This window comes from Orbicella faveolata, unplaced genomic scaffold (genome assembly GCF_042242905.1).
Source record: "Orbicella faveolata isolate gen_17 unplaced genomic scaffold, um_ofav_v1 contig_24, whole genome shotgun sequence".
In the NCBI taxonomy this organism is placed as follows: Eukaryota; Metazoa; Cnidaria; class Anthozoa; order Scleractinia; family Merulinidae; genus Orbicella; species Orbicella faveolata.
Window position 1 is genome coordinate 11,687,295 of NW_028301552.1, and position 141,546 is coordinate 11,828,840.

The following is a 141,546-nucleotide window of genomic DNA, read 5'->3' on the forward strand; positions in this document are numbered from 1 at the left end:
TATTCAGTACAGCAGACGATGAAGTTAACGTGAGCGAAGGACTTTTATTCCGGGTCGAAGGTAGGTTCGTACACGAGTACGTAATATTAGCGGGTGCGTTCGATATTATTTTCACAGTATCAGCAAACACAAATCAAGATCTGGTCTCAGCTGTTCCAAAAGTAAAAAGAATATTACATCTCTTCCCCTTGCAGTGACTCTTATGCATAACATTGCGAGCAAGCGCTGAGCAGTTCAACCACTAACACATCATGTAGCAACTTCTTGCGCCCTCTTGCGGCTTGCGGTAAGATTCATAAGTTCTCGCGGCTTCTTGCGGTTAGACTTTCAATTTCTTGCGTTTCGAATGTTCTTTGCAGGTAAACCGGAAAAAACACGACATTTTTACCTCTTTGCGGCGGCTTGTGTGTTCTTTTTGCGCCGTTTCTTTCGCGTGCATGATTTTAGGGCCGCATTGTAAGTATTATTTTGCAATATCAAGGAAAGTGGCTGAAATTGTCAAAATGCATAGGACGAAATTTAAATTCTGGTACCAGAAAAGGAAAAAAAAAAACTCAGCTGAAGTAAAATTACTAGAGATAAATTTAAACTCGGTAATAAATTCTCGCACTTCAAAGAGCTAATGTTTCTCCGCCTTGACTGGGCTTCAATTTTAATGTTGTGTATATGGCCACAAACCTTGTCAGAGTCGCTCGTTTCTTCCTCCGTTTTGGAGCTGCTTCTTCTCCGGGGTTTCCTCCTTCATTCTCTCTTCGACCCATCAGGTTTTTCACTATGATCTGCAGGCATTTCAATGGTTAGCTACAGGAAGGTATTCACTTGCTACTCCGGCATTTTGAGGAGCAACGAAAAACACGTCCGACCACTAGAACACCGATTTCGTAAAAAGTCTTTCGTCTGCCCTTCTAACAAATAATGGCTGGTTTCCTTTAAAAGAATGAAACACAGTGCTTGTAGGACGTGTAAAAAGTACAATTCACGTCATTTTACAGGCTAGGAAAGTAAGCAAGTGAAATAATGGACTTTGAGCCAATTTGGGAAACCGATTGCGATTCCAATCACGAACGTTTTCAGTCTCACTTTCGTATCCCTAAAAATTATTGCGCGTTCATATCATTTCAAATTCAACTCCACTGCAAACTCCTCATATTTTTCCTGTGAGTGTACAACATTTTTCGCTTGATTTGCAAGTGATAACCGTCAAGAGTTATCAACTCATTTTTATGAACAAAGAGTGGTGCAACAGCTTGCTTGTTATAGTCCATGAGAGTTGAAAACGGAAACATTTTCCAGTGATTCAATTGTCGTCATATTTAGATGTCCGTAAAACGCAACCGGAAAACCAACAACTCGAGAAGATCAGCCGCCATACTTGTAATTTGTCTCAAAATAAAACTTATTTTAGCAAAAAATAGTCAAAGCTAATAATACTAATCCAGTGACTTTGGTACCGAATAAAAGAATGAAACGATTGGTTTAGCGCCAAAGTATTTAATGCGCGAGTTTTTCGTCCACTGAAAAGAATATTCTCAACCCAAGTGCGTGCGTTCTTCCGCTTACACCAAATAAAGGTCCTATTCTGAGTACTTTGCCAAAGGAATCCTGGAAAACGAAAAAAGATACGGAAGCTACGAAGAAATGTTTCTTATCTATTATAAACAACAACAACAACAACAGGGCATCTGCCTCGTAATGTGCTTATCAGACAGACTGTCAATATATCCATTCTCTAAAAACATTTTACGCGCAATTTAAGTGGTATTGAATTGCTTGTCACTTTAAATATATTCTTAAGATAAGAAAATAATGGACTTACTCATTATTGGCCGTTTGAACGGGATTAAAAGGCGCTTTCACACTAGCTAGGCGCCAAACTGTCTCACTCAGCTGCTTCCTGAATTTCCACAAGATGCACAAAACAATGGTGTTTGGACTTCTTGTCTTTTGCATCACATTTCTCACGATAAAAGAAGGCAATGGGACGTTTGTTTGCCCTCACGATGATGTTAAACGTCCGGTAAATTCCATAATTTAACTGAAGAATGTGATTCTATCTTTATTTGCTACTATTAAAAAGAGCTCGAGCTAGTAGAAAATTGGAACTAATTTGTACTGAGCACGGCGTTCAATTTATACTTATTCCTAGCCACCAAAGAATATTTCAAAGAGCAACACTTTCAGTATATTTTAACCACAGCGCCACTCTTAATTTATTTATCGAGATAATTCCATTTATCCTATTCCTCGGTTTTCCTTCTGCAGCTTTCCTATGACAGTTTTGTTAGATAATTTGAAATTCCAGCGTTACTTGTCAATCGATCTCAGAGCGTCTTTATCACTTCAATTTTTATCGTCACCTTAGATTCATCCCAGTCCTTTTAACAGGAATTTCAAAAGCTCAAAACGCACGAGACGGATCTGCAAAAACACCCCCCAAAAACAGCACTTTCATCGTTAGAAAATTCTCGAGTTTTAATTGATCATACGCACATCAAGTGGAATTTCATCCGTCTTCTCAACGATCAGTAAAATTTCTTTTCTTTTTACAGTTTTGTAAAGGAAAAATGAAGAATTTCAAGAGACGAATCTGAGTCGCCGCTCGACGATTGAACTGCGAACAACTCCTGCAAGACGAGAACGTGATCGTGTACCCAAGAGTTCAGCAAACCGCTCCGAAGTAACAACTTGAAAACACTCTAACGTTCTGGAAACATTCTGTAACCTCAAATAAAGTGGGACGATAAAATTGACTTATTACCAATCTCAAGAACAAATTGTTAATAAATTAGAAATAAAAGCTTCAGTTTGCTTTGAAAACTTCACTGTGTGCACTGTGGAGTGCCACCACCCTATCGTTAGCGAAATATCGTATAAAGGGTTATTGCCTCTCGTTCAACAGAATGCATGAGAAATATTAAAGTTTCACTGCCCGATTTGAGCAGTTAAGACACTAGCGAAAATTGCTGCACTTTTTAATCAATTCACACAATAAAAAAAGTCTCTTTATTTCTTTTTTCAATTGATAAAATACATATTAAAAGTTACAGGTTTAAAAGACATATTAAAGGTTACAGGTTTATAAAACTAAATGCAATATCATGAGCTGGTATATATCGGATCTGAATCGAGGAGATATCGATATTTACTGCCTCCTGAAAACAAATGTTCGTTGTCATTCAGAGCGAGTTTCACTTAATATATGCAGAATGAACCGACAAGCATGGAAAAACAAGGAAAAAACCAAAGAAAAACAAGGAAAAACCCAAATTACCTTTTTTTTTTAAATTTCCCTCATAGCGGCAAAGCTAGGCAGGCTTATTGTACAATATCGAGAAGAGTGGGTGAAATTGTTATAACGCAAATTTAAATTCTAGTACCGACGAAAAAAACTTGCGGTAAAATTTAAATACTGTAATATAATTCGACAGACTATAACGATTTTTTGGGCGCAGTCAGATGGTGACCGGTAGTTTTTTGTTTTGTTTTTTTTTAAATAAGGAATTAACAAAAGAAAATATGGAACCACATGGAACTATATAAACATCACTGCAAAGAGTGCATATTGTTTTCCTGTTTTATTTTAAATTATAAGAGATTTTGGATCAGTACAGAAGCTAGCTTAACCATTCTTTACTGACGAGTGCTCACGACCCAATTCCCTTTTACAATACGAGTATCAAGCAATCACAAGAAGAGAAAATAAAACCGCAAATTGTTGCAATGAGGAATATTGGATTGATCACTTAACAAATTCTCAAAACAAAGAGAGAACAAAGAGAGAATAATTTTTAATGCTTGGAACATGCAGGTTCGATTGTTAAATAATCCCTTCAGTACAAAAGCTAGCTTAACTATAATCAATATAATATTTTAATAATAATAAATAAAACGTAAAATAAAAATGGTCAAGCAGCACGTACCATCTGACATCTTATTTTAGGTTGATGCTCAATTACTAGAGAGCCGAAAAATAACCTGTGCTTAACTCTTTGTAAATAGAAATATTGTCATCTGTTGTAGCTGTAGACGAAAAAGAAGTTTTTCATCTTAGACAAAACACTGCGGTTGCGTAATATTAGCCGCTTCTGTTTTTAAACTACCAGTCTGAAAATTGGTCATTTTTATTTGGGCATCGTTTGAGGCACATGGTAGATTTTAGATCGACTTTACATTCTCGTAGAAGAAAGTTCGACGTGCGACATGCTCTCTTGCAAGTCTTATCAACCAGGCTTATTGTTATCCCTCTCAAACAGTGTCATACAAGACAGGTGAACAAACACAACAGCTCGGCAGTTGTTGTGTTATATGTCGAAACAGTTGACACAGCAAACGGCTCTCCTTGACTGTTTTACGCGTTACGTCCCAGTTTAAAAACCCTGTGGGTAAAATGTTTGTGGTTAGGACCTTTGAATTATAAAAATTCACTAACCAATGAAACAATATACTAGAAAGACTAAAGTACATGCACGCCAACAACGTTGCCGACAGAATCATGATAGTAGTGAATTGTCCAAGATCAGTTTCTCGCTTATGACAACTCAGACTGGACGGGTTTTGCGGGAAACTCGTTCAAATTTACCTGCATCTTCGCATTCGTCTGCGTCGACGAATTCTGGTCCCTGCTAGACCAGAAACATGTCGAAATTTACACTAAGACCAGGGCTCCAGACAAAAGCGAAGCACTTTGTTATTGCAACTTGGCGCCTCTAACCCGTCCTTATTTAAATTTTTAGAGCCAGTTTAAATGAGTATTTTGCATCACGAATTTCCAATAGGACGCAAAACTCATCGGACAGGTTACCGTTCTTGTCCCGTAATGTGAATACAACTAGTGTTGTGCAGCCGGCCTTTTTGTACATAGCTATCTTTTGGACGGTCGTGATGGGGTTAACCCTTTAAACGAGCAAAAAATTCAGTCGTAGGCTAAACACTGTTTTTTTTTTTTTTTTTTGCAATTTAAAGCAGCAAAGGCCATACAGCACGTTTGTTATTTCTTCACAGGCATATAAATCTATTACTATAGTAGTAAGATATCAGTCAACAATTTGGCATCCTAGGCCGCCTAAAACACGTTTTACAGTGATCAAAATAAATTTTCAACTTTTTAAAACAATGAAAAAAATGTTGACTTTGTAAAATAGTGGTTGTTAATTTTTAAGAATTCTGTTAACTGTAAGGAAGGTAAATTAAGCGTCAGCCGTTAAAATGCCAAATTATTCACCGTTTGCTGTAAAAGGCACCACCCCATTGAGAACCTCCTTGTGTTTTGACTGGGAAAAAAAAACAGGAAGATTTAAGCAATAAAAAAACAAAACTGTTTCACGATATTAAAATTGTTCTCGTCTCTCTAATTGCTCTCGTTTTTCTCAAAGATATCAGGCAGATGTTTTTGGGCTACTATTAGTAAAAAAAACTCATCTTCTTGGTGTAATGTTGTTTTTTAACCGATTTCTAGTAGAGGAAACTCGCACAACTGAGCCCAGCCTCTAGACTTATATTACAGGTGGTCTTTTTTTAATCCATATCTGAGAACCAAATTTGGTATTGTTTTTCAAAACCTGTCGGCATATTTTGATATTGAGCGCCAATAGGTGAACAAGCACAACAATGGGGCACATGTCGGCTTATTCATATTCTGGCATACAAGTGCGTATATCTTCTCCTTCTGGTGTTCATACATTTCTTTTGTTATCAGTTAGAGGAATTTCCTTATACATCAATTTCCTTAATGATCAGTTTGTTACAATAACTACATAAGTTATTTGACTTAATTTGTTTTCAAAGCTGACGTTATAAAACAGTTCCTTAAGAAGCGGCTTGCACTTTTACAAAGCGTCAAACTGACTCGTTCAGCTTACTGAAGGTGACCAAGATGGACAAAGTAATGGCGATTGGTTTTCTTTTCCTCTTTAGCGTCGTTTTTCTTATGATAGAAGAAAGTTCTGGACTGGCTCTTGGCTGTGTCGACGGGAGCTCATTGCCTGTGAGTGTAGTTATTAATTTAAGAGCTTGACCTTGCTTTTGCAAAATTATCTATGCACTTGCTTTTTGGGTTGTTGTTGTTTTTTTTTTTTGTGTGTGTGTGTTGTTAAGGGCTTAGCCTTGTGGTTAAGAATAAAATCAAATAAAAGCTATTTTGCTTGTAGAGAGCGATCAAAGCGCTTCATTGTTACAAAATTCTTGGTTTTAATTTATCTCAGCAAGCTTCCAGTAGAGTTTCGCCCGTCTTCTTAATGATACTTATCTTTTCTTTTACAGGCTTGTAAAGGGAAGAGGTTTAAGAGGGGAATTTGCCGCGCTGCTCGACGATTGAACTGCGAACAACTTCTGCAAGACGAGAACACGAACCCAAGAGATGAGCAAACCGCTCCACTATACTAACTTCTAAGCATCATGTAACCTCAAGGAGCCTCAAATAAAATGTAAACTCGTGTGACCTCCCGCGCTTTTATGACTTTGGATGGAAAATAAGCAATAATTGGGGGGGGGCACTCCTTCTCAAAACTGCATGTGATTGGTCAATTTGTAAAATTTGCACCTGCACGTGGTTGCGATTCGTCTCTCTAAAAAATTTTAGAGGAAGTCAATGTTTAAAAAAAAATAGGTGTTTGAAAGAAAGAATGTTAAATGTTTCTATCTGTTTTTCGCTTTGCGTGTCACTGGTCTTATACAGAAGTGCTGAAAATGATGTTCTATATATGCAATTTAATCATGTCGATTTTATAGAAAACTTCGCTGAAAATTCCTCCATATTAAAATCGTTCTTTTCTTTCCCATTTTTATTGGCACAGGCCGATGTTTTCGGGCTAATATTAATAGATAACTTATTTTCTTGTATCATGAGTAATATGGGCTTTTTTGTTATCAAACTTTCTTATACACTGTATTGCAGTCGAACCAAGTGAAGCGTATCCTTTAAGATTACATTAATGAATTGATTATTACTCGGGCCAGCACGCCGAGTCTAGTTTTCGCCGGCGTTTTATTTTTTATTTTTCGTCTCACGATAGGGCCACCCATGCCTAGTACAAATATATTTGACCTCAGGCGGTAGGAGAAAGGAGCAGGAAATTTGAAAATATTCCATTGAGTAACTGACATACTCGCCTTCATAAAGTGCTCCGATAAATTCACGTAAATTTCTTACCTGGCCTCAAGATTATAGTTTTAGTCCTGTGTAGCGTTCCTTGAAACCTAGGTAGCATTAAAACTGCCAGCTTTTCCTTCCAGCTGTAGGTTTGTATACAAGGTGCATTTATACGTTCCTCATCTGTGTCGAGCGTGACGGTCACATACTCTGATGTTCTTTGTATTACTGACAATTGTTTTCCCCGAAGCCGGTTTAATCATGTAGAGTCCTCTTGAAAGGTTGTAGAAGCACTCTTTTGGAAAACTCTTGGCCCACATACATGTATGAACAGTAAACGGTGATCCGGGGATCCAAGGAAGGATTGATAAATGTCACGGCCATTTTATGTTTACAACGGGTGTTTCCGTGCACGTGAGTATCACGCAGGGGCGGGGCAGAAGACTCCTGAAAATTTCGTATAGGCATCATCCAACAAAAAATGACGTCACATCCGGTTTAAACTGCGCTTCGCGGCTCGTTTCACAAAGCGAGAAAATGGCGTTTCGATCACTCACGATTTCCCTTTTCAAAAGAATTACATTTATTATAAGATGAATTAAGTCCTGCGGTTTGATTGGCTACCCGAGCGAGCAAGATGGAGCTATCTTGCCTGCTCGGGACTACCCGCCGTGTCCCGCAAGAAAAATTTCCCCGAAAAACATACATATAATAAATCCTTTATTGACCAAGCTTGTTCGGCCAAAATGGCTGGATATTGGCCTCGTTCTTTTTTTTTTTTTTTTGCGTATTAATGGACGTCGACTTCGTCTCGGTCCATAAACTCGCAAAAAAAGAACTTGACCAATATCCAGCCATCTTGACCTCACACTCGGTCAATAACCCATATTTATTATATGGCCCGCTCCGTGAGCGGGCAAGATGAATCAAATCCTGCGCTGTGATTGGCTACCCGAGCGGGCAAGATGGAGCTATCTTGCCCGCTCGGGACTACCTGCGGTGTCCCGCAAGAAAAATTTCCTCGAAAGCCATATAATAAATCCTTTATTGACCACGCTTGTTCGGTCAAGATGGCTGGATATTGGCCTCGTTCTTTTTTGCGTGGTTTTGGACCTCGACTCCGTCTCAGTCCATAAACACGCAAAAAAAGAACTTGGCCAATATCCAGCCATCTTGACCTCACACTTGGTCAATAACCCATACGTATTGTGGAGGTGAAGTATTTTTGTGCAATGTAACATGAAGAAGGCAGCGTAATTTGGCTCCAGGCTCAACGCCTAATTTACCAAAAACAAACATGGACGATTTTGAAGAGAAGGTAAATCTCTTCGTTTCTCGTGGATCGCTTTTTATTATCCTTCATACTATTTAAAACAATTTTCATTTTTGTGAAATATCATGTCTCGAAGATCAAAAACCAGCCTAGAAAACGACATAGAACGATCTCGATGGGAAGAAAAATGGGAGCATATTCCAAAATTGGTGGAACAGCTTTCGAGTCGGACGACAAGTGAATCAAGTATAGGTAAGTTAAGTTGTCCAAGCTTCTCATGCACATAAACATACCTGGATTGTTAAAATAGTCCAGATCCATCGCGGTTCACCTGATTTACATTTCTAAATTAAGCGATATACAAAAGATGGAGGGTAGCTCGCGGGGATAATAGGCACAGGGGAAGATCCAGGATTTTTCAAAAGGGGGTCCACGGCTGGTACCTTGAGGTTGCAGAATCAATGGATCATGTGTGCTAAAGGCACCTGCAGTCTAGTGTAGATCGATACTCTTGATCGATGCTCTCGATCGATACCCTTGATCAACATCTTGATCCATACTCGATTGACATCCTAATCGATACTCGGTCGACACTTGATCAACAGCCGGTCAATAGTTGGTCAAGTATCGACCGACTCATATGCATAGATTGAAAATTAGTTGACTCCCAACCAACTGTCGACCGAGATGTCGCTCGAGTGTTGACTGAGTGTCAACCGATGTGTTGATGGAGTGCCAATTGAATATTGATTGAGTGTCAATCAAGTGTCGATCAGGAGTATTGATCAAGGATATCGATCGACACTTGACCATGGATGCTTTAGTAATTTGCAAATTATTTGAGAATAAGGATCTAATTTAAATTGTTACTCTAGAAATACCAGTAAATATGCCACAAGCTGGAAATTATTTCAATACAAATGAAGTGCCTGTCCAGAGTGTTTGCCTTAAATTCTGCCAAAATATTCACAATGTTTTTCATTTTTTTTGCCTCCTCCCTAAATCTGCCATTGATTTTGTATGTTTATACCAATATGAAATTGTCACCCTAAGGGAGGCTTGGCCAAATGTGCTATGCAGCTGTTTTACAGGGCTAAAAATTTTAGCAGTTATTTAATAACTGCTTCCTTTGTAATTTACTAATAATTATTATTTTAAACTGAAGAAGATCTTTTGCCCTGGAAATTTCACTAATTTGATTCATTATGGTATTCAGATGCTGTGAAAAAGCTGTTAATCAGTGAATCTCAGCTGGAAATTTACCTCAGAGATATTCCCCTTGGGACATCTGATCTTGTACAAGCCAAGAAAGCTTTGGAGGAAACTGTGAAGAACCTTGAAAAACTGGTTTCTCAAGATAAACTGGGAAAGGTATGTTTTACATTACAGTGAAAGTGTATGTATGTTCAGGGTGTTTTATGATAAAATGTTAATTATTTTTTCATTGGAGAGTGCAATTCAAATCCTTGTAAGACAAATATAATGTACAGTGAAAGCTACATTAAGCGGACTCCATAATTATTATTATTAAGCTGACACTCTCTATTAAGTGGACACCAGCTTAAGTCCCTAAATTCTCTTCCCATATTTGCTGTAAAATGAACCTGCATTCAGCATACACCTCTGTTGAGCGGATGCGTACACCAATATTAAGCCATTTTGTGACACGAAACCTGCAGTAATTGGACACTTCAAGGGCTTTTTACTTCTAAAAGCTCAGCACAGACTCCTTTAACATTGTTTACCGATGTCGTTTTAAAGCTAAGTAGATTATTCCAGATTGACGCATAATTTGACTGACAGGACATTGTGCTATGAACAGTCTTTGATCATACACTGTGTTACAGTGTGTTACAAAAAGGTTAATAATTAACTATTATTGCACAATATATGAGAACCTGTTTAGAGCAGACACCCTGTATTAAGCAGACAATAGTGAATGTCCCAACGGTGTCCGCTTAAAACAAGTTTCACTGTAACATATAATTATCTAGTATGTTAAAAGTGTTCATGGCATGTGAATTTTGTTAACATTTGTGCATAAAATGACCCTTCTTGATCCCTCCCTGACCCTCCCTTGCTACTCTCTTAGAATGGACTTAACAGTCAATAGTTATAGATTAATTTAATTCCTTTGTCCAATTATAAACAGGCAGAGAGAAGCCAAGAGGCATTAATGCTGCTTTGTAAAGCTCACTTTCTGTTAGAAGACTTCCATAGCTGTGTCAAATGCTGTAACCAGGCCGCAGCAAGTGACATCCACATTGACTCACAGTCAAAAAGGAAATCAAAACTGGTCGCAGATGGATTTGCTTTCAAAGGTACATGAACATGTTTATAAACAAGTGAAACTTTTTCTTTGTTTGTTTTGTTTCTAAAGACGTTCTGATGAATTTGCTAGCCCGAATGACATTCTGTCTATCCCCTAAAAATTTCTTGGTAGCAAGATTAATTTAAGACATTTCCCCAAAAAAACTTATCACTTGCCCGTTGGACAAGTGAAGGATAATAATCCACTGGCCCTGGGCTTTCGTACATGATTTATTTTGCATGTTGTTTAAGTACATATTTTCACACTTGTTTTGGAAAATGTTAAGAGATACTTGACGTGTTTTTGTACCCAATTGTGTACTACTTTTTGGGGGGTTGAGAAGAGGCAAAATTGGCGGTCTCCAAAATTTTGAGTTTTTTAGGTTGTCTTCCCTTTTAATGCCATCAAACATTTCTTTTTCACAGCCATGGCTCTTGAGCAGTTGCAGTCAGCTGGAGAGATGGAAATCAGTGATGATGACATCATATCTTGTTATGAATGTGCAGGGGACATAGGTCTGTGGCTCATCACTGACCAGACAACCTCACAAAGGCCCACAGTTACTTCACAGTCCATGCCGTTAGGGAGAACATTAGAGATAGCTCTCCAAAGGGCTCCAGTGTTGCTAATTAAAAATGGGTAAGACAGATCATTGCTACATTACTGTAAGTATTCCATAAAATCTGGCGATAAACTAATTGTGGACTAAAAGTTCAATTCAAAATGACAAAGTCTCTTGCACATAAATTCAGTAAAGCTGGTAAAATAGTAATATGTAACAGTGTGCAATGCAGTATGCAGTGGCAGTATGTATTGTATTGCAAACAAATTCTTGCCTTAAGTTTTTACACATGAAATTTAAACTTTTTTTGCAGACAGAGTTGTAATTTGCTTTTGTCTCTTAATCTTGCGATAGGAAAGTGAAAGAAGGAGTCGACAGGTTTCGGCATCTGTTGAGAGTCATGGAGACCAAAGCCACAGTTGGTTTAAGAAAGGTACAATTATCATGATACCTTTAACATTCTTGGTTACAACTTATTTGTACTTAATTTTTCTGCTGGCAATTTTCTGTTTTGGTTTAGACTAGTTGCTTTTTAGGTAACTTTTAATACCAATAAGTTGATTTCTCTATTCTTTTGTCATAAAAAATACTAACAATGTTTCAATTAGTTTACCATACTTATGCACAATTTTATATAAAAATAGTTTAAAAATCAGTTTCTTTTATTCTAAACAGGGATTAGCTAAGCAGCTGTCGCAGGTTCTTTTAAGGGGAGTTTGTGAGAGGACTTATGAGAAACCTTTGAACCTGCTGCCTAGTTCACCTATGATCAGCTCAACGTCATCACTGAAGGCTGCATCCAAAATGGACTTGAAGTCCACCACCATTAATGTTATTACTCACAAGTATGCAGCATTCTCTCTAAAGCCACAAATGTACAGTGGAGACAGGTACTATTAAAGCCTTTAAGTGTTATCCTGATTAGATGTATTATATTTTCTCAGCCAGGGACTTTGGGACTCGCCTCCCACCAATGTGGCCTGGGTTAGATTCCGTCTCAGTGCCATGCATGGGCTGAGTTTGTTGTTGGTTCCCACCTTGCTCCAAGGGTTTTTCTCTGAGTTCTTCAGTTTTTTCGCCTCATGTAATTATAAGTTAGAGTGTTGTCAATGTTGTTGTCTTTATTGAATAACTCTAATCAAGTTCATTTTTCTCTCAGTTTGTTTTTCCCCAGAAATGAAACAGAGGAGAGTTTGCTTCTCTTGCTTTTGGAGGAAGCTATGGTACGTGTCAAAAAGTTGTCAATCTTTTGTTGTTGCATGGCTACTAACATCAATCATTTGTCAAGTGGGACCCATTAGTTTAAAAAAGCCTGCGTCTCCCATAGGTTCCATGCCTTGCAAGAAAGACATATGACGTTCAATTGAATCCAAGTAAATGGCATGAAACTCCGGCAAAGTCCTAGATGGGTTATAATATTGGAATAAAATTGTTTTTATATTGTCAACTCAGATTTCATAGGAAGGCTGTTGTTACAGCTTTGCAGAACTTTGTCTGGCTTTCTCAAACTCATTAATAATAATTTATTCATCAAGTTTAACCCATTGACTCCTGTGCTGGCCGTAACCGGCCGTGACGTGCCTTGGCCTCTCTTCCACTTCTGGTGTCATCACCAAAATTGGCATCACCTATGCTCAACTTCTGCAGGGGGAAAAGATCTTTCCAATGATACGCAGATCAGATCAGATCAGATCAGCCCAATGGAGCCTGAGGTACATATATGCACGAAAATGCTCAAAAAGTTGAGGGAAAAACTCAGAGCAAAATTTCCTGCCACTACACGTGGCTACTCCATGGTAAAAATTGCCCATCACAATGATGCTCTCTCAGAATTTTTTAAACTGGAAGCAAGCCCAGTAGAAGGTCAATCACTGCAGCAAAAAGAAAAGAAAAGGAGAAAAAGGAAAGGCGAAAAAAAAAAATTACAAAAATCAAAAAGCCTAAAGACGTAGGTCACTTTCTCGTCCAAAAACTCAAATCTCAAAATTTTGATTTCTGCATATGCCCGAGCAAAAATGTCGTAAAACGCAATGCTATTGGAAAGAAAGGCATGCCGTCATGTTGCAAATGCCTTTTTGAGTAGATTGGAGCTAATTTGGCCCATATTCAGCCTGAAAATCTCCAAAATGTCCAAAAATGCATTTTTGGCAAAAAGCTCCAGGAGTCAATGGGTTAAACAAAAGAAATCATAACCACAAGGGTGTTTGGATATCTGTGCCTGATATTTTATTTATCACTGATTTTTGCAATTTTAGTTCTGTTTTCTCTTTAGGTTTAGTTTTGATCCGGAAGACATAAAAAATGCTCATGACAATGTTTTACTATACATGTATTTCCAAATACCTTTAAGTTCACTACAAATACTCCACTGGGCATTGTATTTTCAATTCCCTTCTCACTGTTGGTAGTGCTGTATTTTGCTGTTGGAAATGCTGTTAAGTATTGGTCTTTTGGTTTGATATATTACATAAAACACTATTCAACACAAAACTGTAACAGGCTAAGGTTGAATAAGTATCAGTTGATTCATTAAGTGGAATTTGGAACATTTGTGTCATAAACACAAATCCTTTTATCAGTGGTGTCTTTTTCTATGTATTTGAGAAATAAATAGTTTCTTTGAAAACTTCTTTGAGTGTCTCAAAAACTTCAAACTGGAAACTAGATTCTCAGTTTTCAAAAGCAGCAATGAAATGAGATCAAGTTTCACATCAGGACTTTCAACTTAAATTTGACCAGTACTAATACTGGAGTAGGAGCAGCAAAATTAAATAACTTATGAGCCTGAGAAATTGCATCTGTTATATGCATAGTTTGTCTATGGTGCCATAGAATTTAATTGGTTTTAGGTTTCCAAGGATGCAGAGCTCAGTCAAGCTCCTAAAAAATTAGCAGCACGACAACGAACAGTGGTAGACTCTGAGAGTGTGTATGACTTATTAACAGTGGCACTCGTCCGGAGAGCACAGTATGGCATGTTAGCAGAGGTTAGCCAGTGTCAATAAACTTTTTTGACTGCATTTGTTGACTTTCATGGTGTTTAAGATGAATTCCATTCAAAGTTCAAGCAATTACTAAAAATCTACTCACAGCACAGTAACTTTTTGAATACTATTTAAAACATCTCACTGTAATTAATTTCTTTAAATGACCCCGCAAGTAAAGTCGCAAGCATGTCAAATGTCAAACCTCATAAGAACGCTTAATATGTGTGTTATTGTGTTTTTAACTAATTAACGCGAAACGTCCGTTTTCACTGAAATATGGATAACTTCACATTCAATTTCCTCTCAGGGGTCAGCTTGAGAGGTTAAATCTCAATGAGTTCTTTTTACCTTTACTTAAAACATTACCGTGCTGTTAGGTTTTTTGGTTACAACTTTATTTTTGCCATTATTGCTTGACTGTTCTGCGGAAATCATCTTAATTAAATCTTATCAGACAAGATTAAGTATAATAACAGGAATTAGTATATACCACACAAGTGAATAGTGCTTTTTGAGAACTCTGATTGGTTAACTCGGGGGTGATTAGCAAGTACTATTCACCTCCGAGAAGCTGGCACGAGAGATTTTAAAATTTCTGACCCCTTGTCACACATAAAATAGCGTTTTAGTCTGCCAATTCAGCTTTTGTGGTATATACTAAAACAATTATTCACCTCAGTGTCAATGAAAGCGATGGATATTTACCTGCATTTCGGTGAATAATAATTGTTACTGTAATTATTAAGGCAGAGGTTTCTGTTACTTAGCTTGAGTAGCTTTGTCTTGAGGAATCAAGCTAAATTAAGTGCATGATGTAGCCACTGCCCTCTGTTTCACTGTTCTGTTTGAATGTTTTTCAGTGTTTAGACAGAGGAATGAAGGTTGCATTTGAAGAGTTTCATCTGTGGTTTCAGTTTGGCCTTTCTCTCATCAGTGCTGGCAAAGTATGCTTTGTTTTTATACAGCTGTTCTGAGAAAAGTTATCCTACTAAAGCTTGAAAGTGTGTGGGACAAAGATTTGGAGAGTTTTTTGTTTTGTCACTCACCATATTTTTTTTTTTCTTTTTTTTCTGTCTTATACCCAGCTAGGCAAGCTGCTGTCCAGGCTAGTTAAAAAGTCTCTCTCGATACTTCTAGTGTTTGGTTTTTAACTAGTTTCAGTTAAGTTGCAGTCAGTGAATAAAACATCACTAAAACTCATCTTGTTTACATTCGTCAGTATGATAGAGCCCTGTTGGTCCTTAAGCAGTGTCATCAGCTCAGACCAGAAGATTCTTTGGTTTGCCTTTACGCTGCCAAGCTCTGCTTCAACAACCTTCACATGGTATACTGATATATGTTTCTGTCTGTCCTGCTCTTGTAGAATGCATGAATGTACAGAGACCTAAATTGAGTTAAGGGTTACAGAGTGCAAGCAAACCCAGTCATGCACTCACTCCGTGTTGTTTGATGCGAATTCTAATGTTTATTTTCCGTAAACTTTTATTGTTAGCTACAGTCCGTTAACCTTACGTTTCTGAAAAAGGACTTCACAGTTTGGACAGTTTTCTATACATTTTGTCTGTGAAATTAAGTCACAGGTTAAGGGGAGTTTGACTGGTTTAACATGGAAAACTAGCAGAATGTAATGTAAACTGGTTACTTTAGAAGTGTGACAAAATAAGATTGCTTGCATTGAAAACGTTCACAAAAAAGACTGGACAGATAGAACAGAAGAATAGTGTCTGTAACCAAGTTATTGGGAAAGAATGTCGATGATATTATAGATTTGATGTACCACTTTGGTCCATCAGCATGGTGGCCGTAAAGCTTAAAAGAAGTAGCAACCCTGTTCAGCACAATGTAATACATTCTTCATCAGATTGCACTTGTGCTTTTCTTTTAAAGATTGATGAAGGGATAAAGTTTGCTAAGACGGTGGTTGCCATGGGAGATGAAAAGGAACTCTCGTCCAGAGGATACCTGGCTCTTGGTATCGGCTACAGTCTGCTGGCAAGTGAAGGTAACGTGCTTGTTATTTTAGGAACCCCGGCAGATGGACTTAAGGTGTATCAAAACAGTTTCCAGCACTTTCCAAGACTTCGATTTTGACGGGTCATTACAACCACTCTTCATCAATTGATGCTACAATCATGGTATCAAAAGCCTGCCCAATCATTGGTGAACATGCTGTTATCATTTTGGTTACACGATAGGTTACCATAGCAACAATATGACCTGCTAAAGACACCCTTAATTACAGCTTTAGGGGCTTATTGTTGAAAAGCACCACGGTGAATTTTTTTTTAATATTATCAAATTTTGATAATACTCTCCGATTGGTTGTTTCTCGGTTTTGAATTTTTCCGCGAAAATAACGACCAATCAGAAGCGCCTCACGGATCTCCATAGAGCTACGTCATCAGTTTGGAATGTTTCTTGTAGAATCTCAGGGCGAGGGAGGAATATTGATGGCGAGCTTGTTTACTTAAGCTAAGCAAGGATATCTTAATCGACAGTTAGTATGGGAACTGTTTAAACTTTTAAACGGAATCTGTGAATCGCTTTTTAATGTTTTGTAACTTCCTTGCAGCGTGTCTCAGAGGAGAGCGTCAGCAGCTTCAGAAACAAGCAATCGATGCTCTTCAGAAGTAAGTGAATTCTCCTTACCTGTTACTATACGTTTCCTCTTTATTTTAGTTATGAGAGATTGGTGCGACATGAAGAGAATTTCCACGGCTTGATTTTTTTCTTTATTTTCCTGTTTTATCAGGGGACACAATTTAGATCCTGACGACAGTGAAGTGTTGTTTCACCTCGCTCTTAACCAAGCCCTGATGAGACAGGTCTGTTACAATGTTTAAGAAAAGAAATAGATCTATATGTTCTCACACGCAGCTTTGATATATGCAATCGATGCATCACTGTTCGGGAAGACGCGCTGCACCTAATGAACAGTCAACGAGAGGTCCGGGTTTGATTCCTGCAGGGCTGGGCAAGACACTGAACTCTACTCTTACAGTAGCTCTCTCCGTCTAGAAGGAAAATAAATTGGCAACGGCAAACCGTTACGACAATCGGACAAACTGTCTTTCTAAGGGGAAAGGGGACAGGACATGCGGTGGATTAGCATCAAACTTCAACGCTGAAAAGACTATTTGCAGCGCTTTAACTACACTAGTTACTTTTATGCTGACCATCCATGACTTCAGGTCTTTCTCAGAGGTACACGTTGTTATAAAAACGTTTCTCTTGATCTTATTTTCCTAGATGACAAAGGCACTGAAGAACATCAGAAACGCTCTTAAAATGGACATGAATCAATCCTTCTTCCTGCATCTCTTAGCTCTTATACTTTCTTCTCAGAAAAAGGTAAGTTTAGTCAAAATATGAATTCTCCCAGCTGAATGTCATGCATTTGTTTCATGTTAGTTGTGAGAATTTGGTCTTACATGAAGACAATATCCGGCAGTTGATGATTCTCGTCATTCTCGTCACCTGTCGGCGTGATAGCATATTGTGTAGTGAGGAGAAGATAGATTCTGATGTTCATGTTCACTTGTAGTTTGTTGAAGCTTTGGAGGTCTGTGATGCCGCCCTCATGGAATTCCCAGACGACTTCAGGTTTGTGTTTCACCTCAGTTTTTTGGAGCTTTCGTGGAGAGTTGAAGAATAACTCTGCCCATCATAAAAGAAACTTACAGAAGGAAGAAGGAAGAAATTGCCTAAATGTAGACTAAATTTCATACAAAACCACCACGATAACAATAGACAAAAAGACGCCTGACCATCTCCATCCTTCCTGACCCTTCCTGTTTTATTTTTAGTTTGCTTCTTACGAAGGTCAAACTGGAACAGACATGTGTAGGAGGAGACCAAGCGTTGATTACGTGCAAGCGGCTTTTGGAGACCTGGAAACTAGTGTACGAGTCTGACCTCTCAGGGTGAGTTTGGGGGTCCGTCATTAGTGTGGAATTTCTGTTGGAGTTGAATACCAGACATCTCTCTTGTGGGGACGAATTTCGCGTGCGAAGAACACGTTTATTTGTTTAGCTAGTGTCCTTTACCCAAGAGCAATTTCTGATTAAATTGTGGGACATTTTCCTTGCTGCTGTACGCATAGTAAATCTTGTATGGGCGATAAAAGTAGTTGAGACACTTTGAATCACACTTAACAAATAAAGAAGCCTCGACTGTGCTCTGTTCTGTTGTAAAGCACGCAGGAAGCAGTAGAGCACGAAAGAAGTGTAGGGGAAAACATGAGACGTAGTCGAGTGTTTTTCCCTACTTCTTGAGTGCTCTACCGCTCCCTAAGTGCTTTACAACAGAACAGAGCACAGCCGAGGCTTCTTTATTTGTTTTATGATAAAGAATCCGATAATTTCTCCACGCATTCGGCTGAATTTTCAAACCAAACTTTATTTTCCAAACGAGTAAAAGTGGCGTCAGCGATGCACTGTTCTCTGATAAAGCACGCTAAAATAAGCCAATCACAATCCTTGTTAGAATTGTTCAAATAATTTGACTGGCTAACGAAGCGACAGCTGTCAATCACAAACTGGACTTCAGCTAAGCTTTCAGTTTCGAGTAGTTTGAGCGGCTTTCGAGAGAAGAACGATGCCTTCAAAGTTCGCTTTTAAGTTAATTTTTAAATACGGATCTAAGGGCAGGTAAAGGTTTATAGTCCAGAGGAATCCGGCCGTATTGTGGCCCATGAAAACGAGCACCTTTCCAGTGGAAATTACGAAACGCGGAGATCAAAGCTTGCGGATGAAAATGCGAAATGCCGAGTTTAATTTGAAAGGAGCTGCAATTATTTACGGCTTGTAGCCGCATGCAGCAAGATTGCCCGAACTAGCGTAAAAGTTAGAAAGACTAAACGGCTCCCACTGGTTCTACTCCGAGCACAGAAGAGAATATCAGAGCAAGCTTTGCATTGACCACTCGTCGGTTCACTTCGCTGAGATGACCGGAGAACGAGCGTTACTACACTGCATGTAAGTGTTGTTTAAGCAATTGAGCATTTTTACAAAAATAAAGCTTCTCATCATAAACAGAGACAGTTCAATTGTTGTTTTCTGTCGTTGTTTTACTTCTTAAGTATAATTTCTGCCTTCGTAACAAATATAATGTCCTTATCGAAGCACTGTTTAGGTTGAGAATTTGTTTATTTCGCTATGTGTTTTGTCGGCGGGAATCTAGCAAAACTTGTTATTTTAGTACAGTTTTAACACTACTGTTGCTAACAATGGTCTCTGTGAGCCACATTTACTGCAGACAAATAGCTCGTTTCCACTGCGTTTGTCTGAGTCACAGGGGATGTTTAATTTGGGTCAAATTCGTCAAAATTCCGAAGCAAAAACTTGGAAGCCAACTTACCGTCATCAACCCGTGCTCTGTTCTCTGATAAAGCACGCTGTTTCAGCCAATCAGAGCGCGCGTTATATGGAAACTTTGTTATAATTTACGATATTAGACCCCTTAATTACTCTTTGTAAGTAGAAAGTCCGTCATACCCCCCGCCAATTCACTGTTGCGTTGGTCCTGTGGTCAGCGCAGTGTGAGAAAGAGAAAAATCAGCGTTGTTTAGTTGGGGAAGGAGGAAAAATATTTCCATGGTGCTGGAAAGTAGAATTCTACAGTGAAGTGTCTGAACACCTCTGTCTCTTATTGTTGTTCGTAGTGATTTTTTCAGTGTTTTTTTTTTTCCACCGCAGATCCTCCGAGCTTCAAAGAGCTGGCTCAGGATTACTGGACAAAGTTATCACGGACACCCGAAGTTTGAAGCAGATACCGCTGACAGAGTTCAGCAGCGACAAGGATTCTGGTACGTGTTTATTTAAATATCGGGATTCTCTGTAACTGTTCGTAAAATCAATCTGTTAACGCCTCGGTGTTCAATTACAAAAAAAAAGTGTTCAAATGTTGTTTATAGTGGTCAATGCGCTTAGCTACACCTAGCTAGTTCACAGGCATGCCACCTTAAATGAAGGAAACAAATATATCAACTAAACGTAATAGGCTTAAAAATCACAACCGGCGGGAGGCAGACCAGTTGGCACATTGCAATTCTTCTTGATAATACTTCGGATAATCTTTGTGTAATCACCCTTGTAGGGAAGGGCAGGGGCATAGCTAGTAGCAGACAAACCAGGGTACTTGCGTCAGTCATTTTTTTTCCGATTTTGTTGTTTATAGTCATCATAAACACCCTAAATACTTAGGAGAAAAGTTAAACCATGGACTTTGGCTCAGTCATAATTTTGTCTTTTTGGCTACGGCCTTGGAGGGGAGGGTTTGGTGAGGGTCTCCTCCCTATATTAAAGTTACATAGAAATGTACTACCCCAAAGGGTATCGCAGCTCAAAAACCGTATGCTGTTGTTGAACTCTTTTTGTTTTGAAATAATTATGGTAAGATCACAGAAAGTTTTAAACGCCTATTTACTTTAAAGCTGCGGAAAATTATTGGAAATTTGCCAAAACTTACGTGAAATTATTTCCTAATTTCACTCGTCACCATTTGATTACCTTTTAATATCATGGGCGACTGATTACGCGAACAGTCTTGGGTTTTTGGCTTGTTCATTGTATCGAGAAATTTCGATCCAAACGTTGCCATAGCAATTTTTTTTAATTTCACATCAGAAATTATAAATTAACGCTGGAATTTCGCGCCAAAATTAAGGAGTAATTTGTCACCCATGATATTAATTTTCAAACAAATCGAGTATGGAAAATCGTGGGTCAGGAATACCGATAATTTCTAGAAACACCCATAGGCTATAAACATGTGTAGCTAATTAACCATTGTATGTTCTTCACCGCAGCAGACGGAGCAGGCTCTATCGCGGCTTCAGTGCGCCTTGAGCAAGCATTGTCTGATGAGGCAGCGTCAACTTCTGTTAAACTCAGTGTCCCTGCTGTTCTAGCCTTACAAGCCAAGCTCTGGCTTGCTATTGGTATGTCCGGACTATTACTAGAATTGCAAATCTTAAGGTAGCCAAAGAGATAGAAACGCAACTCTTGAGTTTTCGCATCTTCTCTCCAAGAAAGCGTTTCAAATATACAGGGGAGGGGGATGTCAGAAAATTGTCCCAGGTGATACCGGTGCAATGCTGTACCATCTATACTATCAGTTAATTTCACAACTGCTTAAGTTGTGTATATAACTGCGATAATCAATCATATCTTCATATCTTTCTCCGCAGTTCAAATATATGATCTTTTGATAGCTCAGTTGGTAGAGCACTGCAGCGGTATCGCAGATCATGGGTTCGAATCCCATTCAAGGCTGAATTTTTTCCAGAATTTAATTTCGAAACTGCTTAAGTTGTGCATATAACTGCGATAATCAATCATGCCTTCATATCTTTCTCCGCAGTTCAAGTATATGATCTTTGATATATTCACTTGTAGTCTTAAACATGTTTTATTTCGTGTCATGCTGTTGTTGTTTTCCTTGTGAAGTGTTGAAATCCTTACTTAGTAGATAATGATTTTCTGGATTTTTTGATGATTTAATCTTCTTTTTAACAGCTGACGTCTATATCTCCATGGAGAAGGACGCTGAAGCACACGCCTGTGTACAGGAGGCTCACTTGATATTTCCTTTGTCCCCGGATGTACTATTCCAGGTGCGAATGAAAGGACAGCGAATATTTTATCGTTAGTGTGTGCGTTTTTTTATCGTAATTGGAACGTTGGTAAGGTGAGAAGTAATGCTTGGACTGGAAATCTTTACATGTAAATAAATGTTCTGTTGATATTTTCAGAGGTCGTGTGGAAGTGATCTACCATTATTTTGATCAGTGATTGATTCACCGACTGTTAAGAGCATTTGAAGTAAAGATACACGCTCGTTTTCAAGTTTTAGCATATTTGGGAGCTTGTAGTGAGTGAAGCGAGGAATCAGTGTTCGCTTTAGTTTGAATCACGCGGCATTGTCACGCCAGCTTCTGAGATCTCGAAAGTGACAGCTGGAAGTCACTATTGATGGAAGCCAGCCAATGTCTGGCAACACTTGATTAGTTGCTATGCAATCACTTTTACGAAGCGCTGCCAAATTGTGACGAAACCCGAACAACTTGTCCCTGAGGGAACTGTTACCAACCTGTATGTAGTCTTTGTTACTACTTTACTGACCCTGGAAACTTTTTTCTTTCTTGTTTTCTTTGTAGCGTGGCCGCATTTTCGAAGTCCGAGAAAACCTTACAGATGCTAAGAACTGTTTTGACAATGCGGTTTCTATAAACCCCAGCCATGTGCCCAGCTTGCAACGCTTGGTAAGATATGTACAAGAAACTTAAGAGCAGTTTTGAACATTCTACGAACCTGCAGGCTCAAGCGGAGACGAACGACTGACTTTGAAACTGTAATCGATCGTAATAACGACCAAAAACGAATGTAGCCGAGTTGCTTGTCGGTCGTGCTCGTGACACTCGTCAAACAAGGTTCAAGTTGGTCGACACTGGCTTGTGCCAATTTGGAAATTGCTATAAATGACGTCATGAAGACGTCAGATGTTAATTTCCATGGAATGGGCATTGGGAACAGACGAACTAGGGAGTGGCCACTCAGCCGGCTAAATTTAAGTAGGATGAATTCAGATTTACGATCATGGATTTACTTAAATCTTCCAGTAAGACAAACCTAACAAAATGATGCTCTGTAGAATTCAGGAGTTAAGCACAAGAACTTTTGACCCACTAAACGGAGATCAAGTGCTACACTGTTGACCCACTGAGCTACAAAATCCCAAACTTACAACATATTAAATCGCTTTCCTTAGGGTGCAGTTTATCATAAGCTCGGAAATCTTGTCATGGCCGAGAAAGTTCTCCGCGAAGCCATCAACATTGACCCAACAGCATTTGAGGCTTGGTTAGTATTTTTCATTCAGTTTTCGGTCTCTACATTTATTCTTTTTTGTTTCTTTTTTTGTTTGTTTCTTTGTTTGTTTGTTTGTTTGTTTGTTTGTTTGCTTGTTCTGTATATCTGTTAGCCTACTCACCCGGTACTCGCTAATCCATGATTGTCTCGAAACTTTACCTGCACTCAGAAGCATTAAAAAAAACGCTAGACGAATCCGTTTGTAATAAATTCACATTCACGTCACAGCCCCTCTGTACATACCTTATGGGTGAAAAACATGCGTACGGCGTTGGGTGGGGAAACCTGTCATCGCCATGTGAAATACACTTACTAGGGTGCTGATAAGAATCTTGCTTAGGAACTCTCTCAGGGGGTCTCTACAAGTTTCTAAAGTCAGTGAAGTGCTTACCTCAGACGCACGTAGTCGGAGAAGAGTAGACAGACTTCTGTTAATCTTCTTGCTGTGTAATTCATTTCAGGCACGTGTTGGGCGTGGTATTGGAAGCACAAAACGAGCACGAGGCTGCCAGCGAGTGTCTTATGACGGCTATTGACTTGGAAGCAACCCATCCTATTGTACCTTTTACTGTGATTCCACGTTTGTTATGACCCAATGGAGCTCATCCACAAAAGCCAATAAAATTATATAAGCACCATTTAGGGCCTGAACTTATAACTGAAAACTCCATCAGATTTGACAGGCAATAAAGAGCGTCCTGTGTAATTACCAAATAAAAACATCGAAAATGACACAATTTTAAACTTATCTTGAGTCCATGTTCAATCACTGGCCGGGGAGGGGGTGGGGTTGTGGTACTTAAAGTGCCCGCGCTGACTTCAAACTTTTCCAACTTAAACAACATGTATGCTAAATAGATAAAATTGTATTCCAACGCGTTTTAATACAGAACTTGACGTTTCGTATGTTAGTCAACACACCTTCTCAAAAGTGACCGTTACAATTTTTTTTGATAACTATATACAGTGTATCGTAAATATTGGAGGTCTGGAACCTAGACTGAAAAAAATGATCTGCAGCAGTACGTTAGCCTGTCTACACATCATGAGGAGTAACAGCTACTTCTCACTACTGACATTGACATTAAGGGAAGGCTTTAGCTCTTAAATGAACACTCTCTTTAATTTTGCAATGAAAGTCAGTTTTGCCAGACGCTAAAATGTCAAAATGATCCCATTTTGTGTTGTGACCAGTGGTTTTCTGTGCCACTGTGTCTCTGTTCCACTGTGCCTCTATTCCACTGTACCACTGTTCCACTGTGCCTCAGTTCCACTGTGGTTCTGTTCCACTGCGCCGCTGTTCCATTGTGCCTCTGTTCCACTGTGCCACTGTTCCACTGTACCACTGTACCTCTGTTCCATTGTGCCACTGTTCCACTGTGCCTCTGTTCGACTGTGCCACTGTTCCACTGTGCCTCTGTTCCACTGAGCCACTGTGTCTCTGTTCCACTGAGTAACTGTTCCACTGAGCCTCTGTTCCACTGTGCCGCAGTGCCGCTGTTCCACTGTGCTTCTGCTCCACTGTGTCTTTGTGCCACTGTGCCATTGTTCCACTGTTCCACTGTTCCACTGTTCCACTGTGCCTCTGTTGCCCTGAGCAACTGAGTCACTGTTCCACTCTGCCAATGCTCCACTGAGTCACTGTTCCACTATGCCTCTGGTCCACTGTGCCAAAGTTCACTGTGTCTCTGTTCCACTGTGTTTCTGTTCCACTGCGCCAATGTTCCACTGTGCCAATGTTCCACTGTACCACTGTTCCACTGTGCCTCTGGTCCACTGAGCCTCTGTTCCACTGTGCCAATGTTCCACTGTGTCTCTGTTCCACTGTGCCATTGTTCCACTGTTCCACTGTGCCTCCGTTCCACTGAGCAACTGAGTCACTGTTCCACTGTGCCAATGTTCCACTGAGTCACTGTTCCACTGTGCCTCTGGTCCACTGTGCCAATGTTCCACTGGGTCTCTGGTCCACTGTGCCGATGTTCCACTGTGTCTCAGTTCCACTGTGCCAATGTTCCACTGTGCCACTGTTCCACTATGCCTCTGGTCCACTGTGCCTCTATTCCACTGTGCCAATGTTCCATTGTGCATCTGTTTCACTGTGCTAATGTTCCACTGTGCCTCTGGTCCACTGTGCATTGTTTCACTGTTCCACTGTGCCTCTGTGGCACTCTGCCTCTGTTCCACTGTGCCGCTGTTCCACTGTGTTTCTGTTCCACTGTGTCTCTGTTCCACTGTGCCTCTGTTCCATTGTGCCACTGTTCCACTGTGCCACTATGTCTCTGTTCCACTGTGCCTCTGTTCCACTGTGCCTCTGTTCCACTGTGCCACTGTGCCTCTGTGCCACTGTGCCTCTCTTCCACTGTGCCTCTCTTCCACTGTGCCACTGTGCCTCTCTTCCACTGTGCCACTGTGCCTCTCTTCCACTGTGCCACTGTGTCTCTGTTCCACTGTTTCTCTCTTCCAATGTGCCACTGTGTCTTTGTTCCACTGTGTCTCTGTTCCATTGCCTCTGTTCCACTGTGCCACTGAGCCTCTGTTCTACTGTGTCTCTGTTCCACTGTGCCTCTGTTCCATTGTGCCACTATGTCTCTGTTCCACTGTGCCTCTGTTCCACTGTACCACTGTGCCTCTGTTCCACTGTGCCTCTCTTCCACTGTGCCTCTCTTCCACTGTGCCTCTCTTCCACTGTGCCACTGTGCCTCTCTTCCACTGTGCCACTGTGTCTCTGTTCCACTGTGTCTCTCTTCCACTGTGCCACTGTGTCTCTGTTCCACTGTGTCTCTGTTCCATTGTCTCTGTTCCACTGTGCCTCTGTTCCACTGTGCCACTGAGCCTCTGTTCCACTGTGTCTCTGTTCCACTGTGCCACTGTGCCACTGTGCCTCTTTTCCACTCTGCCACTGTTCCACCGTGTCTCTGTTCCACTGTGTCTCTGTTCCACTGTGCCAAGGTTCCACAGTGTCTCTGGTCCACTGTGCCTCTGTTCCACTGTGCCATTGTTCCACTGTGCCATTGTTCCACTGTGCCTCTGTTCCACTGTGCCGCTGTTCTACTGTACTTCTGTTCCACTGTGTCTCTGTTCCACTGTGTCTCTGTTCCACTGTGCCAAGGTTCCACTGTGTCTCTGGTCCACTGTGCCTCTGGTCCACTGTGCCATTTTCCACTGTTCCACTGTGCCTCTGTCCCTCTCTGCCTCTGTTCCACTGTGCCGCTTTTCCACTGTACTTCTGTTCCACTGTGTCTCTGTTCCACTGTGCCTCTGTTCCACTGTGCCAATGTTCCACTGTTTTTGTTCCACTGTGCGTCTGTTCCACTATGCCTGTTTCACTGTGCTGCTGTTCCACTGTGCCTCTTTTCCACTGTACCACTGAGTCACTGTTCCACTGTTCCACTGTGCGACTGTTTCGCTGCTCCATCGTGCCACTGTTCCACTGTACCTCTGTTCCACTGTGTCTCTGTTCCACTGTGTCTCTGTTCCACTGTGCCACTGTTCTACTGTGCCTCTGTTCCACTGTGCCTTTGTTCCACTTTGTCTCTGTTCCACTGAGTCACTGTTCCACTGTACCTACGTTGCATTATGCCCATTAATTATGTGAAATATTTCTACTAATTATTAACTGATGACCTAGTTATATAAGTAATTTTTAGACACGGCTTCCAAGAAAAGCCGTTTTTTAGTGCAGAGTGCACCCTTGGGATGGTTTGCGGGCTGATTTCAAATCTAGAAGAGCTTTCAGTTATAAGCTCAGACCCTACCGGTTGGTGCGAAAATTTCAGCATAATTTCAAAATAATTTCAAAATTTAGAGAGAATTATCGTAAATGCAGAGTGTGTGAACTCTTTGCACCTTCTAGCAAAAAATCATTGATAACCTGAGAGAGCCTAAAGGCGGCTCGAAACAGTTTCCAGCACTCAGATTTTGATGGGTCGTTATCAAATTTTGATAAGCACGATAAGACGAGAGTTTTGGCAAAGTTTTAAAAAAATTCTGTACATAGGGTTCAGAGCCACCTTAAAGGAGAAGGTCACTCCAAAAGCCTACTTTTTTGTCTTCGCCTATAGCAGGTAAACACTCAGCTTTTCCACTCACCGAAGTTTAAGCCTCTGAAGTGCCCGCTATCCTGACGAAATTCGTCTCGAAAGAAGCGACTTTGAAGGCCGCCATTTTGAAACTGTCTTGGCAGCTAGACCGTGTTTATGCGACGTCATTCAGTCCGAATCGAAATTGGCGGGTAGGAGACAAACCTGCGACTGACTTGGCGTCCTTCACAAGGTCAGCAAAATCTATTTTTTCCAAGCGATTATCCACTTCACTATCTTCAATGCTTTCATTTCGGAGTTTGGAGCATGTTTGGCTCAAAATAATATGGTTCAAGAGCAGCCATAACCAAGAGTGGTGGTTAAAAGGCTTGTCGTAAGCCATTTGGATAAAATCTCTCGGACGGAATGACGGAATGACGCGGCCTGGATGCTAACTGTACTGAACTTTGGGATTTAGAAGGGAATACAAAGGCATGCCACGTCAAAGGTCAGAAAAGACCAGAAGGCAATCATGTCATTCCAGATTTAGTTCTTTCGGTGTCGATAGCGACAGACCAAAAATGTGTAATTTGATTTCGTATGCGTTTCCATTTGTTAGCGCGCGTTTTTTTCGCACATTCGGTTTCTGTCAGAGAACAAGCTATTTTGCATGCCTGCGTTGTTACCAGAAATGGAGACATTTCGCCTCTTTGTCCTTCTTTTTATGATGGTTTAGACAGTGATTATATCGTAGATCAATTATCACGCGGTTCAGTTTATGTAGCTAAGGCAAAGTGCTAAACATGGCGCACGAAAAACTAGGAGAGGGGCGTGGCAACACTTCACACCATTCACTGAATTCACGCTTCTGGGTTATAGTTTGATGGCGAAACGGGAGGTAAAAAAGTATTCCACAATCATTGCTTTCTTAAATAGTTAAATCCTTGCTTCATTTGACTTGCCACAGGGAATGTAATTTTAAGTAGGGTAACACCAGTTAAAATCTGAGACGTTTCATTGAATACTCTCATGAATGAGTTACTTCTGTGAACATAGTTCTTGATCTAGATCTTACATTGAGGGGCTCCAATAGTATCACTACTTTTTTATATTACTATGTGTCCGTGGCTGTATGCATATTTGGATGCATGTGTGTGTGTGGAGCGGGAGGAGGACGCCGGTATAAGAGAGATTGTGCAGTATGTTACATTTTCTATAGACGTATTATTTTTCAGGTGTAAAATTAATTGCGTGAACTATAAGAAGCACAGCTGAAGATGCTGCAAACGTTACCCGATATCATGGACTGGTACCCAAGACGATGTGAACTAATTTGTTGATGAAACCACGAGATTAAGTTTGTGAATCTTTTATGCTGATCGTCCAGTGTATATTTACGACATCACATTGATCTGATTGATACATTTTGTTAACGAGTCTCTAGGCGTAATGATGCTGTTAATAACCATACTTTCACGGTGAACGGTCTTTAACATCCCCACAATGGGTCTTTGTGAAATTTTTACGGTAAACTACCTCTAGGAATGCGATTGTCTTTGGTTGTTAAACTTTCGAGTTAAATTAATTTTGTGAAAGTTGTGATGACAGCGCTTTGCAGTCTTGGGTGGGGCATGGATCAGCGACATGGACTGGGGTGGATCACTAACACTCAAAGTATGTATTATCAAGTTAACAAATTGACGTCAGTTTTTTATGCGTCTGTCCTCTTATTGATGATAAATTGCGTCATAACATTGTCAAAGTGGCTGTGGAACCACGAACCGCAGGCGAGTGGTTCCGCAGTAAACTTTGACAAGGTTATGACGCAATTTATCATCAATAAGAGGACAGACGCATAAAAAACTGACGTCAATTTCTTTTTTACAATAACGAGACCCCAAAATGGTCAAATGTCGGGAATAAATGAGGGGAAAAGACACCGTACACTTGCCGTAAACAAAGATAAGTGAATTTTATTCAAAATGACGCGAGCATTGTCAATAGTTTTTCTCGCTTTTTGATTGGCTACTTAAAAGTCCATAATATCTCATTGGTTAAAAAGTTGACAGTTTGACAGCGGAAAGTTGAACTTGAAAGCTTGCATGAATTAAAATTTTATCCGTCTGTACTCTCATTGATGATAAAAATGAGCCAATCAGCGCGCGAGAAGTTAGACAGCTATTGTACAGAAAAAATTTTTATTCATTCTATGATAAAGATTCTAATGTGGTTTACACTCCTTTATCTCGCAATTGCAGAGTGAGAAGCTCAGAGAAGACAGTTGTCGAAAGGAAAAGAAAGAGACGTTTTTCAATACTTTTGAGGTGAACATGGTGTTACTGATCAATACTAAACCAGCTCCCTATAGTTGTTTCAGGGAGCTGGCATAACCCTTCACTTTTCAAAAAAAGTCATTAGAAATAATTGTAAACTACTAAATCGGGGTAAACATATAAAGTGTGTTGTTGTTGTTGTTGTTGTTGAAATTACAATCATTATTGGGCTAGCAATGTAGAAGTAAGGCCGACATGTATTAGTAAAGGACTTCAATATTATTATTATTTTTTTTGTTTATTTCCCTTACAGCATTGTTGCGTTCGACGGAACGCAATTCTAATCGCGTAATGCATAAAAATTCGAGACCTGTGTATGTATCTATCTATCGGGGGACACCAATTTGGCCCTCCCAAAAAATTTCTTCAAGGGCGAATGACGTCATCTCTTTGTTCATCCATGTGCTTTCTTTCGAGTGTTGCGCAATATTGTGCACTTTCGAGCGTCGAGGCAGCTTATTGTAGACAAGCGAATACTGAAGTGGGTTATTTTTAAGTTCGAAGTCAGTGTTAATGGCATTTGAAAACCTTGCAGACATGTCTTCACGAAATGTGTACGACTTTTCGTACGAACAGAAAGCTGTAGTTTGGCTGTGTGTTGTGTACCTTCTTCTCTTCGTCGAAAACCAACGCTGCTTTCTGCTGAATAAAGCAAAGAAGGAAACATGTAGTTTCACTTCTCTCGCCTAGATTTCTGTGCACAAAATGTGTAACATAAACCCAACGCGCGACGAAAGTGTTTACATGGGAAAAGAGTTCAACTCTGGTACACCAACATGTCCTCCGTTTCAGTGCTTCGGAAGTGAAAATGCCCTGTAGCTGTTACCCCAAAGCCGAGGCGATTTAAAGTCGTGTTCGTAAACAAAATAATTGTCCTAGTTTTGATAATAAAAGCACGTCGTATCGCATACCGACAGAACAAGCGCGATTGGTGTCGATTTACACGGTCAGTATAAAATATGCACTGGGGACTGCGGACTGCGGACTGCGGACTACGGACTACGGACTACGGACTGGGTATAAAATGGGGACTGCGGACTAAATGCAGCCTACCGACTGCAGTCCATTTAGTTTACTGACCGGTCGTAACTAACATTACATACTACATGTATAAACGTGAACAAACCCTCTCGTATGCACGTTCTTTGCGATCATTTCATTTATTTGCACTCCTGCTGAAGGGAGGCCAATTTCACGCCTATCTAACAACTCAGGCACAAAATGTTGTCCCTAGAATTTCTGTTTTTTTTAACATACCAAACTTACGAAAACTCGAACGCACTCTTTAATGTACGATTACTACTAGTAAAGAAGTAATTTTGCAACAAGCATTTCTTGGGTGAAAACCATTTTGATCTGAATGTCTAGAGGGATCCAAACTGTCACACGTATGCTGAACCTGGAAGGCATCTGAAGTATCGGAAAACAACGTGCTGGGAGACACCAGGGCAATCCCATTCGCCCTGGAAACACCTTGTCCGATCTGCTTAAAGGAGCTCAGTCACGGTATTTTGAGTTATGTTGGCCACATACAAAATTACCTTTAAATGGTAAGAAATCTGAAAATAACAGTTTAATAAAATAGAAAAACACCAAAGATATAATAATAAACCATAAAGGAACAAGGATGGCTAAGGATGGAGAAGATTGACACGGATTACAAACGACGAATTTGAAAAATTGAGGCTAAACTTTTCAATATGCGCAAACTGTGACTGTGCTCCTTTAAGACATAAAAGGTAAGTTGTATTGTTTTTAAGTGATAACATAATCAAAGTGTAGACCACATATTGCTAATTCATCTCTAAATTATAGTAGTCAACAGACAATAGGCTGTTGAATAGCGGTCCTAAACAATGCGTTGTTTTTAATCCAGGTCAATACGCTGGCCAGAACAGTTTTTTCGCCTTTAATTGCCTTGCTGGCATTTCAAATGTTACTCTTTACTGCTGGCTGGCTACTCGGCTAAATGTCATTTTTCTAGCTCGGTATTCAAAATTTTCAATATATCTGGCTGGGAGTTTTATGAAATAAAGTCGATCTTGCTAGCAGTGAAGAGCGAATATTTTTTTGCCAGGAAAGTTAATTATTTATGGTAATTGACGAGGGAGCACAGAATCAGTGCTTAAATTTCCAGTTAAAGTGCCGTTGGGTACTCCTGGGACTATACCGGCGGTTTAGCTTAGACCGTCTGCGACGCTTGCTAACTAACCAGAGAGTACTTCGATTTCTCCTTTTTACACTAAACTGCAGCTATATAGCAAAACCCTCAATCACTGGTCCTTTGGGAAACAGTTAGCTTTGTTTTCTTCCCTAGTCGAGTCTCTCTGTTTCCGGTTCGCCTCGCAGGGAAACAGCAAAACATAATTGACTACTTTAATCTTTAACCCCAAGCGGTTAATCTGCTGTGTAATACCAGCACTCCATTTTTTGATCTTTGACTCCAACCCTTTAAGCGGCTTAGCTTAGACTGTCTGCGACGCAGGCTAACTAACCAGAGAGTACTTCGATTTCTCCTTTGTACACTAAACTGCAGGTATATAACAAAACCCTCAATCGCTGGTCCTTTGGGAAACAGTTAGCTTTGTTTTCTTCCCTAGTTGAGTCTCTGTTTCCGGTTCGCTTCGCCGGGAAACATCAAAACACAATTGACTACTTTAATCTTAAACCCAAGCGGTTAATCTGCTGTGTAATACCAGCACTCCCTTTTTTGATCTTTAACTCCAACCCTTTAAGCGGCCTAGCCTAGACTGTCTGCGACGCAGGCTAACTAACCAGAGAGTACTTCGATTTCTCCTTTTTACACTAAACTGCAGCTATGTATATAACAAAACCCTCAATCACTGGTCCTTTGGGAAACAGTTAGCTTTGTTTTCTTCCCTAGCCGGGAAACATCAAAACACAATTGACTACTTTAATCTTTAACCCCAAGATACATAATATTAAAAAGAAAAGGAAATGGAAATTTTTTGAACATTGTAGTGGTAAACACACACATACCTAATTACGTGGGAAACTCGCGGAATATTGAGGTGAGGGTTGCTGCAGTCTTCAGACGAAAGGAGGTAAGTATAACCCATAGAATGTGAATATCTCTGCAGTTTTTACCTGGTTCACAATCGATATTTTGAAGATAAGGAATTTCGCAAGAGTTCTGCTTCAGGTTGAGGACACTCACTTATTCCGAGGAGAGTTTCTCTGACTTCTCTAGCTAGTTTTTAACACTGGGAATCGAAATTCTCACACTTGTCAATCTCAAGGGCTGGTACTTACATCACAAGGCCTTTTTCGGTCTTCCACGATGGATCTTCTCGTTAGATTTTCTGTTCGGTAGACCTTTTTCAGTTAGAGCCCCTCGAGATGTTCTTGAGTGAAATACCAGTACTCCCTTTCTTGATTTAAAAAATGTAATCGGTGATGCCTGTCTTTTGAAGTGATACTGAAGTGCCTGTGTTTTGGTACGGAAAAAATACCTAATCAGAAAGTCAGGCAGTAAGCTGAGTTTCTTAAGCTAAAATGTCTTGGAATTGGAGTCGTTGTTTTAGTCTTCCACGCATATCGCTTAGAGCATTTTGCTAGAATGTTCTCTTATTGAATATTAAAGGAGCCAAAATTTGGTCGAAATCTGTTAACCCAATTTGTAAGCAGCTATTTTCAGTTCATTCAAGATAATGGGGCAATGCATGCAAAATGGTGAATATTTACTGAGGCCCCAGTTATATGGTCTCAGTTACCCGAGACAACCCTACCCCCGAGGCAACTTTATCGAGCATTTATATGTGAAAACGTAGTCCCTGTAGGCCGAGTCAAAGTTGACCCTGCATGATTATTCATAACCCTTACTGAGTGATCAAATGTGCAGATATCCCTTGTTATGAGAAAATTCGCCGTTGCTCAGGCATTTCTTTATTATTTGGAAAACTATGTATAGAAAAAACCCAACAGTAGCCTCTTTTTAGTTAACAACTAGAAATCTTAAGTTATTGTTCTACTTTTAGACTACGAGTAGTCCCTCTTTCGCCTAGTCCGTCGTGCGTGACGCGAAAGAAATTCGCGAGAAAAAAATGGCCGCGCGAAATCCTAGGGGCTAGGAGCGCGCGAAAGGAGGGACTACCGCCTAAGCCCAAGAGTTTGCCCTTTCACGGCCGAGTGATTTTTCGGTGTAGGATTTCTCATCTTGACGTCCTCTTATTATCGCCTGTTATCAATAGCCCCGGGAGATCTGAATAAAATTGCTCTACTCTACTCTTCAAGTAGCCAGGCAAAAACATATGCCGTGAGAAGTATATCTTCGTTCAGTGTTCGTTCAGCGAAACTGTCAAAGAAGTTTTAAAAAGAAGACGGCGAATGGGGCCTCTTGTAACGATTTTCGCTGCGTCTAAAAGTTATTGAGAAAATTTCAACAGAGTTTCAACCGAGAATTTACATTATACATTATACATTATACATAGGAGATTATCCAACTGCGGTGAAATGTTTGCCGATAGCAGCGGAAAATTTCAGGTAAATGTCCGGTGTCAAGTGAGAGTCCGGTTCAATCTTTCAAATGGACGGCAGAAAGGCCAAGCTCAGTGAATTTATATTCGCTGACTTAGACGATACTGTTGAGCGGCGAATTCACTAACACGCTCGCAGTCGGGGTGGAGGCAGAAAGCTTTGCCAAACAAAATACTGGATAAATTTAAATCTTTCCAAAGCGCCTGTTGGCAGATTCGCAAGAACATCACGGCTTGCGAAGCGCGATTCCAACGCTTCGATTTGCTCTGGTACCGCTTCGATTTGCTCCTGTTCCAAAACATTCCTGCAAGACGTCACAGGTATCCCGAATGTTGACAACACGTTGTCAACGCTCCTAACATAAGCCAATCATATTTTTGCGTTGTGAGAGCAACGCATAATTCAAACTCTTGGGCTTAGGCGGTAGTCCCTCCTTTCGCGTGCTTCTCGCCCCCTGGATTTCGCGCGGCCATTTTTTTCTCGCGGTTTTCTTTCGCGTCACGCAAGACGGACTGAGCGAAAGAGGGACTACTCGTAGTCTATTCTACTTTGTACATTGCCGATTCTTTGTACACCTGAACATTTTATTTAGAAAACAAATAGTTCATTATCAGGTCATTTGAGTTCCTTTTCATTATTAAAATCTACCTTCTGTTTCCTCGGAAGCTAGCCAGCTGAACTATATTTCAGTAATGAAGTTTTCTTAGTTTCCTCGGAAGTTAGCCAGCTGAACTATTTTTCAGTAATGGAGTACTTCGATTACATGGATTACGATTAAGATTACGCTTATAACGTCAATTACGAAGATCATTGTTGTCGAGTGCAGAATAAATTACTGTTGGACCAAGTTATGTCTCTTCCTTGACGTCCGTAGTGAAGACCATTGCAGTAGATCCTCGAAATCGTGACGAATTTCCGCTCCCGCAGGCAAGCATTGCTCCCAAGAGTTAGATTCCCCCAGTTGTCAGTTCAAGTGTCCGTTCAGTCCGAAATTTTCAGTGCTTGCAGGAAAAACTTATCGTCACACCCTCTTTCTTTGACTGAGTTTCCTTCGGTCATTCGATCACAATGGGTTTTGCCGAATTAATTTTCACTTCTTTGATACGAATTTCCGCTTTAAATCCCAAATCTAGGCATTGCGCCGTGAGACTCGCCACGCCGAGAGTTGTCCCGGTTAGGCAAGTCAAAGTGTTTATATGAAGAAAAGTTGTCCCGCTTGCCGTGTTACCCAGCCGACCTGCCGAGACGAGACAACTCGCCCACTCGAGTTGTCTCGCCCCCCGAGACGGGTTCGTAATCCAAATGTAAACGGTTGGTTGATTTTGGAAAGAAATAAGCTAAAAGTTGCCTCGGCAGAGTAACTCAGAGAGAGGGTTGCCTCGGGTACCTGAGACCATATAAATGCGGCCTGAAATAGACGAATATTTGAAAACACTCAAGAAAAGTGGAAAACACTTGCCTGCGGCTCGTGTTTTCTACACTTCCCTCGTGTTCTCAAATGCCCGTCGTGTTTTATCACAATGTAATACACGGCTTGGGTTTCTTTATTTGTTAGATATCCAACGCGCGCTTGTGGAATAATTGTTAATAAAACCTCTTTTCATTGTTGTTGTTATCGAATGCTACCGATAAGCTCAGTCAATCGCATCAAAAGAATTTCCGTAAATCCATGGAGCCGATCAAATACAAGGCAAATAAATAGGCCAAATGAGAGCGCTATCCCTTTCGAATCATTTTAACCCATTGGAACAATTTATCGATTGATAAACTTGGGATACCGAATTTTATCGATTAGTTACTCTGGCAACGGTGAGCTTTTTGCTTGTAAACCAAGCGTTAATAGGCCATTTCCGAGTTACCTTGTGTCTCTGTATGGAACTGAACGGGCCTTCGAGCGAAACCATTCATATAAAAATCCGTTTCGCCTACAGATTCAATTTCATGCAAATCAAACTCATTTTCACATCAAAGGTTTTGCTTGAAGACTCGTTTTGAAAAAAAAAACAGAAGGTACTCGGAAATGCATGGCCTATTGGTATGGGTTTTAGCATAAAAAGCTGGGATGTAAAGCTCACTTTGCTTCTTTTTAAGGATTGACTTTTGACACAATGAAATCTGACAAAGATATTTTGAAAAACACAGGTGTTTGACGTTACTGTTGAAAATTCGCCTCCGTGGGAATGCCTCATGGCTTCTTCAAAATCCAGCTCCTTAGGAATAGCCGCAGCTTATATTCCTTTAGAATGTGAGCAGTTTGACGGGCTTGAGGAAGCTGAAATCTTGACGCTGCTACAGTCTTCAGACGCCGAGAGCTCCTCCGATGATGATCGTGTTGTTCCCTCAAACGAAAAGCTTTCTCAAGACCCCTCCTCTGGTGGTTCCTTAGTGTGGAAAGCTGCAGTAAATCTTGTGAACTATATCGAAGGCATCGGGTTCCTTGCTGTACCCTACGCGCTCAAAGAAGGAGGAGTAGCGGCCATTATAGCTTTTATAATCACCCCAATTATCATGTGGTATATGGGAACAATAGTAACTGAGTGCCTCTATGACGAAGATGAGCAAGGAAACAAACATCGCGTGAGGTCAGGATATATAAAGATCTAGGCGACGTGCTTTTGCCTAAATATGGTGGTTTATATATAGTGTCTGGACTTATTCAGCTAGATCTATATTTGGTGTCTGTTTCTTACCTTGTCCTTTTCGGATCTGTCATGCGTCATGACTTCCCGTCTGCGCCCATCACAGAGTTTATGTGGATAGGAATAGCTGGAGGCTTGATCATACCGACAATGTTCCTGAAGTCTCTGTCGCAGATTGCATGGTTGAGTGCTGTCAGCGTGGTCGCTTTAATTGCAGTTGTGGTGTATGTGGTATGGCACGGAGCACAGACCACGGACGAGTGGAACCTGAGCACCATCCTGTTTTGGGACACAGAGGGTGTTGTTACATCTTTATCAATTATACTGTTTAGCTACTCCGGTCAGCTGATTATTCCATCAGTAGAGGGAAGTATGACCGACAAAACAAAGTTCGATAAAGCTTTAACGTTAGCCTTTGTGGTGTGCACGTTGATGAAGTTATCTTTCGCTGTGTTTGCTTTCCTTTCCTTTGGCGCCAACACTGATACAGTCATATTAAATAGTCTCCCCTTAGGACCTGCTCACATAACTGTTGGTTCTTTCTTCGCTTTGAATTGTGTGCTGTCGTATGTCCTCATTATTTATCCAGTGATGCAAACTGTACACACGTCAGCTACCGCACGCATTCAAAATGATAAAATACCTGACTTTGTAACGGACGCAGTGGTTCGCGTCGCAGTGGTTGTTTCGTCAGTCCTCGTGGCCATCTTGGTGCCGAGTTTCTTAGCAATTGTCTCATTTCTGGGTAGTATATTCTATTCTCCATTCTGTTTTATTTTCCCAATTGTCTTGCATTTAAAGCTCAAGTATGATCGTCTTAAGTTACATCAAGTTTGCTTTGGTTCTTTTGTAGTAATTTTCGGGCTAGTCGTATTGATATTAGGCATGCCAGAATCCATTAAAACCCTAATTAACTTTCATGAACAATAAACTAACACTCTACATGCATTAACCAAAATGCTTGAAGTCCCTAGGACGCGAAACTTTTGTCAGCAGAATCTAAAAATATACTTAATGAAATACGCAGTTCTAAAGTTTAAGAAGCTTAGGATATAAGTAGCCGATTTTACAAGCTTGCTGAAAGTTGTGCTATGTTACCATCACAAATTCTACGGCTATCGAATCGAGCGTATCCTCCCGTGAGCGTGTGACGTCAGTTTGTTTGATAGAGTTCAAGCCATTATGTATTAAGAAAAGAGAGCGATAAGGAGCACGATATTGTCGGCTGGTGTACCAAACAATCGGAGTTGCACGAATAATTCATACATAACATTTTCATCGCAGCCCTCTCAAACTTTGGAATTGCCTATTTCAAACACAATATAGTGTTATTTCTGACGAATGAGCTTGGGAAGAAGGCAGTAATAAGTATTTTTCCGGCACGGGACACAACGCGGCCTGGGCTCCAGGCCGGTGCATCATGGATAGAAAGAAAGGGGATATGTAACGGGAAGTGTAGCACGTGATGGTCATCTAGGCCTCTGAATCAACCCTGTTCAGAACTCCGTTCAATTTTTTCATTTTAGTTTTTCAGGTATTTTTACCGCACTATGGACAGTCCTACCTTTGTAAAGCCTCCGTAGGAAAGGCTACCAATCGCCGGAGCATGAAAAATGGTTCCTACCCAGATTTCCTGCTTTTTTCCCCGAGGGGATTGATACGAAGAGGATTTTTCTGGCCTCCCTTCTAATCGCACTTCTATTGTGAGCGGTTGCTCAGCTCCGTTATTATTATCTTCTTTTGTATTAGCGTTCTTTACTTGTATTTTTTCTAGTTTATTTAAATGGTATGACATATTTATATTTTGGATTTTTGGTCCAAAGTAGTGGACACCCCAGCCTAACGTGAATGACATGTTTGTACATGGGGATTTTCGTCCAAAGTAGTGGACACCCCAGCCTAACTTGCATGATGTGTTTGTATATCACGATCTGTAAGTTTAAACACGTTATATTTGTGTACGCTGAAGATTTTGGTCCAAAGTAGTGGACACTCTAGCCATAATGGCAGTCAGATGTGAAGCTCGTTTAGCTTCCGTTATGTTCGTGCAAGTCCTACGTGTACATGTAATATGCTCGTCAAAATACATATTGTATTCACATCTACTTTAAAGATGGGCTTTTTACAAGAATCCACAAGGACGAATTGAACAAGTGGTCGGCGATAGGAGTTTATACCCGTCAACGAACAGTTATTGAATGAGTTATGTAAATTCGTATTCATGTAGTTGCTATAACGTAGTTTGGGTTGGTTCTTGCCAGGCCCTCCCCAAATAAACTTATCTGTCTATTAACTGCGTGTTCATTCGTTGTGAGGTGGAGGCAAAATTTTAAATTACATCTACGCCGAAAAGATATTTTGCTTCATATGCACTTTAAACCTCCTCGATGTTAGCAATCATAGGTAGACGATAGTTACAGAATAGCCTTCAACGCAAAAGTAAGTTAAGATGGTTCAAAACAGTCTCCAGCAATTAGATTTTGATGGGTCATTATAACTACTCTTTATCACTTGATGCTACAGTCATGGTATCAAAAAACTGCCCAATCATTTGTGAACATGTTCTTATCATTCTCGTGACACAAAAAGGTTACCATAGCAACAGTATGACGTGCTAAACAACACCCTCAATTACAGCTTTAGGGGCTTATAATTCAAAAACGGCACGATAAAATTTTTTGTATTATCACATTTTAATAAGAATGATAAGACGTAACGTTTGGCAAAGTTTTTCAAACAAATCTGTATATAGGGTTCAGAGCCACCTTAAAGTTTTCAAAATTTAAGGTGGCTCTAAACCCTATGTGCAGAATGTTTTTAAAACTTTGCCATAACTTGCGTCTTATCATGCTTATCAAAATCTCATAACGACCCATCAAAATCTGAATGCTTGGAAACTGTTTCGAGCCGCCTTCAGGCTCTGTGGTTATCAATGATTTTTTGCCAGAAGGTGCAAAGAGTTCACACACGCTGCTTTTACGATACTTCTCTCTAAATTTTGAAATTATTTTGAAATTATGCTTTAATTTTAGCACTAAAACGAAGGGTCTGAGCTTATAACTGAAAGCTGCAATAGACTTGACAGTATGATTACCAAATAAAAACATCAAAAATGACACAATGTTGAACTTATCTTGAGTCCACAATAACTCACAGCTGAACTTTATTCAAGTCTCTGTCTCCTGCTTATCATAGGGCCCCGTCAACTATATTTAGAGACTGTGCAACAATTATCAGGAGGGAGGAGCTGTAAAACCAGAAATACTCCACCATAAAGCTAATAGGAGTATTTCTACCACCATATAATGTCATACCTTAAAGGAGGGGGTAACATGCAATATCTTTTTGAAAAGCAGGGGGGTGGTATCTAATTTTCTTATGGGCAAGCCGGCTAAAAGATTCGAATCCCACGTAAGACTCACTAAGTCTCATTTCTTACTGGAACTGATTTAATATGAATAAAACATGATTTACATATCATAAAAAATATAACAAATAACTAACAGTAATTAGTAGCAGAGCCATGAGCAATTTACCTGTCTGGTCACATGGCATTTTAGCTTATTTGTAATTAACCCAATAGGGGTGGATCCAGGGTCGCAAGAAAGGGTGTTTCATTATGAGAAGTAGCCAACAGAGGGTTTCGTCTCCTCCATAGGTGTATATAAATTTTCAGTACAAAGGGAGTGTCAGGTTAACCTCAGGACACCCCTGGATTCGCCCCTGGACATGCTTTATAACCTGACACTGCAGGTGACAAATGAAATTTAAAGCTGGTTTACACAAGCAACGGAGTCGTAGTCGGAGGTGTAATCAGAAGCGTAGAGCGATACAATCTAGTGAAAATCAAACTGACGGAGTCGAAAGCAGAACACCAATTCTGCTTATGATTCTGCCGCTTACGATCTTGTGTAAACTACATTGTCGGGGTCGGAACCAGAAGCTGAAGAATAAACCAATCACAATGATCAATTCCGGGCCTCGTGATTGGTTGCTTTTTTCGACTCCCACAACCTAGTTTTCACTGCATCGTAAGCGACGGAGTCGTAAACGGAATCGGAAGAAATGGAAACGTTCTGATTCTTCCAACTCTGATTCCATCGAGCTTATGACTCCGCTTGCTACTCGGATTTTCAATTTTCACCAGGTCATAAGCTCTCTTACGATCCCGAATACTACTCCGACTCCGTCGCTAGCAAAAACCAGCGTTTAGGTGACAAGTTTTAAGAGTATCAAAATGAGACATGTTCTTGTTGATGTTCATGTGTCGTACATCTCCGGCTTATGTTCACCATCAACTGGAGTCCCTCCGGGTGAAATAAAAATAACACAAGCTCTACTCTTTCGAATTTCCAAAGCAATAGTATTCCATCTTCTGGCTTTCCTTCTGTCTTTCTCCCTTGTCCTGGATTTTGATACAATGGTTTTTTAACCAATGGCTTATTGGTAAAGTCTGCATACGAGCCAAGTGGCTCATAAGACCGGAGCTTATCCCGGTTTCTGTAGCATAAAGCTACTAGGAGTATTTCTACTCCCCCTGGATGGGATGCTAATCCATCCCAGGGTTATCCCCAGCATTAAAGTCGTTAGCACCCATTTATACACAGAGTCTATTTTCATCATTGCGCTTAGATTCAGCTTCAATAGCTCGGAATTTCCTACTGTCAAGTTACCTCGACCCTCTATAAGCCAGACATTTCTCTAAGAAGGTGCCAGTCCCGACGGTGTCCCTCTTATAGAGAGAGGTGCCAATACTCATGAATATATAGGGTAGCAAAGGATGGGTTGTTATTCCGTTTCACGAACGAATTGTTACAAAATTCACGCTTCACGTATAATTTTAGGAAAGTCTGTATACGAGTCAAGTGGCCCATCAGGACGGCACTTATCCCCGGTTTCTGTAGCATGAACGCCCAGGAGTATAACCACTCCCTCCCGGATGGGATGCTGGTTAACCCAGCATTAAATTCGCCGGTACCTATTTTATAGAGGCACTGCGAGAGTAAAGTGTCTTGCCCAAGAACACAACATTGGGTGCTTCCCATTTAGCAAAAAAATCCGCAAATTTCGGTTGAAAGTCAAATGGAACGGTAATTTTCTGGAAAATCAGTTCGGAAATTGTAGACTACCTCCAGAGGCAGTCTACAATCATCATTATCAGTCAGTCCTTAAGTGTTTTGTTATACCTCCCAACTCAAAAAGAGAAAAAGACTGTGAATAAATCGTTTGCTTGACGCCGGCTGGCGCACAAATTTGCCGCGGTTTCAAGGAGCACGACCTGATCACGTGCGAGTCGAAAGTTCTCCAATATAATGCTCTTTGTCATAACTTCACGAACAATGCACGTGCGTGTCACACAAGTGTTTTTGACCCCCAGTGTGTCACTTACATGCGCAAATCACGAGGAAATCAGTGTGATTATGGTCTATTATGCTGTATAACGCACTTCGATCTGGTTGCAATTTCCCCGCCAAAGATTTCTAGACTGATAGTCCTTTACTCGCACAAATCTCCACCTTTAAGCAATGCATACGCGTAAAAGACATGTAGGTCAAAATCACATGTTTTACATAGCAGTCCGCGTTAATACATCCAGTCATAAATTAAATTTTGCATTTTACATAACATTCACAAATTAATCATTGCGGAAGTTAGCACAATCCATTCCAAGAATCAAACTCGCGCTTTCCAAGAATTGAATTCGTTTCCGGTTAAGTTGCAAATGTTCTTCTGCTGCAATGTTATTGGTTGAGATTTGTCCTTTTCTTAGAATTCACTTGTGTTTCAAACAATGAGTTGCTCTTCTTAACAATGCGAAGCGCCAGTACAGCAGGCAAGAAGTGAATGTTTGCAGCCGGCGTTTAAAAGAATTCAAGTTTAAAGAGTAAATTGGATGTCACGCTATAAAAGGTAAGTGTCGCGCTTGATTTACTTGTTAAATTTCAATCTGCTGAAGCCTCGCACGGCAACATAGTCTTCACGTCCAAATCAACGCTGAACTTTGGTCCTTGCTGCTGCCTGCTTCAAGATTTGGTCAGATATTCACAGGAATTTGCTCACAGCCGGTCAGAAGATATAGTTGATATAGGCTCATTCGCCCAGGACCAGCAGCTGAAATATCGTGAACTTTATTTTCTTAGAAACTATTCATGATTCTTGCATTTCTCAGAATTGCGGCAAACAGTTAAATCTATTCTACTAAAACAATCAATAATTCAGGCAAACTGATCTCTATGAAAGTGACCATCAGAATTTTAACTTGTCCAGTCTTTTTACTATTTTACTCACTGCAAGATATCCCGGCAGGGCTTATATCGAGTTGAACAACTGAACATGCACTACGAGGATATGGGAGCCTTCAGAATGCCCCGCCGGAACGTAATAATAAATCATGGGCTACATTCTTTAATCAGCGCGTTGACCTTACTTCGAATTCGACAAGTTTAATATCATTGCTGAGGTTCTTTTTATAAAATAATGTTAAATACCATCATCATCCTTAAAAATACGAAGGAAAATCGAACCATAAACTGTTAAAATTGTTTTATCAGGAAGCGAGAGGCGGTGTACTTCAAAAGTATGTGGCCTAGTAAGAGGTGGCGTGTTTCAATATATTTACGAAGATTTCATTTTCATTCTGAAGACAACCTTGTCTTCTTGACGGAATCTTACTACGGATAAACAGAGCAAAATATAACAACATTACATCTTGAATTATTCATGTGTCAAACTGCATTCGTTTGAACAGGACCACCATGACTTCACTTCTCAAAGATCCGGAAACGAACCCAGTGCTGTAAAGAGGATTATTGACTCGTTTGATTTATATCTAAACTCAAATTCCTCGTGGCTTTTGGCGTCTGAGAAGAACCATACCGACACATGATGATCAAAGTCGCAAGTAAAGGATAACTTATATTTGTTTCTCCGTCAAGGCAGTACGGCCATGTTGAAACCTCGAGCACAGTATCGTTTGACTGAAAACGGACCAGGACTATTTGATCTTCTAAAACGTCTTGCAAAAACTTGAACAACTAATCACTTTGGGCACCAATTACTTAAATTCCTTAAATGAGCATCGGTTGAAGAGTCAGTGCTCTGCATAACTATATAAATGAAACTAGTTTCCTCTCTGCTTTCGTAGGATCGAAATCATGGTTTCGACCGATTCTTGTGGCTTACTTGACACAAATTTCAGGTGTCAATTTGGTTAAAGTTGAATGAAGAAATAAACGTAGATGCATTAAGTGAAGCGTGTAAAAATACTTCTCTATGATGAACGAAATGATAGTTCTTTGATATGCAAACGAGAAAGACCGTTGTTTTAATTTACACTGTGATGCCATGTTTTCCTTCCATTATTGTCGAATTATTGACTGATCGTGGGCCATATCTGTTCCCTTCTTACGTTCTCGGATTTAAAGATTCTACCTCTAAAGAAGTTAGTTCTTTTCAAAATTATTCATACTCAAGTTTTTATTACCTATTCTTCTTTCAGTTGGAAAGTTAAATTAACTCAGTGACACACTTTTTACCCAAGCACGATTATGAACGAATGAGAACATGGCGGCTCGTCCACGCATTCAAGGTATGTGACTACATTTTAGTTTTGTGCACTTTTGAAATGTTTGTTGAACAATATTAAGTTCGTCGAAAGTTTGCTGCTATTAATTTTCCAGCAAATTTTTATTGTTTTTCACCAATTTTGTGTCAATCGACATTTGCAATAAGTACAGTCGTGTCTACGCGCTCATTCCGAGAAGGAGACGCGAAGGTTTTCTTCAGTTTTCATCGAGAAGGCGCTATTAGTTTTGTACTTATGTTTGAAATTGAAGATGTGAAGCTAGTGTGCTTTAGAGTACTTTAAAGATCTGCAGCTTTTAACTTAGCTAATCAGTTGCCTTCGGCGACCAATTGTTAATTCCTTCCTTCTTCCTTCAAACAAAGGACAACTGTATTTCAAATTCAACCCAGCCACCAAGTATCAAAACCGACACATGGAAGCTGTATGTCTTGCGTTCAGTTGCTAGCTTTAGAAAAGTGAGAACAGAGCTTGGAACTTTAGAGACTGCAGCACGTAATATTTTGCCTCCGCTGTCCTAAGTCTCGAAAGTGCTGATAAGTTCTTGGCGAGCTCACTTTACTGGGCCACGTCGAGTTCTGTCGACTCTATCATTCATTGTCTGAGCGGCACGTATTAATATTGGACAACTGGCTGAAAGTTGTGCAGTTGGTCGTAGTAATATCGGACAACTGGCTGAAAAGATAGAGACGTGATTGTATTTAAAATTGTACAGCACGAATAACCGATGGTATAATGTTTCCACGATGTTTGGCATTTGTACTGAGACTGCAGACTACATTTAGACCTAAATATCGCTCCAGTTAGCTTAAATATCCCTCAGATTAGCCTGAATAGCACTCAGGTTAACCTGTTTACGGTTAGCTCTCGGTATTAAATGGGAATGTCAAAGGATAAAATTGAAAAAAGCAATAGTAAATAACAATAAGGTTACTGCACAATTTGGTACGTTTTGAGTCGTAAGAGAGACGTTTTAACGGATAGAATACACATCAAAGGGTTCAGCGACTTACGGGCACAATCGAACAATACGGCCTCAACTTGACTCTTACGACAGCAGCGCGAGATTTTTGTAGTGAACGATGGTTTAATGTGTTTCCCAAAGCCAATGCTTTGTCTAGAGTGTTTTTTAACCACGACTGAAATTTTTCCTTTCCTCGCTCATGATAGGAAGGTCTTATGGACAGAAGCGACCCCCATTAACTCACATTCTACAAAGCATCCTCGACCGGTACCCGGATGGAGGACAAATCTTGAAGGTATTCAATGATCTTTAAAATAACCAACGCGAGGATTCTTGTTCTTTTAGAAACAATGATAAAACCTCAGCATGTTCCTAGCTTGTACTCTAAAAGTTCTTCATAGAAGAACTTTTACATGTTTGGAGGCACAATTTGGCTTGGAACCCTTTGGCTAATTGTCAAAAGATATGATTATAATTTGGCTAGTAGCATAGGCTCGGTTACATTTCACAGAACGAAACATAGGTTTGAGTACATTACCCAATCGTTTCTAAAAAGATGTTTAAATATTATGCATCAGTTAAGTATTAATATTTTGCAAATCGAGGTTCATTATTGGGGAAACATTCAAACACATATCAAATCGATGGTAGCTTATTCTCGTTCGCTTTTAATTTTTCACTGCATTTTAATTTAACATTTGCTGCACCAGAAACTGAACCAGTGGCGCAAGATAATATTCAGATGTACAACATAGAACTGCACCATGGTCGTGCATTTAGGCACGTTCATTTACTCCCACATAATTTGATTTTTGGCGACAATTATCTTTATTTCTTGTTTCCTATAACATTGACCTGTTTTTTTCAAAATTTTGACATTTGAGTTACTTTAACCTGCAGTGAAAGGGTTAAATAATAAAACCATAGTGTTGGGCATGGGCCCCTGATAAATTGAATAACAGTGAAGAGATGCTTCAAACAGTAGTATGTGTTTTTCTGATGTGACAATGCAAAAGCTGAAGCCTAAATGTAAAATCGATTGAGCATTGGCCGTATTTGCTAAGAAGGACGACTGTATAATACGTCTCAGGAGTATAATGCATCTAATATTAAGTGCGTACAGGTAAATACGAGAAACAAAACATTTGCGTTGAAAGAGCTATTGTAAGAGGTGCTGTCTGTCGGTCGCTTGGTTTCAAATTCTATGTTGTTGTGCGGATTCACAAGTCAGATAAGTACGTCTGTTTTACGCTGATCTCGTTTTAACCAAGAAAAATTACTCGTCTAAGACGTTTAATACGTCTGTTTAATGCGTCTTCTAGATGTTTTAAATTGTTAATTTCGTCTCACGTTTAACAATGCATCTTATTTTTCGTATTTACTTAGACGTCTTAACCTGCGTTGCAGCCGGACGTGTATAATCCGGCAGTTTAGACTGTTTGCGACGCAGGCTAAAACATCTAAGACGCAATAAATATACCTCGGAGACGCATTAGTCGTCTGCCCGGGTAAATACGGCCATTGTTACACCTGTATATTTTTCGGGAGAGCAGCATTTTCAATACGGACTGAAAACTGACCGAGGAATTTGAATATTTTAACCTTTTTACCAAGAAATGCTTGTTACAGAGAAACAAATACTTGAATATTCGTGGATAACCAGATGAGAATAATGAAAAGTAACAGTAAAGTACTCTGGTTCAGTTTCCTAATTCAATTCAATTCTTTGCATATTTTAGGAAATTATTCAGAATGCAGATGATGCAGGGGCCTCGAAGGTATCCTTCCTCCTTGATTCGCGCCCAAGCTTCTACGGAAGGGACTCTTTGTACGAGCCCAGCCTTGCTCAGTTCCAGGGTCCTGCGTTATATGCACAAAACAATGCTCTCTTTGAGGAAGGTGACTGGGAAAACCTGGAAAGGCTAATGAGAAGCAGTAAGAAAGATGACCCGTTAAAAGTGGGCCGATTTGGCATAGGCTTTAACTCTGTTTATCACATGACGGGTGAGTTCTTGAAAAGGTAACTGATAAATGATTGATTAAGTGCGTGTGGGAAAAAATTCAGATGCAACTCGGATTCTACCCAGAAGGTTTTAACAAATTAAAAGAAGGTCCTGCTACTGAATAAAATCAAGTTACACTTGGGCAACACGTTTTGGTTTCCTGGAGTTTTAGGAAATGTAGCTTACGGGGAACCGCTGCTTATTGTCCAGTCAGAAAGTTGTCAAATAAGCAGGTTGCACACATTTTCGGTCATTGCGTCTTGACAACGTGTTTACCGCCCTCGAGACAGGTTTCATGCGAACAGGGCTGAACTACTTATTATCCATCCCTGAATCTCTCGGTACTAAAAAGTTGCCCCTGTTGCATATGATACGAATGCGTTCAGGTCCAAATAGAAATAAGAAAAATTAGCCGTTGTGGTTCACGTTCTCCAGACAACGCAGAATTTGGTCATTTCACGTTGTTGTTTTGCAAAGGACGACAAAGAAGTGTACCAAGAGTTATAATGCACGTGCACAGCCATTGTTTTGCTCATTAAACCTTCTGTTTGGTGAAGTTCTCGTTGCCGTTGCCGTCCTGTTTTGCGTAAGGTCCCTATTGTACACTATGACGTCGCATTTACTGAATTTTTTGGCACTGAGATGCTTGATTTGTAAGACGGCAGCAGAAGCCGCAAACACTGAACACGCCAGCTTTTTAATGTACCTGTTAATATTGAACATACGTAATTCTTAACAAAATCAATATATGCTGAGCAACAAGCTCTCCATCAATTTTTTTAGATCTTCCGAGCATCGTTAGTGGAGACGCTATAGTATTCCTTGATCCACATGAAACGCACTTTGGAAGGAACGAAACAGGCCAGCGATTTTCTCTCGAGGATCGACCTCTTGATGTCTGTCCAGATCAGTTCAGGCCGTACGAAGATGTCTTGGACTGTAAAATTTCAACACAGTTTTACAATGGAACTCTGTTTCGCTTCCCACTTCGAGGTGTGGCATCAGATTTATCCAAAAAGACGTACACTGCGGAGAAAGTTCGAAAACTATTCAATGCGCTGAAAGAGGAAGCCTCTGTTATACTCCTTTTCTTGAAGAACATTGAAGAAATAGGTTTGTTTGAAACTGATGAAAGAAACGTTAAAAGGCACGTCTTCACCGTCCGATTGAGTGACAGTTGCAGGCAAGAGGTCAGACGAAAGAAGAAACACTTTTTGACTCAGGTGGAATTGTTAAGCAAAGGGACAATTCAAGATACACGTCTGTCCTTGCACTTAGCTGTTGAAGAGTTAGATGCAAGAGGTACGGTTGTGCAAAACAAATGGCTGGTTTACCATCAAGTCGACGCTCGAGATGCAAATCTTAAAAAACAGTCATCAGATTTGGGCCTTCTGCCTTGGGTGGGATTCGCTACACCACTGAATGAATCGAAACGTCAAGCTCTTTCGTCGACTGGAGGGAGGATCTTCTGCTTCTTGCCACTACCACCAGACGCTGATTCCAGGACTGGGTTTCCAGTTCATGTTCATGGTTACTTCGGCCTCACCGACAATCGACGTGGTCTTAAATGGCCAGGACTAGACTGCCAGGATGATCCAACCGCTGAGTGGAATGTATCGCTGGTTAAACGTGTCGCAAGTCAAGCCTACGCCAATCTGTTGCTCAATCTAAAAGAAACCGGTAATTTTCCGGTTAAGGCAGAATTGGTTTACCAGTCCTGGCCAAACCTTCAAGAAGTAGACAAACATTGGGAAGTCATGCTGAAGTCGATGTTTTCAACTTTAATGACTAAGAACGTCTTCTGGACCCCAGCAAACGGTGGCCAGTGGATCATCCTTAACGAGGCACGCCTTGACAGAATAAAAAGCGAATTCCCAAACGCAACCGATCAAGTTAGAGGCGTGGTTCTGGAAACTTTGGCACAAGCTAATGAGGCCATAGTGATCGTTCCAAGTCACGTGATGAAAGCAATCAACACGTATGCACCAGTAGCCTGGAATAGTATCACCCCTGCTTACTTGAGAAGTCTGCTAAAACAGAAAGCCAAGGGGTCTTGGAAGGCAGCCAATACGTCAAGGGAGAGGAAGCTTAAGCTGCTTGAGTTCTCCGTGGAAGACAAGAACCTGAATGACATGCAGGGCATCCCTCTCCTGCCCCTTGCAGATGGAAGCTTTGTGGATTTCCGTTCGCTTCAGTACAGCCGAGATCCTAATGCTGCCGTGTACGTTTCATCGGCCACCCATCCGCGTTCCCTTTTCCACAACATGGAGAGTAAGTTCCTCGACAGCGAAGAACAATCCCCGGCGCTTAAGTATTTGTCAGAGGCTGCTTCTGATGCAAGCAATCCAAACATCGTCTATCCTTTGCAGCTCGTCAAACTTAACAAAACCATCGCAGTTAATCTTCTACGACAAATGCTGCCTTCAGGTTGGTTTGGAGCAGATCATCTGGTTTCATGGAATCCAGGCATAAACGGGCATCCGCCAGAAACCTGGTTGGAGTTTGTATGGAGATGGATCCAAAATGTTTTTGCCACTGATCTCTCCTCTTTTCATGACTTCCCTCTCATTCCTCACGCATCTGCGGGACGTCGCAGCATAGTGAAGCTTAAGACATCGAGTTTGGCTATCAGACAACACAACCAGGGTCTATCTTTACAGCCACTTATTGTTTCCTTGCTTGGAAAAATGGGCTGCATTGTTCTGGTAAGCCTTCCACCTTACGTACGTCACAATGCCTTACACAAGTACATCGCCTCTCCCAACATTCAAGGCGTCCTGAGAATCTTTCAAGCACTTGGCAAAGACAGATGTGTTTCGATGATTTCCTGCTGTTCAGCAGACGAGAAACGAGCACTAAGAAGATTTCTCTCTTCAGAGTATTTCAGTCCTGATCAAATAGGCCTCCTGCTGCACCTGCCGATTTTTGACGCAGCTGATGGAACATCCTTCATTCCTGTAATGGAAGGAAGGCAAGTCCGTACGGTTTTACCATATGGTTTCCACCTTCCTGATTCCTTGCCGGTTCCCAATGCTTCCAGAATTATACGTCTAGAGGATTCCGAGTCGTATACTCTTCTTCAAAGGCTTGGAATCTCTGTGACGATCCCAGCAACCTTCCTGATCTCGACCGTCTTCAGTGGTATACAGGGTAACTTCTACAGTCACCAGCAGATTTCCACATTGATGTGCTGGGTTCTTAGACATTACTACACCTTCTGTAATGAAAACGGCTCATTCTCCACGTCACTCAGAAACCTGCCCTTTGTTGTTACCCGGAATAACAGGCTGGCCACTCCATGTGATGTTCTCGATCCACAACAACCCGTTTTGCGACAACTTTTTGAAGACGACAACAACAAGTTTCCACATAACGACTTCGCCAAAGATGACATTCTCCAGCCTCTTCGACAACTTGGAATGAGGAGTGTTCCAAATGCAGACGACATTTTGCATGTTGCCCAGACATTATGCAATATCCCTCTTGATGTGGCATCACGTAAAGCATCAGCACTATTAGAGTTTCTAAACACTAACCCGCTTTTACTGAACTCAAACAAGACCTTGGTTCAAGCTCTAATGAAAGAGAGGTGGATCCAACGAATGCAGAATCGCCCTGCTTCCTACCCTTGCGTCATGCCTTGGTTTTCAGGGAAAGCACAGTTCTTCAAACCGTCTGATGTGCTAAGCCAGTCTAAAGCCAATCTTGCAGGAGCATCGTTTCCTCTTGTCTCCAGGCCGTGCACACGAGCACTGGAGAATGTTTTCGGGTGGAACAAGTCACCCGCCGCCCACCACCTCATAGACCAGCTGCGCTCTGCCTACTTTGTGTCATTAAATGACATGAATACGACTGACAGGTATCATTTTCAAGCAATGTTAAAACAGATCTACGAGGAAGCATCCACCAATCCTAACTTCACTTGGATGATAGGACAAGATGTCAGCTTTTCTACGTGGGTATGGCACGGAAACGGATTTACATCACCGTCCAAGATGGCATTTGTTTCGCCTTGCAACTTCGACTTGAAGCCTTACTTATTTACAGTTCCACAAGACTTTGAGGCCCTCCGTTCGTTTTTCCAACAATGTGGTGTTCGTGAGAGATTTAACGAAACAGACCTGCTGGGTGTCCTCGCAATGATAAAGGATAAGCACGACGCAAGCAATGATATGAGAAATGTAGCGGATGACCGAAAATTGTCATGCGACATTCTGCAATGGATGGTAAAAGATGGAAAGTCACTGAATTCAGAGCTCCGTAGAAACCTGTTGGTGCCAGTAATGACCTGGGATAACACCTTAAAGATGGTTCCATGCAACGACTGCACATTCTGCGACGCAGGTTGGTTGAGGAAAGGAGGTTCAGAACTTCCAATCACAAGTCAGTTTCCTATGATTCATGACAGCATATCTACGAAAACCGCTGAGCTTCTGGGTGTTCCACCTATTAGCACGCGTGTCACGTGCGCGGAGGCACTAGGTATCGAACAAACAGGCCCTCACGAGCCAATTACAACCAGGCTTAAGAATATTCTGAACGAGTACAAAGAAGGTGTTGGTGTTTTCAGAGAACTGGTACAGAATGCAGATGACGCTGGTGCAACTGAAGTGCAGTTTGTTCTCGACTGGCGCAGCCATCCAACCGAAAGGGTCTTGTCATCAGGTATGGCAGACTGTCAAGGTCCCGCCTTGTTAGTGTACAACAACGCAGTTTTTACAGACGACGATTTGCAGAATATATCGAAGTTGGCAGGGGCCACAAAAAAAGAAGACCTGGAAAAGATCGGCCGTTTTGGACTTGGTTTCAGTTCAGTCTACCACTTCACTGATGTTCCAAGTTTCATCAGCAGAAACTACGCCGTGTTCTTTGATCCACACAGAACACACCTTGGGGTGCATATACCTGATGCCTCAAAACCTGGAATCAAGATAAATTTGGCTGTCAATCCACACAGTCTAAGCTGCTTTCCCCACCAATATCTCCCTTACAACGGGCTATTTGGCTGTGACACGACTTCACCAAGTAGTACGTCTGGGAAGTTTTATTTTGAAGGAACTCTGTTTAGATTTGCCTTCCGAACAAAGAGAGGAGAAATCTGCGATAAGATCTACAACAGACAGGAGATACAAACCCTTATGCATTCTTTTCAAGAATCGTCGTCAAGCTTGCTCTTGTTTACACAGAATATAAAAAGGGTAACATTCCTTGAGGTGGAAGAGAATGTCCTTGATCCAAGAAACGCGCGACTACTGTTTGAAATTTCTAAAGAAACAGCGAACGTACGTCAACCAGATAAACCTCTGATGAAGAACACATTTCTCCATTCATGCGCAGAATGGACAAAAACGCAAAGTCATGCAATCTTTGCAAACAAGGAGCCACCGCCCAAGTTAACAGAAATGATAGCTGTGACCTCAAAGAATGGTGACGGGAGTCAAGAAAGCTGCTCCTGGCTTATAAGTTCTTGCCTAGGAACTGGCAATTCCTTTCAGCTGGCAACCAGTGAAGAAGGTAAAAATCAGGGACTATTGTCTGCCTCTGGAATAGCTGGAAAAATTTCCACCTATGATGGCAAATATGGCTGCTTAAACCCGGAAGCTGTAAATGGCGAGGTTTTCTGTTTCCTTCCACTAAGCATACCAACTGGGCTACCGGTGCATGTAAACGGTTACTTTGCAGTCACGTCAAACCGTCGAGGAATCTGGGAAAGTACGACGGCTGATCTTGGTCACCAGCCCTTAGAGGTCCGATGGAACAGAAGCCTCATGGAAGATGCAGTATCCCAGGCTTACTTTCAGGTTCTAGAGAACACGATGCGTATGCACAAGCAAGGAAAGATTCCGTCATACGACAGTTTCTCCCTTTGGCCAAATCCAGAGACGCTCCAATCATCGGCATGGGCACCACTCATAAAAAGCGTTTATCAACGAATCGCAACTTCTGATCTTCCATTGGTTCTCATAGAAGGGGACTGGAGTCCCGTAACCCAATGCATTTATCGAGACGTCGAGTTGCAGAAAATTCCGAAAAGCGAGAAAGTTCTGGCAATGCTTGATTACAAAGTAGTCCCACTTCCAGACTTCGCAAGAAAAGGCTTTCAACAGGCTGGGTGTATCGAGATGATTGAAGAGCGGACAATGACTCAGCAGAATTTTTTGAAAGATGTCTTTTTCCCAAACATGTTGACGATACCTGGTGATCTACGAGATTCCATTGTGCTTTACCTGATTGACGAATGCCTTCGAGGACATTCAAGCCATCGATCGGATCTTGTCACACTATACAAGTCTTTGCTTTCAACCAATCGTTGTATCCCATGTGGGCCGCACGAGGGAGATTTGGCATCTCCAAAAGAACTTATATCCCCTAGAAGTACGGGGGCGACTTTGTTCTCAGAAGATGAAAAGAGATTCCCGTTTGGCACGGGTTATCGCACCAAAGAGCGCCTTCTCATGCTTGAAAACATGGGCATGGCATCAGACATCCTTGACTGGAAGAACTTACTTGAGCGAGCAAACACGGTGCCAGTGCTTTGTGTTAAAGCCGAACAAGATGCTCGAGAAAGAGTTGCCCGTCTTGTGAAGTACATAAATGATCATCTTCACAAACTTGACCCTCCCACCGAATGGATGCAATCAGAGTTAGTGAGAGTGAGCATGTTTCCAGTTCTGAACAAACCGGTACACTGTACAATGCCTTGGAGAGGTTCCCATGAATACACAAATGGAAACGTCATGCTTCAGGCAGAAGAAATGTATAGTGAGGAATACAAGTTTATCGCAGGGTCCTCAAGGCCAATCCTAGACGAAAGTGAAGGACTTGGCTGTGGAAAACTAAACAAGCAAACACGAGATCTTTTTGGCTTTAGTTGCCGTAAACCATCATTCCAAGAAGTTCTTAACCAGTTGGACCATGCTATTCAGGCAACACTGCACTCACCCGGTGAGGCCAATAGTTTTGAAGATGTTTTCCACAGCATATATGATTTCTTACAAGAACTTCTTTCGGAAGAAGATGGTGAGGAGATTGTTGAAGAGTTGAAAGATAGATGTTGGATACTTACCCAAGGAAAATGTCTCTCGCCCGACCAACTTGCTTTCAAGTGGGAAAGATCTGGCGAACCTTACCTTTACGAGGTGCCAAAGACTCTCGCCGACAAATATCGTCGCCTGTTTCAAGCCACAGGAGTAAAAGATCTTTTTTCCACTGAAGACGTCATTCGTACCCTTTACAAACTCAGCGAGGATAAGTGCGGGGAGTGTCTATCTGCGACAGAATTTAAAGTTACAAGGTCTTTCATCGACGAGCTGTTAGAAGCTCCGGAGCATCTACTTCAAATTGAGAAGGGCAAGATTCCTTTACCAGACCATAAGCTGTTTCTACAGCCCGCTGAGAAATTGGCCATTAATGACGCACCGTGGATCACAGCAAGAAGTGGTACCGCCTATGTTCACGAGCACATTTCCATCGATTTTGCCCACAAGCTGGGCGCGATTGATATTCGCGCAAAGAAACTAGCTGACAAATCACGTCCAATCGGAAAGCCATTCGGCCAGCGAGAGGAGCTAACTGATCGTTTGAAAGGTATTCTAAAAGCCTATCCATGTGACGTTGGGATACTGAAAGAGCTTGTCCAAAACGCTGACGACGCGGGTGCCACCGAGTTGCACTTTATTTACGACCCTCGAAGCCATCCCTCGGAACGCCTTTTAAGTAACAACTGGAAGGAACTTCAAGGACCTGCCTTGTGCGTATATAACAACCGACCATTCTCAGAAAAGGATTTAGAAGGGATTCAAAGACTGGGAATTGGAAGTAAAACGGAAGATCCCACAAAGACGGGACAGTACGGGATTGGTTTTAACGCCGTGTACCACCTAACCGATTGTCCAAGTTTTATATCGAATGGAGACACGCTTTGCGTTCTTGACCCTCACTGTCGCTATGCCCCTGGAGCATCTAAAGAGAATCCTGGGCGTCTTATCGGACCGATTGGAGAAGAAGAACGATCCGACTACCGGGATATGTTTCCTGGTTATCTAGAAAACTTTTTTGATTTAACATCGGCAACTCTCTTCCGTTTTCCCCTTAGAAACAAGAAAATTTCAGCAGAATCATCTATATCTCAAAAGCAGATTTCCCACAGAGAAATGATGTACTTTATGAACTTGTTCACTCTTGAAGCAAAGGAAATCCTCTTGTTTTTGAACCATGTAAAGAAAATAACCCTCTCTGAAATTAAAGACGACCAGCTAAAAGAAATCTACTCGGTTTCTGCAAAGTTGACAGATGAAGACTCTGCCCAGCGAGTGAAACTTGCAGATCACATTAAGAGCTCCAAGACCATAACGACGAGTGAGATTGATTGGCTTGGGATCACATACCTCCTATTTATTCAGGAACGAGAAGTACAAGAAAAATGGCTCATTCATCAATGCATTGGTCTCCAGACAAGTGAAGAAACTAAAGAAGTTCCAGACGGTCGAGGCTATGGTCTGCTACCTCGCGGTGGTATAGCAGCCAAAGTGGCCGAGAAATCAAAGTCCCATTCCAGTGACAGAAATGAACCTAAACATAAGGCCTTTTGCTTTCTGCCGTTACCATTACATACAGGACTTCCAGTTCATGTCAATGGTCACTTCTATTTGGATTCCGCACGGAGAAACCTGTGGCGTGATGAAAATGAAGAAAAAGGGTTTGGAAGCAAATGGAACCATTTCATTATTACCGGGGTCTTGGCCCAAGCTTACGTCTCACTGATGTTGGTGGCACGTGGTCTATTGCCTGGGCTGAAAAACGCAGAGGTCGATTTCTTTCCCAAAGAGTACAAACTCCACGAAGGAATGCGATGGTATCACCATCTCTTTCCACACTTCGATTCTGTCCATAGCCAATGGACAGTTCTGGCCGAGGCAGTATTTCAGAAGATTTGCAGCCAAGACCAGAAGTTACTGCCGCTGACGAAGAAAACGTTGGAGACATTTGAAGTTTCTCCACAGAGGTCTGATGAATCTGGTGCAAAAGGAGTGACTCAGTGTTTTTGGTTGCCTCCTTCCCAAGGTTTTTTCGACACCATGATGTTCAGGAGTGAATCCGATAACAAACTTAAGAAAATTCTGCTGACAGTGGGCTTCAAGCTTTTATACTCTTCCCACAGAGTCTTCAACGACTTCATGAAAGCAGGTACTACGGTGAAAGAGATCACGCCCCAGGTAGTTGTCCAGTTTCTAAAGGAACATCCAAGCAATATTGGCAATATTCCTCGTCCTGTTGGCGAGACGAAACTTGGTTCTGTGGTGAGTGTGCTCTTGCTCCTCAGCTACTGCATGAAAGCACCTTCGTTTCCGAAAGAAATGTTTGGATTGCCACTGTTACTGACTGAGGATAACGTACTTAGGCGTTTTCAGAAAGATGACCAAGTGTTTCTGAGCCTTTTCGCCGATTTGGTACCAAATCATCGTTCTCGATTTATCCATCACGCATTGGCTACAAGTCTGCTTGACATCGAGACAAAAATCTTTGCCGCGAATCAAGGTGTTCTCAAGGAATTTGACGTCTCCGCATTAGCCTCCCTCCTTCCAAGTACTGCAAATGGCAGCTGGTATGAAACAAATACTCTGATTCCATGGGAGCCAGATAAAGAGCCGTCCAAAACCTGGCTACAGCGACTGTGGGAGTTCTTATCAAAGATCCACAAAAAAACAGAGAAGACCATTTCCCTTGACCCCTTAGGAAAATGGCCCATCCTTCCAACACTATCGAGGAATCTAGCTCCAGTCTCCAGAGGTAAAGTAATCCTCGACTTGACCACTTCAGACTCTTGGTCACCCGGCCAAAGACGTGTTGTCACTTTACTGCGGAAGCTTAAATGTCATGAAGTTGATATAGAGCTTATCACTAGGGATGGCAGGTGGGATGTATCAACCATACTTAAACCGTATCTATCCTACCCCAACTCATCGCAAGACATACTCAGAGTATTGGAATACCTGATGAATGAAGGTAATATCTCCGGTTGTCTTTCCGAGGATGAAATGGTCTCAATGTTGCAGTTTTTTCAAGATGACGTAACATCTTTGAAACAGGGCCATGCATTTATATCGATCGTTAGACGATTGCCATTTTTCAAGACTTTCCACGGAGAATTTGTCCGCCTTGACAGTGTTGGATCGGTTAATGTCATCCCAGAAGGCTTACCAATTGACGAGTCAGATGTCTGGATGAGAGGAAACAACTGCGTGTTTTTAGCACCTGCACCCAAGCTGGACCGCCTGTACAAGGAACTTCTCGGTGTGGGTGATAAAACACATACAGATTGTTACATCAATTTCATTTTTCCACAGTTTCCACATCTTACGCAGGCAACACGAATGCGTCACCTCAACTACGTTAGACGACATTTACTGCTCCCATATAGCAGTGAGGTCCAACACAACAGAGTTCTAAGTGCTCTAAGAACCTTGGCATTCATTCCAGACGCCAACGGAACACCGCGAACTGCTTCACATTTTCATGATCCAGGCGTGAAAGTCTTTGCAGTTATGCTACCACGTGAAGCAAAGCCACCAGATCCATTTGACGAGAAATCCGGTTGGTTGGACCTCCTTCGCAAAGTTGGTCTTAAGCAGGAGGTCAGTAAAGATACATTTCTGGAGTTCTCAAAAGAAGTGACCAAACAAGCAGAGAACACGAGCAAGAAATCTCACAGTGAGTTGGAAAAAAAGTCTCGAGTTCTCGTTACACACCTTTTTAACAACGTGTCCTTGCACGATGTTACCTATCTTCGGAAACTCTCGACACTAAAGTTTGTGGCCCCTTCAAAGGCTAGTGACGAGCTTTGCTCTCTTCACAGACAGCATCTGTCTTCAGGACAAGGTAAGGATGGAATTATTCCATTTACTCACTTTCACGGTTCAGTGCCAGACACCTTTGAAAGACTGACCTGGACGGCTATATCTCTTCTTCCTTTCTGGGCTGTGCCAAGCACTACCTTGCCAAAGCTGAAGAGCCTTGGAGTTCTAGAGAAACCTTCTCTTGATCAGGTTGTTGCTCATGTCACAAAACTGTCGCAAAGCCTTTTGAAGGACGTCGACCGAGAGCAACCACAACCAAAACGTCGCCTTCTGAGTCAAGTCATGACTGAAGTGTACACATTCCTTCAACGTGTAAGCAGTTGCCAGAAAAGTGACTCCCTTAACTCGTGCTCGCAAGTGTGCCACGAAATTGGAAAACAACTGTCTGAAATTTCTTTCATTCTCGTTGAAGATGGCCGAGTGTTTGTCCGTTGTGACCAGCTGGCGTTTCACCTTGATGAGCAACTACCACCATACCTGTACAGAGTTCCTCGAGAATACGGGATTTTTGAGCACTTGTTCAAACGCCTTGGAGCAATGGAGGAAGCTAGCCCTGTGCAGTTTGCCAAACTCCTTAGTCGTCTCAGAGAATCATGTCAAGAGGAGACGATGCATGCTAATGAACTTCAAGTCGCAAAACACGCTGTATTTGGACTATTTGTTTCTCTAAAGGCCAGAAAAGACCGCAATGGAGATGATCGGCGAGACAATCCGCTGGATAAGATCGAAACTCTTTACCTTCCAAGCAGAGATCAAAAGCTCCAACGCTCTACAAACCTGGTCCTATTTGATTGCATTAAGTACCAGTCTCGTATACCACATTCTATGTACGAGTTCCTCGATACATTGAAAAAATACAATTTAACATTTGCCACACCTCGCCAAATTGTTGAGCTTCTGCCAGTTCACCTACAAGTTCAGTCCTTGGCATCATTAGTGAGAGAAGAACTTCATCCAGAGTGCAGGGATAAGAAGTGCCGGGCTGACACCGAGAAGAAATGCCAGAATGCAAATGACCTCCGCCGAATATTGTTTTCTCCTGAGTTTGTGGATGGCATCTTGAGAATCTTAAAGTTTCAGTTCCAGAAAGCTAAACTGACAGAGGATGTCCGTAACAACGTTCGCAGTTTTCAAAAGGAGCTAAGCATAAGTTGCATGGAAGAGCTGTCCACCGAGCTAGTTGAAAATGGAACTAATACTCGAATTTCAGAGAGTCGTAGATCAAAGCACATGGATTGTTTTGTGGAGCAAGAGGCAAATGGCAGAAAGCACATTTTCATCAAACATGGAGTAGATCCTAATGAGGTGCGCAGAGTTCTCTGTAAAGAGATAAACCAGCTGACGGGGTGTCAAATTGATAACGAGAGCTGGTTGCATCTGCAAGCTATTCTAGAATGCAAGTCACCTGATCGCATTTCTTCCGTGTTGGACAACGCGGGCGTCTCCCAGGACGCGGAAGCAGGTGACACCCCACACTTGGAACCTGATCTTGGCTCAGAGGTACCAGAAGAGCTCCACGAACTTCTGTTACAGTATGACGACTTTTATTTTCGACCGGGCGAATTTGTTGCATTTGAAAGAGAAGACTCCACTGACGACGAACCGAAGTACATATATGCACAAATCATTCGCAAGCTTAACACGCCGAATCTTGCTAAATCAAAAAAGGACAAGACAAAGAGAAAACAGAGAGGAGAGAGCAACCTTCTTAGCAGGTATCTTATAGATATCGGCAGTGAGAAGATAGAGGTGGATGTGCTAGATCTCTACAAGATCAAACGACCACGACCGATTCACGAGGAAGAAGACAAAGAAATGGAGGAGGAATCTGTCTCAGACACAATGGAACTTGTGCCTTATGCAGGAAGCAGTGGCCAAAATACAGGAGAAGCAAGAACGCAATCATCAACATCTTCCCAAGGTGCAAACGAACCTCCCAAGCCAAGAACGTTGGAAAACGCCTTAAAAGAAGTGAGAAAAGCTTTGGCTGAAATTTGTAAACTTCCGGAAGACAAACAGAAAAAGGCAATTAGACGCCTTTTCCTTCGATGGCACCCTGACAAGAACATGGACATGCAAGAAATTGCCAATGAAGTGATGAAGTTCATACAAAACGAGGTCGAAAAGTTCTCAAAAGGTGGATCAGGAGGCCGTGATGAAGGGTTCGCAAGGGCGCGGCCAGATTTTTCAGACTTTTTTAGGCAGTGGTATCAAAGAGGTCGAAGACAACGCTCAAGCTACGAGAATTTCCGTCGACATAATCCGAGATTCACTGGTTTCACATCACACTCCAGGAGACGTTACACGGGACCCGACGCACGCTTGTCCAAGATGTGGATGCGTCAAAGCAAAGAGGATATCCGCTCCGTTGAACATCTTTTGGCAGCCCGAGATCCACTGTATTACCTTGTCTGCTTCCAGTGTCATCAAGTTGCAGAGAAAGCTCTCAAGGCCGCACTATACGCCTTCTCCGGAATCGCGGACAGGCAGCTTAATACTCACGACTTAGTTCAATTGGCCTATGATCTGTCGTTGCTGCGAGGAGCACCAGATGTCACTACACTGGTGGCTAGGCTGTCCGACTACTACGACACCACTCGGTACCCCGACAAACAGGTGCCACCTAAGGTTCCTGCTGATGTGTTCCAAGATTCTCAGCAAGCGCAAGAGGCGTTCAGACTCGCCAAAGCAGTGCTGGCTGCAATAGAACCGTTTGTAGGCGTTTAAAAGACCGCTTTGTTTTACGACTGCTTAATAGTCTTATTCAAGTCGCAACAGACAACTCGAAAATCAACAAAGTTGTATCATCACTTTTGATTTGTCTTTTATAAGAAACGGATTTGTAGCAGTTTAGGTTAGGAACGAAACCTTTTTTAAAGGACCTTGAAATAGATGTTATTTTCCGTGTCCGAAGAAAAACAGCAGCCAGTAAATTTACAAGTGGCATAGAATGAGAAACTGGACTTGATCATAAAATATTAACCCTTGGTAAACCTCTGATCAGTGTAGGCTACATGTAGAACGATTTTGCTTTGATGCAAATAATTCATTACAAGGTTTGCAACAGAAACATTGTCAGTACGTCTTAACTGTGTCTGTTGCATTCATGGGATAGGAGGATATGTAATACTCATGATAATTTTAGCAATACTCAGTACGCTCGAGCCAATCAAGTTTGTTTGCCGAGCATTATAGTTGTGAAAGTATTCAGAGTGAACATCCTCTTCTCGACAGGAAAGGTTACGTTAAGGAAGTAATCGTACAACTGCTTTTTTTTAAATCGTTACTAATAGCTTGTTTTGGTCGGTTTTGTAACACTTAAAGTCTCTTCGAGGCAGACAGGCAAGCATCAACAGGCTTTGGTACAGAAAAGGGAATAGGATTAGAGCCATTGCTATATATGCCTTTGTTTTTCATTAGCAATAAAAAAGTCAACTATGTATTTTTTTGCCCGTTTATCTATTAGTAATGGTGAAAGCGCTGAGTGGAGTCCAATTTGGTCTGTAATCATACTATTGATTGACAAGTTTGTTTAATCACGAGTGATTACAGACAGAATTGGACGATACGAAGGCCGTCACCAATTTTAAAATGTGCATGACCAACCCTTGAAGGCAAATGTCAGAGGGGCACACCAAAAGAGACCAGGAGAGGAATAGTAAGAAACGAAAGCGCGGAGTTTGGTTTCAAAGGATGGTGCCAAGCTGGGATTTGCGAGAAAGACCGAGAAACAATGCCAGAGTTTCCCAGTCGGACAAAAAGACATCACGATGAACCTGCATGGACAATCTTTTCCTTTTTGTGAGGGTTACAACCCAAGCTACAAAACGTATAGGGGGAGTGCAGTTTTTGGAGCTCTTTCCATACCTTTGGCGGCTTGGATATAATACTCGGGCAGAACAATAAGAATAATAAACATATTTATGCAGGATGAACATTTCAGTTACAGTAAAACCCGCATAAAAGAACACGTGTTTTGCGGTTTCAGGCTGATTTTGTTCTTATATATCAGGTGTTTTCTGCAAAATTAGCCTGAAAATGTTCTTAAGGTGTTCTTAAATACTGCATAGACTACCAACAGATGAAATCAATGTGCAAGCGCAACATTTTAATTAATTAACGAATAGCTCATATATTGATCTACTTAGTGCTATACTTAGTACTGTACCATAGTAGGTTATTCTAATCTAACTGGCAGCCAATTTTGTTTTATGTAAGAACAATTTCATCTTTCAGGCTGAATGTGTTCTTATGTATATGGTACCTTTTTGACCAAATTTCAGCCTGAGCGTTCTTAATCCACTTGTTCTTTTATGCGGGTTCCGCGTAAAATAAATCAACGAATAATTAATAAAATAAAATATAAAACATGCAAAAATCTAAAAACATACATAAAAAAAGAGAAAAAAAGACTGGAACTAAATTCATATATAATTATTAAAAATATCCGCCCCTTTATAAAAAAAAAAACGCTCTTTTAGTCAATTCTAATTTTACCCTAACAATAACCAATTTGTTCTTATTCCTAATATCATAATCATCAATATTATGTCTTCTAAGTTGAAAATATTTGGCAAAATAACTTGGGGCTGTTCCCTTGAGACACTTTTCAACCAGTTTAACAATTTGGTTTTCTCTTCTTCTTGTAAGAGTGTTCCAACAGACTTGTAACCATCTGTTCGGTGGACAAATGGGCAGTATTCAAGACTATTCTACCACCTCGTCTTTGTAGGCATTCCACGGCTTCTTCATTCTCTTTACCACATCCATGGAAAACAGCACGATAATAATCCAAAATTGGAAGAAAGCAATCTGTTCACTGATTCAATTGTTAGTGATGGTCATGCTCTTGAAAAAATCTCCAGCATCTGAGAAACCAAGGAGACTGGCAATACAGGCTGTGACCAACACTCACACTTACTTAACTAACCATAGCATTGTGGGTGTTTTGACATAACAATAAAATCCTAGAACAATACAAAACAATAAAAAAGAACAATGTGATGCATAAATTATGTCAGTATATTGGAGAAGGATGAATTTTCCAGAATAGACATAAATGTGCGCCCAGGTGTATGCAGGCGTCCTGATGTAAGGTAATCAGTTAGATCAATCAAAATTTCAAGCTTCATACCCAGGGTATAATAGTAAATTTATAGTGGCAGATCTCTCTTAAAGATGCCAGGCAGGATATTTTTTCCACATTGAGAGCAGGTGACAGCACCACAAACAAAATGAAAACCTCTAAACTACTGCTTCCATCATTCCTGACACTGGAACCAGACATTTCCTAGGCAAGTGCTGAGATCATGAAAAAGTGAAATATTTTTATTCCCTTGATACCATGATCGTCACTTCGAAAATTTATGTGACGTGTAGAAATCCCTGGTGGCCATCTGAAAAATATTGCATTATGTGTGCTGATCAGAATTTTCGAGGTGATAGCAAAATTACACAACATCCAGTATTGCAGGACCTGGTTTCTGTAATTGTACCATAAAAATCTCCCTAGATCTCATATATTTCCAAAAAAAAATTGCCTAAGCTCTTGCCCAGGCAAGAGGCATTCAAAACACTAGAAAGTGAGTACTCACATCAGAGTTGGGGTCAAAATAAAAGAAAATGTGCAACTTGATTTGTCTAAGCAATTTATAAAGAAATATATTTCACTGGAAATACAATCTGGGAAGTGACATTGTATCTTTCCCCAGGATATCATATTGCATCAAATTTTACTCATGGCTTTATCACGCAGATACCCACACTTCATATGTAATAGTTACTTTTATCTTGCAGTCAGTGGTCCATGATAACTTTAGTAAAGAAATTGCAACATAGCTTATATAAACAGGTTGGAAATCAACCACAAGATATGTGTGAACCCCTACCAACACATCAAAACCCTTATCAGTCTAGTAAGATAAAAGCTATTAGTCTGCTCACAGGTGTTGGTGCAATGTACCACAAACTTCCCCATCAAGGGACAGCAAGGGGCAATACAGAGAGAGCTAAACATTTGCTTCACAACCTTTGTTGATCAGCTACTGTGTTATGGTGTCGGTATTGAAATTATTTGGCAATAGCAGCACCAAGAAATCAAGGTTATGGGCTAAACCCTCTTCATAGTAGGGAGGAGCGATACTGCAGTGGTCAAAGTACTTGCCTCCTACCAGTGTGACCTAGCTAGTTTCAGATACGTGATCCAGTCTTATGTGGGTTTAGTTTTGTTGATTATCATTTTTGATCTGAGGGTTTTTCTTTGGGATCTCCAGATTTCCTCTCTCCCCCCGCCCCAAACACTCTTGTTCTGGAACCAGAGGACAAACAGAGGACAAAGGGTCTTTCTGTGGATGAGCTCCTGATAAACCATATTTTTGGCTGATCTGGAAATTTTCTTGAAAACTGCCCTTGTAGCCTAACAGCTACCAACTACAGTCACCTTTCCCTTGGTAATAAGACTCAGCATGATGACACAGGCAAACATCAGTGGTGAACAGAACTTACGGAAAACATTTACCACACATACATTCATATGATTGCCATCAATGATAAGTACAGTTCCATCTGGGAAACACAAAAATCAATTCAATGCTTGCTATCCAGTGGAGAGCTCAATAGACTACGAGTAGTCCCTCTTTCGCCTAGTCCGTTGTGCGTGACGCGAAAGAAATTTGCAAGAAAAAAATGGCCGCACGAAATCCTGGGGGCTAGGAGCGCGCGAAAGGAGGGACTACCGCCTAAGCCCAAGAGTTTGCCCTTTCACAGCCAAGTGATTTTTCGGTGTAGGATTTCTCATCTTGACGTCCTCTTATTATTGCCTGTTATCAATAGCCCCGGGAGATCTGAATAAAATTGCTCTACTCTACTCTTCAAGTAGCCAGGCAAAAACATATGCCATGAGAAGTATATCTTCGTTCAGTGTTCGTTCAGCAAAACCGACTGTCAAAAAAGTTTTAAAAAGAAGACGGCGAATGAGGCCTCTTGTAACGATTTTCGCTGCGTCTAAAAGTTATTGCGAAAATTTCAACAGAGTTTCACCCGAGAATTTACATTATACATTATACATTATACATTATACATAGGAGATCATCCAACTGCGGTGAAATGTTTGCCGATAGCAGCGGAAAATTTCAGGTGTCAAGTGAGAGTCCGGTTCAATCTTTCAAATGGACGGCAGAAAGGCCAAGCTCAGTGAATTTATATTCGCTGACTTAGACAATGCTGTTGAGCGGCGAAATCACTAACACGCTCGCAGTCGGGGTGGGGGCAGAAAGCTTTGCCAAACAAAACATTGGATAAATTTAAATCTTTCCAAAACGCCTGCTGGCAGATTTGCAAGAACATCACGGCTTGCGAAGCGTGATTCCAACGCTTCGATTTGCTCCTGTTCCAAAACATTCCTGTAAGACATCACAGGTATCTCGAATGTTGACAACACGTTGTCAACGCTTCTAACACAAGCCAATCATATTTTTGCGTTGTGAGAGCAACGCATAATTCAAACTCTTGGGCTAGTTAGGCGGTAGTCCCTCCTTTCGTGTGCTCCTTGCCTCCAGGATTTCACGCGGCCATTTTTTTCTCGCGGTTTTCTTTTGCATCTCGCACGACGGACTAAGCGAAAGAGGGACTACTCGTAGTCTAAGAGCTCAAGTGAGGTTACAATTTAAGCACTGAAACTTAATATGAGCCTTCAATATACACCATCCAAAATTTTCATGAAAGCCTTTTACTTAACATTTTATGTATTAAATGTTTCATTTGCATATGTACATGCAAGTGCTTTGGGTTACTAAAACACTCACACTATTAAATTTTCATGTAATCATACATTTCTTCACTTTTATACTACAACTAATATTAACAATGACAACAACTAAATATTGTATGAGTATTTTCATAGATCCTTCCAAAATGAATACTGACTCGTAACAAGGTAGTGAGTGATGCAGTTTCCTTCCATCCCAATTTGAACTCGATGCTTTGTTCACAAGTTCAATCTAATGTATGACTCATCTCCATCTATTAATTCCCAACAATAGCACCTAGGAGTCATAACCTTCTTCTTATCCAAATATAATCAAGACTATCTTTGATGGAGTTGTGTTGATCTCTTGTTTTCTTTAGCCGACATCTTCTCAGCTTGCTACCTTTTTAATAAAAAACCATCTGGCCCTACGACTTTGTCTCCTTTAGGAAAGCTTCTGTAAACACAGGCAGATTTCTGTAATTTCTTAAAAGTTCACTGAAAAAAAATGAAAATACATTTTCAAAACCAAAAACTCATTTGGTTGAACAAGGTATTTTAATTTGACCGTGAAATATTTCCCTGCCTCTGCTGGGAGAAACACCATTTTGGTCATTAACCTCCCCCCCCCCTTCCAGGACATCCAGTTACTCCAAATGATTTACAGTTAGGATGTGCAATGTTGTGATATATTGCTATAATATTATTCAATGCTTTCCCTTTACATTTCTACACCGAAAACCATTTTTGTTCTTGAAATATACACCGGAAACATCAAATAGCATTAATTTAGGAGGTACTAACCACAGACTTGAGTTGATAAAATGGTAAGCCAAACATCCAAGGCAATGGGTGATTCCAGGAAATATCCATACCCTACCACAGGTGGCATTTTCACCTAACCTCCATTGGCTTTGTAAATTCCAAAATGCCCAACCCCAGTTGCTTTCAAAAGTCCAAACAGACTGTTCTACCCCTGATTCCCGCAGAATTCCACTCTATGGAATACCCCCTCTCCCAATTCTCAGATGCAGGGGTGGCTGTTCAATAAGCAGCCTCTTAATAGGGGTTCAACTGTACTCTGTATAGAGCCTTAATAAGTAAAGTTCTCTCTTCTTTCACATGCTTAATGGCTTCTATAGAAGTTACATGACTTCAATGTTGCCAAGTCCTAAATTTGTTTTGAAAATAAAAGTATCATGATTCCCTGCAGGCTTGTCTGCATTTCCTTTGAGAGTCTCAAAACCAAAATATTTTGTACTGATTACAAAGCTTGACAGAGATCTTATGAAGTGACTGATAGGTTGTTGTGGTTGTTTTTTTTTTTACCTTTAGGTGCAAGTACTGAACAGTCATAAACATTTGCTGTACATGTTAATACTGAATAAAACTAGAATTTTTCAGATCTCTCTTGTCCGTAACCTGCGCTCAGGCGTTCTTTTTGTCCCTTCGCCGAAAATAAAGAACACCTGATCGCAGTTTAACTTGTCTGTCGAAGATGAAAGAATTGAGCATACAAAGGGAGGCTTTTTTCTAACTTCTCTTAAATGCTAAGAGGAACACTCTTCTTTCCAAGACGACTCACCATTTCTCGGTGTACTGAGCTTGACACTTGCTCAACATTTCTTTTTGTTCCTTACAGCTCATTTCTATTCCTGGAATCTTGTCTAACAACGTTCTGCAGTGCTGTAACTTTGAGCGAAAACTATTGACCTAAAAGTTTAACAAAAGACTGAATAAAAGGTTTAAATTTTTCTTTACAGATTCCTTTTCACTGGAAAACAAAATGCGATACAGCTATCGACAATTAGTTCAAACAAAAGTTTTAAAAAAACTTTTATTAAGCTTAACTGTTGATAAGCTTCTCGCTCGCATCGTGTTGAGAAAAGTACGAAACGATTTACTGACGTTTTCTCCCAAAGAGATAACAAAAAACTAAAGTACTACCTTTTTTGTAAATTCCTGGGGGTCGTTGGTTTTCTGTAGTGTCTGAATTGTTTCAAATATCACTGGAAGGAGGTTAAATTCTTTTGCTACATCGACTTCTTCCGTTTCATTAGCAGCCATATTGTATTTCAGCTATCTTTCCCAGGCCCCTTTGGCGTGAGCTCTTGTCTCTGAGTTTTCAGTGTGGCCTTCTGATTGGACAGGAAAGATTTGATAGTTTCCTCAAGTGAGGAAAGTGAGGTTGACTTCGTGCCACTCAAATGAACCCAAATGAAGGTAATAGACCTTTATGCCACCCCCCCCCCCCAACTTGATATAACATAAATGTGCAGCTGGTAATCATCTTTTATAAGATAATGCACTGCCTAGCTTGTTCCAAGTACTTCCAAGTCATCTGCTTAGAGGAAGCAGCCACTACTCACAATCTGCACTTACTTTATGGTTCTTATGTTTTGTGAAAATTCTGTGGAATTGGCAGATAAGTGGTCCAACAGTTAGGGGGGGGGGTGTACTCCCAGGAAAATTGGGTGGGGGTGTGCGGCCCACTTCCCAAAACCCTTGCCCTATTTATGACCAAAATCTGTGACTTTCTCAACGCTATTTATGACCTGACCAAAAATTTGATACCCCATTTATGACCAGACCCTTAAATCAATACCCTGTTTCAGACTGCCTTATAGTTACCTAGTTCAGACTGATGTAAAAGGCACTGTGAAGGGCTCTTGTTGATGGTGTTATCGATAATGATGAAAAAGTAGCTTCTTCACAAAATACACCCAATGCAAGACTAGAGTGCAAAAACCATGCTCTTTTAATTTTATGACCAAAATGGCCAAAATCAATACCCTATTTATGACCAAAACAGCTGAAAAACCATACCCTGCACGTACCTATATAGCCCTATAAGGGAGTACCCCCCTTTCCCAGGAGTGGTCCCTTCTGTTTTTTCGTTTTTTTTTCATTATGGATAAAATGATTCCACCTGAATCATAGCTGTGCTCTATTCAGTGAGCATGTTATCTTAAGGGGACAAGTTCAATCTCGTTTCCCTTGACCAGCAGTCGGAAATTGAGAGCCCTGGGAGCAACCATTTCAGGCATGCGCCATAGATGCAGACTACGCAGTGAAACTGGATGGGCAGAATCACCAGAATTCGGTTATTTCAAAATGGTTGCTCCCAGAGCTCTCGTTTTCCGACCACTGGTCAAGGGGAACGAAGACTCTGGGAACGAGATTGGGAAAAGTTAAAAACAGTCAGCCAGTTTCCCTTCCCCCACCACGATATACATACTTTATGGGCAGGTCAGAAGGGACTGGGGTATGGAAACGAGAGAGAGAAAAAGTGGTATTTGTTAAAATTGGCAGTGGGTACGTCTTTGTTCATCTGGTATCGTGACACAAGCCGAAGAATAAGGTAATACAACTAGAAGTGGGAAACAACAGCTCAAAGAAAGCAATTGAGAACTTCTGAATCCCCCATCTTCCCTTTGAAATGAACCTCAAGGATTTCCACCCTATGGGTTGATGTCCACCTTAGTGCCATAGTTAGTAACAGACAAACTGAGGCGCTTGCCTCAGTCATTTTTGTCTTTCCGATTTTGTTGATTTTAGTCTCATAAACAAGAGAATTAAACTATGAACATTGCCTCAGTCATAATTTGTTCTGGCTGTGGCCCTGCACCTCCTCTAAATCTCTGGAGTTTTCCCGACATTTGAACTGGAAGACTGAAAACCCTCAAAATTATTACCCGCTAAATCTTTGAATCCTACGAAAAACATTTTTTCCTGAAAGTCCTTGCAAGCATTTCATTTGAGTGGGAGAAGAAATACAAACAATATGCTACTGCAATCCAATTAGCCCTGCTTTTATTAAACTGCCAAGCAGTTGAGCTGAGCACACAAATCTTTAAAACACCATTTAGGTATTTTTAAACACCCGACATAGGAAAATTCACATCCCAACCCGTCACACCCTCGGCGACAATTGTAGGGAATCCACAAAAATCAATGCTCGTTACTACGCGAGTAAAACTCACCCGATCACAGAACAAAACACAGCAAACAACAATAAGATAATGCCTTTAATATACAATGAAATCAGTCAAATACAATGGTATTATGCAGCCGAACTCCGTACTCCATACGGAGTTTACACGCAGATTTACAGAGATTTACAATAATTGAGCTTACTCGTTTGCAGCTACATTGACAAGATACATTTCCATGTACATAATAACGCTTCGATCGTTAGATCGTGGCAAAAATAAAGAAAGAAATTTGTCATAGACCTTTTCGATATATTCACTCGCGGTTCGTGTTTTCATTTCGCTTTCGCAGAAAATGACGTAGAAAGAAAATGTTTTACCTCTTTGGGCGAGAATCCCTCAAATGTTCCAAGTTTGAAATAGCGATCGCGAGACAAAAAGACCACGGGCCGCCATATTCCTTGCTCACTTGCCCATTTCCAGTTGAAGCGAGTTTCAAGTCAAAGCGGATCTCTTTCATCAGGACAAAGAAAATCGTGTGTGATTAGTTCCAAGAATGGCACAACCACCGCGGTGTAAGCCGGAAAACTCCAAAGAAAAAGTTACAGCGAATAATATTAAAAGCAAAACAAAGCGATCGCGAGTGATACCCATAGTCTCTTGATCTTGCATTCCAATTTCATACACAAAGACTTTGTGTGCACCGCTTGTCTAGAATAAAGTACAAGAACTTCTCTCTTTAAACGGGTTTTGGTTGCCAGGAACTCCTGTAACGAGCGGGTCTTCTCGCTGGATTTTCTCCACGTAGGTTTTCAGTTCGTTTGCTGCCTCAGACACCTTGATGCGATTTACCTTCAGTTCTGTTCTTAGTTGCTCCACAGTCACTCTTTGAAGTCTGAGGGTCTCCGTTGTAGTAGCATACGACATTGCTGCAAGATAATATCACCAGAACTTGCTTGACGCCTTACGAACGTTTCAATCCTCTCTGATCTTTCGCTCTCAATTCAACCCAAAGCCTCCGCTCAAACCTTGACAATCTGATATTCAACTCGCAAGGTGAGAAGTGGGTGAGGTTCTTACCGAGCATGAGCAGTAAACAACACGAGAAAATACGATTATTTCCGGCCATTTCGGAAATCATCGGCCGCGAGCCCGATTTTGAGGCCATAAATAAAGACGAAAATGTCTGTTTTGGCCATTTTAGTAAACGTTTTCAACCTGGAATATTCATGCCGTTCTACCAATCAATTCAATAGTTTCATACCATAATTAGAGGGTATTGGGAAAAATCGACATTAATCTAATGTTACAATAATGATAATTTGTCAAGAAAGCTTTCATCATTTGTCCCTCTATGTAGTTACTTGCTTACTGCTTATCTTCTTCAGGCATTGGCAATGAGGTCGTCTGATACAGATCGCATGGTACCATTCATATCATGGAGGTCGGCTGTGATTTGTGTCTTTTGATCCTTCATTGTTCTGCCATGAAATTGTTTCCTCAGCGGTCCACTGTTGTGCCATTCTCCAGCTGTTGATTTTTTGTAACCATGGGTATCCACAATTTGGGAATTTTGATTCCACTATCTCGGTGATGTAAGAGTATTTTTCAATTGAGTGTCGTAAAACCAAAACCAAAGTAAACACTCTAGCCAATCACAAAGGACACAAACAATCTAACAAACCAATCAAAACTTGAAGTCAATATATGCAGTTGACCCCAAAAGAAACGTGCAACCAAGTTACAATAATATTGGTTTTGGTTTACTTCTGATTGAATGAAAAAGTGGTGCATGTTTTTTCAGCCAAAATTGTGCCATAGTAAAATGCAAAACCAATTACTTTTAGACACTCAAGTGAAAACCACTCTGTTAGGGTTAGGTCTTTTAAAAGAGTGGATAGACCTCTTCACCCAAATTGTGTACCAATGAGGGTCTTGATCAATAAACCTCACCTCATTCCAAAGTGGATAGAGGTCAAACTTGTGAGTATGTACTGAAATGCTGGAGGTCTTAGAGTTAGTACAGGCATGTGAAATAACAAGGTTTAGCTTTTCTTGACTGATTGCTGCATGATCCTTTCTCCCCCAGTTTCACCAAGGTAAACTTTGCCACATTCCCAGGGAATCCTGTAGATTATGCCATCTTGCTTGGTAAGGTAGACAGCCTCCTTTGGTCACCCCTGGATGGGTTGCAGAATGTAAATTATGGTGTGGTAGCACTGGCAATCAAACTTACCTTTGAATATCTTTCTCACAAGACAGCTCTAATAGTATCAAAGCAAAGACAAAGTGGAAGAATCAAAAGGGGCTGCATGGCATAGTTTCTGTCAAAATGTCCTCTCAAGTAAACTGTGAAAATTTTGTATACTAAGAGCAAACATTGACCTTCTCTTAAACAATTGCAGTTTGCTGGAAACTTTTTAATATAAATATATTTTGGATAAAATCAGAAATAAATTTCCCCCCCTGTTAATGCAAAGCAAAACAAGACTTCACTGACAGTAAACTGCAACAAGATATATTCCAGATTTTCGATACAACACTAAAACTGAACTAAATGCCACAAATTATGACACTATTGAATGCAACTTTAATAACCAACTATGAACTCAAGATGATTATTTCACTCCAACTTTTCACCAAACCACACCTCCCCCCTACCCGTAAGCACAGACAAAGTGAAAACAATGCTAGCAAGGTTGTTCAGCTGGTTAAACTTCACGAGGTTAAGGATATAAAGCACATATAAAGCATATATTAACATATTTATTTTTGAGCTTATCTATTTGATCTACATTTCACAGAATGTTGGCTTGGGAGACATCCTTTTATACCAGTTGTACAAATTGACATCATCTGCATAAATCTCAAAAGTGGCACCACAGTAGGCCTTCCAGTAATAAATAAATAAAGTGAAACCGGTTCTCCGTTGCTAACCAATGGCTTTTGTTGACAAGAAGTTAAATACAGCAGTTTCATCCGGTTGCAAACGTAGATGTGACTCGCAATAAAATACACATTACCAAAGAAAACGTTTCGAATCATAACAGATCAGAGGTTCGAACATCACTTAATCATCCATAAGAAAGCTGAGGTCCAGAGTGAATAGAGTACACATACAGAAAAATATAACAACCATCTCGCCACCATATTTGATCATGAGCCAAGAGTCAAATAGAAACTGCTACTTATTGAAAAGCATCCAAGCCAACGAAACTTCCTCCAGGCTAAAATATAAGACACGAAGATTTCTCTTTGTACGGATTCACCGAGCTGGAAACTCCAGTAACGAGCGGGTCTTGCTGTAGGTTCTGTTCGACATACTTGCAAAGGGCAGCTGCCGTCGTCGATACCGGTACCCTCTCCATGTTGGCTTCTGTGCGTAGCTGTTCCACGTACATTTTGGTCACACTTGCTGGAGCAGCCATGACGATCTTCCAGTAAATGGCAATAAATCACCGAAATCGACTTCACGGAAAATTGAGGAGGAGGTTTGTACGTTTGTAATCTGCAATGACCGAGCAAAATGTGTTTCAATAAAAAGACGCTTGAAAGGGCATCAATAAATAATGACTTGGTAGCCTGGCTTTTTTTGGAAAATTTGGGGGGTGGAGAGTAGAAATTTTGTTGGTAGTTTTTCCCAGAAGCTCTCAACTTTGACAAACAATAAAACTCATCATTTTTGATCTGAGATTAATATTTCCCTTATTTTCCTTACAAATTCATTATTTTTAGTTCCTTTCTCCATCTGAGGAAAATTCTATGACATTTCAGTTCGTGTCAGCGTGGACAAACTACTTTACCCCTCCCCCGGTCACCATCTCCGATTACGGCCCCCGCAAGCCTGGAGTTAGTTCGCACCAGTCGTCTCTCCGAATCGCCTCGCTCGCTCCATCTGCCCAACTCAGTGTCAGGTCATCCTCCAGGCCGTCCAGGGATTTCACTTTTTGTGAGTCTCGATTCTTTGTCACCATGTCCAAGAGAACGGGAGAAGAAGGCGGTGAAGAAGCAGTGACTAAGAAAATCAATCCTCAACTGGGAGATCCGCTCAACATGGTGAAGTGGATCGAGGAAAACAAAAGTTCATTTCTCCCGCCAGTTTGTAACAAGCTGATGTGAGTATCAGAGTCAAAGTAAAATCACGAGCAGCTATTTTCCACGCTTAATTTTTATTTCTCCAAAGTGTTTCTCATGTAGAGAATGTTTTTGTTTTATTTCAGTAGGTCGAATAATCACTCTGAAATCTAGCTCTGTTTCTCAAAAGTACAACAAACTGGCGTTAAGACTAGGAAGCACACTCAGAACGTGGAAAAATTTGTTTTCCAAATATGCCTGCATATATTATCCTTTTAACAAGCTTTTGTCTTATGGAACTTATAGCGAATAGAAGCTAGTGGATTAATTAGGGTGCAATATTACAAATTTGGGGTACAATATTACCTACATTCCAGCCAGTAAGAAGGTATTATGGTGCCATTTCTAAAATAATAGCACAATATCATTGCTAATTAGAATGATCTTGCACATCCGGTCAATCAGCGGGTATTGGACTTTCAAGAGTTCAGTTAATTGCAATTCAATTGTTTGGAATTATAAAGCCAAGCCATCAAATATTACTGCTGTCAGTAAAAGGGAAGACTGGTTTTTGTGGCACTGCCTCAACAAATATAATCATAACTAGTGTACAGTGAGAAACCGCCATTGAGTGGACCCTAAATTAAGAGGACCCCCTTAATTATGCAGACACTTAAGTCTGTTGATGAAATTCAGGGCAGGAGAAAACCCAGGTCTGATTGCCCGGTCTTGGGCTAGTGAAAATAGAAGTTTGGTGGTCTGGTGGGGAAGTGAAATTAGTCTCATTAGTCGTAATATATTGTTAGTGATAATTTCCAGTCAAAAACAATTTCAAACTTAAGACTTCCAGATGAGCAAAGCAATGAGTTGAAAGCATGGATTAATTTAGAATTCAAGCATACTTGAATATAAACAATGCCTGGTAAATGATGCAAATGGACAAAGCATGACCATCGCATACCTATTGTAATTGGGCAAGTGATATTTTAGTGGGGGCAACTGAAAACTGAAATGCACTGACCCACTGGACAACTGGATTTCAAATTTTTTTTCTTGCCCTAAAATTAGCATGTTATATTTGCCTTGATAGTGAACTCCTATTTCAGTGGACACCTCTATACTATTAAAATGGACATGAACACTAAAATAAATATTATTTTGGTAATTTGTATCCCTAAGCGATTCTGGAATGTGCAATGCAATGCAGCATTGGAAATCGTCTTTGAAAGAGTCAGTTGAAAAGTGACTGGTCACATTTGATGTTTTCAGTCTTGATTAATCTTGCAGAGGACTTTTGTTTCAAAATCACATAGAATCGAGTAGTGAAATCATAAACATCAGTTAATTTTTCAAGTTCTTGACGGGTCACGCAAGACCTTCTTGTCACGGATCTCGAGGAATAATAAATTTCTTAAATTCACATTTTGAACACTGAAAATACTGAATCAGCTAATCGCGCATCACGAGAATACTGGCCTGCAGTGCAGGCGTTATTTTGGAGCGGAATGCTAAATAAATCAGTTTTTCAATACCGTCATCTTGGATTGTAATTGGATGCTTGACTGGTAGAGGATTGGTGCAGAGGTGGGGTGGGGGGTGGGGCAGTTGGCAGTCTAATACGCAAAATGTGCACTGGCCTGCCCAAAATACGCCTGCACTGTAGGCTACGAGAATACCCCTGTGCGACCCTCTTTTAACAGGTCATGCATACAAAACCAAGCAGTGAAAGATTTATTGTCCAGTCTGAGTATTTTCAAATCAGAAATCTCTCATCTAACTAAGCTGATTGTTTTGCTGTGCTCTGTATGCTATTTTGTTGAGTGAGCTGAAATGGATAATTTTGGTAAAACATCTTGACACAAATAAACATGTGCAACAGTTTAATTTTCTCCGAGTTATGCTTCTTCGAGGAAATGGAGTATAACTGTTGAATCTTTGACGTCATACAATACTAAATTCTCAACTTTAGACATTTCTCAAGGCTGTTGTTTAATATTTTAAGTTTCTTTAAAGGTATGGGTAATTATGATAAAACATCTTGATACAAAATAAACATGAGCAGCAGCTTAAATTTCTCCAAGTTGTGCATCTTCGAGTAAATGGAATATAATTGTTGAATCTTTGACGTCATGCAATAGTTAATTCTCAACTTCAGAAATTTTTCGAGGCTGTTGTTTAATATTACAGTCAAACCTGTATTAGGCGGACACCCTCAGGACCCGTTCTAGTGTCTGCTTAATACAGGGTGTCTGTTGAAAACAGGTTCCCTCAGAATTCATCTTAAAAGGGTCATATTAATGTTCATCAGTATCAAAAGACCTTGAAAGGGTCAAATAGCATTCTCGTAAATGGTCAAGAACTCTGAAATACGGTATTTCCATAAACAATGACAAGTATATGGGGTAAAGCGATTTAAGTATACAGTAACAGTATCTATATTGATTGAATCATGTGAATGTTTGCTAAATCAGACAAGAACAAAAGTTCTGCATTTCTGTGATAGCTCAGTTTGTTGACAGACTTAAATGACCAAGCTACTAAAACGTGGACAAAAAAATCATGCATTCTTTTTGCAGTGTCCGTTTGATAAGGTTTCTAACAATTAAGAAATGACCATAAAAGTCAAGTTTAAGGTGTCCGCGTCTGCTCAATAGAGGTGTCCGTTGAATACAGGTATTTTTTACAGTGAATGTGGGAAAAGAAAAATAGGACTTGCTCTGCTGTCCGCTTAATTGAGGGTGTCTGCTTGACTGAGGGTGTCCACTTAATATGGGGTCCACTCAATACAGGTTTGATTGTATAAGTTTCTTTAAAGGTATGGGGCAGGACAGCTGAAGGTGATGTTTGTTGGTGGACCAAATGTCAGAAAAGACTACCACATAGATGAAGGAGAGGAGGTAAATCCATAAATATAAGTAATAGTGTATAATTGACAACAAAACATGGAACTCAATTTTAACAGAAAATGTAACATACTGTTCATATCATATGCTTGAAAGAAAGCACTGAATCAATACCACAATTTGCATTGAGCTGTTTTTCATGCCTAGACTATTGTAATTTAACAGAATTAACACATTTCATTTTGATGGTGTCAGATCAAAATCATCACTAGATAGAGTGGTTTTCATTTAAGTGTCAAAAAGTAATAGGTTTTGAATCCTTGCTCTACAAGATTGGCTTGAAAAACTTGCGGCACTTTTCATCCAATCAGAAGTAAACCAGGACCGATGATGACTAGTTAGCAAAGGCTTTCCCGCACTTTGAATCAGCTGCATGTAAAATTTTACTTTGTGTTTTCTTTGGTTGTCTGTGTCATTGAATGGGATTTGTTAGTCAAGAGTGATTTTTAAGACACTGAATTGAAAACTGCTCTAAAGCCTAGAAGGCTAATAAGGTTTAATATTACTAGAGTTAATCAGAGGAAAACCCTATTCCCCAGCAAATAGTGAGAAGGTGCAGTTGAGTTGACTGTTGCTTGTAAAAGATGAGTGCGGCCTTAAACTATGTATTTTGCCAAACATTTTGCCAAACAGGAAAACCTTGTTTTATGTATTTTAATTTGATTAGCATGCAAAATGTTCAGAATAAATGAACTTAACAAATCCTATGGCAATTGCATAATATATACTTTCAAATAAGTGACATTTTGAGTCAAAGAATTATACTGAAATAATCATTTTATGTGAATTGCCTTATAGTAATATACATGTAGCTTGGTAAACATTAATTATTTTAATGTCTTGATAGTTTTTCTACATGGTCAAAGGTGATATGTGCTTGAAGATTATCGAGAAAGGAAAACCAAAGGATGTGATTATCAAGGAAGGAGAGGTATTGGTGACATGTTGAATGTATTGCAGTGTAAACTTGTTAAGACATGAATGATCATTGCAGTTTTGTATAGAACTTAAAGCAGCTGTGAAATTAAAGCCTAAAAAAACTATAGCTTGAATGAAATTGAAACCCATGACCTCTGCGATTAGTTATGAAATACTCAACATTTTTTCCATGTAGAATTATGAAAGTGTTCCCTAGAAAATGTGGGAAATGGTATTTCTGAGTCCCTAAAAGAAAAATTTCCTAGATGGGGGAGAGGTGGACATGACTCCGAACAGCCTAGCAGCTTGCACCTTTGGTGCTCATGTAACTTTCTCTGCAGTGCTTACTGTATGGACAGACACACACAGGGGTAACAAACAAAAAGAGAAATACTTATCTACAGAGATGTAACAAAAGAACTTTCAAGCGAGAGGGTCTGAGAGAGAACTTAGATAATTAAGCTTTTTTTTTTTCTAAGACTGAAACAGATAAAAGCTGCTGAAAGGATTATTTGTAAACCGTTAATCAGTCATACTACTGTTCATTAGGGAAGACAATTTTTTTCAGGTGTTTGTACTTCCAAGCAGAGTCCAGCACTCACCTCAACGTAAGGAGGATACAGTTGGATTGGTAAGCTACTCTGTGATTTATTGCAAGGCTGTGGTCTAAGAGAAATTTCAAGGAGCCCAAAGGTTCCTATCTATGAAATCCTGGTTGCCCAGTACTTAAGCTCATATGTAAAAAGGAAGTTTTTGCAAAAGTTAGTAATCTGTGGCACCCGAGTGCTTCTAGAGCACAACGCTGTAAATTATAACTTGCCATCTATGTCAAGGGTAATCTTGTTGGGAAGCTAAGTTCAGTAGCACTTTTAAGAATTTTTAATAATAATTATTTATCAGATCTGTTTTTTAAGAGGCGTGAACTTGGTGCATGGAAATAGGTGCCTACTTCAATGTGATCTACATGAATTCCATTGTGGTTGAAACTGGTCTTTACTCAAATGTATTCAATCATGTCAAAGATCCAATCCAAAGGGGGAATATCTTTATACCACTGGAATCAGATCAAGACCATGTTAGCCTAGTCTATCTCTTTGTCATATTATATGGTGGGTGTAGTGCTCAATTTATATCTGTTATCTGCTTGGGAGAGAATGAAATGTCATTCAATTCAATCTTAATTATCATCTGATATCTATCATCAGTGATTATGGTTGCTGCCAATATCATTCTGTCATGTAATAACCTTTGAAAAGTTTAGTACATACATTTTAAATGTTCTTGGGAAATTGTTGGGAAAACAGGTTTTGTCTTGATGGACGTACTAGGTGGGACTTATGCCCAGGCATTTATACACAGTGATTTTAAACTCTTATTTAGATTGAACCCTTAATCTTAGGTCATTGAACGTGAGAGGCTTCCAGAGGAAACTGATGGGTTGAGGTATGACAGGGCCTGAAAATACTTCCTGTTCCAAATCACTGAAGAACTAGCTACTCTCCATATCAATATAATTATCATTTTATATTAAGAAATAACCAAAAATTCGTATTACAGTTCTGTAACCATTTATAGATGCAATTTTATAAACAGTTATGATATCTCATTGTTCTGTTTTGCTAACAGGGCTCCAAGACTTAAAAATATGTTAATAAAACATTTCACATTTTCACATGTATATATTGATACTTCTATTATCAGAATACAAATCAAAGTACAGTAAATGAGCTTGGTACAGTAAAAAACTGCATGTAAGAACCTAGTGGCTTAAGAACCTGCTGGCAGAAATTTGCCATTTTAAAACCTAAAAATATAAGAACCTGTTTAGCCAGGCAAGATCAAGCAGGTTCTTGTACTTGGATTACGGTTAAATTATGAACTCTTGTTATTGAGGCAACACTAGATATACACTCTTTAATCAGTTTTAGCATAATACAGTTGTGAACAAATTCTGTATATTTAACCTGCGGGGGAGGCGGGGGATACTTTGAGAAAAATTAGGTGGGGGTGTGCAGCCCGCTTCCCAAAACCCTTACCCTATCTATGACCAAAATCTGTGATTTTCCCTACCCTATTTATGACCTGACCAAAAATTTGATACCTTACATGTATTTATGACCTAATCCTAAATCAGTATTTTGTTTCAGACCTGCCTTATACTTAGTTCCTAGTTCAAACTTATGTTAAAGGCATTGTGAAGGGCTTTTGTTGATGGTCTTATCGATAATGATGAAAAAGTAGCTTCTTCTAAAAAACACACCCAATTCAACACCAGAGTGCAAAAACCACGACACCCTATTTTTGACCGAAATGGCTAAAATCAATACTAAACCTATTTATGACCAAATCGGCTTAAAAATCATATCCTTTGGGGCTTCACATACCTATATAGCCCACATGAGGAGGTACCCCCCTCACCCCCAGGATATTTAAGGACAAAACCAAAGGTTTTTTTTATTTTTCTGGCGATCAACGACTTAAACTCCTTCATAGAGATTAAGAACCTAATTGAGAACCTACTTGGCCTTAATTGCCAATAAGTACCCCAAAATACAAGAACCTATTTTGCCAGACTTAAAAAAATGTAGGTTCTTACACGCAGGTTGTACTGTACTTTGCAGCTTATTACTGTGTTAATTTTCTAAATATTTACAGGTATTTCTGTGAGGATGGTGTATCACCCCTTTGGGAAAAATGGTTCCACTGTGATGACCTTGGCACTCAGTTGGGTCCAATCATTAAGGAGTAAGTTCATATTATATTGCTTGTTTGCTGGCTGTTTGTTCTAAAATCTGCAGTGTTGATGGCGTAACTGTTCTCTTGTTTTTACTTTTTAGGTATTTTGCCTCGGAAGAATATAAAACAGGAGTCGCGACCCCTGGTTGGTTAAGGGATTATATGCTTTTTTATATTTGTATTTATTTACATTGCAGTCTGTAGCTATTGTAAGTTGTAACTCTTCTTGCTAACACTGGCCCTTGGACCCAGCCCTAATAACCCTGTTTAAGGTAATTCCATCGAAATAGAACTAACAATAGATTTTCTTTCAAACTTAACCTGTTTGCTGCTTATATCAAGAGAACTTAAAATTTGAAATAAAAAAGGGGGATCCCCATATTCGTTTAGGAGCAGGAAGACCTTCAATAAACCCCATAATTCCTGAAATTGTCTCCTTTAAGAAACGTTTATATTTGAACCATTCACCTTACGCTTTAAGAGAGCAGCAAAATAGAAAGAAAGTTAAGCGAGAAATACAACAATGGATATATTGCATAAATGTTAAGGAGCAATTTAATGTACATTTCAGGATAAGGGCACTCATATTTAGTCGACAGGGATACAATATGTTCCAAGCACACAGTGTCCTGGGGCCACATATTATCTTGTACGAGTGGTGGCTATGCTCTCATTTTCCATGATAATTTTTTTCTCTGCAATGGAAATTGGTCCATATTCACAGCATAGAAAGATGGTGATCTCTGCATTCAAACTAAGTAAAAAAATTGTTAGGTCCCAGTACTCGTTTCCAAGGAAAAAACAATGATTTGTCTTTTGCAGGCCAAGTCGTTTAGAAAAAGCCACCATTTTGTATATCTTGTATATGTGCACCCGCTCGTGAGCACACGCTAATGACGCAAAAATCGTGCACAGTAGGGATGCGCAATGCAATTCTCAGGAATCACCTCAAATGCCAGCAAAAACCTACTTACAATTTCCCATAAGCAACCTCCCTAACCCGTTTGGAATTTTCAAACTGGGGTTTTCCTTTGTTAGTAACAATGCTAGTTGCATGTTTTAAGTTCTTGTAAGTTGATCAAGTTCTACCTTTTCAGCGGTGATGAGCATGGCTGTTTTTGACAGAGCATAGACCGTTTTGATGAGCATATACTGTTTTTGATATATTAAAATTCAGCTCGGCAGTGAGGCTTAGAGGACACAAACAAAGGAAATTGAATGACCATGCATGTTTATTCATTTCTTTTGTTTGTGTCCTCTAGGCCTCACTATCACTAAGCTAAATTTTAATATATTGAAAGTGGCCTATTGATGGACTGGCATGTTTTTCAATCCACAGAAAACATTGCCAAAGACCCGCCTGTTAAAGTTGATCTAGAAACTGAAGTCCATGAACCCTTTTCACTGAATGAGGTACACATGTTATCACATGTAATATAATTATAATTGTCAGCTTTGCTACACTGAGAAACATGCATCACTGATGTAAATTGAGGTAACAGATGACCATTGTCCAAGGTTGTGTTCATGGGAGAGACATTTTGCTCTCATATTCTCTCTCCACCAAGGGGTATAAAATAATGGACTCCACAGTATTGTTAGGGAGACCCTACAGGTGACCTTGATTTTCTCAGTAAACAACTGTAACTCTATTTCAAAGAAAGATAACAGAAATGCACGACACTTGAGTTCTCTGAACGACTTATATATGATCTTATATTCATTTTTTGTTATGGTTATACTCGAACCATCCCAATAACAGTCTGTTGTAAAATATATAAAGTTTTGATTATATTAGCCATGCTTTGATTGTGCGACTAGTAGGTGTTTTGTGTGAGCCTCGGTTGCAGGTTGCAACATCACAATACACTTTTTACCTTTCTTTTGCAACACAAATAAAAAATAGTTAGCTTATTTTGGCATCACCATATGGAAACCATTGTATTTCAAAATGAGAACTAGAAAGTCCTCAATTAGCAGAATCCTTAATACAAAGACAATTGACTAATTAAAGTTGACCCTTGTTGCAGTCATAAATAAATATTATTATCATCCATTACCAGTGCTGTTGCGGTCATCTTCTGGAAAAAAAAAATCATAATTTGTTGTGTTTTGTGGGAGGTGCAGTGCCCTCAACCCTGGTTAGTGCACTCGACTCTGGCCCAAGCAGTCTGAGTGCAAGCCATGGCTGGGGCCATGGTGTTGTGTTCTTGGGCAAAACACATTACTCTCACATTGCCTCTCTCCATGTTGGAGTATTAGTGATAGGTACCGACAAATTTAATGCTGGGTGTTACCCTGCGATGGACTCAGCATCCCATTCAGGGGGGAGTAGAAATACCCCTAACCACTTAATGCTACAGAAATGTACCAACCTGATGGGTTACTTGGCCTAGACTTAACCTTACCTGTGTAAACACATGCACTTAAATATTTTTATCTCAAAGAATAATAGTTATCATGCGTGTTAATCTGTTCAACTACTTTTAGTGGATTGCAGAAAACAAAAATGAAATTGAATGTGGCACAAAAGAGCTCTTTGGCAAAGGAGAATTTAAGGCAAGTGTGAGAGATATATTTTGCATCATTGTCAACATTCCTTTTTGTATTTAAAAATGTTTTGTTTCAACAGCATTTATCTTTTATACAAACAGCCAGTTCTTTTGCCATAACTCTGTAGAAACATGGTATATTTTCTATAAATTGCACTCAAATAATCTCATCAAAACAAGTATCAGTATTGTTTTGCAGGACAGAATGTTCTCTGGAAAACCCTTCCTTTTCCTGCATGTAAAGGGTCATCTGTGCTTTAATCTTTCACTTCAGCAAGGTTTCACAAATTAACAACAATCTTTTGTGTTTTGTAGATAAATGTTCATGGTGAGGGTGAACAGTGTGATGAATGGCAGGGAGAAACATGGCTTCTTCAAATAGTAAGTGCATTGATCTATGCCAACTCCTTGATCTGGTCTCCCAGATACAGACTGAATCTCTCAGTTTCCTGTATGGGTCACCAAATCTCCTGGACAATGCGAAGAAAAGCGCATATTCTGGACATTTCAGACATATTTTGGTTGATGTTTGGCATTTTGGGCAAAATTTTTTTGGAAATTTGATGGAGTTTTGTGGTTGAATTGGTGGAGCTCAACAACTTTTCAATTTCATTTTTAGGGTCAAGAAAGTAAAATTGGGTATCTCAAGGATTTCAAGTTTTTAGGGTTGATATCTCTAACTGTAAGTGTCAACATCACAGATACATATATTCAAATGCTTTTAAGCATTTGAATATAGTATTTGGGCGTTAAAACGCCCAAATATGGTGTGTAGTTAACAGAATAATTCTTTTTTCCAGGAAGGAGATGCTAGCGTGACAGTCAACAGTGAAACAAAGACACTTTCCAAAGATGATGTCATTCTCATTCCATCAGGTTCCAAGTAGGTGACCAAAGTTGTCTTCACACCTATTCAGTCACATGATTTCTGCTGTGGTGATGCAATAATAATGTGTTCTGCTGATTTTCCCCAAAAAATTATGCTCAAAATTCCCCAGCAATCGAATAAAGCCCTTTAACTGTCAAGACAACAATACACTGTCAGTTTGACTCCCCCAAAAAATTCAAATCCACTTAATTTAGCACACACCAACAAACATATTGCAACATTAAATTTAAACTGTTGAAATTAACCAACAGCCACACACACCTAAAATTGAGAACCAATAAAAACAAAGTCTATACTTGCATGCGTGCCGGGGTGTAAATGTCAAGTTCATTTTAAGTTTTTTTTTCATTTTAAGGTCTCAACAACATGCCTTAAACAATTTCTTTCTTAAATTCATGTATCACATATCTTTTAGTTGCTTTTCACACATCACATTTTGTACATAAACCCTTTGCCACCCACTCCATTAGCCTAAAAACACGGCCATACCTTTGCCTCTTGTTTCACCCTCTAAAGAAAAAGAAAAGCCAGAAAAGTTACTATACTTGCAGGCTACAGTTGTACTAGTACATAGGCTTGGACCTCATGTAACACATGCTCAAATGTAATATGTTATCTCTCTTTCCAGATACACTGTCAAAAGGTCAAAAGATTCCATAGGTATGAGTGTTATCATGGACCCAATGGCCAACAAGTGAAGAAACCATTGCATAGATACTTTCATTACACCCTGTCCACTGACCTCAACACTAAACCAAGAGCATGCAATCCTGCAACAACAGTTGCATTATTTATAGACAATTTTCAACTTGAAGAAAGATAAATTTCTTAAGATCATGAAAATAATGATTAAAAAAAAAACTGAAATAACTTAACTTGGGAAAAGGGATTTGTGTTGGGTTTTTGTTCAAATCTGTCAGGGATATATTTTTTTATGAAAAGTATACTACAACATTTTATTTCTCTCTTTGTAAAAGAGTATGTGATATTTTATTGCTTGCTTAGACATGGTCAGTAGAGATTAAGGTGATGAAAAAATAAAGAAAAAATATTGTTTTGTCTTGTGTGATATTGCGTTAATTTAAAAAAAGACTCCATAAGACTAGATAAATGTATTGCTTGATCTGTATTGGTGATTGTGATTACGTCAACCAAATAGGTGTCTTCACTCAAATGCCACTGACAACCTGGGAGTGTACAGGCTGGTGTTTAGGACAAAAAACTATGGTAGTTGCACTTTTTCATCCAGTGCACCAATTTGGAATTTCCTTCTGCTAGTCAGTTGATATTTTTAAAAACAGACTTTTTATTGCGTTCGACGAAGTGGAACGCAAACCTAATTTTGACCTGTGGCTTTTCAGAGTTGCTCTCCCTGTGCACGGTTCTAGGCTGAAAAAACCCACATTCCTGTAAGGACACCAAAATGGCCACCCCGCTTGATTTTTGCAGGGGCATGTCACGGCCAGTAAACTGGTACCGTTTAATGCTAAGACATGTGATAAGACATGTGACGAACATGTGAGTATGTGAGCAGGCCATCTGAGCTCGTCTTTCCGATGGATCCTTTTTTGACTTCTTTCTGTTCAGTCGCCGTACACCTCGCTATTATGTGCTCTGAGCGTTAGATTTTGGCGAATTTAAACGCTTCGATGGCAGCATTTATCGCAATCTGAGGGAATTGTCCTTGTTTATTACACGACTTGGCTTTGGGATGACAACCGTGGGAACAGCTACATTTTGATTGCATTTGTTGATTAGTTCCAGTCGCGACAGATAGCTCAGTCTTTATCCGGTCGAAATTTTATTGTTTGGAATCGGTGGAAAAGTACTCTGAAGGCAAGATCCATAAGACTACTTTATTCATCAGGGGAAATACTCAAATTAGTCGCGAAACGAGCACGCGACTGCAAATGCTAGCTTAGAATAATGTACGTAATTTAAATATTCTATGAAACTTGAGAGACTACAGAAACTGACAGCGTCACGCAACGTATCAACAAATCGTGACCTCTTCACTAGCATGGACTTTGACACTATGCATATCTGACTGTAAAACCTCGGTTGCTGCTGAAAAATGTTGATTTTAGCAGTAGACAAAGGTTGAAAGTGAGCTAGTGAAATCATTTATTTACGATATATAATTATTGAGTTATTTTTTTGTAAAAAAAATACCTCTTAGTCGGCGCGTCGGGTATGTTATGGACGGGTCAATGGGTGAGTGAGTGAGTGAGTGAGTGAGTGAGAGATGTATGTATGTCACACCAATCAGATTGGATCTACTATGAACAGCCAATCAAATTTCTTGTTGTAAAGGTAAATGGTACGTGAGAAACACAAGGTAAGTATAAACACAAGGACTTTGGTAATTGAAAAATAAAGAGTGACGTGTATGTTGTCGGTTTGTGATTTTTAGTCCGGTTTGGAGGAGAGTGTGACGGTTACATACGTACATTGGGCTGTTTTAGAGTGCATAATTTTCAGTGAAATGGTGGCTAGTTATGAACGAGATGAGTCTTGAGTTTTGAAGCAGTTCATGAGTAGTAGGCAAATGGCACGAGATTTTTATTTTTAATTACAAAGGGTAACTTGATACTTTTGTTTTTCACAAGGAGTTAATTCAATTAGAGGTCACGAATCGTCGCTTTTAGTTCTTAGGACATGTTTTAGAGGAGAGGTCACGAATCGTCGCTTTTAGTTCTTAGGACATGTTTTAGAGGAGACGAGACTATTTAGATTCGAAGCAGCTCTAACGTTTACAATAGTAAGTGCAGGTAACGATTGTTTTGTTCTTATTGCATGCAAATATGACGAGATATTTTTATTTTTTAGTTACAAAGTGTAATTTGACACTCTTGTTTTTCACAAGGTAGTAAATTCAATTAGAGCTGACGAATCGTCGCCACTTGTTCCCACGAGATGTTTGCCATTTTTAGTTACAAATGGTAACTCGACACTTTTGTTTTTCATATGGGAGTAAATTCAATTAGAGCTTACAAGTTATCGGCTATTGTTCCCAGGATATTAAACAAAAAAGAGGCTTTCCTTTCTAGAGTGTTTTTACGTCTCTGCAGTAGCAGTTTAATATTTTTATTTGATGAGCATTTTATGACATTCTTTTCAGTCCGATATTTTTAAAGGTAAAAAGTATGAAAACTGTTCAAATGTTCTTTGAAGACTGTGTGGCACCAAGTTAAAGTGCAATTTAATTAAATCAGACTTTCAACGTGTCAGAGAGGTCTTTTTCTCTTTCTTTAAATTTTCGGTGAAGTAGTGTTGTTGCGTTGTGTTGTGTAAAAAGAGTAAACTTACTACTCGTATAAAATGCGAAAAGTTCTCTTAACTTGAGTATTTTTGAGCAAAAATTCCTCTTGGGGGCTGGAAGGGCTCCCGAGGGGGTACTCCCAGAAAAATTGGTTGGGGGTGTGCGGCCCGCTTCCCAAAACCCTTACCCTATTTATGACCAAAATCTGCGATATTCCTCACCCTATTTATGACCTGACCAAAAATTCGAAACCCTATTTACGACCTTACCCTCAAATCAAAACCCTGTTTCAGAACTGCGTTATAATTAGCTCCCTAGTTCAAACCAATGTTAAATTACCGTAAACATATAAATTTGTGAAGGGCTTTTGTTGATTTTCTTTTCGATAATGATAAAAAAAAGGCTTCTTCTTAAAGCATACTCATATCAAGGGTAGAGTGCAAAAACCGTACCCTATTTATGACCAAAACAGCTGAAAAACCATACCCTTTGGGGCCGCACAGACCTATATAGCCCATATAAGGGAGTCCTCCCCCCGGGGGAAGGGCTAAGTGATCGGTGAGTGAGGGAGTTATGCATGTGCGCGTGTCAGACCAATCACAGTGTGGGTTGTATCAAAGAACGAATAAAATTGCCTGTTAGAAAATAAGATGGTATCTACATTAATCTGGAGACGTGTCAGATTACTGTAATTTGTTCAGTCAAACATTTTATGGCTTACTATTTAGTTATCTTACCATTACCGATGTAACATCTTATGTACATCATAAACTCCCAGTTTCTTTCTTGCTGTACATCGCAACCAAAAAAACTTGTCAAATCAACCAAATCATTACTGTAAACAGTTCCATGAATGTGCCTATCTCCGAGACTTATAGTTCACAAAAAAAATAACTCTTGCACGCCTTGCGCGCCTATGTTATATTAAAGGGAGAGCGTCGAGCGCACTCTCATAATCTCTGATTTCTACTAGTTTAATCTTTAAGCAGGCCAATCTTGTTCTTCGTTTAGTTTTTACATTGCAATTAATTATTGTAAAGGACCCTTGATCCTAAATTATTACTATTTTTCTAAGAGCATTGAGATTTTTTATGTAATGCACTAGAAATAAATCATTATTATTACTAGTCAACTATGCATTACTTGTACTGGCACTTCTCATCCATACTTATCCTGTTTTAGAAAATAGCCGAAAGAGATACGTGCACTCAGTGGTTTAAAACCTGTTTCTATAACTCGGTGGAAACAGAACTAGCATGAGCGGTTGACGTAAAGATGGTGCAAGAAAACAGGATTTACATCTTGATGATCAGGGTAAACAAGTTGTTTTCTTTTTTTGTCACTGAATTTTGTAAAAGAAATAGAAAACATGTTCTCCATGTTTCTATGAGTTTTAGTATAATACTACATGTAGCGTTCAATCACAAAATGTTGTTAGCTGATGGGCTACAATTTTATGACAAAAAACGGGCAAGACAGTGTTTCACTACATTTCCAGACACCTTAAAGTTTGTCAAAAATACTCTGCTAAACATGATATTTTCAATTTTCTTCTTGATGTTTGGAAATGTGGTCAAACTCAATATATTACCTTTGCTTGAAAGGCTAGTGAAAAGTTGGCCAAGTAATATGATTGAAGCATGGTAATTATTAGTGTCAATGTAAGCTGTAATGGAATTGGAGTTCTCATAGGAGGCAGACAAAATGTTTGTTAGAAGACAACTAATAAATTTAATTTATTCAATTTTCACTGGGATTATATAACAAAGAAAAAAAAATATAAACGATATTACAAAATAATAATATTAATAATTGTAATAAACACATTAATAAAAATCTTAGTACATAGCAAGGCAGTGAGGAAGACTAGAAGGGAACTGACGAACAATATGTGATAGTCAACCCATTATGAAAATAAATGTTACAGTATGAATATATAAAAGCTTAATCATTTAACAAGCAATTTATTAACTATCTACTAACTACCTAACCAGCTAGCTAAATAGCAATCTAACTAACTGGCTAAGTATCATCCTTACTCACTAACTGCTGTTAGCCCAGGTGGTATAGGGGCACTCAGGGTCGAAAACCTTATCTTTATAAAAAATAGTACATATTCTCCTAAAAGAAACATGAGTTGGCAGTCCTCAATTCATCAGGCAAATTGTTCCATAAATACAGAATCCTTTTAAAAAAAAAGTTCTGTCCTTACTCTATTAATTTATTAATGCTATGTGTTGCCTCTTTAACTAATTTAGTCACTTTGTATTTTTAAGTTTTAAATGTTTCGTTTTTTTTGTAACCACCACTTCTGAAGATGCGTGCTGTAGCATGCGAAACGTCAAGAAAATTTTAGATTGTTGTTCCAAACCATGCATAGTTCATGTGTTATGTTTGTTGCCGCTGTTTGCATTTTATTTCTTGTTAATTTAGTCAAATTGAGTTTAATAGAATGTCAAATGTGATGAGGGTAGAAAATTATTTTGCTGCACACCGAGAAGTTGACTGCTTAAAGAAAAGGGTGGACCATTTGATGTTTGAGGTGGATTGGTGATTTTGAAAAATGATTATCCTTCAAGCATACTTGTACCAAAAAAATTCTTGTACACAACCACTGCCAAAAAAAAAATTATGCTTGCTCACTGAACCCAAAAAAGCATTTAACATGGAGAAAAAAGTGTCGGGTATACACATGTCCCAAGAAAAAAATTGCTAGTGAATGAAAGAATACAAAAATTCATGCCTGTACCAAATCACCCACCCCCCTCAAAGGTCAAACATACCCTCGATTAGCATCCAATTGGTACTCAATCGACATTCAATCAACTGTCCGTTGATAGTTGATGGAGTGTTCACCGACTCATTTATCAATCAACACTTCATGGCATGTCCACAAAAATTAGTCAACTCTCAACCGAGATGTTGATCAAATATCAGTTAAGTGTCAACTAACTTGTTTGCAATAACCTCAAATAAAACAAGCAAAGCACTTTATAAAAGAAGCTAACTAGCTAAAATTGTGAACTCTGCAACCCTTGCAAAAAATATACAATCAGCAAAAACAAAACACTCTTTTATTATTCACCAATAAGATTATCTCTTTATCTTAAAACATCGACACTCAAAGAGCCCCACCATTAGGATTCACAATAACAATTTACACAACTATTGATAGTTTGTAAACAAGTATTCAGATTTTACAAACTCAACATGATCTTTTAAGGAGACTTTGATGCTGCTAGGTAAGATATATGCACATGATTTATATGTGATTTCTATTTTTTAAGGGGGGTGGGTGCGGTCAGACAAAAGATTTCCAAGTTTGCACAAGACCGCATTCAAGTGTCTCAAGTGTACAAAATTTGTACTTGTTTACTCAATCATCTTTTTGTTAATCTATTTAAGCAATAACAGGTAACAGAACTGTAGGATGCTTATGTTAAGTTGAGAAATCAATGGAGATTACATCTCCACCCTTTAAAAAATCATGAAAATTGGGAGAATTGTAGTCCAGCTCATATGAAAATGCAGTATGGATACAAGCACCCAAGCTTTATTTGTTTAAAAATAAGGTCTTACTTTTGACACTCAGTTCTTTAATTAAGTGTGTCTTCAACTCGATCCAAACATTAAAGTCCTTTGCATTTCTTAATCTAGTTTACCCTTGAAAAAGGCATCTACATGACCTTTAACTTTCTCCTTCAACACTGCATCTTTACGTTCCTCCTTTTTACCTCTGGTTAGAAGGAAATCCCACAGTGATGGGTGGACTACCACTAAAAATGTGACAGTGCCTCCAAGAACCTTACTGATGGGTATATCTGCACTACTTCCCATTGTAAAAGATAATAAAAAGAAAAGACCAACTAGCCAAACATTTAAGTGAAAAAACAGCTTTTTCACGCTGTTTCTTACAGGTCTTATCTTATCACACGCAGAAGTGAAAAGTTTATGTGGAATATATTGTATATTCCCTTCTTTGTACTGGTTAAACTCACTTTTATGATCTTCGCTGCATGCATTGAACAGCTTTTTAAGAACATCTTCATAGATGTCAGTAAAGGAACTGTAACACCTCCAGATGATGTGCCAAACCATGATATTAATGGCCAAATAAAAACCAATTTCCAGGGGATAGTTTACTGCAGCAATGTAAAAACTTGACACAGCTAACACCATTGATAAGAAACTGCAGAACAAAAAATACGCAATCCAGATAACAGAAAAGCAGGTGCCAAAAAACTCACCTATAAGACAAACTGCCTGACAATATCGATTTTGAGAACAGTTCTTTGTGAACCACACTCTTCCATAACACAGTGAAATAATAGGAAGAGAAGCTACAATATCCAGGAAAACTAAAAGAATGAATATTAGGCCACCAAGGATTAAACAAACTAATTTCCTTAACACTGGGCAAGAACTTTCATCCTCACTTCCCAAAAAAAGTCCACGTATATACTTTGGATAAAAATTCTGAGACACATCTTTCCAGTCTTTCTCGACAATTCCTAGTAGACTGCAGCCATCATTGCATTTGATGTTAACTGGAATCTCGCAATGCTTGGGAAGATCTGGTGCCTCCTTGCATTCATCACAGGCAGACCAAGAATTACTGGGATAAATAAGTTGGCTCAAGTAATGGTTACGCATAAAGCACACAAGATGTTTCCTACATAAAAAACTTGGCACCCAGTTTGATGCAGACCATAGAAAACAGAAACAACCTATTCTGATGATATTACACAGAAGGCAAAAATACATGAAGCCTGGGCATACCTCATACGTGAAGATAACCACAGATTTAATCAGGAATGGTGAGGGAAGGCTGGATGCAATTCTGGGAAATAGTCTTGGTATTGCAAGCACAAAAACATCAATCAAGATAGGGATAAATGGTGGAAACATTATCAAAATAAAAAATTTCACAAACTTATAAGGCAAGCTTAAACTTTTGCTGTTGGAGAACACCTTATTGGCAATGAAACTTCTTAAGCCTACTGGGCTGGCTGGTGCTTCAACATCCATCACTTGAACACTATCTAATTTCCTATTTTCAATGTTCTGGTGCTGGACACCAGTTTGCGGCTTGTTTCCGAGTCGCTCAATTTCTTCCATGGCAGAACTACTCCCATTGGCTCTATGATCACTGGTACCAACAGAATAAGTCGGAGAGAACTCTGGCACAGATGCTGGGGGATTTTTTTCTCCCGCTGTAGGTCGGGGAAGGCCCACCATCTTGGAATGTTCATCGCTGCTGTTGTTTTCCTGGTTGGGGAGACGCGTGCTGATCCGAAGAGCATCGTGCTCTGATGCAGCTGTGGAACTGCCAAGCTCTAAATCATCATTAGTCCCAGGGTAGAAACTGTCGTTTAATTCTCCATGCTCTGTGGCAACACGAGATGAAAGAATTTCCTTCCCAGCATCTCGGTTTGCTGCAGCTGGTAAAGTAACTAACTCAATTATCGATTCTTCCTGTTCGGTAGCCCTACGAGTTGCTTCCGAGCAAAGATCTTCCTCCGATTCTTCAACGTTGGTGGCACGCGACAGACGTTCAATCTGTACTGTTTTGACGGTTGAACAAAACAGCGTTAAGAGGGATGGGCTGCGTAATAAAAACAATACCAAGAACAACACACTCAAAATTCTGACACGAGTCAAGTCGGACTGAACGAATTTCAGGCGGTATTCAGGCGACGTTGAACTGTTAAAACCAGCAGTAAGATTGAATCTCCCGCCTATCTCAACATAGCCCAGATAAGGTATCTTTTGGGAGTTCCTGACAAAGTTCCTAAAGTAAAACAAGGGCGAGTAGAGCGCATCTAGCCCGTTAACTCTCCCAGTTTCGTTTGACCTGGGTTGTAGGAGACAAGAAACATTCCTGTTGATGGATTCAAGGTCCGTGTTTTCGTTTCCAAATAAAAACTGACGTGGCGAGACATGTTCGATGCCTAATGTCAAGAAATCTGAGAAACTGAACTCACTTGGATTGTCAACGTCAGGTGCTACGATAATTCCAACTCTGATAAAGTCCCACGAGTTAACAGTTGCGTCGTCTGTACAGTTTGCGTGCACTCGTTTTCTGAACTTGAAATTCACACCAATTTGTTCGCGACGTCCTACATCTTCCTTCTTGACATCACAAACCCAGTTGCAATGTAATCCTTGTTTTTGCAAGTCCTCCACTGCCATAACATTCATCAGCAACACTAATATCTTGGTAAACAAAATAGCAGACGACATTTTGTAGAAGAAGAAAAGCGTGGACCACAGTTGTACCATAAAGACACGCTCTGATCCCACTTAACCGGTCATAACTGCTTTTATTTGATAACTGACAGTTCAGTAAAATTCCAGTGGAAAAACACATTGCGCGCGCGTAATATATTCCCGCTCATTCTCGCCGTCTTTCCCGCCAAAACTCGTCCCTAGAGCCCGCGCAATTTCCGAAGCCAAAAGTCACAGAAAAATAAAGCTTTATAAACCGCATATATAGAAAGAATTTAATATTTGCTATCCACTAGTTAATCGGTTTGTGATTTGATTTACCACTGTTCGCTCTATTAGATTTTCTTTCAAAGGTATTCGAAACATTTAATTTGCGAAGAATTTTTGCATTTCGTTCTTGACGTCTCATTCTCGTCCCAGAGCCGTCTGTCCCTCTTAGCCGGTGAGGCCTTATCCGGAGTAAATGATCGCTCTGGAGACTCATGATTTGATTGGCTGGCTAATTCTTGAACTAGGATTTCTCTGAATCATTGCCGGCTCCTATATTGACACCCATGCTGGCCGTCGCAAGCGTTGCCATTCCCGTCCCCATACTCCTTTTCCTCCTCTTAGCCGGCAGGACCTTGGCACGCGATTCTCGTGTCAAGGCCCTGCCGGTTAAGAGAAGCGAAAAGGGCCATGGGGACGAGAATGGAGCGTTGCAACCTCATTGCCAGGCTCTCTGTCCTCTGCCTTCTCCCAACGAACAAGGGAGACAGAGGAGAGAGAGCCTGGGAATGAGGTTGCCAGCGTCGGCCATGCCTTTGTTCCACTTCTGACGTCAACTTTGACCAAAATTGGCATTCTGCAGCAGGAAAAATAATTCCAATGATACCCAGATCAGAGTGATCGGGTCAATGGAGCCTAAAATATGCACAAAAATGCTCAGAAATTTGAGTGAAAAGCTCGGAGCAAAATTTCTTTCGACTACACTTGAGTGACTTGGCTACTCCATGGTAAGCATTGCCCGTCTCGATAATGCTTTCTCGGGAACTTTTGAACCGAAAGCAAGCCGAGTAGGTCAATCACTACAGCAAAAAGGTAAGAAAAGGACGAAAAGGAAAGGTGAGCAAAAAAATTTTAAAAAAACGAAAAGTCTAATGGCATACAGTAGGTCACTTTCTCGTCGAAATTTTGATTTCTGCGCATGCCTGAGCAAAAATGTTGTAAAACGCGATGATACAATCTCGTACCCAATCTCGTACCTCGAGTCTTCGTTCCATACTGCGCATGCTGGCTTGACAAAACGAGCAATTGCTGGTCAAAGGAAACGAAGACGCTGGGTACGAGAGTGCGCGATTCTAGTGGAAAGGAAGGCATGACATCATGTTGCAAATGCCTTTTTGAGCAGCTTGCAGCCAATTTGGCTCGTGTACAAGCTGAAAATGTGCAAAATGTTAAAGAAAAAAGCCGTGGGTTAATCCCTTCACCATTTTCTCCTCTGTTCCCCATTAGTAAATTCCATTGCTCCCCACAAAATGATCCAAAAACATCCCTTGTTCCCTTGAAATTAATTATTACGTATACCCTGGGGGGGGGGGGGGGGCTTTCATGATCACAGCTTCAGCTGCATGAACCATAGAATCGGTGTATGACGTTCCGGGGGGGGGGCGTACTCCCATATATTGACCATATAGGTATGTGCAGCGGAGATAGGGTATGGTTTTTGAGGTTCCCGATCCTTAAATACAGTAGGTGTGATTCTTAGATAGGGTACCTAAATTGTATCATCTAAAATTCCAGTGCGTCAATGCCTAGCTAAACAAAAAACAAATTCTATGCTTGATACTTAACCCGCAATGCATGTTTAGAAGCGAAATTAAGTTGACCCGTTCACGCCATTCTTAGTTTTTGTTATTCCCTTGAACAGGGTGCCATTTTTCGGGTTTCAATGCCTTAAATAGGGCATCGACTTGCGTTTGCTTCATCCTTAAACAGGACCAGGGTTTAAGACCTTTCGCGGCACACACCTAACCAAAATTCAAGGGAGTGCCCCCTGGGATGACATTAGAGACATTTAGCCTCGGGGTTTTCGCGTTAACGGCAAACAACAAGAGGCAGTTTCAGGTTGGGGGTTCCGCGTTCGACATTTGTGGCTTCCAAATGCTTGCTTTGCTTCTGACTTCGAGCAGCGCAGAAAACATTCTGACTCTCCTTACTGCGGTTTAGTTTATTTGCACTTTGATATCAAAGAAAGAGAAATTTTATAGAACATTACACGTAATGAAGAGAAGTAGAGAACACCATAAAGAAGACAAGTAGAGAACACCATGTGCGTTTACTAAATTTTGTTTCTAGTAACAACAGCTCATGATAAAATTTAAGAAATGTTAACCTCGATGCCTGCATCAACTGCACAAAACAAACTGACAGTTTCATTCTGTTTGAATATACTAGTTAGGGTGCAATTCTTTGCGACGTTCATAACTGCCACCAAACGACCAATACCAGTGGTTGTCGTCCAAATGTCTGAGATCAGATATAATGATATCCAGGACTATATAAGCCTAACGAGATCAGTGTACTGTGGCTTAATTGTTGGTTTGAGCTTGATTGTTCACACATAAGAAACAACCCAAGGGAGACGTGGATCTCTGTAGAATCATGCCATCAATGTCGAGTCTCGGCGGTCTGCTCAGCAGGGAATGATTTCAGCACATGGCCTCTTGGCTTTGGCTTTGGGCTTGGGCTTGGCAAGAGCAACTACTGCCATTTCAATACCCAAAGCTGACAGCTACTGTATTCAGGGCTTCGCTAGACTGCAAGGTATATTCTTTACACAGTGCGTGTACAAGAATACCATAACCATTCACGTGTCCTCGTCGCCACCAGTAACTAGCATGTACACCTGCTTATCGGAAGATATCATGTGACGGCAGCGCTGTGTGCCCACCACTCTGGCTAAACATAGCGCATTAGACTTTGTGTACAAGACAGTGCAAGTCACTGGATTGATTTGCGAGTCTGAACGACTCTTTCTTGTGTCCATATAGTTCAGAATCTCAGTGTAGAAGGTGGAGTAATGTGGGAGTTCATAGAATATGATGTTCTTAATCCCTCGGATTCGATACCTAAAAGAGAGGATTTAAGAATAATGCTTACGTTCACAAAAGTGAAACCTCGCTTACCAAGGTCTCTCTTCTATCCTTGAGAACAAGGCTCACAAGCAGATGGGTGATAGGAATAACAGACAACTCAACGAAAGAATAAACCCCATTTGAGATCACTGGTAATCAGTGAGGTCGTCTCCCAATTCAAATAAACTCTAACTCTATCGCGGACAATAAGATAATGTTCTTTCCCAGGATTATAGGCACGCAATACGTGCAGAAATCACAATGCAGACAGAGTGAACTAAGAAGCTGTAGTTGTTCGCACACATTGAGGACCTATAAGGTCATTGCTATGTTCATGTATGGAGATCTAATCAATAATGGAGTGAACTTCCAGACTCTAAGTTGAACATTTCAGCCTAAACGTATGATTAACCAACAGAGACCTTAATGTAAATCATGTCAGTGACCTAAAGAACTGGATTTTGGCTGCCTCTCTCATAGAGACATCATTTTTCTTGCTATTAAGTCTCTGTATACAGGTCTGACAGTCATAACAATCATTTACCTAAAGAAAAAGTAAAATCTTTCTGTAAACAAAAGAAACGGTCGTTTTCCTTGCTGGAAATATGTACGAGCCCTCTGTACCTCCTTCTGTTGCGAGTACCTGTAAAAGAGCATTGCAAAATTATTGAAAATAAGTTATTTCGTAAATTTATTGCAAATAAAAAGGTGAATACACAACTTAAAAGAGTTCTGCAGCAAATTTCTCTTGATCAATTGGAGAACCTTATGTTGCATGGCTTGTGCTATGATTACACAACACTGAATTAGCCTTTTCTTGATCCAGATGTTTGCAACGTCTTTCAATCCATATTTACCATGTGTAGATGACGCACAAACAGTACTCACTCTGAAATCTGCGCACATTCTAAGGCCTCCCGTTTGAAGTAATTTCTCAGCCGCACAAAGTCAAAGTAAGATGGAACAAAAATGGCTGTGTAACCCATTAGAGAACCTTTGAACTCTGGTAAAATCTGCAAGAGATATTGGGACAGAATGGTTCGCAAATCTACATCAAGTCCTGTAGACAAATGTAAAGTATTTGTCTCGAAAAGAAATGTGGTCTATGTTAATGGTTTACGTGTTGCAGTCTGAATTAACAAGTTGTTTGGCTAGCTGTAGCATCAGTGGGGTGGTTTTAATTAATGCACTGTGCTCTTTTAAAAATATTACAATGGCTTTGACAACCTGAAAAACTGCTCGGACTGGGGGGAATCTAGTGGGGGTTTGGGGGGGGGCTTGGTCAAACCCCCTAAATTAAAAAAAAGAGACATTATAACATGCTGACGGCCTCAGAGTGACGAAAACTCAGTTACGAGGACCTCAATTTTAAAAATACTCTGGAGGAGGATGCCTTTGGCATTCAATATCTTATACCTCCTTCTCTAAAATCCTGCATCCGCCCCAGTGGGAGAGGCTTGAAAAGGACCTGCATCCCCATCCTGAGCTAGTAGCAATATGTCTATGCTGCATGCTACAAATCATGGTACATTCCAAAGATATGGACACTAAGAAAACATTCAAGACACCAAGAATAGGAAAATTGATCTTTTCAGTGCAAAATGAAACTGTCACAACTAAGGAAAGTCTTACAAAGGCACCTCATTAATGAAGGTATGGAATCTTTTGTCAGCTGCTTCAGAAAAATTGGAGCAGTCAAAACGATGGAAAGCCTATTAGAGAAACCAGATATAACAAATTAGGCAACATAAAAAATGTCACAAGGAAGTCAATCTCAAGAAATCCTCCCATTGGTGACAGGGTGTTTTTACTGCATTAATATGTGCATGAAACAAGAAACTCTGATGTTACAAGCAAAGCACAAGCAAGCTGTAAAGTTAATGGATTTCAACTTGCAGCTGCAGGTAACAATTCAAGTTTTGAACATGACATACTATGCAAGTCAATGACTTTGCTACAATACAAGTCTTAAAGAATGATCAATCAAAAGCCGAATGCAGGACTTTCAAATTGAGTCCTTACCTGAGGAACCTGCACTGCTACTTGGCAAATCGAACCTGGTATGTCTGACAAAGAAATTTTCACTTTTCCAGCAAAATATGGTAATAGTCAAGGAACTTAACAGGAACAACCACAAATACTATGAATTGAAAAGAAAAGAACCATACTAAATGGCTGAATTTATACTAAAGACAAATTATCCGATGCCGAATTATATTAGAGGACGATTTTGGTATAAATCCAGTGCTAAGGAGAATTATCCAGCCAAATCGATCTTTGACTGATTCATCTGTGAGCAAGTCTTCTAAACACAGAATTTATACCTAGATGATTTATCCATCTCAGGCAGATGAATTACCATGTCAGATTGCTTCTTCGTTTCAGATGGATAATTTGTCCCCAGTTTAAATTCGGCCTATGTAAGTATTCTCTTTTAAATCCTACTAACTTTAAAGAGTAGATTGAATCTTCCGTCATCAGACAAATCCCATGTGATGCTCTCTTCTCTATACATATCATCTGAACCTGGACCTTAGTTTTGATCGTGCCTTAGATGTTTGATTGCAGATTTCAATTAAGTAATTAAACAAACAAACAATTAAATAAATTGTAAAAGGATATTGTAACAGTGCCTGTTAAAGAGTGAATTCATTTCAGGTGATACAAAACTACTGAATATTAGAGTCTGCCTGTAATATTTAGACCTGCAACCAAAAAAAGAACAATTAAAGAAAACTTGTATATGACCAAAAATTTACAGCTAATCATACCTTTTTGATACACTTCGGCAGCATACCAGGAAAGTTTGGTCCACCCAAAATACCCATGGCAGGACCAAACCATCCTGGTATACTTCCTAAACATACCATAAGAGGAACAATTGCTGGGTTTTTACAATCCTCAAAGTTGAGCAAGTGACCATAAAATCATAACCATATCAAAGACTTGATATCGCAGGATATCAGGACAGTACACACAGCTTCTGATTGGCTAATTGCAAATTTGGCTACATGTACGACAACATTTTGAGAGCTTGAACTTGCAGGTATGGTCCAAAGCAAGTGTCTTGTTAGTGCAGGACTACCACTCTTTGGCACCAGGATACCCTGGCACTTAGTCGGCACTCAAGTTTCGACTGGTACTTTGCTATGGACAGGATAGTGGGTTATCTACGGTACCTGTTATTCTTTCTTTGAACAACCCACCCAGTAAACCAAGTCTATGCTGTAATGCCTTTAAAGGAAATCAACTATTTTCTACAAAATCCAAGCATACTTACGATTTTAAACATTGTAATGGTCGAAATGTCACAACACACTCACCATTCATTCAGGCACCACATTCTGACACGAGAAAAGTCCACATCATGAGAATCTTTAGGTTGCTTATGAAGGTGATCGAAAATGTGCTGCAATAGGTCAGAGCAACAACTTAGTTCACAAAAACAGGCCAGCCTGAAAAGAAGCTGTGAAGAGCTCCCATTCTATTGAGGGGGAGTGAGAGTACAAAAATAACCTCATTTAACAAATAAAGAAGCCTAAGCCGCGTATTACACTGTGATAAAACACGACAGGCATTTGAGAACATGAGGAAAATGTAGAAAACCTGAGCTGCAGGCGAGTATTTTCTACATTTCTTGAGTGTTCTCAAATGTCCGGAGTCTTTGATCACAGTGTAATACATGGCTTAGGCGTCTTCATTTGCTTTATGATATGGAGGTAATGTGGCGAAAAACAATAAAACACGCTTTTTCTATGCTTTATACTCTGATAAAACATGGGTTTTTGACCAATCAGAGTGCACGCAGGGTACCATCTATATTATAATGATAACTAAATAACTTATTCTTCTCATATTGAGGTTACCAGAACATGTTCCCAGTTTTGCATCAGGAAGACATCTGTTTGGTCCATAATGACAACTTCAATTGACGAAAGAAAATCATACTCATAGGACTTCTCTCTATAAAGAAATCACAGCCAGTGCTTAATACTGACAATCTGATTACGTTAAATCTACCTTCATATACTGACCATCCACTTGTCAGCACTAAAGTCAAAATATCAGGTCACCTTACTAATTGCCTTACAAATTTTCTCATTGTTAGTTCCGAGTATTTGGAGATATCATTACACCAAGTAAGCTATTTAATGTACATTAAATTATGCCATGACATGAGCAGTCAGCATTTTGTCCAAAAACCTAATTATTATTTACAAGCACAGGTCAGTGACCAGAACAGCCATGAGTAGTACAGGGGTTCACCATTTGTTTTTTGGCTTTTTTTATAGATCGCACTATTTTCTTGTTGCCTCTTCAGAGGCATTGAATAAAAAATAGACCGTGTGTTGACCTATGTTTACTTATACATGGCTCTGGTTAAAATTTGCTCTTACTGGATTTAAGGCTGTAGTAGTTTCACCATTTGAGAGATGAAAAGAGACCACGGAAAATACTCGTTCAAAGAACAGAAAATCAAAGAGACTTGTCTACTTTTATATTGAACTGCAAAATCATTTGTACAATTTTTTTCTTCACAATAATTAGTTGTGACTGCATACAAAGCTGGAGAGGTGTTGCAACACAAATAAATATTTAAAAATTATTACCCCTGATTTCCTATGATTGTCCTCAAACCAAGGGGTGAAGCAATAATGATGTCTGAAGAGTTAAACTTTGCATAAAGTTTCATGGATTTTCTCATGACAGAAATTCCCAGCCTGAAACAATCATCAATGTTTCCTGCAAACATCTGTTTAAAGTCCTCAGACCCAAAGTCTTTAGAACTGTCACCATCATCATTTTCAGTGAACTCATCATAGAAGCGTTTCTTGTTCATAACTTGGCCCTGCAAATGATAAGAGAAGGGTTTTACCATGCATTACTGGGGGTCGACACTAGACCTGGCGCAGACTTTTTTCAAAATTGTGTTTCTCATATGTTGGTTTCCTCATGCCACTGGTGGGTCAACAAGGGCTACTGATATTTAAAGGTAACTCAGTCACAAAGGTTGTCTAGCTTTGACAAGTCAAGACCTTATGGATTATCCACGGACTTTGCCCAACCTACTTGTCATCCCTCCTACAACAATACTACCTGCAACGAAACCTACGCTCATCCTCTAAACTTCTTTTTACTGTCCCTACTGTGAACTCTGTGACATATGGTGAACATGCCTTTTCTTTCTCCGCACCTATATTATGGAACAATCTTACTACCGGATTCTATTAAAAATACAGCATCTCTTTCATCTTTTAAATCTGCCTTCAAGACATTCTTGTTTCGGAAATTTTATTTTTGATTTATTATATGAGGAACTGTACCTAGCTTTCATGTCACCTAATTTTTAAATTAACTATTTCATTTATTTTATGTATTACTGTTATAAGAAACATTGTGTAGGTGTCAACTAATTTATTTTTTTTCTTATATAGTAATGTAAGTGCATCAAGTTTTCTAAATGCGCCCAAAAAACTTTATTATTATTATATATTATTATGGTTCAAACAACATAGGGAATACAATAGATTTCTCTACGCGCCATGCAAAAAAACATAACGTAACCCCTAATAGTCACAGGGAAGGCATAATGGCCTAATGGTTGGCAACCTGGACTCCAGCTTGAGCAGCTCAGGTTCGAAACCTTGGCCAGGATCTTTGTGTGTGTTTTCTTGGGCACGAGCATAAATGGGTACCAGTGAATAGAATGCTGAGGGGTAACTCTAGGATGGACTAAAATCCCATCCAGGGAGAGAGTAGAAATATCCTAATTGCTTCATGCTACAGAAACAATGATAAGCTCTGGTTGTATTGGCCACTGGAGGCAGAGTGTGACCCATTCAAGTGAATAGTACATTCAAATTTTAAACTGAGTGTGACATCTTCATTTTCCTTCAACAACAGCTATCACCAAAATGCAAGAGCAATGAGAGACTATTTAAAAAGAAAACAAAAGAAGTATAATTCAACATTGCTGACCCTTGACCCTGTGCTCATCAGGTAGAACACACCCTGACCCCTGACCCCTGGCCCTGATGTCATCAGGTAGCACATGCCCATGCCACCTTCTGTTATCTTACCTCTTCTCCTGGGCAGATCAATTGCATCAACACTTCAACCACTTTTAATGCTGCATCTCTGAATGGAACCAAAATCACTATCTTTGGCCTTGTTAGTCCTTGATCACGTTGTTCACTGTGAGAGAAAATTAATACCTTTGTAAATGTATGCTAGGATATACAGTTACATAATAGAACATAGCAATTTATTTAACCATAGAGGTAGGAATGTTTTACAGTTGTATTGTTTCAAACAACAGATAGTTCTCCATGTAAAAATAAATGTTAAACTAAGAAATGAAAGATGCTTGCCATCAGCAACATTCCACATCAGGGTTTCTTTGAAGCCCCTTTAAATAATTAAATGATATTATTGTCAATAAATAAACATAAAATGGTGATACATCCCAGAATGCAGAGGGCAGGCACATCAGTTGGATATTTTACAAGAGTGAATTTAAGTAACAGAACTCAGAAATACTGAGACCATTACCAGTTTGTGGAGAGGAGGACCCCGGAGGAGGACCCGGAGGAGGATCCCAGAGGAAGACCTCAGAGGAGGACTTAAACCTGAGATTACTTTAACCACTTGCCTGAGAAAACAATTCTGGAAAAAACAAAATCTGACCAAACTTTGCACAAAATATTTCAGTTTCATGAAAGCCACTGCTTACAATGCTTCAAAAAGTCACTGGACTTACCCAATGTCTTTCTTGTCTTTCCAAGATTGAACAATTGCAGCTGTGTTCTTTATCACTGTGGAACGTGTCCTGTTGTATCATGCAACAAATTAATAACAAACAACTGATTGCATTGTGAACCAAGAGAAATCATATATAAAGCTTCAGGTATAACATTTGTGATATTTTACAAGTCACATATACCTTCCAGACAAAAAAAATAGTTCAATATTAATAAGAAATAATAATAAACACTGGGATGGGAATTTAGCAGTGGTACATCCTTGGAGAGACTCTTCCTCCACTGTTTCCAGATCAAATTGACACCCCTAATTTGACATTTATAAGGGTTGGTTTTTTTAATAATATAATCAAAAGAAATAACAAAATCTTCATTCCCAATTCCTAGTAAAAAAGTATAATAGTCCATAATATAAATTCCAGTGTTACTATTATCATATGAATTGCAGAACTGTTAACAACTGCCTTGCAGAGTGGAGGTTGGGTGCCTAGGACATTCAGTAGCTTCCACTATTAGCAGCCAGCTCCTGCTGTAGATGGAGACCACTCCCATGGCTGGCAAATCCTAGCAACCAGTCATACACGCCCATACAGAAGGGAAAAAACAGGCACCTGTCGCACTGATAAAACAGTGGAAAGACAGGGAGGGACAGGAGAGTTGAAAAAGCCTCTAAAAAAAGACCCCATGCTCGAAAAAAAAGCTGAATGCTACATTGTCCTTTGGTCCAAGAACAGGAAGAATCCTAGCCTGCAAACGCAGACGTATTTCCGGCTGTTGCCAAAAAATAACATCTGTGAACCCGAGCCAGGAAACGATTTCTGTGATGTAATGACTTTTGTTTCTCTTTGGCCAATCAGATTCCATGATACAATGAAACTCGAGCGCTCCTCACAGTGAATAGCTCACACAGTAGTTCTGGGGCTACTTGAGCTAAACTGTGATTGGCTTAAAATTCCCACATCACAGAAATCCTTTCCTGGCTTGGGTTCGCAGACATTATTTTTCGGCAGAGACAAGCGACAGCCGGAAATACGTCTGCATTCGCAGGCTAGAAGAATCCTGCACATGCCTGTATCTTAATGCTGCTGACCAGAAGGGTAAGACTGGTGCTCCTTATTGTTTACTCCAACAAATTGCAGTTACATGTAACTGCATGTGCGTGTATTATACAATCTTATGTTAAGCTTATGTTCAGAAATTAGTCAGTCTTACTTCAAAATGTCATAGCTTATGTTCAGAAATTAATTTGGTCTTACTTCAAAATGTGATTGACAGCATGAAGACAATAAAGCCTTCTTATTTCATCACCATTTTGGAACGTTCGGTTGGAATAAAATACATCCTGAAATTAGATAAGAATTGAGTCATGAACTACTCAGCATCATGAGTGCCAGGGGGCAACTCTAGATAAAACCTTCTGCATATTACAGTAACTACGCACATTTAGGGGTTTCATTAAGTGGCTGGGCACCATGGCAAATCGACTGACTGTGAGGATGATTTTGCCCACCTGGTTTGACCATCTCAGAAAAGTCCTTCCTATAAAGAAGTTCAGTTCAAAAAGTTTTGTCTGCCTGTGAAACCAGTTGCCCTACTGCTGAAAACATTTTACAATGAAACCCCTGACACTGTACCCACCCAATTCCATAAGCCTGACTGACTGATTGAACTGAACAACCAGAGGGCTCACAGAGGGATGGATGGACAGAGAGATGGAAAAACAGACGGACTAACTAAGCAGCTGACTGATTTGCAGACCAACTAACTGATAAACCAACCAACAGATGGACTGACCAAGCAGCCAACTGACTGATGGGCCAACGGACAGGCAAATGGATGGTTGTATCGATGGATTGATGGACTGACAGACTAACCAAGCAACCAATTTGTTGAACGTTTAGTGGCTGGTTTAGATTAATAACTTGATGCATAAATAACTAAGCAATCATATAACACCAACTTCCCTCTCATAATATGCAAAATTAGTAGGAAACATCTGTGACTTAACAAATCTATTTAAATAGTTTTTACTGACCTGATATGAGTTGATCATATGAAAGAGATCCCGCTGAAGAGGAGTGAACACACCTGTCAAATAAATATCCAAACTATATAAAAGTGGCACAATGTATGTTAGAAACAACTAAATAGATAAGAAAGATTTACAAAGCAGTTATGATTTAAAACCTGGGGAGCAAAAATAAATTCCCACTGCAAATGTCAAAGTCAGAAAAGAGATTTCTACTTCTGTATAATAATATTGTAACCATATATTAAGCTCTCATTTTATTTATTTGTTTATAAATTTGACTTCTCAGCAGCCATATTGGTGTCTCAAAACAATAAAATAGCAGCTTTTCTTGCGTATTTAAACACTTTATTTTGTTTCAAGAAATTTGCATGGCTGCTGGCCTTGTGATTGAAAACGCTCTCTCTACAATTTTTTACTAGACGAGCAATTCTGATCGTAAGGAAAAATTAAAATCAGATGGAATATAAATGACACACCTTCAGAGGCAGGTAATTTATTGATGGCCTGCCATTTTTGAGCAAGTCTTGCTTCTACCTGCAAGAAGATAAATTTAAAATGATGGCCACAAATTGACAGCCAGATCATTGTTAGTCAGAACTTTTGATGGTAATGTGTTGGAAAAAAAATGCATTCATTGCACTCTTGGAAAATGCAGACTGTTATTTTAAAAGACGAAACAGAAAGTCTTTTTTTCATATACTGACATAGAAACTTTGGACTGCCAATTTTTATGCATTCAAGAACTATCTTACTAGAACTTTCAAGAAGATTTACTGTACTGGTTTAAACAGGTTTTACTAGATGGTGTAGCAAGTCCCTTGTCAGCTTCGTTATTACGTCAGATTAAAAAATGTTTTGCTTTACTGTTTACTAGCCTGTTGTTTATGAATTCTTGTAAATAGCAGGGTGGTTTTAGCATGTTTTTCAACATAATGATTGCAAAAAAATGTTGAAAGAACAAGAAGTGTCTGGACAATTAAAAAAAGTAAATAAAACGTTTTGAATCCACACTTGAAAAATATTGGTCCCATGATTACAATAATCTACTACTAAAATACTAACCTTTCAGAGACACTGTATTACAAAAATAACACCAAAACATTTGACCAAAGCCAATCTGATACTTTTGATCTATTTGTAGATGACAACACTCTGAGCATTACCTTCAAATCAGAAAATGTTGCTTCCTTCTCAATGTTTGTATCTACAGTGGGTAAATCCTCAGCAGATGGAACTATCTCAGTTACGCTACCAAATGAAGGAATCTGTTTATGAAGAATAAAAAGTGTTGTTGCTGTTCTGCCCTAGTTATTCAAAGTGTGGATAATGCTAGATCCACTAGGTAAAATCACTAAATACTGGATAGCTTCGGTTTTCTGTAAGGCGTTAGCACTTATCCACAGCACAACAATTTGTGTGGTGGACAGCGTTATCCACGTGAAGAAAGAAAGAAATGATCATGGTAAAATTGTGGTTTATAAAAACATGGTAGAAATGTCAGAAAGATGCTACTGTTAAAAAAATGAAATTAATAAGTGAAGATAAAAAGCTACTAACAGTTCTACTCAGCAAAACCTGATACAGCTGCCATAGTTTTGATGGATGATTTTTCATCTATTTACTATTAATAATATAATGAACCTGGCCTGGGTTGTTTGAAAGGTGGATAACACTATCCAGCAGATAGCGTGGTTTGTTTTGTTAACACTTATAAGCTGGATAGTGATTTATCCAATGGATAACATAATCTGTGGCACACGAGCGGAGCCCCACACCTTAGAAAATGTGGTAACCCATTGATCTGAAAAATTTTGGTTGTCACATGACTGTCCGTATGTCCGTACACTAATACTTTGGAAACTAAGAGAGTAGCACCATTACCATGACTACATCTTTAATTTATGGGCATCCAAGCTATTGTTAATTGACAGCTGTCACAACAAGCTATCCACTGACCAGTATCACATGACCATATTGTGGGCTCAGGCTTACAGCTCATCGAGGTTACATTTTTTTTTTTTGAAGTTGACTGCTGACCAGCTACTTGTTTTCCAATTGGATGATGGGCTCAAGTCAGGTTATTTCTCTGGGGGAGAAGGAGGGAGTACTCGGAAAGGCAAAATTTTGGTGTAAAGTAACCCCTGGGGCATTCTTGACTTTTCTTCTGACATATTCCTTGCACAATCATTTCTTGGAAACTGCTTAATATATTGCGTGCGTAATTTATACAATCTTGGTTAGGCTTATTGGGTATAGTTTGTTAAAATTTACCTGGAAAAAAATAACAAAACCACATGCTGAACAAAATTATTACATGCTCACAATTGATCATTTTTTGAGTTTCTGATCCAAGATAAAATCATTCTCTTTTTCCTTTATGGTCCATTATTGCAATCAGGAGCTCCGCTTTTAGGCTTGGCTAAATCTATACATTAGATATCATTTCCCCTTACTGATTGCAACACATTTCTATTATTACCAGCTCATAGAATTTGGTTGTACATCAATGTATTATTGAGACTAATAATTATTGTTACTTACTTTTCTTGTTTTCTGCTGCCATGTTCTGAGATTGCCAAGAGACTTCTCAACACTTTCGTCGAGGTCTTGCTCAAAATGAACAGTAAATGGATCTCTAGATCCTGTAGAGAGGTATATATTTAATAATGTACTATGCAATCAATAAACCACATCTTGATATTCTAATCACAGACTAAAACCATGATAATAGAAATCTCCCCTGAAGACAACAACAAAATTAATATACACTATCTGACACATTTCACTGGTAAAATAATGTTTCATTTCCACTAGCTGCTTTTTCTTTGTCAAGAACAGATCAAAGAACCCAAGTCCTTAGCACTGCCTGAGATTTAAGAATTAAGCAACTACTACACCTGTTAAAGTTTTTCCTTTACCATGTTCCTTGTCACTTCCATTATCATCATCCTCCTTTTCGTCATCATCATCACTTTCTTCATTTACTACATTTTCTTTTCTATAATCATCGCCAATATTTTCAGTTTGCTCATCACTGTCACCAAAATCGTCATCCTTATCACTGTCATCATCCCCCTCCTCATCATCATTGTTATCATCATTTCTGTCATTACTATCAGCTTTAGTGGTGTAACGTTTTTGAGCTGTGTCAAAGCCAGTATCACTATTTTGTTCTTCTCCTTCATTCTGTGGTGAAACCAAGACAAGAGTTATACAAAACATAGAATGTGTTGATTGATGATTCATCTCTGCGTAAATCATTATAATCAGTCACGTGATGTTATATTTTACTGTGGTATGCAAACTGTACTAAAGAGAAAAGGTCATGAACTGTACTTGTGCAAGGTACAGGCAATTTCCCTATACGTCTATTCTCTTGCCAACTTCTCTTGGTATCCTTTTCTACTGTCAAGCAACCCTTTCCAGACAGAATTTTCACTCATTCCTACTTACATTTCTTTACAGATCAACAGTGCAATGGCTTTATTGTTATCAATCCTCACTATCCCTGATTAGACAGACAGTTAACAATTTGACCACTAATTACTCCCGTCTAGATCATTCTCTAGCCCGGAGAACAAGGGAGACATCTCTTTAAAAACTGGAGACGGGGCACACCCCTAACTATTAAAGAATTTCTTTGCTCGTTAAACAAGAAAATACTACAGTACTTTAAATTTACAAAGTCCATTTTTTTTTTCACATTCTGACCTAGTGCAGGGTTCAAAAAACTCACCATCTAGTGGTCCTGAGAGTCCAAAATGTTTTTACATGAGAAACAATCGTAAAGTTTTATTACTTTTGATACCATTTCATTACCTTAGCAAGCTGAAGATAATGACAATTTGGTTGAAAACTTGAAAATGAAACAATAATCACAATATCACAATAATAATCATGTCCAAATTTGTGAACAAGCAAGTTGCTCAGCTTCAATGCTTCATTCTTCATGTATATCCTGTAGCTTAAAATGAATCTCAGGTCAAAATGATTTCAAACTACTTGTAGGTTGATTTGCATTTCCTTTGTTTAAGGAACACGGTTGTAAATCTGGAACAAAGGAAGGAACATACAAATCAAACTAGTTTAAAATCACTTTGACCTAAAATTCATTTTAAACTACTGATAACATATATAATAATTAAAAGTGCTTTATTATAGTTGTCTGATAAAAACTGAAAAAAACATTTTACCTTGTTTTGGTTGGGGCATGCAGAGACAAAATTTCTTATTCTCCGCCTACTACCGGTACATATTTTTGGGGAGACCCTCCTAGTGAAGTCCATACCAGGGTTTATTTGGTTATTTGGCATTGAGGCACTTAGCAAAGGTCAGGTTACCTTATCGATCTTAAAGATAAAATCTCTAGATGGGTACCTGAAATCCCTCTGGTTCTGTCGATGCTATGTCACCATTAACATGCTTTCTAACTTCTGCAACTTCTTCCTCACTTTCAACTTGTTCCATTTCTTCTTCATCTTCATCTCCTTCACTCTCATTCTCTTTCCATTTCTCTTTTAACTCGTCTGTGTATAATCTAGAATTGATGCCTAATGTGTTCACCAACTCTAAGTATGGATTAGCAATCTCCTGTTCACTATCTGAACTCTCTGATTCATGATTCTAAGAAAAAAAGAAAAGAACCAAGACTATTAGCCAAAACTTGCAAATTATGATTGCTTGACGCAACTAGCAGTTATTTACTGTGAGTTGGCACTGGGTTAAAACAGGTTAAGTTTGCTAGAATCTAATGGATAGAAGGGGACAACTGATCCTTAGAAAACCTTGATACACCGATTCAACTTGATCCAAAGCATTTATTCCATGGCCATGAGAAAGGGATGGTTCCAAAACTCGCTCAAAAATACCTGCATTCAATGCATTCAACGCATTCAAACTATGCCCAGATTGGTGTCCTTAAGGGGTTTAATTCAGATTTTCTGATGAGTATTCCTGACCTTTTCATTTGGGAGTCCCCTGGAGGGCCCCCCTGGGGAGTATCAAAATGTATGGTACCAACTTCTGATTCCTTCTCATTGCGTGAACTACAAGATATCAAATGGATTTTAAGCCGTGCTACTTTAATTTTTTTTTTCTTTTAGGATCCTTGTGGAGCAAAGTCTGAAATAAGTTTTAAACTTTGAAGCAGCACAAGTCTAGTAATTAAGTGTTTTCATTACCTGAGCTCTATTGAATTCTTGCCTTGGTCTCTTCACCTTTTTCCCGTGTCTAAAGGATAAGTGAAAAAAGACGGCAACAACACAAGGTGGTCAAGAAAGCTTGTGGATTCGCAACACACGTGCACAAACGAAATATGTCAACAAACCCAGTTATCTAATGTGAAAAGACACCTGGGAAGAAACCTACTCTGTATCCACAGGATGCTCTTTTCCATATTCTTTAAGATACCGCTTTTGACCTTTTGATGGTTTTTTACCGTTTTTCTTCGTTCGATCGTGCTGTCTTCTTCCATTCCCTCTCTTGCCTTTCGCCATCTTGAATGTTGAACAGATTAAGACTGGGTACTAGGGTGACCGACGAATCATCGGATTTCTTCGGTAAACTTCGTAAAACAATTCGTGCATCTCTGAAGACAACTCGTTTCACATCTCCATGAATCCAAGATGTCCGCTGTAGTGAAGGTCGGAATTTTAACTGTTAGCGACAGATGCTCTCGTGGGGAAGCCGAGGATAAGAGTGGGCCAAATTTGCAGAAGCTAGTGAAGTCCTCTAAACTAAATGTTAGCGAAGTTCAGTGTGATTGTGTCCCTGACGAACGAAACGAGATCAAAAGAGTACTTCTCAAATGGTGCGATTTGGAAGAGTTGCACCTTGTGTTAACAACTGGAGGGACGGGTTTTTCTCCAAGAGATATCACCCCTGAAGTGACCTCGGAAGTCATTGAAAAGCCTGCGCCAGGTCTTTCACTTGGAATGTTGAGCGAGTCACTTAAAGTCACACCAATGGCCATGTTGTCCAGGGCAACCTGTGGAATAAGGAACAGGACAATTATTATCAACTTGCCAGGAAGTCTCAAGGGATCCCAGGAATGTTTTCAGTTTGTTCTACCTGCTTTGCCACATGCAATAGAAGTGTTGCGCGATAGTCCAAATGTGGGTGTTACCCATGCATCCATGCAAGGTCCCGCCCATTCTTCAGTTTCGACCCACCATACATGTCCACATAAGGCCCATGGCAAAGCAATTAGAGATCTCAGCAGAGTTGCAGAGAGAGATCGTCATTCTCCATATCCTCTTGTTCCAATGGATGAAGCCCTTTCTATGATTATGGCAAATTCTCAACGCCTTCCACAGAAGGTTATAACCTTAGAAGAATCACTAGGTTTTATACTGGCTTCAGATGTGTTTGCCAAAGAGCCATTCCCTGCATTCCCTGCATCAGTCAAAGATGGGTATGCTGTGTTGGCGTCAGATGGACCCGGGGAACGTTTGGTCCTAGGTCCTGTCACTGCAGGGGAGGTCACAGCCTGTAGTGTGACTTCCGGTCATGTGATGCGCATTACCACAGGTGCACCATTGCCACCAGGAGCCGATGCAGTTGTGCAAGTTGAAGATACTGAATTACTTGAAAGTGACAATGAAGGAAGAACTGAGAAAAGGATTAAAATTCTTGCAACTCCTAAGCCTGGGCAGGACATAAGGCCCATTGGTTTTGATGTGAGTAACGGTCAACAAGTTCTAACAGCTCTTCAGAAGCTAGGACCAGCAGAACTGGGTCTCATGGCTTCTTTGGGATTGACTGAGGTTGAAGTATTCCAAAAACCAAAGGTTGCAGTCCTTTCTACTGGAAATGAGGTGGTCAGTCCAGGTGAGGACACCAGAGCAGGACAAATCAGGGACAGCAATAAAATTGCTCTGAAGTCACTGATCAGAACACATGGATTTGAGGCACTTGATTTGGGAATAGCAGCTGACAACCCTCAAGACCTTCAAAACAAACTTTCTGTTGGTCTGGAAAAAGCTGATGTTCTCGTGTCATCGGGTGGAGTGTCAATGGGGGAGAAAGATTTCCTGAAACCTGTTCTGGAAGATCTGCTTGGAGCCACCATCCACTTTGGAAGAGTATTTATGAAGCCAGGCAAGCCAACAACCTTTGCAACAACCACGATCAATGGCAAGAAGAAACTGATATTTGCCCTTCCTGGAAATCCTGTCTCTGCTATGGTTACATTCAACTTGTTTGTCCTCCCAGCGCTGCGCAAGTTGGCTGGCTTCCAACATCCTCAGTTAACTAAAATTAAAGCCAAGTTGCCGCAGCCTGTTGATCTGGATCCAAGGCCGGAGTATCAGCGAGTTGTCTTATCTTGGAAGCCGGGAGAAGCAATACCATGGGCAATATCTACTGGTAGTCAATGTAGCAGTAGGCTGCTGAGCATGAGAACTGCTAATGCTCTGCTTGTGTTGCAACCCAGGAGTGATAATCTAAGCAGAATTGGTGCTGGAGAGATTGTTGATGCATTAATAATAGGTGAAATCTAATCAGACAACCCTTGGAGGATGACTCAAGGTTTATTGCACTTATGAAGAAATTGGTATTGTTAAAAAGAACAGTGATTTACATAGCACAGCACATGCTCACCCAAATCATTATTAGTTTAATTGTGATCTGGGGGCAGGGAGGGGGTTCTCCCCAAAGTTTTTGGTGGGGGTGTGTGACCCGTACCTTGAAGCCTCTGTGCTATTTCAGACCAAATGTATGTTTTAGACCAAATGTGTGTTTAATTTTAGACCTGAATGAAAGTTGATACCCAATTGGCTTTCATTTGCATGAACACTTGAGAAGGGCTACAAATTTCCCAATGTTGCTGTGAAAAAAAAAAAGTTTCTTTTAAACAAAACACCTAATGCCAAGCCAGAGTGAAAAACATACCCTATTTCAGACCAAATTGGTCGAAATCTACATCCTTTTTTGGACCAAAACCGCTCAAAAACCACATCCTATGAGCCTGCACTGACCTATAGCCCATATAAGAGAATACCCCACCCCTACCCCCTGGGGTTGTGATATAATTAATGTAAAAGCAAAATAACCAGACATGACCCTGAGAATTTCAATTCTGTGTACGGAGGAAATGAGAAAATTATTTTAATACAGAAAAGTGATATCAACATAAGGTATGGATTAGGAAACTCAATATTAGAGTAGTTTTTCAATTGAGTGTTGAAAGTAATCAGGCAATTACTTTCACTGGTTTTGGTTTTGGTTTCACAACACTCCATTGAAAACTACTCTAGTACTATTAATTATTGGTGAAAAAGTTCAGAGCTTTGTAGCTCAATGGTTTATCCTAGCTATAGATAGGTAAATAGATATTTTTTGTGTGGTACATTAGAAAAATTTGCACAGAGGGCGGTCACTTTTAATATGAACTCTGATCAGAAACTATACTTTTAACAAATGCTCCAAACCTGAGAATGAAGTGCTTTTAACGAACAAGAAAATATTATAATAAGTTGAAAAATTTATCATGATGCAGGGATATTTTTGTAATGAGTTGCTCATGACCATACCATTAAAATTATTGATAGTGGGTTGTTTGTTTGTTTTTTAATTTTTCAGAAATGTCTTATTTTATGCCAGATGCCCGCCCCAGCAATTAATTACTCCTCTCACAACCTGTTCTAACCCACCTACCCCTCCCTGGCGATAAGGATGTTTAGGTTGCGCAGTACACAGTACGCATGTACGTGTCGAAACCGTAGCTTCTTCGTCTTCCGGTAATTCGGGCGAAGAAGATCAAAGATGAGTTCTTCTTTAGGGCTTTTTCTAGGTGGAATTTTCGCTCTTGTGGTCGCTGGATACATTGCTCAAAGTCGTCTCCCTCCTCCCAAACCTAAAGTAATCGGCATAGACTTGGGAACGACATTTTCTTGTGTAGGAGTCTACCAAGCAATAACAGGACATGTTGACATCTTGGCTAACGAGAATGGCAGTAAAGTTATCCCTAGCGTTGTTGCTTTCACGAAAAATGGTGTTCTTGTGGGTAGAAGAGCCTTGGATCAAGCTGAGCTGAATCCAGAATCGACTATCTACGACGCAAAGCGCTTTATTGGAAAGAAGTTTTCGAAAGAAGACTTACAAAAGTTGTCTTCCCTGTACCAGTTTAAAATTACTTCCGATGAAAAGAACAATCCGATGTTCGTCGTTGAAACTCATGGCAACCAGACGTTAGTTTCACCAGAAGAAATTGGTGCTTCTATATTAAAGGAATTAAAACGAACCGCTGAAAAAAACATCAGTAGATCAGTCAATCAGGCCGTTATGTCGGTTCCAGCAGAGTTCGACATGGCGCAGAGAAATGCGACGATAAAGGCTGCTGCTCTCGCTGGGATCAAAGTTGTCCGTCTCATAAACGAGCCCACAGCGGCAGCAATGGCTTACGGTCTTCACAAGAAAGAAGGAGTCTCGAATGTTATGGTGGTCGACCTAGGTGGCGGTACTTTAGATGTATCCTTGTTGAACATTCAAGGTGGGATGTTCGTAACTATGGCCATGGCAGGGAATAACAGGTTGGGAGGGCAAGACTTTAATATAAGACTCATGTCTTATCTACTGGCAGTTATAAACAACAGATTTGGTGAAGAATTGACAAATGCTGAAGACATACAGCGTCTCCGGCAGGAGGTTGAATCAACAAAAATAAATTTGACGTCAGAGGAAGCTGTAGTGGTGAGGTTGCCTCTGTCCTCCTTGAATCAAGGGAAGAAACTTGCTATATTTGAAGAAAAGGTCTCACGATTAACTTTTGAAAAGTTGAATGAAGACTTGTTTCAAAAAGTTCTAGAACCTGTTGAAAGGGTTTTAAAAGAAGTTGACCTTCCTAAGGTGGAAGTTGACGAGGTAGTGCTTGTCGGAGGATCCACCAGGATACCAAGGGTACGGGAGCTCATTGCAAAGTACTTCAATGGGAAGAAACCCAATGTTTCTATAGACCCAGAGCTTGCCGTAGCCACAGGAGTAGCAATACAGGCAGGCATCATTGGTGGCATGTGGCCACTTCAGGTGTCGGCCCTAGAACTGCCAAATCACAACCTCAAAAAGATTCAGATTAACTCTTAATTTAAATATATAAAAATGTATTTAAGCTAGTAATTTATATTAAACAATATTATTAGATTATGAGCTCTAGATTTCTATCTGTTAGTTGAGGAGGGTGCAGCCTGAGTCATCTGTCGTGCATAGAAATCAAGATTGAATAATCTAATTGATACAGTATAAATCTACTAGTTGTTCAAAATTTTGAGAACAATCCTCTTCACAGACCCTTCAAAAACACAAAGCGGCTACCATCAGATTTTGGGTGCTTACCATTTACAGAAACCATCCGGTTGGAAATTTCAGGCAAAAACATTAAACAGTTGAATGCCACATTGCGAGAGAAGGAATTGCTATAAAGTATATCCATATCAGCTAGAGAGACTTAAAAGAGCAGAAAAATAGCATCAACTCAAATCACAGCCCATATTTTCAGAAGCTTCCCAAACGGAATGGCGCGAACCATTTGATTTTCCAACTGGAATTTCCGGTTTTCCCATGTAAATGGTAAGCACCCTCTATGAACAACTCCACACTGCTGGGCTACTCACCATCGACAACAGAATAGATAGTGAGTAGTGTAGCCAATAAGAGAATGGCAATCATGATAGAAATCTAGTAGATTTATAATAAAATATAATAATAGATATTACCATCGATTGGAAAAAGCCAAAAGAATGGTCCTAACTGGGTCAGGGCAACTTTAAGCATGAAGTTGTTGAATTTGGCTTTTTATTCTACTGTGTAGAGTTTGTTGTGTATTACCTTCCTACTTTGGCCTAGTTTCTCTTGAAAACAGAGCACAATCCAGCCAAGTAGAAACCAAAGCAATGTTGTTTTTTCTACATCAAAAATTAATCAGAAAATCCTCACTTACATGTGACCTGACCGCTACCTTCTTCATTTTTCAAGACTGGTAATAAAATTATCAATATTTTACTATTTACACAGTTGCATTGAGTGGGTTGTAACGTGGAAATTCTCGGATTGTCCACTTATAGCACTCAATTTTATTTATGAAAGTAAATGTTCTATTTACCCAAACAAGTCCTAATCTGACCCAGAAATAAATCGAGGCCACTATGAGTAGCATAGCATAGCAGATGCTTATGTATAAGTGGTAAAAGGACTCATGACTGATCAGGATCTAACGTTATTATATGGCTAGCTTTGTGAGTGAGCAAGATGAATCAAATCCTGCAGTGTGATTGGCTACCCAAGTGGACAAGAGTGAGCTATTTTGTCCACTTGGCACTACCTGCTGTGTCCCGCAGGAAAAATTTCCCCGAAAGCCATATAATAAATCCTTTATTTACCAAGCTTGTTCGGTCAAGATGGCTGGATATTGGCCAAGTTCTTTTTTTTGCATGTTTATGGACCGAGACGGACACTTGGTCAATAACCCATACATATGTAATAAACCATGCAGGTCATGGGAATGAAGAAAACAATCACCTGTATTCCTTAATACTGATATTTGTTTAAATCCTCAAAACTGGTACTGCAAGGAATACATATAATTCAATTATACTACAGTAGATAATTTTCCATCACATTACCACAAAATTGCAGAATGTGGTCATTCCATGTTTTGCTGTTTTACAGAGAATCGATAGGTAGTGTGTAGAGCCTTTGTTGTGCTCATTAATCCATTTATTTTGGGATGGCCCTGTTGCTGTCACTATTGTGGTTTATTTCAAGTCCCTACAGAAGTTTATCACCTTGACTAGGTAATATGCTTCTGGTCCCTACCATTATTAAAAGTAATTAATTTGAATCAATAACATGTCACTCATTGTAAAATTGAAATGTATTATTTTATTTATTAGAAATTTCAATAAAAATGTCATGAATGAATACAATTTCTTTTAAATAATTATCATTGATTACTGTCAGTCAAGTGCATTGATTTATACCACAGGATATACCTGTACTTGTTAAAAAACTACAGTAACTAGTACTCTAGAAGTCTGAAACAACATGTATAAAAAAAGACTTGTTACAAGTCGACCGTCAAGTAATCTTTGCCCTCAAGCAAAGCAAGAGGCAGAACTAATAGAATGGAAATATTATTGGAATGGACTTTTAGAAAGTCATATATAGAAACTGACTACTTAAATTTGTTTTGCTCCAACTCCCTGGCCTGATCGGTAAAAAACTGACAAAGATAAGTATAGACTGAAGTGACAAAGCTTGTTATAAGTTACAGTCAGACCACATCGCTGAAGCTTGTTCCAGAGTCTATTGAAAGTAAAACCTAGCAGTATTATCACCCCTCTGCCCGCCCCCCCCCCCCCCCGCTACTCCATTTTCCACACACTAATACTCATATTTATCTAATAGTATTAAACTGATTCAGTCCCAGTACAACATCAACACCTCATCAAGCAATTAATTAAGCGTGATCAACTTTTCTGAACTGCGTGTGATTTTAGTAAAGACATCATTTTTATGAGCTACTATGATCAGTACCTTTGTTTATTTGCTGGATGATTTGTCAACTGTTTGTTCTTGGTTTCTTTCGATTTTGTTCATTAGCTCAGGGTTTACCCTTTGTCAACCATACACATCCCTCCAAGCAAGCCAATAGAACCTGAAGGGTTCAATGTGTAGTTCCAGAAAACATCCATGGCTCCCACATGGAAGGGTTTTTGGTTTGACTCACCCCATCCCTTCAGCCAGGTTCATACTTTCCCTTTCAAATATTGGCTTTTGAGACCTCCCCCTGAGCACCTGCACCCCCAAACCCCTTGGCACTTCCAACTTCCCCCCATGGGTGTCTGGCTCTATTTTTCTTTATTTGAATAACAATGCTTATTATATCTCTCAGTTAGTACACGTGCTGTGGTTGGTCAATTTAGCGGGCCATACTCTCCTGTACAGCCTGTTAAAATAAAAAATTTGGTTTTGTTGCCAAACTGTTTCGTGATTTATCAATAAGTGTTCTTAACTTTTATAGCAAGTGAAAGTTTAAACTTTCTTATACTCTAAATTATGTAATAAAGCATGCTAACGACTTAAAAACAGTTTCAAACTGACTCGTTTTGCTTTTGAGGTGCATCAGAAGTTTGAAGCCTTTCCGCGTCCGTGTGAATAGAAATCATTTCTGAATCCATCATTCACACAGAAGAGATATAATAAATTTCTTACTAACCTCGTCTTCTCGGTCTGTACTGTAAGTTATGGATCCTCGTTTTTTTCCCCTTCGATTTATGACCCACGTACTTTGCGCTTGGGCCATAAATCAAAGGGGGAAAAACTCGGTCCGTAACTTACAGTACAGACCTCGAACTCGGTTAGTAAGAGGTATTTATACATCACAAGTCTCACATTAACGTGAAAAATCCTTTGTCTGGAAACATCAAGACAAGCAAATTACAGATGTATAAAGAATTGTTATTCAAATTTAGGCACTATTAATACCATGGTGTCGCTATGTATCTTTTCTAGAACTGCACAATTAGCTAATAATACTCTCTGGCACATAATCAGCAAGAAAGTATAATATTTTGGGGGGGCTTGAAATTAAGACACTGACCACTGTCCTGTGACACTCAGCTTACTGTCCATTCTAGCCACTGGACCCTTGTTTAGCCTCTTGCCCAAGACATTCAGTCTGGACCGAGCCACATCCCAATCAATATATGCTGATTCCAAGCATCTCCCTGCTTCCTCTGTGAGAGTGTATCCCATGCGCCCATGAAGGACACGGTCATTATCAAAGACTATCATCTCCCCAGGAGAGAGCTTGTGCAGGAACATATTTTTAGGATCTTTCAATCGTGTGGTCAGAGAATAGTATGCCTCATACATCTCTTGAGTCTTCTCAGCAGACACACCCAGGAAGCACTGTCTGGTTCCTTCATTGTGATTGCATCGTAGCAGTCTGCCATTTTGATCTAGTCTAAAAAAGGTAGAATACATCAAGTTTGCAAGCCAGATAATTAAGGTGGCTAATAAGGATTCAACTGGACAATCCTTCACTAAGAGGTTAAGACCTTTTACAAACATTTAGGTTAATATTGCAAGTGTCAAATTCTTCAACAAGCCTCTTAAGGCGTAGTCGCCCAGAAGAGAGGGGGGGGAGGGGGGTTGGTGGGGGGTGCTCAAAAATATAAGCTATACGGGTATGTGCCGCTGTGAAGGGTATGGTTTTCAGGCAGTTTAGTACAGGATTGGGTACAGAAATCAGACAGTTTTGGTCTAGAATAAGGTTACAACATATTCAGTCAGCACCCTGCAACAAAGAATCTGTTGTCTTGTAAATTATGTGATAGAGTTGGTTAAAAACATATTTAAAAAATGCTATTACATCCTGACCAGACAAGCATTAATTGGACTCACTCAAGCAGTGGTCTTGCACCCTCCAGATCATATTCACCGAGTATGTCTGTGCCAGCAGTGTGGAAAAGAACATGCGTTGTGGTAAGAAGCTCGTAAGCATGTGGATCCTCCTTCTTTAACTGCTCAGCCACATGAAACGAATCAACTAGAGAGTTGTCCCCTCCTTCACTTGGAATTTGTTCATGGCAAAAGAGTAGCTGTATCTATGTACAAAGCAAATTATAACAGTACTGACTTAATTAAAGAAATCTCAATTTTTATTATCACTTTCCCCACTACCCTATTATTAAGCAAGTTCATATGCTAGTTGCCATGGCAATTATAGTCATCAAATTTGCAAATGCATACCCACATATGAACCAAGTCAATTGTAGATGGCCGTGAATCATAAGCAATCAAATTTGCAATGCAGTAGCTGCATCTCGCAAATGGGTTACATTCAAGAAGCTTGCTTTAAGGAGTTTGATGACAGTAAATCAGCTGCAAACTTGACATGAATTTCTGAGCAAATTGTTGTTCCAGAAAACAAACAAATTACATCCTGGCCCTGCAAAGGAAATGCTTAATATGGTTCTTGGTTTCATCCCTCTGCAAAATCCAGCTTTTGCTTTGAGAGTCCACTCACTTGGGATTTCCAGCAACCTTCCATGGGGTGGGTGTGGATAATTCAGGGGTTAAATCAACAACGTTTTCAGCAGGAGGGAAAAACATTTTGAACTTAACTTTTTTGTAAGAAAAAACTGGATCATGTGTACTAAAGGCATCCATGGTCAAGTGTTGATATCCTCGATTGATACCCTCAATTGACCCTTGATCGATGCTCGATGGACACCTTAGTATACACTCGATCAACACTCCATCGACAACTCAGTTGAGAGTCAACCAAATTTTCAATCGATTCATATAAGTTGGTCGACACTTGGCCAAACTATCGACCAACTGTTGATCAAGTGTTGATAGAGTGTCGACTGAGTATCGATTGGGATGTCGATTGAGTTTTGATCTAGATGTCGATCAAGGGTATCGATTGACAGTATTGATCAACACTCAACCATGAATGCCTTTAGTACACATGATCTGAAAAACTTTCTTCTAGATAGTCAAACTAGGCAGACAACCTCCACAGTGCCTGGCTCTATATAAAACCCTGATATTTTCTAAAATAAGAGTAAAATGTCTGGCCCAGGACCACAACCCAGTGACCCTGGCTACACTGGGCACCTTATTAAAGACTTAGATGCAGAAGCCCAACTTAAATTTAAACATCACTGACCATAATAACATTAAAGGTGCTAACAACAAATAATTCATATCATGATAGCTTCACAATAATTTCAACATACCCCTGGTTTGGCTTCATAGTATGGAAGATCAGAGTGAAGAGGCAACGTATAACTTGTGTAAGCAACACTGTTGGCCTTCAGTCTTGTTGATACCACTATTGTCTTCCTGTGGAGAATACAGTGGTAAGTACAATTAATTCACAGATTAAATGGCAATATATCAAAAGACTCACCATCTCCCCAGAGAACAGATACATGCAAATTTTCAGGGCAACCTAGCAAGTATTGGATGGTACCATAAAATAGGTTGTCTTTCCACCCAGAGGGATTGACAGTGTTTCTCCTAGCTGCTTCATGCAATCAATCAATCAATCAATCAATCAAAAAGACTTTATCAATACATGTGTCAAAATTTAGCCAGCCAAGAGGAAACACCCCTCTACCAATTGGAGACACTTAATATAATTAGAGGCCTACTAACTAATATCTTATTAAAACTCCTAACGAAAGAGATAACTTACTAAAAACTTAGCTACAAAGAAGAAGAAGAAGAAGAAGAAGAAGAAGAAGAAGAAGATGACAAGCAAAAAAAAAACTAACAAATATAGGAAGGAAAAATTCACTCTGTTAAGAGTTACAAAGAATACAATTTTAGCAATTGTCATCTTCTTACCAACACACTTAAATCACATTTAAGAAAGTGGCATTATTAAATACTTATAAAAATGTTATCCCAGGTTTGATTCTTTACTATACTGTCACACTCACACTTCTAAATTGAATACAGTCACATGATAGTTTCTTGTGCTGCATTTAGAAACTTGCAGCTATGCAAATGCGACAATGGCCTACCCGTAGGCTGTCATTCTCAAGTAGCCTATATGATCTCCCAGTTTTTCCACTTGCCCCTCTTCTATGGGCATGTCTGTCACCAGTGCCAAACCATATCTGTACAGACTGTCCAAAAATTCAAATTCCACTGCCTCATTGTTAAGAATGTCATGAAATTTCATGCGAGGGATTTGCTTTTTAAATTCACTTCCCCAAAGTTCCACTTTCCTAGTTGTCACATCAGTGCAGACTCTGCCTTTTAGTTCCATTTCACTTGGCAGTCGCTTCTTGAACAGAAAATCAGCATCAAGCATGGTCACATGACCATCAGGCCAGGTGATTGACAGGTTAGTCTTATCCTCACTTAGTTCAACTTTGGTTGGTTTGACATTGATGTCAACATCCCTGACAACATCAACTAGGCGTTGGTTAGAATCCTTGAAAAAGCATTCTGGACACTGGCAATTGTCTCGCAGGTATATATAGGGGAATACATCTGTCGTATTGTCTTTCCATGTAATGTTCACGATCTTCTTAGCTGGAGATTCTTTGATGTTCCTCATTAAGAATTTGCTGAGATGATGAGAAGATGTACCTAAGCCACGATGCTGACATCGGAGAATTTGGTTTGATAATCTGAAACTAGCACAAGCTGCTCTCCATGCACCAATCATAATGATTTTTTCTTCTCCAGCCTACCAGAAATATCGAGTCAGTTACCATGTTTTAATTGAAAAAGAGTCACCACTTGTTTGATAAGACAGTTGTTTGATAAGACAGTTGCTCAATGGTTGCACTTATTTAATATCATTAAGCTTAAGAAACTCATATTTCAAATGAAAAACAATAACAACAAAAACCAAAACTCAATTTAAAATGGTGATGTCGCCGTCTCTTCCCATATCAGCAAGTGGTTAAATATAAGTACAGGGGTCCAGTGCTTATTAAATGAAAGAAAGCGCTTGTCAATATTTTCTATTATTATTATGTGTGTGGACTCTTGTTGGAGATCACAATTAATTGGAGTAAGTAATAATTATGCAAGTAAAGATGCTATGTATAAATGAAGGTGGGGAAGAAAGAGGGTCAAAATCAGGAGCTCTTGAAAATGCTTTCCCCTGGAGCAGGGAGAATGGAGACCATTTTTAAGTGGTAGTTCTAACAAATCTGGCCAGGAGAAATAAGCATTGGGAGTCATTGTTCTGCCATTTACAATGCATTTGCATGTCATTATCCAATGAAATCTGGAGTCCTAAAAAAATCAACCCAAGCAAAAAAGTGATAAAGCTATAATCCTGCAAGCCCTCCCTCTCCAATCTTACGTAGTCCCAGCTGTTCTGGTTTGAGATAATGCATTGATAAAAGCAAATTTGATCAAATAGCGACATCACCATCCCCCTTACGTATACCCTGGACATTTGAGCTGTTCATTTGTCTGGGGAGGCTGGAATTTTACATCAGTAGTTATTACTGGGTTGGGGAATTTGGCACCATATATAAGGGAAGAGTGGAGGGGGATTAGAAAATGTTGCCTTGAAGTCGCAGCTGTAAAAATCAATGAAGCTGTTGGAAAAAGCATTTGAAAGGCCTCAAAGATAAGGTATGTAGTTGGTAACATTGATTTGCATTCCATCATCGCATTCCATCGAGTGAGACTCATAATGTTTATAAACATTAGGGTGCCGAGACCGCGTAGTACGGACTGGAAATCACCTTTAAATAGACCAATTTCGATATATTAAAATTCAGCCTAACATAATAGACCTCAATATGAGACTCTGGGGAATAAACCCCACAAACTCTGTAGTTATTCCCCAGAGCCTCATACTGCGGTAATTTGTCAACCATCCAGCATCAATGATCCAGCCCTTGAAAGCTCCTTCTTCGCCTATAAAGACTTCCACTGTACCTATGGTTATTTTTACTGTGTTCTTATCAACACTGTTTTCCTTTTTACCCTCACATAAATGCACCTGCCAGCATAGTAAACTGCATGTATGGATGGGGCTGTCCAGAAATCTTGCAGACAAAACGCGTACTGCACTGATATTCACGGCCAAGACGATCAGGCTATGACTGTGCCCTAAAGCCGGGTCTAAAGAAAACAACTTTTATCTGCAAGCCAAATATAGTTTGAACTAACCTTTTAACTGAATGAACTTGAACGAGATTCCTTTCCTGGGTCTTTGCTATCTGGATTGTGGAGGCAAATTCTAACTCACGTGACTTCGTTGTATGATTGTCACGTGCATTGAGAGTGGCGTTGCGTGACAAAGTGCAAAACAAACTCGTCTTTTTGTCCAGGACGTGGCTCTAAACCGGCAATAAAAGACTTGCATGGCACCGGAGAAATGCGTATAAAGTGATATACAAAAACAAATTACTACTAAACGACAGAACGTTTTCCCCATCCGAGAGACATTTCATTCATAGTTGAGAACGCACTAGTAACGTGACGTGTGAAAAGACACCCTACCCTAGCAGAAAACAGGAGACACCGGTTTACTTTTATGATCTTATGTCCTGTGACCGCGGTGACTATTCAGCATAAGAGATCTGGGTTCAAGTCTAGGAAGAGAGAATTCTCTATTTTCCAGGTCCTCATAATTCACTTTGTTTGCTCCTCAAGTCTTCAATAAACTTGTGATATGCTCTTGAGAATATGCAGACCTCCCAACATTTGGGTAGCAAACAGAGTGGATTATAGGGAATTGGAAATAACAGGAGCCAGAAAACAGAGAATACAACAAATTCAGAGTGGGCTGAAAAACGCATAATGACACCCTTGTGGGTGCAGAAGCCTTCCCAGCCCTGGTGAAAAATTCACTTTCGTTTACAATATTCAAGGAGTAGGTCATTGGAAGTTAGACTTAATGAGGATTTTCTCAATACTATTTTCAAAAATCTTACGGGAAAAAAGGATGCCGTGGCCCCATCAGCCCCCCAACCCCCTCCCTGCACCCCCGCACCCCCGCCCCCTTTACTTCCATAGCTCCTCTTTCTGTTCATAAGCATAAATGGTACCATTCACCTATTCAAGCATGCACGGGGAGGGGGGGGGGGGGGGGGAGAGATATTCCTATGATATGGCAATCGGCGTAAGCTCATGTTGAGGGCCACTCAGAATACCACTTATGGACTTCTCATTTCAAAAAATTTTCCACCAATATCAGAACCAATAAATACACGCTTTATTCGAATATCTTAATTTAGCTAGAACAACGTTCCTATAAAATAGAGCACTGAAGCTCTTTTTACATTAGATAACCTCTCTTTTTTCTAAGTTCCTAGAGAGAATTTGCAAATGTACACCATGCTATACATTTTGTGCCAGCCTCTGTAAGAGGCTCCAATATCCAGAGATATTCACAACAGTCTTATATACAGAGTCCATAACGTAACATCTTAAAATGTCTAACAATAGAGTTCCTTTGTCCATTCCAGTTCTTTGACTAAGTTTAGTTTCCAGGCCCGCCTAAGCATGCGGCTTAAAAAATGTCCTGGACGTGTTTCATTAAATACATGCATTGCGACGAAATGCAAACGAAATTTTAAATTTTCAGCATATATTAACTACTCATAATTTTCTCTGTGCTCTAGAACGTACACAGGTTACATTTTAACGGATTAACCCAACTTGTTTTAAATTAGTCACCTCCTTGGGATTGGTCCGAATCAAACTAAAACTCGCGAGTATTTACACTCAACTTCAACGTCATTAGAAACTACCTTTAGTCAAAGATGTTTTCAGAATGCCTCAAACACAAACACCATGCAATTGGCAATGAAAAATAAGTTTCAGTCAATCATTTCTTACAATAACTCTTGTTGTCACACCTCGTGGAAAAATAGCTCTTGGTGACACACTTGGTGACATTTTTGTAAATTTTGATTAACCTTGAAATGGAAATGAAGGACTTTTGTGGCCTTTGTTTCAGTTGTCTCATCTGGTATCTTGCTTCTGAGTAAGTTACCAGAGGACATGGCTGAAATCTAAGGTAACAATTGCTGGGAAAGTGTCCAAGCCATATGAACTGAAGAAAGAGAGGTTCTTTGTCAACACACGTGTATTTCTACATGATTCAATTTAGACTATGTACAAAACCTTTCTTTCCGCTGCACTGCAACAAATATTTTGTTTTTAAGACATGATAAAACAAAATAGAGACCTTCTCTAATTTTTTTTTTAAAAAAATGACTCGTCTGTCACCAGAAGACAAAGCTCAGCTCTGCTGACACATGGTGTACAGGTAAATCATTCCCAGATTCCGCCATTCCCCATGTCTTCTAATTAGCAAAACACGGAAAGCAACATGGGAAAAATTGTAAAGAATTCCCTTGATCCACTAGGTCGTTTGCATCTGACGTCATCGCCGCCATGTTGAATGACCATTAACAAAAGAATTCTAGTAAGCTTCCTTGCTCCTGTCATCCAACATGGCTGCCAGGATCTTTGTCAATATTCTCGGTACTGGACTGGAACTAGCTTGCAAGGGAGGCTCATGCGGGGAATATCATTAAAGAGAGACTGATGTCATTTTCATTTGAAAAGATTCCCCGCAGCCTCAGTTGCAAGCTAGTTCCAGTCAAATACCAATAATGCGAATATGGTCTATCGAATCTCTCGCGAATGGTTGCAAACCACCTATAAGACCTTATCACATCCTAATCACAGCATTGGTATAAAGAAAAGAGTGGGAACACATCTGTCCCAGATCTTTTGCAACACAATTGTCGTGCATACACAGTGCATGTCTGGTTTATCGGATTTATAATTTTGTTATAATGATCTGGGAAAGACCTGACCTCTATGTCGAAATGTCATGCAAAATAATCAGTTTTTTTTTAATATTTCCATAACAAAAAATAGTAATCTTTGTCTGGCAGTTTCTTATTTTTCCCACCCCAACCCAAGTTCCCCGCTTTGTGCCAGAGAACACAATTTAACACTATAAATACAATGGCTGTAATGCAATGAGCACCAATTTCAAAATGTGTGTCACCATGACAACAATTCTTAACGCCACGTAAAGACTACTATACAGAAGTTAGTGATCAGTGATGTGAAAACTTTCCATTTTCACCTCAACTCTTGGGTCCAAAAAATATAAATTAAGAATAACTTAGTTATAACATGTACATAAATAATGCTATACAATTAAACTGTAGAATTAATATTTTGAATGAACAGGTTCAATTTTGGGAATGACATCACTAAAGTCAGTGATTCTTGGATGCAGCCAACTTGGCAGCTAATTTATCATCATCATCTGGTCTTTTGACATGAGTCTTCATGTGCGCTGAGCGGCTCTTTATCTTGTGAAATATTCTGCAAGAGAAATCAAGAAAGTATGACTCAATGACCTAAGTATTTTACTTGGGATCTAGTTCAGCATTCAAGGCCCTAGGGTCTTTCCCCCACCTCTCTCCAGGACAGGATTCTACTCCCTTACACTATCTGAATACAGAGAATTTCAGATGTATCTATTTGTATGATGTTCTAACCGGGTTGAAATAAAATTACTGACTTAAAAAGTGTTTTGTGTTCTTACTCAATACAAGCAGTTTGAAACTCAAGATGTACAATGACAGTCACTGTGTTGAAGTTACTCAGTTGCTGCCACATCCCAACGGTCCTGGGGATGGGTTCTCTTGGAACATTAATTAGTTTATCAGGCTTCATTTGCAATCGCTTAAAGGAGCTACGTCACGGTTTACGCATATTGAAAAGTTTAGCCTCAATTTTTCAAATTTGTCATTTGTAATCCGTGTTAATCTTCTCCATCCTTAGCCATCCTTGTTCCTTTATGGTTTATCATTATCTCTTTGGTGTTTTTCTTTCTTATTAAACTGTCATTTTCAGGTTTCCTACCATTTAAAGGTAATTTTGTATGTGGCCAAAATAACTCAAAATACTATGACTGAGGTCCTTTAAGTCACTGTAAAACTGTGAGAACAATATCCGCTGAAGATTCCAATCATTGTTTTAACAGTTTATTTGTAAGGGGAAATTTAATTTTGATCATTCTTGGAAGTAAAACTTCCTCCGAAAGCTGACCGAAGAAGCCAGAAGGAACTGTGTACATATATGTATAGAAAATAAATCAACTGCTACCAACCTTCCACAAACTTTACATGCAAACTCAGGTAAAGGACCATCTGGGTTATTTGAATCAGGGACGACTGCGGCAGGGGCAGGTGATGGAGACTTCCTCTTCCTCCCAGTCACATGTCCTGAGCTTGCTCCATTAGCAGACGGACCAGTGGTGTTCCGGTTTTTATTACGCCTTGGTTCTGAGGGCTTCATGAAGCTGTAGGAACAGTAGATATATAAGTCGAAGTGAAACAAAATGCAAGCTCTCAACTGTCTAAACTGCAGTATCCAATGGTTGAAAAGATGAAAGAAGCCAAAATATAGTGTGAGAAAAAGAATATAATAGGATAAAATTACAGAAATAAACTCAAGAACTTTTGATAATATTGTCCTGGAAGTGGACAAGCCTGCATTGGAGGACATCAAGGTGAAGCCAAGATTCCAAACCCTCTCTAACGCAATAATTGCCTTTATCAATGATAGAAACATTATTAATTTACAGCAGTAAAAGTTCATTGTGTAAACTCAATTTTATCAATATTGTATCTGGCTGTTTTTTTTTTTTGGGAGGGGGGGGGGCATTCATCAAAGTTAACATTACCGTTCACTGCTTCAATGAACAACAAGTCTTTGATATTACAGCTTAACCAACAAGACACTATACCAACATAGATACACTTTTGACAGCGCAAAACAATTTAACATAAAGCAGAGATTATATTACCTTCCTCCATGAACACGTATGTGACCATTTAGAGCCTGTCTCGAAACAAATTTCTACACGAGGAAAAAGTCAGAAAAAAAAGGCAATCAGTTTATGTGATAGTGTATAATGTGCAGAAAAGCAAGACTCTAAGAGAAGAATGTTACTGTTACATAGAAGCTCATATACATTTGAATGAAGATGTAGTACTGCAACATAAATTTCTGACCACCAACTAAAACTGCTACTAAGCAATTTCCTTCGACAAAGATTAAAAAGCAAGGCAAAGAAACTTACAGCATTACACTGAGGGAAGTCACACTCAAAATAAGATGGATTGCTATTGGTTTCACTTCCTGTGTCCTCATAATCCTGGTTAAAAAAAAAAAGAAAGAAAAGAAAGACACTTAATAATTACAGTACAGCTTAAAAGAGTGAAACCTTCAGGCTAAATCTTTCAAGTACATCGTTTGTAATCTGTGTCAATCTTCGCCATCCTTGACCATCTTTGTTCCTTAATGGTTCATTATTATCTCTTTGGTGTTTTTCTACTTTTAGTGAACTACTATTTTCAGGTTTCCTTTCATTTGAAGCAGATTTTGTATGTGGCCAAACCAACTCAAAATTTAAGATACAACAAGAGAAAAAAATCATCCCTTCATCAAGCTCTTGGCAGTCATTGCCATTTCTATTCAGCCATCTTGAATGTGTTCACGACAATAAAAAGCATACCTCCTCTGAATCAGAGTCAATGTAGCGAGTTCTCCCTCGTACCGCTTCGGGATGTGCTGCCTTCCAGTGGTAATAGAACTCGATGCAGTTAAATATTGTTTTCTTGTCCCCAACCTGCAATGAAAAAATACCATTTATGTTAGTATCTTACACCAGAACGCTTTAGAATAAAGAACACATTGTCGCCATGCCAGCACAAAACTACTGGTGCTTCACTTATAAGTTCCTCATAAAGGTACATGTACAATAATCTTCCACCAAAGTGCAGACTTTCATAAAAAAAATCACACACCTTATAACATAGAATGTATAGTAAAGTCAAGTCAAACTTACATCTTTTTTAAGCTCAGCAAATTCCTTGCCCTTTGTTCTGAAATTCTGTCTGAATACCTGACGTTCCTTAGAGGCCCACCTGACAGATCCTACAATAGGACAAAACACAAATACATCAGTTAATGGACTACCCACATTTGTAAGCTTTCAATTTAATTCAGCTCCACGCCATTACCTTCGTAGTGGTAGTCATACATCGGGTCTCCAGGCTGTGTGATGTATTTCTGGCAAAGCAGCAGTTTAACAGCATCCTGACAATCAGACAAGAGAAACTGTTTTCAGTGATTCTTAACCTATTACAGTAAAACCTAACCATCTCAGGCTCTCAAGGGAAACAAACAAAAGGTTTGAGACAAAGGGGATTTAAAATAGCTGACAGCAAAGGAATGAAAAAGTACATCCAAGGGAAATTAATGATTTGAGTTGATGATGGTAGGAGGATTGAGATAATCAGGTTCAAGATGGTGTAATGACATACAGTCAAGACAAGAACCTGGTTTTTTAAAGCCAGATTAGACTAATTCTGGATTAGCATATAAACATTATTGTTACCTTGACATTGCCATTACATCTATGAAGGATGTGCAGGGCATACTCTTTGTTGGATCCACCTCCCAACACTGCAACAGAGCAGGCCATGTCCAAGTAGGACTCAACTGAAATTTGCACACACACAAAACAAAAAAACAATGATGAATATCACATATCAGTCACTGAATAAAGAAGAGAAGAAAAATAAGTGGGAAATGTTATTTTTTCACACACAACTGTCTTGAGACTCAAAAAGTAGGCAGCTGTTCTTTATGCCATTTGCCATTCACAGATATTTGCACAGTCCCTCATCCTAAGAATTTTAGTTGTTTTTTAGCAAAACAGGGTCTTTTGTACTGTTGACCTCCAAATCTAATTAGGTTTTCTTTCTTGCAAGTTTTCAATGTAAGTGTTACTGGGAGATTAAAGGTCAGGCTTGCTGTCATTGGCTAGAAATTACTTGCAGTGGTGTGTAAGAAACTTTATTAACCACAGGATAAACATTGTTAGCTAGTACACTATTAGTGCACCAGACAAAAAGTGGGATGGGGACAACAACGTGCAATAGCCTTCTAGCTAACCAAATCCTCCATGGTGTGGAATTAAAGGCCAAAAAGCAGGCACATGCATAAAATGGCAAGTTTAAAAGTTTAAAGTAATTACTAGCTTACTTTCTTCTCTTCTTGCTCTTTTCTTTTCATCTATTGGTATCCAGCACATGGTTGCTTTGTGTACATCATGGATTGCTCCTTCTCTGGAACCTGTGAAAAGAAAACATTGCAATTTACTTTGTGAAACTTATCGTGTGTACATGCTACATGTACACAAGGCTAAGCCAACTGCACACAAAAGCTGACCACTTCAAAACTTGACCCCAATCTTAGAATGACAACCTTTCTTGACAGCTTGCATAAACTTCCTATAAATAATGAACTTGGAAATACACCAAAACAGCATCCCTTATTTTAAGATGATTTCTTGTTTTCTCTTCACCTAAAACCATGACATTGTATTGCTGGTATAAGAAGAAGTAAGATTCTGATCAGTCTTGTGAATTTACTACTCACCAGCAAAGGGAGGTACTTTTGCTTGAAACTCAGGACCAACATTGATTTTTCTGTGAACAAAATTAAACAACAATAATAAGCTTTATTGTTTTAGTGAGGGTGGAAGGGAGAAGGATTTCAGGTACTCTGTTGTTTTTTAAAAAATATTCTAAGGAGCCATTAATTTTATGTTTTACAGTTTCTATCCAGTCCTGCTCACTGGGATGTTCACATTGGAGTTAATTTGGCCCAACCAGAAGGAAAATTTCAGAGAAGCAGTATCTGATAATTTATCGTTTCCTGTTTCATAGGATCAAGCTTTATTTATTTTGCATACGTCATAAATTTTATGTTCACTTGATCAGATTTGTGTAAGACTGGGTCTGCAGGTGTAAGATTTCATGCTCCTTTGTGTGCATACAAAAACATATAATTGATTGACACTTACGGCTCAGGGAATGGAACAGCATCTTCGTCTACATCAAAACTACCTAAGAATAAAGAATCAAAAAACAAAATATTGTCATTGATGTTACGGATGTCTATAACATTAATAATTCCTGAAATGTGTATGGATCAGATGTGTCCTTTCTCGACAACGAAACAGCTAAAACGTAAGATCAGTTGCGTGCCATGAATCAGGACAACGACAAGTTGCAGGTTGTTCCAAGACCCACAGTTGTCATTTTAAGAGGAGCTAGATAACAAATGCTAAATCTCAGATTTTCCCTCCAACTGGAGACATTTAACGAGCCAAAGACACACTTTAGAGCAGTTCAATAGATCAACAAGTATTGTTTGAATGTTAGGCCAACCATTGTTGAAATCTCTACTACCATGAGGTGCTAAAAATACATAGGATATGCACATAGTGCTATGTGGAGGGTATCACATGACAGCACAAAGATATAAATATTATTTTCCTGTAGTAAAAACAACATTTTACAAATGAGTGCAGTACATGAGTAAATTGTCATTTTTAACACAAGAAAACAAAATTCGTATCTTAAAGCCACTGTTTAATTTTCTCTTTTTATTATATAGACTAATCTATCCTTTGCAATTTCCACTGATTTTTTGTACAAACGACCTTGAAAATCAGGAAACAATGTCATCAATATCCTCGATGAAAACTCCACCACTCGGGTCCAGGATGCGATTTATGTATGAATATTACAAGTGATGTATTTTTCAGTAACACTCATGTCTAAATTTATCTACTGCGCACCTCAGAGTACAAATTCAAAGCACCAATACATAACAAAACCAACATGGCTTACTTCTGTGACTGCTGAGCAGAAGCCTGCCTGGTGTCATGGGAAGCTGCAGTGATGCACTCAGCCGCGGCGTTATATTCCCCAGAGAATTCACATGGTAAATACTGCGAGGGCTGAGCATAGGAGGTGGTGTGTAAGGTGGTGAACATGGTCGGCTGCGATTGACCGGGGAGCCTGGCCGGTTTGGAAAGTAAGTTGTGCTGGCTGATGGAGGGATGGTGAGAGGCTCTGGGCGAGGTCTCTGTTTCCGTCTCGGGGTGACAATCTGCGCAGGGTTTCTGAAAAGCCCATCGTCTCCTTTGTCCTGTGCATTATTGTTATCTTCAAGCTTAACATGAGTGTGTGATGGCCCATTGATGTCTCTTCTATCCACAGGGCTACCCTCCGACATCCGTTGCCTCTTTTCCACTGGTTCACTATCATCTAGCTTTCCACTTCTAAATTCTGTTCCCCTGGTAAGTGTCTCTACATGATTCGAATCATGGTCACCTTCTGCGGTACCATTACTCTCTGGTGTCATAGCATGACTGTACAATGATTTACCATTTCCCATGGATGCTGCTGAATTGTATGCCTTAGTTGTTTCATCATACCGAACCTGTGGAAATGAAGTGAAACTTGTTAATATGAAACGAGGCCTTCAAGACTTCACTGGCATCAAAATTTAAGAGTAACCTACACAAGAATTAACATGGTTCAAACAGATGTCAGATCTTTCTTTCAAAATCAAGGACTTTTTGAGGCATATTCAGTAGTATGTAAGGACTGATTTTCCTCAGATACACAAAGAAAAATTTGTGCCAAAATCTTTAGAATAATAATATTACTTAAGAAGAACTGCAAAAAGAGTGGACAAATTTCTACATGAACCATAACACTGCTTTAGACAAAAAGATCTTATCCTAGTGAAAGATGAGATTAAATGTAACTTAAAGCTACACATTTCACAGTCCGTTGTACAATAAATAAAAGCATTTGTATCAAGAATTTTACTTCTGTGAGATTGTATGCATATTTAGTGAAAGGGTAGCGAGTGAAATGAATTTATATTGCTCCCTGATGAAATGTTTAATTGCCAAAGGAAACATGACAGAAATTATCCCGTGTCTTTCTACAAGTGGGTATTAAAACAAAGTTTGTTTATTCCTCAAGATACACATAAAGGGTTTTTGCTAGGAGATTTAACATTTTTGTAAAAATTTATTGTGTAGATACAAGCACAGTCTGAAAGAAAACGGGAGAATGAGCATGCAAGCAAGCAAGCAAACCATTCTTCAGATAAATCCAGAAAGGTCACACAAAATTATCATGTTTCAACAGAATCAAAGAATAAGTAGGGATCAAAGACCAATATTAACCTTGGTAAAAAATGCAGAGCTGAAATACGAGACATAATATATATTATCATTAACAGTTTTGCATCTTTGCAATCTAAAATCCTTATTATCACCAAAAGACACTGTACAGTTAAATACTGAAGACCATCAAAATTACAAAGCTCTCAGGCTGAATCACATTGTTGTGATGAATTGAGCAACAGAAGAACAAGCAAGCTCGTCAGCTCAACAAATACATGCCTTAACCATTCTGCTTCTGGGAAAGCACTAAGCTTTGCAGAGAATTTCCAGTTTGGCAGCCTTGAACAACAGCTAAAAGGTTGATTTCCATCAGGGTACAGAGCAAAGAAGAATTGCTAGGAAATGTCTGTAATGCTGAGGTTGAAATACTACAGGGGAACATGGACGAAAGGCTCTCTTCAAGCAGAAACAACAGCCTCTAGGAAACACAACTTGGTCACATGATCACTTGGCCTAGAAAATTTCATTCAAGCTCTGACTAAAATGCAAATTTGCCAGCTTTGAATAGGCCACAGAAGACAAACACAAGTCAATCAAGTGTCAAACCAGCAGCCAACCAGCCAATCACAAGAAGGAAGCCAGTCCATTGCACAGGTGACATGACAAGTAAGTGATAGCCTAAGAAACAGCTGCCAGCCTTTCACACAATTCAATTTGCCATGAATATTAATAACCCTAAGCTTGATTCTATTTGGTTTTCAAATTTAAACCCTTCTATTTAAATAAATTATCCATATTAGTAGGGTGTTTCAAAAATAGATCAAAAGGTCGCAGTTGTGACGTGGTTTGTTGAATGGACTAAAATGGGTAATGCTATCTTAAGATGAATGAATTGGAAATGCTAAAAATCAAATATTCATTCAATTCTACAAAGGAAATCAGTCGAGCGTGATATGATAATAAAAAAAGTCTGGACAAAGGACAAATTGTTCTTCTTCATAAACAAACAGGAATGCCTAGTCTGAAGTTACATTGAGACTTTGAATTGACATGCTTTCAAAACATACACACTTCTCTCCGCATGACGTTTCACTAAAATGACGCCATGAAAAATAGTACAAATATAGAATCATGCTAAAATTAAAATGCACAATGCCCACAGAAAAGGAAAAAATATACCAGCACAGTCATACATGATGTCTGTGCAAGATCAAATAGTCAAGTCATTACTGTCAAGAAAAGAGACAACACTTCAGATGAATTACCAACGCAAAGAAACTAAACACCACAAAAAAAGAAGGTAGATAAAGCTAATGCAGTGTGTTCATTCATACATCATGGAAAGCTTTTAGCTTTTACAAATTAAAGATCTGCAAATGGCGGAATACAAACAAAACTTAAAGCTATCATTCAAGAACATTTTTGGCTCAAAATTGTTGAAAAGCTATAAATGGAAAGCTAGTTTAAAATAAAGTTGACCTTGAACTGGACATGAAAAATGTGCTTTTCTCTGTGTAGCGTAGAACATTTAATAAAATAATATAAATTACAATATTTAGAGAGGAAGCCACATCAGCCTTGGGTGATTTTCATGCAGGTTCTCTGTCTTGGTTGAATTAAAAATTTGGAGATGTTGGCATTCTAAAATGTTTTCTCGTAAAGCACTGCTGCAGTTACTGTTGTTTTTTTGTTTTGTTTTGTTTTGTTTTTTCAGCTGCTTTAGTCTGGAACTGGGCTTTACCATAGGCTTTACCAGTCATAGAGTGTTAAATTTTGTCTTTTGGCCTGAAATTTGGTACAACTTTTCAAAAGAACTGCAGTGATACTCCAGAATTACAAGTCAATAATCATAAACAGAGACAAGAAAAACACAAGAACTAAATAGGTAAATCTTAAGTAAATACAGTGATAACCAGATTTTCATTGTTTTGAATTTGATCCAGTCTGAATATGAGCATGTAAAATAAATTTTCACGCATTAAATTCAGCAGTGTCTATTTATACATGATTGGCAGAGAGAGGCACTGTGAGAGTTGTGTCTTGCTCAAGAAAACAAACACAATATCCCTAGTCAGGCTTTGAACCCAGAGCACTCAGCACATAGGTGAGCGCACTAACCATGAAGCCACCACCTCCACATTCTCCACATACCCCTCAGGTGTTTCTACTAAATTAGGTGAGAGATTTCACTTATCTCAAAAAATATTTAAAAAAAAACAAAGGAAAAAAACAGCTTGACTTTAAGAGTACTTACTGGCTGCCATTGGGTCCCTGAAGGATGCACCCCATAGCAACTCTCCCCAGCATATCGGTAATGTCCTATTTCTTTAGCAGTTGCCACAGCAACAGCAGTAGGATCAGTAGGGGTCCCTGCAATTCTTCCACCTTGCTGTTGCCTGAAGTATGCAGCCTGCATAGTATCGGGTGCACGGTACTCTTGGGAGGGTGATGGCGTTGCCTGGGTTGACACTCCAACTGTCTTTGTCATCTCAGTGGGTGTCTCCGAGTCACTCATCATCCTTTGACGTGAGTCAGGAACTAAACCACTGACAGGATTAACAGGTACCTGATAGACAGCTGGTGGAAACATGGAGTGATACTGGTAGACAAAGCGTGGATCTTGGGCATATACTGCCGTGGGGTACCATTGTTGATAAGAATTTCCATCTGGGTGATACACCATATAGGGTTGTTGCTGGAACCTTTCTTGCCACATTTCGTTAGCACTGCGTGAGGTCTGCTGCACTTTGACACGATCGGCAGCCTGCTTTAATAAGTCAACTGCCGACTGAGGTGTAGACGCATCAGTTACTTTCTCTGGTACGCTCTGTTCTGCAGAGTGACCAACTCCATCCTCCGAAGTAGTTGAGCTAAAGCTGTCACTGTTTCGTTCTCGTAACAAATTTAATGTTGCTCCTTCCAGAGGCAAATCACTGGGCCTTTCACGGGGGGCACTAGGCTCATGGGTGCTTCCAGGTGTTGATCTACCTGAGCTCCTACCGCTATCATAACCACTGACTAGAAGGTGATCCGTCTTGTCCTTCAGTGGTCTACCCTTGGCCAGTTTTGATAAATTTCTGGGTGAGTCCACTCGCTCATTACTAACTACACTGTTACAACCTGCTGGTAGCTTTTCACTGCAATTCAAGCTGGGACTTCCTGAACCAGGTGTTCTAGAATCACTGACGCCATTCACATTAGCAGTATGGTGGTTCTCAAGGTGTCGCCGCAATGAGCGCATGTCACAATAACTCTTGTCGCAATCGCTGTAGCTGCACTCAAATGGCTTTTTGTCACGATGTGTAACCATGTGTCCATTTCTGGAATAATTAAAATTAATATAGTTTTAGTTATAATCTTATTTCTGGTACAGACCTTATGAATGTTTTATAAATCAACTGTGAGTTGTAACTGAGCTGCAAAGCCCCCTGCCAAGCATAAGCATGTTAGCAATCTTTTTTTTAATTGATCTTCTGGAGTCAAAACAAGCTGGCTTCTCTATTACATCTCTCATAATTTTCTCTTTCTGTAAACCATTTATTCAAGTGGCATTCTTATTTACATGTTAAATCACATTTTTCTCTGAGCTCAAAATATTCTACGCCAAGAAAACAATCCATTTTTACTAACAACATAATTTCATCCCCAAGGATTGAATTTCACTACTTTGTGTTGATATTGTTAAAACAGCTGTAGAAAATCTGATCCTGAAATACTTTACAGTGACCAAGAAATTTAGGTCCAACTCTGATCAGAGCAACAATCAGCACATCTGCTCAATAGGATGCACCGGTAACATCAAATATCAGCAATATTTTTAATAAGTTACTATGTAAAAAATATGAACAGGAGTATTCACTCACAAATGATCCTGTCTTTTGAATCCTTTCCCGCAGGTTGAGCAAACATATCGTCTCTCATCACTGTGAGTAAGTTTGTGTTTTGCAAGAGCGCTAGAGGAACCAAATGTTTTCCCACATTGCTCGCACTTTATTTCTGGTTTTGCAGTCCCGGTGGTTGGCTTTGGCTTGCCCTTCACTTTAGCTTGAGTGTGTTTTTTGTTTTCAGGGTCTTCTCCAGCTGGGGGAGCCGGGCTACTGCTGTCGCTTTTTATAGCTGGAGAATTTGTCGATCTTCTCTCCTCCAAGCTGGATGCTGGTGAAACTTCAGGATGAACAGGGCTTGTGTAAGGCTTGGTACTATCTGCAGAATTTGAAAAATGAAACTTACAAGCTATGTTTCACCACAAAACATGCATCAATCAAAATGTATGGCTTTTCTGAATCAGGCAGCAGTCCAATGGCATGTTAGATTGAAATTTTGACACCACATGGTGCTGGTAATGTTTTCCGTGATTTAAGTTGAAAGCATGGGATCTTTGCAACAGCCATTCACACTGCAGACAATTCATTGCAAAAAATGAAATCTGATGTGATTAGATACATGTATCAAATTACAGATTCTAAGTTAGGAAAATTCCTTTGGCTGATGAAACCTCTCAAAGTTGAGGTCAAAAGCAACATATCTAAAATCTATTTGATCTATTTTACCCAAGTATTTTCTGGTTAACTCAAAAAAAAAAAAAGAAATCAACACCAAATTGTTAATTTCTACGCTGACTAATGATAAAATTAATGATAATTGAACAGACCAATATTTTTTAGGATTTGATTCACAAATGAAAGGAATTATTTTTGTATTGCTCCAGCTTATCATATCTACTCAGAAAAATCTGATATTGAAAGTTTATGCTGTCGCAATTTTAACACATCTGAAGATTAGCAGTCTCTGTCATTGTGTACACAATGAGTTTGAAGCATCTGCCCTCCAGACAAACTCCATTTGTCATTTTTTCATGTCATAACACAACCATCATAAATTGGAGACTAATCATGCAAATAATAAGATAGTTAACCATAGATATTTTCTCAAATCAATATACACAAGCTGTAAGTGCAATTCACATTTCACTCGAAAAATTTAGGAATGTGATGTTAGTTTACACATTGAAGGCTTTGTATAAATTGATTGAAATGAGTTATTTTATGACCAAACAGGATAAAATTTCAGAATCTCCAACACTCACAGCGAAAACATTGTTTTAACCCTTCTCCAAGCATTGCACATACAGAGATGTCAACCAAGATTGGAAAAAAGGTTTGGTAACTCTCAGAATACTATCACAGCTATCTCAGGGTTTGCACAGAGGAAAACAAAACGTTTTTGAGTTATTTTTTAACATTGCATGCAGGAAGAGTCCAAGCTGGGTGCAAAATATTAACACACGGCTTAAACCTGTCACATTCCCCAACAATACAAAAGGTGGAGGATCTTTGTGGCAAGTGAACCATGCAAGGTCTCTTGGGGGAACAATGACACAGAATTAACGAGAGTGGTCCTGAATTTAAAGCTGGCTTAATTAGTCCACTTTGTGCAACAGTAGAGGTGATTTTGTCACAATCAGAAACTATATTGGTATGGCAGGAAACCGAGTGCAATATTGGGGTGCAAACAATTCTTTTATATTAGCACAGATCTAAATGGATCTGCAGACATAATAGCTAAAAGCCTACTTGACACCTACTTAGCAGCTTTTCTTGACCTCGCTGGTTTACTGGATCTGTATTGGAAGCTGATGAAACAGTCAGCTGAGCTTGCGGTTGAGAGGCTGTTGTGTCAGCCTGGATATTGCCCATGGGTACAAATGAAGGCACTGATCCAAAATTCTCGTACCGGTTCTGATCACCCCCCATGGGAAGCCCCTGGTAATACATCCCATCGATAACTCTGACGGGTCCAATACCAGGCACCACAGCATAGCCTCCTGCATGCACAAGACGCCTGTCCACATATTGCAGTCCAGTAGCGCCATGCTGCAAGTTACCAAACACATTCCCCTCATTAGTGTTCACGGTGCTTGTAGCCACAGGGACTTGTTGTTCTGGTCTACCTGAAACGTAATCCATGCGCTGACCGGGAAATCGCTTCACCTCACTTGTGCCTGCATGCACAAAGTGCTGCTCTCTTTGAAGCCCGTTTGTGTTGCCGATAGCATTTCCTCCAGCCATAGCGGCGACCATGTGTGGATACGTGCCAGCAGGCATATAATAAATCGGAACAGCCTTCGTTTCACCATGTGCACCTCGGATAAACTCACCACGAATGTTCTGCAATTTAGCATTCCCTTTGTCTTCGAGTTTGTTGACATCCTCGTGGTGTGCATTATAATTATAATAAAGTGCACGCGACGAATGCGAGAGTGAGTTCAGTTTGTCATCGTTCGCATCCACACCAGAAATATTCTCGTCACAACGAAGCTCGCTCGCACTGATCTTTCTTGTTGTATCTTGTGACTCATTGTCGGAGTCCGATTCGACCTCCTCTTGCCCTTTACTCGTTCTTTTAATGATGACGCTGGCGCGATCCGCATCTAGAATTCTGCTAGATAAGCTTAATTCGCCTTGTTGTTTGCGATCGATCGCAATTGCGGAATGCGTTTGGCCAGGCGCCGGATTTCCGTAATTTAACTGATTTAACTGAATCCAGCTCTCGTAAACTTTACTGCCTTCCACAATGCGCCGTTCAGACTCATCGGTGTTCTTTTTAGTCTGGCCAGACGTCTCTGTTTCTTGGTTCTTTAGCTTCAACGCATCGCCACTAGCATTTACTTGAGCGATTTCATCTTCGCTCATCATCTGATCTTCAATATTTGCCGTTTCGGCGAGCCTGGACGGTTCTGCGCTCACCGGCTTTTTGATAAGCAGTCTTTCGTGTTCCTCGTCGGGATTTTCAACGTAAAGCGACGGAGCAGGTTCTTCAGGGCTTTCAGCTTCTGGGCTACCACAAGGAAAAGTCTCAAACGACATACCGTGAAACGCTACCAGTTTTTCCCGCGTGTCCGATAGTAGTTATCTCACGAGCGCCGAGGCAACGACGCGGACAAGCAAAGACGTAATTCACTTTCGTCAGCAGAAACTATAAAGAAAGCGAACAGAAAGGTTATCAATAAAACACGACCTGAGAACACATTGTTATTTAAAAGAAAGACAAAACTGAAACCTTGGCGAGGCTTGAACTTCGAATTTTCTTGAAATTTTTCCAACGTTCCGTTTCTGAAGAAGCAAATCCAAACAGACCGCTAATTCTGCACGCACTTTATTTGGGCACGTTTGAAAAATAGCACCCGTATTGTATGTATTGGAGTTCGATAACTGATTACATTCAGGGTTGGCTGTGACTGACCCCGGCAGGATAGAACACGTTCGTAACACGATTTCTAGTCCTCGTGACAAGCAAATGCAATTGAAAACTGTCCTTTTATGCGAATGATATGATGTAACAGAAGAACGCAGAGTCACGAGAAAAAACAGGGAGACTCTGAACGATGGAGAAAAATTCAACGTGAAACACGAGACAATGAAAGGTTAACATTGCAGTGATCGGTGAATAATTTTAGTTTCAAGCCAGATGAGCATCTTTCAACAGCGCGACGTTTAAGCAAGAAAAAAAGGAACAACCAGTCTACAAAGAAAACAACACAGTGCTAGTCCTAAGAGAAAGAAATGAATTTAGTCACTGCCTACGCATTAATTCAGCAGCTTCACGATATAAATGAACCTATGCAAAAACGAAACAAGGAAATAAGCTTGGTTCTTTCTTTCAGGACATAGATCGGTAGCCAAAACATCACATTTTCCACAAAGGTTACAATAAAGAGCGCCATTCTGCATGGCGAAGAGAACTATTGTTTAGAGGAAAAGTTTTCACACCGACAATTCCACCAAAGCGGCGTGTGTATTCTTCATGCAAATACTGCTAAACTGGCCGTCAATAAACATGCAGCTTCCTTGATAAAGAAAACGCGTGCAATTCACACAACACATATCTT

At 39.7% G+C, this 141,546-nt stretch overlaps 11 protein-coding genes, 2 long non-coding RNA genes and 1 pseudogene across 19 annotated transcripts in view; 8 read left to right on the forward strand and 6 right to left on the reverse strand.

Annotated features, from left to right (window-relative positions):
• Positions 1-1,728: 1,728 nt before the first annotated feature.
• On the forward strand, positions 1,729-2,817 carry LOC110043098 (uncharacterized). Its single transcript, XR_002295970.2, has 2 exons — positions 1,729-2,017; positions 2,550-2,817. It is a non-coding gene; the product is annotated as an uncharacterized LOC110043098 (long non-coding RNA).
• Positions 2,818-5,765: 2,948 nt separating this feature from the next.
• On the forward strand, positions 5,766-6,436 carry LOC149110404 (uncharacterized). Its single transcript, XR_016207861.1, has 2 exons — positions 5,766-5,983; positions 6,259-6,436. It is a non-coding gene; the product is annotated as an uncharacterized LOC149110404 (long non-coding RNA).
• A 1,912-nt stretch (positions 6,437-8,348) lies between these two features.
• LOC110043211 (tetratricopeptide repeat protein 7B-like) lies at positions 8,349-23,838 on the forward strand. 3 transcript variants are annotated; one of them, XM_089291601.1, is made up of 23 exons: positions 8,365-8,405; positions 8,497-8,612; positions 9,577-9,731; positions 10,513-10,681; positions 11,097-11,310; positions 11,588-11,666; positions 11,909-12,123; positions 12,393-12,456; positions 14,083-14,220; positions 15,081-15,164; positions 15,440-15,544; positions 16,108-16,222; positions 16,793-16,850; positions 16,973-17,045; positions 17,470-17,571; positions 17,765-17,823; positions 18,027-18,143; positions 19,917-20,026; positions 21,029-21,160; positions 21,738-21,835; positions 22,379-22,483; positions 22,990-23,081; positions 23,552-23,838. In XM_089291601.1, the coding sequence occupies exons 4-23, from the start codon at positions 10,537-10,539 to the stop codon at positions 23,679-23,681; spliced, it is 2,235 nt and encodes a 744-aa protein (XP_089147727.1). In that variant the 5' UTR covers positions 8,365-8,405; positions 8,497-8,612; positions 9,577-9,731; positions 10,513-10,536; the 3' UTR covers positions 23,682-23,838. The 3 variants fall into 3 exon arrangements, with proteins under 3 accessions (XP_020604308.2, XP_020604309.2, XP_089147727.1); XM_020748649.2 differs by having other exon boundaries at positions 8,349-8,612; XM_020748650.2 differs by having other exon boundaries at positions 8,349-8,612; positions 21,032-21,160.
• A 415-nt stretch (positions 23,839-24,253) lies between these two features.
• On the reverse strand, positions 24,254-25,178 carry LOC149110405 (uncharacterized). The gene is made up of 3 exons (XM_089292285.1): positions 25,065-25,178; positions 24,804-24,978; positions 24,254-24,675 (listed from the first exon to the last, which is right to left on the reverse strand). The coding sequence occupies exons 1-3, from the start codon at positions 25,176-25,178 to the stop codon at positions 24,254-24,256; spliced, it is 711 nt and encodes a 236-aa protein (XP_089148411.1).
• Positions 25,179-35,972: 10,794 nt separating this feature from the next.
• Positions 35,973-38,952, forward strand: LOC149110406 (vesicular inhibitory amino acid transporter-like; annotated as a pseudogene).
• A 3,102-nt stretch (positions 38,953-42,054) lies between these two features.
• Positions 42,055-61,425, forward strand: LOC110043114 (sacsin-like). 3 transcript variants are annotated; one of them, XM_089290843.1, is made up of 5 exons: positions 42,055-42,488; positions 44,077-44,166; positions 45,331-45,419; positions 46,864-47,128; positions 47,911-61,425. In XM_089290843.1, exons 2-5 carry the CDS (start codon positions 44,142-44,144, stop codon positions 60,708-60,710), a joined length of 13,179 nt encoding a protein of 4,392 aa, XP_089146969.1. In that variant the 5' UTR covers positions 42,055-42,488; positions 44,077-44,141; the 3' UTR covers positions 60,711-61,425. The 3 variants fall into 3 exon arrangements, with proteins under 3 accessions (XP_089146969.1, XP_089146971.1, XP_089146970.1); XM_089290845.1 differs by lacking the exon at positions 42,055-42,488 and adding an exon at positions 42,535-42,643; XM_089290844.1 differs by lacking the exon at positions 42,055-42,488 and adding an exon at positions 43,307-43,479.
• Positions 61,426-64,466: 3,041 nt separating this feature from the next.
• Positions 64,467-67,834, reverse strand: LOC110043288 (mediator of RNA polymerase II transcription subunit 9-like). The gene is made up of 3 exons (XM_020748729.2): positions 67,675-67,834; positions 67,313-67,440; positions 64,467-66,225 (listed from the first exon to the last, which is right to left on the reverse strand). The coding sequence occupies exons 1-3, from the start codon at positions 67,792-67,794 to the stop codon at positions 66,156-66,158; spliced, it is 318 nt and encodes a 105-aa protein (XP_020604388.2). The 5' UTR covers positions 67,795-67,834; the 3' UTR covers positions 64,467-66,155.
• A 5,572-nt stretch (positions 67,835-73,406) lies between these two features.
• On the forward strand, positions 73,407-84,794 carry LOC110043154 (3-hydroxyanthranilate 3,4-dioxygenase-like). The gene is made up of 12 exons (XM_020748583.2): positions 73,407-73,774; positions 76,549-76,630; positions 77,484-77,567; positions 78,123-78,185; positions 78,954-78,997; positions 80,210-80,299; positions 80,392-80,435; positions 81,630-81,703; positions 82,781-82,849; positions 83,158-83,223; positions 83,643-83,725; positions 84,360-84,794. The coding sequence occupies exons 1-12, from the start codon at positions 73,422-73,424 to the stop codon at positions 84,427-84,429; spliced, it is 1,122 nt and encodes a 373-aa protein (XP_020604242.2). The 5' UTR covers positions 73,407-73,421; the 3' UTR covers positions 84,430-84,794.
• Positions 84,795-90,050: 5,256 nt separating this feature from the next.
• LOC110043121 (uncharacterized) lies at positions 90,051-93,332 on the reverse strand. Its single transcript, XM_020748537.2, has one exon. It carries the CDS (start codon positions 93,273-93,275, stop codon positions 90,642-90,644), a length of 2,634 nt encoding a protein of 877 aa, XP_020604196.2. The 5' UTR covers positions 93,276-93,332; the 3' UTR covers positions 90,051-90,641.
• Positions 93,333-95,415: 2,083 nt separating this feature from the next.
• On the reverse strand, positions 95,416-110,688 carry LOC110043122 (U3 small nucleolar RNA-associated protein 25 homolog). 2 transcript variants are annotated; one of them, XM_089292479.1, is made up of 20 exons: positions 110,498-110,688; positions 110,311-110,359; positions 109,508-109,753; positions 108,028-108,316; positions 107,672-107,772; positions 106,294-106,395; positions 105,607-105,664; positions 105,134-105,186; positions 104,355-104,440; positions 103,098-103,166; positions 102,418-102,532; positions 100,948-101,186; positions 100,204-100,300; positions 99,661-99,746; positions 98,958-99,042; positions 98,360-98,434; positions 97,978-98,049; positions 97,226-97,350; positions 96,882-96,980; positions 95,416-96,331 (listed from the first exon to the last, which is right to left on the reverse strand). In XM_089292479.1, the coding sequence occupies exons 1-20, from the start codon at positions 110,623-110,625 to the stop codon at positions 96,070-96,072; spliced, it is 2,436 nt and encodes an 811-aa protein (XP_089148605.1). In that variant the 5' UTR covers positions 110,626-110,688; the 3' UTR covers positions 95,416-96,069. The 2 variants fall into 2 exon arrangements, with proteins under 2 accessions (XP_089148605.1, XP_089148606.1); XM_089292480.1 differs by lacking the exons at positions 95,416-96,331; positions 96,882-96,980; positions 97,226-97,350 and adding an exon at positions 97,756-97,884 and having other exon boundaries at positions 110,498-110,682.
• On the forward strand, positions 110,688-113,681 carry LOC110043123 (gephyrin-like). Its single transcript, XM_020748539.2, has one exon. The coding sequence runs from the start codon at positions 110,755-110,757 to the stop codon at positions 112,627-112,629; it is 1,875 nt and encodes a 624-aa protein (XP_020604198.2). The 5' UTR covers positions 110,688-110,754; the 3' UTR covers positions 112,630-113,681.
• Positions 113,682-113,753: 72 nt separating this feature from the next.
• On the forward strand, positions 113,754-117,048 carry LOC110043124 (heat shock 70 kDa protein 13-like). The gene has a single exon (XM_020748540.2). The coding sequence runs from the start codon at positions 113,894-113,896 to the stop codon at positions 115,208-115,210; it is 1,317 nt and encodes a 438-aa protein (XP_020604199.1). The 5' UTR covers positions 113,754-113,893; the 3' UTR covers positions 115,211-117,048.
• Positions 117,049-117,975: 927 nt separating this feature from the next.
• Positions 117,976-123,896, reverse strand: LOC110043090 (gamma-butyrobetaine dioxygenase-like). Its single transcript, XM_020748504.2, has 5 exons — positions 123,788-123,896; positions 121,666-122,339; positions 120,874-120,979; positions 119,531-119,733; positions 117,976-119,090 (listed from the first exon to the last, which is right to left on the reverse strand). Exons 2-5 carry the CDS (start codon positions 122,316-122,318, stop codon positions 118,712-118,714), a joined length of 1,341 nt encoding a protein of 446 aa, XP_020604163.2. The 5' UTR covers positions 122,319-122,339; positions 123,788-123,896; the 3' UTR covers positions 117,976-118,711.
• A 917-nt stretch (positions 123,897-124,813) lies between these two features.
• Positions 124,814-141,546, reverse strand: part of LOC110043182 (uncharacterized) — a 17,105-nt gene continuing 372 nt past the window's right edge. Inside the window, exons 1-16 of one of the 2 annotated variants that reach the window (XM_020748617.2) lie at positions 140,718-141,229; positions 139,243-140,633; positions 137,522-137,861; positions 135,913-136,978; positions 132,364-132,958; positions 131,532-131,574; positions 131,105-131,154; positions 130,709-130,798; positions 130,059-130,162; positions 129,682-129,757; positions 129,507-129,595; positions 129,174-129,287; positions 128,739-128,813; positions 128,463-128,515; positions 127,764-127,955; positions 124,814-126,973 (exon numbers count right to left, since the gene is read on the reverse strand). In XM_020748617.2, the coding sequence (XP_020604276.2) occupies positions 126,865-126,973; positions 127,764-127,955; positions 128,463-128,515; positions 128,739-128,813; positions 129,174-129,287; positions 129,507-129,595; positions 129,682-129,757; positions 130,059-130,162; positions 130,709-130,798; positions 131,105-131,154; positions 131,532-131,574; positions 132,364-132,958; positions 135,913-136,978; positions 137,522-137,861; positions 139,243-140,524 (4,278 nt within the window). In that variant the 5' untranslated portion in view covers positions 140,525-140,633; positions 140,718-141,229 and the 3' untranslated portion in view covers positions 124,814-126,864. Of the gene's footprint in view, positions 126,974-127,763; positions 127,956-128,462; positions 128,516-128,738; positions 128,814-129,173; positions 129,288-129,506; positions 129,596-129,681; positions 129,758-130,058; positions 130,163-130,708; positions 130,799-131,104; positions 131,155-131,531; positions 131,575-132,363; positions 132,959-135,912; positions 136,979-137,521; positions 137,862-139,242; positions 140,634-140,717; positions 141,230-141,546 lie in introns of those variants that run through there. The other variant, XM_020748616.2, reaches the window with a different exon arrangement.

Bases quoted from the DNA above. Each gene is read 5' to 3' on its own strand.
- LOC110043211 (XM_020748649.2), top strand. From the start codon at position 8,486: ATGTCTCGAAGATCAAAAACCAGCCTAGAAAACGACATAGAACGATCT. The intron at 17,046-17,469 runs GTCTGTTACAAT...TTATTTTCCTAG, and splicing joins ACCAAGCCCTGATGAGACAG to ATGACAAAGGCACTGAAGAA. The intron at 17,824-18,026 runs GTTTGTGTTTCA...TTTTATTTTTAG, and splicing joins GAATTCCCAGACGACTTCAG to TTTGCTTCTTACGAAGGTCA.
- LOC149110405 (XM_089292285.1), bottom strand. From the start codon at position 25,178: ATGCACAATGGAACATTGGCACAGTGGAATAGAGGCACAGTGGACCAG. The intron at 24,979-25,064 runs GCACAGTGGACC...ACATTGGCACAG, and splicing joins TGAGACACAGTGGAACATCG to TGGAACAGTGACTCAGTTGC. The intron at 24,676-24,803 runs GTGGAACAGAAA...TCAGGGCAACAG, and splicing joins CACAGTGGAACATTGGCGCA to AGGCACAGTGGAACAGTGGA.
- LOC110043114 (XM_089290843.1), top strand. From the start codon at position 44,142: ATGGCGGCTCGTCCACGCATTCAAG. The intron at 45,420-46,863 runs GTATTCAATGAT...TGCATATTTTAG, and splicing joins ATGGAGGACAAATCTTGAAG to GAAATTATTCAGAATGCAGA. The intron at 47,129-47,910 runs GTGAGTTCTTGA...CAATTTTTTTAG, and splicing joins CTCTGTTTATCACATGACGG to ATCTTCCGAGCATCGTTAGT.
- LOC110043288 (XM_020748729.2), bottom strand. From the start codon at position 67,794: ATGGCTGCTAATGAAACGGAAGAAGTCGATGTAGCAAAAGAATTTAAC. The intron at 67,441-67,674 runs GTAGTACTTTAG...TTAAACTTTTAG, and splicing joins CCCAGGAATTTACAAAAAAG to GTCAATAGTTTTCGCTCAAA. The intron at 66,226-67,312 runs GTGAGTCGTCTT...ATTTTTTTTCAG, and splicing joins GCTCAGTACACCGAGAAATG to TGAACTTTTAAGAAATTACA.
- LOC110043154 (XM_020748583.2), top strand. From the start codon at position 73,422: ATGACATTTCAGTTCGTGTCAGCGTGGACAAACTACTTTACCCCTCCC. The intron at 73,775-76,548 runs GTGAGTATCAGA...GTTTCTTTAAAG, and splicing joins CCAGTTTGTAACAAGCTGAT to GTATGGGGCAGGACAGCTGA. The intron at 82,850-83,157 runs GCAAGTGTGAGA...TGTGTTTTGTAG, and splicing joins TTGGCAAAGGAGAATTTAAG to ATAAATGTTCATGGTGAGGG.
- LOC110043121 (XM_020748537.2), bottom strand. From the start codon at position 93,275: ATGGTACAACTGTGGTCCACGCTTTTCTTCTTCTACAAAATGTCGTCT.
- LOC110043122 (XM_089292479.1), bottom strand. From the start codon at position 110,625: ATGGCGAAAGGCAAGAGAGGGAATGGAAGAAGACAGCACGATCGAACG. The intron at 108,317-109,507 runs GTACCCATCTAG...GTTTCACCACAG, and splicing joins CAGAACCAGAGGGATTTCAG to AATGAAGGAGAAGAACAAAA. The intron at 99,043-99,660 runs GTGAGTGTGTTG...TTTTGGTTGCAG, and splicing joins ATGTGGTGCCTGAATGAATG to GTCTAAATATTACAGGCAGA.
- LOC110043123 (XM_020748539.2), top strand. From the start codon at position 110,755: ATGTCCGCTGTAGTGAAGGTCGGAATTTTAACTGTTAGCGACAGATGC.
- LOC110043124 (XM_020748540.2), top strand. From the start codon at position 113,894: ATGAGTTCTTCTTTAGGGCTTTTTCTAGGTGGAATTTTCGCTCTTGTG.
- LOC110043090 (XM_020748504.2), bottom strand. From the start codon at position 122,318: ATGATTGGTGCATGGAGAGCAGCTTGTGCTAGTTTCAGATTATCAAAC. The intron at 120,980-121,665 runs GTAGGCCATTGT...TATTCTCCACAG, and splicing joins TTGAGAATGACAGCCTACGG to GAAGACAATAGTGGTATCAA. The intron at 119,091-119,530 runs GTGAGTCCAATT...TACCTTTTTTAG, and splicing joins GGTGCAAGACCACTGCTTGA to ACTAGATCAAAATGGCAGAC.